Below are 138,731 nucleotides of genomic sequence, written 5' to 3'. Positions count from 1 at the left end.
TTGTTGCTGTTTGGTCAGACCGTTGGGTCAGTTTGCAGGGGAGTATGTTTTGTGATTGCAATTAAGATTGGAGAAAGAAGTACAAAAGCTGATGTAGCTTAAAGCATACTCCCCAAAGCAAATTACTGCAAGAGTCTGGAATGTGTTGGTGGGAGGCTGCAGTTTAAGTAAGATGTTGCTCCGTGCATGCAGGAGTCCTTCCCTTCCTAAACGTTTCCATGTGCAAGGCTTATTCCATCAGCCCCCTGGACTGCTGAGCTATTAAAATCTGTGTCTCTTGTAAGAATGAGGATCTTTCTCACTAAATATTCTGTGCCAGCAGTGTGCAAAGGGAACTTTGCTCTCATCATACAGGAAAATAATAGGGCAGCCCCCACTGGGGACCTTTTAGAACAAACAATATTCTGGTATTTCTTTCCCATACTTTTAAATTTTTTGAGGGAAAAGTTTCAGGACCCTTGAATCTTCCTGCATAACATCTGGCAAGCCCATTATGAATTCACTAGTTCTCTGAAATTTTAGTTCTTATATAATATGGAATTTTGGAAGAATTTGAAATTCTTATTGGATATGAATTCAATTGAAGGTTGTGGCTTCTGGTCTGTGAGATGTCCTCGTGAACATACACACTCCCATCACGTAGTGAAGTGACAGTAGCCTGCTTGGCCATTGCACACTGGTGGGTTACCAGTAGCAAACTGGGCAGCCTGGGCATGGATGAAGCACTGACAGGAGGCTGCTGGCCAAGAGTTATTTCATATTCCTCAGTTAGCTCTGCTTGGGTCACCTAGGGAAGCGTGAGAGATGTAACCAAGGAACATTGGAAAGGCACAAATCTGGAGCAAATTCTTCACTCTCTTGCCTCTGCACTTTTCTCTTTGAAGGCGCTCATTTCTGAATCAGATTTCAAGTGATGAACGCTGGAAATAAAGGTGGAATTTCTTGTATGGAAGCCCTTGAGTGAACAGGAGCCTGGAACTCTTGCAAAGCCCATAGCAGGTGGCCAATATATAATGGAACTGGAAGGATATCCTCTTTAGGCAACAAATAAATACAGCTTTGCTGATGAAAGTTGTTTTTCTCGGTCAAGGTAAAGCAGGGACAATGTTCCTGTTTGAAAGCAGCGGGGCTGACACAGTGGAAGGAAATCCCTGTGTGTCCCCCAGCGGAAGGTGAGGCATGCAGGGCAGTGTATACATCCCTGCAGCTGATCTCCCAGCCCCTTGTTTGGGGCAAACGTTCCTCAGCCCTGGCCTCCCTCCAGCCTGTGCACAAGCAGGGTAAAACGAGATAAAGGTAACAGCTGTATTTAGCTGCAGTGTTTCCTTTGAGTAACGGGAGAGGAAGGATCTCTCCTGGGAGCAGCCATATCCCCCATCCAAGGGTTTTGGAGTTCATTCACTCCGTGCTTCCTACGCTGCCTTGGCCAGCGTGCAGCAGGCACGAGGCTGCCGGATGCTTGCAGGCCAGGAAGGGTTTGGACAAGCACAGAGCTGCCAGCTCCCCTGGGAGAATCCAAGGCTTGGTGAAATACCAGCACTCACCCTGGAAAAAGCTTTTTTGGAGAACGGCTTTTTGCTAGGCTCATTCTAGCTGTAATAATGTGTTAGATGGAAGGAAACTTAACTGGGGAGTGGAATTGGTAAATAAGATCAAGGAATTGCTGCTTTAAGGCATTCCTGTGAATTCTGCTAATGCAGTCTGTGCAGTTTTTGTAAAGGATTAGCATGACTTCATTGTTAATAAAGCAGATGGCAAAGGAAAAACAGTCTTTGTAAAGGTCAAGAAGCTGCTATCTGGGGGTCTATGAATATCATTTAACCCCATAAAATTTCTTCTTCTGACACTGGCTCTAAGTCAGGCATCGCAGCTCATTTGGATCTCTCAGAGTTCCAGGAGGATGTACACTGTGAAGCCAGCTTTATTATGTGAGATCATCAGGTAAAAAATTCAAACAAGGGCTCAGTCCCCTCTCAGCAGGATGGTAGCTTGTTAAGTCTCTAATTAATTGGTTAATTGACAAATTTCCTAACTCCCATGCTTATGAGGAAGCCAGTTTCCCATCTGATGGTGACAATGCTCCTCCCTCCTCCTCCAGCATGGTGCAAATATCACAGTGGGCAGCCTGGGAGCCTCAGCAGATGCTGTTGGGTCAGCTTGAAAGCTTTTAGGATAATGTGATGTATTTTCAGCTTCCACCATGGAAGCTTGATTTTTACCATTCCTATGGCTACTTCCAGTTATTTATGAAGAGTTTGTCATATCAGAAACTGCCCAAGAGTTGCTTTTGCAGAGCTGCAAGAACAGAAGTTCTCATCACCTCCTCTCCTTTGTCTTTGCCATATGTGTAGCTCTTGTTTTAGCCCAGTGGCTGCTCCCAGCACAGATCAGGCTGAGCTGTATCAGCATTTTTGGGGCCAAAACATGAGTTGGAGTCAGGTCAGCAACCACAGCCAGGTGATGCCTGTGTTGGAAAATGGCCATTGTACAAAAGCTTGGTTGCTTACACCAGAGTTAAAACAGGTGTTTCTGAATGTTAGTGGGGTTAAAGTGTTTAGTCATCAAAATTACTAGAGCTGTGAGGTAAAACACAATTGCTTTAGTTCCTTTCTTGTGTGTTTTTAGGTTTATTTTTATGAACTCTTCATAGTTTTCCATTCACCTGTGAGTCCAGGTTGAATTTCTGATTCTTTCACTTGTTGGTTCTGACTGTGGTCTTTCAATGGCTGATCTATGTAAAATCTTCTTTTGGCCCTGGCAGTGAGCACTGCTTAGTCTGACCTTGCACACCAGGTGTAAACTGAACAATAAAAATCTGTCTTGCACCACTTGACACTGATGCCTGAGACCTTGTGTCCCATCTCCTCTCTGGCCCTCCAGTTAGAGCAGAGGGTTTTGTACAGCAAACAGCACGTGGGGATTTATAGACACTGCTCTAATCCCTGACTGACCTTTGAGATGATCTTACACCACCAGCCTCAGCTGCCCTCCGTTCTTCCTGCAAATCCTGCACTGCAAAGCTGTTTGGGAATGTCTGTGGCAAGCTCCTCCATCCCCTCATTGCCCAAACCTAGATCATGTCTGACATCTTCCAGTCCCGGTTTTCATAAAGACTCACGTAATTAAACTTTGTCATTAAAATTTTGGAAAAACAAGCCCTCTTCTAATGAGTTAACAGGCTCTTGACTACAAATAGCTCTGTGAGAGCTGTGAGCTGAATTGTGCAATCAGGTCCAGCATCTCAACCAGTTTTGTTCCAGCTGTTGCATCGTTTATAGACAAAACCAGTACAGACAAGCTCTGAGTGGTGACTTCAGAGCCAGGCGCCAGCAGAGCAAAAGTAGTGGATGCTGGCTTTTTTTTTTTTTTAAACTTCTGAGCCTTTAAACAGCAGTCCAGCTCTCTTCTCGAGGACGAATGAGAAGAATGCCCATAGATCTAAATTACAGGCCACTTGTAATCTCTCTCCACACAGAGAAGTTTGGATTCTTCCTGACAGACCTGTTACAGCTGAAGAGATGACAAAGTGGAACAGAAGCCTGTTAGGATAAGTGATGGCACTTTGGAGTACAACAAAACTGTTGCTTATGAGTGGAATAATTGGCACTTAAAATTGCCTGGCTGCTAAATAAGAGCTTCTGACTGTATTAAATCTTCTTTTTATTTTGGAAATAACTGGTTGAGCAATTGGGATCTGTGAAAATACAGCTCCCTAGAGAGGGGGGTGTCCTTCTGTTCCCCTGCTTAGGGTCTGGTGGATCTACCCACAAATGGGCACAGTGGCATTTCATTCCCAAGTAAACTCCCTAGAACAATGTGTGTGGGGACCCATTTGGCAATTATTTTTCTCTAAATCTTGGAGTAAAGATAAGCTTCAGAAAGGAGGGGAGGGAGGGGGGTGTCCAGCCTAATTTCTGAAGTAGCTTCAGCTAGTCTGACCCAATATAAAAATTTATGAGGAGATTATAAAAAACATAATATGCTAAAATCTGTCAAACAAGCAAGAAAGCCTCCTAAATGACACATTGCTTTAAAAACTCTATTTGTACTTAGTCCAGGTGTTTCACTTTTAACCTGAACAAATAGCTCAGCTGTGGAATTATGATCAGGTCACTCCTGCTTTTCTCCTCCCCTTGTCTTACCATCCTTGCTAAAACCCCAGCTTATCAATAGCTATTGTTGAGCTGTCTCATAACCTTGGTAGCTGCACTGATTGTGGGGCCGTGCCACGGGCATGACTTCTCCCAGGAGTGGATGTTTGGCATTCTTTGGGCAGCAACTCCTGTAGGATGCCCGCAAACTGACTCATGGTGAGTTCAGCCCAGCGAGCCCATCCCCTGCTGTGATTATGCTGCAGGAAATAAACAAGATGACAACCTAATCTATCACATCTTTGGGCTGAGAACTGGGGCACCCCAGAAAGAAAGTCCATTTCTGGCACTCTTTCTCTTTGTTGCTTCATTGCCCCATCTCTTTCCCAGAAGGGAACAGAAAATCCAACGTGCAAAAATCAAAATGAGGTTTGTGAAATCAGCTGGGGCGTGAGCTCGGGAACTGGAGCTTTTGCATATTCTTCTTCTGTGAAAATGAAGGATGTTGGAAGTGCTCTGTGGAGGTGGTGCTGGGGATGAGCTGTGCAGAGTGGAGTCAGAGAACTCCTGGGTGTGCTCAGCTGGCACGAGGTGCTGGTCACTCACTGCAGCTGGAGGGGGACTGGCTGCTGCTCGCTGGTCCCACGTGCCTCTCCTCCACAGTGATGTGTGGCACTCTGTCACCTGGCTGCAGGGATAATCGGTCCCTGTGCTTGGAGGAAGTGAACAAGCAGCTTGCTGGTCATTACTCTGGTGCCTGTGACTCCTTTCTGCCTTCAGTGTCCAGCAAGAGAGATTTTTTTTTGAGGCACAGCCCGCTGTAGATACCAGGCACGTGTTTGAGCAGGGAGGTAAACAAGGTCATCCTCTGAAACCCGCTAAGGCTTCTAATTTTACACAGCCTTCAGTGCCCAGGAGGCAGAGCCATGTTCAATTTACATTAATAAGTAAGTCTTGGTTATTCATCAGAATAAATGTTTTTGAGTGTTAAGAATAGCTCCTGTCTTAGTGCTTCCTCCTATTGTTGCAGCTCTTCCTTGAGCAGTGGAAATGTTTTGGATTTAAATTACATTTACAGTAGTAATTAGGTTTAAGCAACTTTACAGTTGACTTATCTGAATATACATCTGTGTCTAAAGAGAGTATGACTTTTTTCCCCCCTATCCCACCTTCTTGAGTCTCCCAAGGCAGGACATTTTCAAACAGGGCAGGCAGCTGGAGATACTGATATTGATTATTGATTCTCCAGCTCCCTGGGCATCATCCCAGCAGGATGACAGATTAACTCTTGTCTCATGCAGTAAAGTCATGAGTGGAAATGCTTTGTAGGGCCTGAGTGTTGCTGGGGCTGTCTCTTGGCAGCTCTTTTCCTGTGAGGTGCTGGTTTTCTCTCCCAGCTCAGGCAGAGCAGAACCAGATGTGTGGCAGGCCCAGCTGCTGGGAGCTGCTGCCTTACCCAGACCTGACTGCAGCTCACTCTGTGCCCCAGGCCACAGCCTGGCTGCTGCTCCCTGCCAGACTGGGAGCAAGCTGGGGCTTGGATAATCTCACTGATTTAGTGACTCCAGAAACTGGAATAAGCTCCTCATCTCAGTGAGTCTGTGTGGTGGATAGGTAGCACCACTTGAGGATTTTCTTATGTGATGGATTGAGCAGGGATAAATGATTTTCAGGTTTTCCTAATGCTATGTAACCTCAAAATAAACCTGTGAAAAAAAGAATTGAAGAAGAAATTTTCCCACTCCACTTTGCAGTGTGTCACTTGCATTCATTTTTCAGGATAACAAACTAATTTTGGGATGCTTGAAAAATGTAATGCTGCCATAAGGTCTTGCAATGCAGCCCATGGATGTTTTATTCCAGCTGACCTGAAGGCTCTGATGCCCAGCTCTGTCAGGCACCATGCAGAGGCAGCTCTCCCAAACTGCAGAGACTTCCTCCACTCCTTAGGTCTGCAGAAATTCCTGACTATCCAAAAGCATGTCAGATGTTTTTCCACCTCCTTTTGAGCCTGAAAAAGTCAGGCCAAGTCATGTCAGCTTGGCAGGATGTGTGGATACCTTCAGAAATAACTTGTGCTCTAAAGTGGTGACAGTAACAGTGCTGGGTCTGTTCCCATGATTCATTTGAAGTAATTGGCTGCTGAGAGCATCATATGTCTCTTTGTCTCCATATTTGAGTAAGATTCAGCTCCTGTGATCCAGATAATCTTATCCTAGTGAGCTTGTCTCATCTCTAATGATGCCAGGAAGACTGTCCTGAAGCATGAAACATGCTGGAGAGGTCAAAACCAGAGCTGGAATATTTATCCTGATTCACTCTGAAAAAGCAGACTCAGCTGGCCTCTATTCCTCCACCTTTTTTCTCACAAGCACAGTCTAGGAGATAAACGTACTGATTACTCCTCTGAAATGCCATGAATAACTGAAGGCCAGACAGGAGTGGAGATGTGAAAGGCTGTAGTGCAGCTGTTATTATCCACAGAGATCAGAAACTTTCAGCAGTGCTTGTGTACTCTTTGTGTGAGTAATCAAAGCTGAATGTACTCTTAAAGAATTCTGTCTTCATCTGGATGCTTTAAATTTGCTCAGTTGTGCAACAAGCCTGGCTGAGTTATTACTACTGCATGAGAAACCTGAGGATGAAACTGCCTGGTACGAGTGTCTGGCAGCCTCTGTCTGTAAATTGACCCATTAAAAAGGATGATCAGCTGGCTGCTGGAGTTATTAAAAGACATTTAATGACAAGGAACACCACTGAGGGACAAAAGAAATAAAGTTATGGGCTGTGGTGCCCATCTATTTGGCAGATTAGAGGTGATTTTATGTCCAGGAGAAGGAATGGCCTGAAACCCAACCCCTTGTTTCAGGGCAAGGTGTGCTCAGTGGGGAGTGGTTTGGAAAGGCTAAATGCTCCCTGGAGAGAACAAAATGCTTTTCAATTTTTGTAAAAACAGAAAGCAAAGAGCAGCCACATTTGCTCTTGCAGATGTTTTTGTTGTCATCCCTCCTTGCTCTCCCCTCCCATGCCTCACATCCTGAGCAGTGTGTGTGGTCACACATGATGGTGACACTTCTGCAGCAGCTGTAGTCTGTGTAGCTGCAAAAAAGGATGAAAAAAAATCTTTAATTTGCTTTCTGTGTGTTCCTACAGTCTTCATTAGTGGGTGAATTTTTATGATGGATAGTGGGAAGAAATCCTTCCCTGTGAGGGTGCTGGGGCCCTGGCACAGGGTGCCCAGAGCAGCTGTGGCTGCCCCTGGATCCCTGGAAGTGTCCAAGGCCAGGCTGGATGGGGCTGGAGCAACCTGGGACAGTGGAAGGTGTCCCTGCCATGGCAGGGGTGGCACTGGGTGGTCCTTAAGGTCCTTTCCAAACCATTCTCTGTTGGCTGCCTGTGTGTGATTCTGTGCTGCTGTAAAACCTGTGGTCTCTGGGTTTTGGTTATAACTGAGCTTCACAAGCTGGCACTTTCTGTGGTTGATCTTTGGGGCTGGTGTAGGAGGAGCCATGTGGATAAACCTGAGTTTTGAATTACGGGTGGAGGAATAAGTTTTACAGGAATTGTGGGTAAGGAGGAAAAGAGAGGAAATTCCCATCAATACTTTTGCATAGTTAGTGTGGGGAGCTGTAAATGTCCCAGACGAACATTCCCAGTGCCAGCCCTGGGTCTGAAGCTGGGGGGTGGGGCAGTGTTCCTTCAGCAGCAGGGTGAGCTCAAGCAGTGGTTGGGAAAAAACCTGTGTTGGTAGGAACAAAGCCAGGATGGGCTCTTTATGACGAGGGATTGTCTCTAAAATAGCTGCTGCTCCCTCTAAGCTGTCGGAGGCAAAGCAGGCTGAGCTGTAGATCCAGCCTTACTGGGAATATGGGAAGCACAGAGTGGGGTTGTTACTTGTGCTGGATGAGCTTTGCGTGCCTCCACTAAAACACTTAAATTACTCATCCCTTTAACATCGGGATTCTGAATAAAAAAATGTTAGAAGAAAGGAGAGTTACTGAAACACCGTAGAGAGAATAACAAGGAGAGAGCAAATCCTGTCAGGAACGGCTACAGGGCATCCGATTGCCTTAACCCTTTGCTCACCTGTGCATTGCTCGTTGATGAGATATTTAAAGAATAATCTGGATCTTGCAAAATATTCTCTGTAGGTGTTACGAGTTTAGACTGGTCTTTCAACACCAGTGCCTTACATCCAGCTGGGGTTTATTCACTGCTCAACTTTGGCAAGAAATGTTGAATTGCTTTTTTAATAGGCACTCGGTTGATTTTTTTGTTGGTTTTTTTTTTTTTGTTGTTGTTGGTTTTTTTGGGGTTTTTTTTTTTTTTTTTTTTTTTTTCCCTGCCCTCCCCACATCCCCGGGCAGATATTTTGTTCTTTTCTTGATGTTCTCTTCAAGCACAATGCCAATGAGCGAATAGGCTGCTTGACTCCTCCTTCCTCGGCTGCGTTTGGGAGTTCCTTTTTCGCGTGGGCTGAGGCTCACGTTAATGTTTAGCAAGCCCGAGCTGCAGCCCAGCCTTGGGAAGAGCTCGGTGCTATTTTCTGCTCTCGGAGCGCTGGCTGCTGCCTGTGGGCTGTCCCCCGTGTCCCACGCGTGGGCGGCTCCGCCTCGGGCAGCGCTGCTTGAGGGCTCAGCTGGATTTACTGTCGCTCCTGCGGGGCGGGGGGGCGCAGCGAGGGAGCAGAGGATGCTCCCTTGTCACCTCGTGGGTGACAAGGAGCAGCTCTTCCTTCCCAGCAGCGTGTGTTCAGCACGGATGGACTGACCGCCACCCTCCTCCCGGCTGGACATGGACGAGCGCGGCACGTGTGGCTCCAGGGTGGCCAGGGGTGGCATGGCCGGGCCCCGGGGGGTGCTGGCACCTGTCCGGGCAGCCAGCTGTGCCCAGCTGCTCAGCAGGTACGGAGCGTTCCCGTGGGACACGGCGTGTCCCTGCTGCTCTGCTCCCTAAAGCAGGGCGCGGGGCCAAGGCAGCACCTGGCACGGGGCGGGTGGAAGCAAGGTGAATTTCTAGAGGTGAGCAGGCTATTGTGTGCTCTTAAAATAGTGCTTTGAGTGCCTTGATCCTGAAATGAAACCTGTGGAAATTGCCTTTCTTTTTCCTCTTACTTAGCCTACAAAAATCGCTGTTCTTTTCCCTGTACTCACTCTGGGCTGAGTGCAGCAAGCGAGGGGCCGAAATTCTTCCTTGTGACCTGGGGGTAACCTGCCTTGGGGTCTGAGGGCTCTTTGGGGGTTTGTGGATGTAAGAACTGCTGATTTATCATGCAAGTAGTGGAGGACAGAATTGAAATTTGAACTGCTTTGCTTGACAAACACTGTTCTGCTTGTGTGCTTACTGGGTATTAGGAGTTAAGAATTAATCTAAGGTGCATTTGCATCAGTTGAGAAGTTTACATTGAGGTTTAGGATGTTTCCTTGCTGTAGTGGTCAGAATCTGTTGATTTTGGGTGAATGTGCTGACAGTGATTTTACTTCTAATCACAGCTCACATTTTCATGTGTCTGTCTGAGTTATCATGTTTTCCAGGCCAATTGGATGACACTGTGCATTCAAAGCAAGACAGGAACTCTTTAGAAGACCCCAGGCAAAATTTTAGTTGTGAAAAAAAAACAATTAATAATAATTGTAGGGGGATATGGTAAATTACTTTAAAATTACCCACGTGTAAGAGAACGAGATTAAAACCCTCAGTGTTGCAGGCTTGCTTTGATAAAAATCAAAATATTTGTTAACAACTTAAGGCTTTTGCCAAACGAGTTAGTTGAGTTCCAGTGTCTGTGCTGGTGCCAGAACACCTCTGTGGTCAGCTCTGAAGAGGTGCCACAGCAGGAGCCTCAAACTTGCTCACCAGCTTTGCCCAAAACATTGAACCCCAGCCAAGAGGCACTTCCCACCTGCTCACTCAGGACTCACCACAGGTGAGGTGTCTGTGTGTTTATGTGTAGCTAAGCCTCTTGCCTAGGATTGACCTAAAACTTACCTGTCCAACAGGGCAAGGATATGCCAGCCTGATCTTCTAATTAGTTGACCGTAATCAGTGCTTATTTTTGATCAGCACTCTGGTGTGCTCCTTCATTTCCCAGTAAGATTCCTGCTGGCTTGCAGGGGGCTGGTGGTGCTGTCATGGAGCAAAAGCCACTGCTGAGCCAGGTGTGCCTCCCTCCTCCTCTTCCTCTCAGTGTTGTAAAGCTCGTGGGACCTGGGGCAGCTCACAGGCAGCTCACATGGCCCTGGGCTGGCTGGTGTCACTCCAGTAACAGAATTGGTTATAAATCCCAGCCAAGGGCTTTTCGTGGCTGGGTAACAGGCAAGCACCTTGTGTTATGTGTAATAACTCTGCCCTGAGAAATCCACGCGAGGAGCTGATGACTCCTCCCTGTCTTCCTGCATCCCTAAGGCTCTCGCGAGTGAAGCGTAGCTGGATTCCAGCACACCTCTCCACCCCTCCTTCCCCTGTGCTGCTCAGCACGTCACCCTGGTGACCTCTCCAACATCTCTGGGCTGTTCTCATGCAGCTGAGCAACAACTTGCAGTTATTCATTCTGTGCTCTAATGCGAGTACAGCTGGTAGAATTGGCTAGAAGAAGAAATAAGGATGAGTTCTATCACCCTGATTTACTCCAAATTCAACATTTGAGAAGCTGTAGGACAAGTGTTTAGTATGTGTGAACCTGCTTCAGTAAAAGGCAAAGGCATTAATGAATGATCTCACAAGAAATAAGTTCACGGCCTTTTCACAGTGGATTCAAACATGCTGGCAGCTTTTCCTCTGGAAGCCAAGTGGTCCCTCAGCCCTTGGTCCTTCAGCTGAGTGTCTGAGGTGTGCACAGGCTGAGCATCTGCCCTGCAGTCCCAGCAGTGATGGCAATAAAGTAAAGGTGCCTCCGCTGGTGTAACGGTAGCGTGATTTGAGGATGTGTGCAGTGACTGGGAGGTGTTGACTCATTGGCCTTGGCAGAATCCCTGGCAGTGTGTGCTTGGGGCTGTGACAGCAAAGTCACCAAAGGGCAGTGATTCCCTGCCTGCTGCTTTCCTCGTGGCCCTCCTGTGCACAGGCTCAGCCTGGGGCAGCTTCTGAATGGGAGAGGGGAGTGGGTGAGGACAAGATGTGGGAGCTACTGGGCTGTAGGGTTTGTAGCCCCATGCCAGATGGGCTGAGGGGTTTGGGATCCTGGTGCCATACTGATGGGTGGAACTGGAATGGCAGAGCAGGACCTTGTGGGAACTGGATGGACAAAGCTGCTGATGTGTTTAAGTGGACGTGGATTCGGTGGAGATGGAAATAGGGTTAGGAATGCCACCTTTCAATTAATGACTGACATCTAATCACCCTGTAGATCAGCTTCATCAATTCACAATCACACTAAAGATCCCAGTGCTACTAACGATTTGTTTTGGCCAGGTACCCCTTTCTCCCAGCAGGATTTCCCTTTGGATGAAAGCCCTTTCCTGTTTGGCTTACCCTGCTAATGCGGGGAAAGTGAACAACAGGCTCATCCACAGGGACCTTACAGTCAAACATAAAACCATGCACAGAGAAGATGGCTTGTGTCTTCTAAAGCCAAAACAAGCCCTAGCGTGGTGGGACAGGCACCCAGCTAGTAGTCTAAGCTAAACATGGCTTTGAATATTTTTAATTTGGCTGTATCTGCATGGGGTTATCAATCCTGTTTTTGTTCTGCTCTGAGTTTCGGTCGAAGATGCCTCTAGGCAGATCTGTAATTAAAGGCAACTTTCCCTATTCCTTAGCTGGTTTATTTAGCCCCTTACTAGGTGGAGTAGAGACAAATTGATTCCAGATGAAGGCTTGAGACAAAGAAGTAGCAACAGAGTTACTTAGCCCTTAAATACTTTGACAGAAACACTTATTGTCAGGAAAGTGACAACCTGTGCTTTAGTTGAGATCCAAAGCTCTGGTGGTGGTAACAGAATCATAGGATGCTTTGGGTTGGAAGGGACCTTAAAGATCATGAAGTTCCAAGCTGATCCATGGGAAGGGATGCCCAAGATCAGGTCAGGTTGCTCCAAGCCCTGTTCAACCTGGCCTTGAACACTTCCAGGGGTGGGACCTCCACAGATTCTCTGTGCCAGTGCTCCACTACCCTCTGGAGTTTGTCCAGCATAGAAAACACTGGAGGTGTTAGGCTGAAGCAGTGGATACACACAAGCCTCAGGATTCACATCTTTCACTCCACACAGCCCTGGGCAAAGGACTGCTGTTTGCTTTTTCTGAGAATGCCAGGACACGAGGTGAGGTTGTGCCTTCTTGCTGTTGCACTGGGGCAAAGCTGCAGCTGGTGGGAATTACTGCACACACAGAGCACGATCTGGCACGTCCTCTTTATCACTTGCAGAACAGGCTTCTTCAAAACAACCTGAAATGACGCTGCTCCCTGAGCTGCTTGCATAATGGAAGATCTTGATGAGCTGATTGCTGTGTTACTGAAAACAAGCTCTAATCTTATTAGCAAATTGTGGCACTGACATCTTAGTTATTCTCGCTGGTGCTGTAGAGACAGACCTTCAACTGTGCCATCCCACGTGTGCAAAGTCCTTGATAAAATGCCTTAAAGGGGACATAAGTGGGGGTTGGAAGCAGTGCTGGATAAAATAGCCTGGGCTAAAGGCACTGTGACTTCTACAGGGGATACTCTTGGTGAAACTACTAAATATGTGAGCAAATGTCTGCTCAGAGATGTGCAGATGTACATCAGCAGTGGCAGACTACTGCTAAAATTGCTTTAATTCTGGCTCTAGCTGCTTTGGTTGAGTTGAGCCAGGGAAAGGAAAGCATGGTAAGAGTCTGTTGGGTAAGTTACTGTTCATTGCCACCGCAGTAATTTGATAATTAGCCTCTCTTTGCTTTTATGGCCTGGTCTGAGGAATCTGAACCAGCCATGTCCTTTCCATTTTCTCCTAAGAGTAAGCCTTAGTAGTTCTTTTCTGCATACTGGGGAGAAGGGAGGAATTGGTAGTGGTGTTCATGTACATAATTTGGGGTATTTTGAGGGTAACTAAGCCAGGCATTAAAGATTTGCAGTAGGGCTTTCTTCTGGTTTAGACCTTTAGTAGAAAAGCTATGGAATTTTTGTTCATGAGGCATCTCCTGCATAAAATTGCTCTCTGTGGTAGGAATAGAGTTTTGTGTAGTTCTGTGTGTCTGAATGAAATAGTGATCATGTGTATTTCATGTAAAGTTCTGATGAGTAGATTGACTTCTTCCATACAGGAACCTGTTTTTATATTTGCATTGATAATTTTGATAGGCTGAGGTTTAAACCTCCAATAAGCAAAATAGCTACAGCTACATCTATGAAAAAGAAATATATATATATGTGAGTTACTACTTCAGGATTTTCTCAGTTTTTCAAATACCCTTGTCTGTTATTCCTGGGTGCCTTTATCCCATGATGTGATTTTAAACAAGAAAACCTAGTATGTTATGAACTGTGGTGTGTTGATCTTGAGGTGACTTTTTTCTCTTCAGAATTAAGTACACATTTCATTATTTAGGTTTAAACTGCTTCTTAGGGTAAGAATGTGGAAGCAATGTGAGGAGAGCCTGCCTGGTCTTTTTGGTTGTTTCTTTCAATTTTTTTGCTTTTGTGCTCATGAGTTGTTTTTGACCTTGAAATAACTTGAAAGCAGGTAAGATGTGCTTGATGTGACATTAATGCAGTTTTCTTCTTTAAGGGTCTTTATCTGTCAAAATAGTGTAACCAGTTGATAGACTAATCTCTTTTTGTTTTTTTTTTTGGTTTTTTTTTTTTTTTCCTTGCAAGATGCTTGTATTCCATGCTCATGGTCTGGGTTGTTGTGAATGATGCTGTGACTTGGTGTGCTGCTCCAAAGCTGCTCTTGAGACTCATTCAGACTTTCTGTCTGTTTCTTTGTTCCATGTGTGCCTTTGTGCACACAAAGATCTTTGGAAAGATCTTTAAAGACTGGCTGCTGCTTGTGTGGCAGGACTGCCTTGTCTGCCTGAATTCTTCTGTTCTTGTTGCCTTTTTTTATCATAGTTTTCTGGAAGCAGAAACTTAAAGGAATTCCATTTTCTTGGCTTGCACTTGTTGCCTCCTGGTCTGTTTGAAATGGTTGAGAAGGAACCTTTTTATTTATTCATCTGCTAGAAAGGTATTTCAATGAGGGAGGGATGTTGAGCAAGCAGAAAAGAAGCCCAAGCAGCTCCAGGTCCTTTGAGAAACTCTCTCATGGGAGTGATTCAAGCCTGGAGTGAACATAGCAACAGTGTTTATTGTATTTCGGTATTCAAGAGGGTGAAGAATTACATGAGTGTTTGCAACATATTTGCAGTGTGTTGACAGTATCTAGGAACAGATCAAAAACTCCTCTGGGGCTGCATTTTGCAGCCCAGGGTCAGTGAGCCCCCAGCACTGAGCCAGGCATGCAGGGCTTCCAGGGATCCTCGTGGAGGGGACATGGAGAGGGAGCAACAAGAAAATGAACTGTAAGGTCTGTGCCAGCCTCATTTCTCACAGCTGTGTTATTAATGCTCTGAAGTCAGGCTTAGGCTGAAGGTGCCAGGTGAATCTCGAGCCTTGTTAAAACTTGCTGTGCTCTTAACAAGAGAAGAATTATGGGATTAAGATGCTCAGTCTTTCCACAAAGCCCTTCCTGTATGGCTGTCCTTAACAAGATCTTTCTGTCAGTCTCCTTTTTGTTGGGTTAATTTTTAAAGCTTCATAATCTGATCCTTTTTGCTAGGTTGACAGTGCAATGGAGTGAACTTGATTATTCCACCTCCTCTTTGCCCAGTTGCACTGAGCCATTAACATTTTAAGCCAACAATCTCTGCTTTCAATCTCAGCTGTTGCTGTGCTTGCATGGCACAGGCTGCCCTCCAGTTGACTCGGGTATGCAATGAGGAAGAACAATCTTTTAGGTGCACTGAATCTAAAATTAGCCTCCCACCTGGGCAGCTGGATCTGCAAAGCACTGTACACTGAGTTCAAGAAAAAAAAAAAAAAAGGCATTTAGACCAGAAAATAAAACATTTTCTAAATGTGAAGGCCTGATTTTTATGTTGTCCTGTGAGACAGAAGCAACAGCTCTAGTTTAACACTCGTCCTGCTGCCCCTCTGTAGAGGTACTGTGTGAGATCAGCATCCTGCAGCTCGCTGAAACCAAGTTTAGTGCATCAGTAAACGGGCCAGCTGAGGGGAAATGTTAGGATGGCTTTTGTTTGACACACAAGTAGCTCAGCTGTGGCTTTCCTAGAGCAGGTTTATAGTGTGACTGGTGGGCTTTTGGTGCAAGCAGTCCCAGAACATCTGTATTTCCAGCTGTGGAAGGAAGCAAAGTAACTGAGGATGGTGTGGAAGCACAGTCAGGGTGGGATGGGGTGCAGCAGTTCCCTTTTGTCTGGCAAAACTCTGTCCCTGCACCAGAACTCTGTGATACAGACCAAAACCAGCTGCTGGCAAGGGCATAGCCTGGGCTGTGAGGACTTTGTGACCCTTCTCAGGTGTGCTCCAGGAATATGCCCTAATGCCTCACATAAATAATGCTCCCCTTGGAGTAACATCTCCTGGGCTGGAACTGGCATTCGGAGCCTGGTGTCTGGGTAAGTCATGCAGAAGATCTAAGTCAAGAGCCACCCTCTGGAAAGAGCTGAAGATTTTATTTATGTTGGCTTAAAATTGTGGGTTTTTTTCCAGGCAGGCATGGGGAAGGGATTGTCACAGCTATGGGTGACACAGGCTTGTCACAGAGCACATCTGCTGGGTGCAAGCTGCTGGTCAGGCCTGGGGCAGCTTCTGCTGGAGCTGCAAACCCAAATTCTGTTTTGGCGTTGATCCCTGGAGATTTCTGGGGCATTATGAGCCAGCTCCAAATCAAGCTGAGCACAAAGGAAAGGTGCATTTTGGAGCTACTTTAATCTGTATAATCTAGATCCCACAGGAATATAGGGCAGTAATTTAAGGCAAGAAGAGTTGTTTTGTGCCTGCTGAAAGCCTGCAGTAGAGCAATTAGAAGAACTTGTAAAATGGTTCCTGAATGTTGTGCACTGGGAGACTTCTTCAGTGCAAGTTTGTCTTCTAGTGTTCCTCATATGGCCAAAGCCAACTCCCTCAAAATAATCTGAGTTCCTCCTTCCACTAAGTTTCATGTTGCAAGGGATGGGTTCTGTTGACTGGTTCATATTAGAATCCTAGCAAAGTCTTGAACAGTCTTTTTTGATGCTAGCAAGGTGTCTCTGTTTGAGATGATTGTTAGCAAATGTGAGAAACTGGAGAGGAGTACTAAAGATAAAGAGTCAAAGTGAAGGATGCAATCTAACTTTTTAATTCTTAATGAACAAAGATAGAAGTAAAAGTTGAAAAGAGAAAAAATAAATTCCGTTAGTAGCTGCAATGGAACTGAGAGAGTTGGACACGAACCGTGCAGGTAAAACATAAATCTTAGATTGACTATTTAAATGCTCCACCAGGCTATAAATTGGCATCTTGAGTGTTATTTGGGTATCCAGAAATAGAAAAGCAGATTGCCTCTGTTCTTGCCTGCCGGGTGGCAGAATTGCTCAAGTCAGTCTTTCACTTTTGTCTTCCTGTAAAACAATCAAGCAAACCCCTTTAACTCTTGTTCTAAACACTGTGGCTGTCTCCAGATGTCCCTGGAGTGCTGCTTTTGCTGTGGTTCTGAGCTCCAGAAGAGCAGGGCTGCCTGTGTGTGTTAGGGTGAGGTGTGAGCGTGATGTGTAACACGTGTGTAAGTACAAGTGCAGAATGGCCTACAACGTTTGTCTCTTAGTTATTAGATCTTCAAATGAGCTTTTTAAAATTTGAAATGCTCCTCAACTGAAGCAAGTTAGTGCCAGAACTGCTAATAATGGCTTTCTGGAATGAAAGGGGCTAAAATTTTCCAGATATTTTGCCATCTATAACTTTTGGCTCCTAGAGCTAAGAGGCTAAATAGCATTTCGTGGGTGTTTTGTTGTCATGGTTTTCAAGGTGTAAGGCTTAGACTTGAATTTTTTTTTTAATGAAACTATAAAGGAAATTTGGCCTGTGTTTGGTAGTGGTGGCTGTTCATGGGTGTTTCTTGAACCACCCACAGTTACTGTTCCATCTCTTTAATTTTTGTATTCATCAGTGGAACCATTGAGGTGTTCTCATAAGTATGTTCCACTTACCCCAATTTTTTTTTTTTTTTTTGTAAGTCTTTGAAAAATAGAAGGGTTTAAATGGCTTGGAACTCTTTGAAGACAATTATAGCTCATTTCAGGAGAGGCACTGTTTTATGAAGTGATGAGAAGCTCAGAGCACAGGGGCTGAAAGCTGAATGAGGCCAGTCTGGGACTTCAGCTGCACATGAATGAATCAGCAGGGTGGTAAGAAAATTCCATATGCTTGGGTTTCCCAGGACACCTCGTGTTGTTTCACAGCTGAAAAATCTGGTCTAGGCAGGAAAAGGGGGCCTCAGCCCTGTGAGTTGTTTGTTGTGTGAGCTGAAGTGCAGGGGATGGAGCTGGGCTGGTTTTTGCATGGGGAGCACAAACCTGCTGGGTTTGGGCTGCTGCAGTGGGAGCTGCCAGGCTCCTGTCTGTGCCAGCTCCTGGAGCACACATGCACTGAGTTTGGAACATCCTGGGTGGCTGTGAATGCAGAGGGTGTCTGTGCAAACTTGCAGGGAGGTCTTGAGTGAGTGTGGGGCGGTAGGTGGTGTGTTGGAGGTCACAGGAGGGACAGCACTGAAAAGACTCTGTTGATCCTGTGTCCTCTCACATGTTTGGACAGCAGTTTTCCCCATTCTCCAGGGGACTGAGTCCCAGCCTTGTCTGTATTGCTAAACACTGAGCAAAGGAAGTTCAGCACTTACCTCTGTTTGGCTTTGCTGCAGTCATTAATCAGTGGAGGCTGGACGCGAATGCCGTGTGCGATACGTGGAGCTTAATCTCTCTCTCCTTATCTCTTCCTCTCTCAGCACCAGACATTGCCCTTGGAAAATGAACCAGCTTCCTCCGAAGAGCGCTGTGGCATCCCCGGTGTCAGAGAGCACGAATTCCAGGGTAGAGGCTTTGGAAAACTTGTCAATGGACAGTTTTTGGCTGGAAGTGGAGAACATTAAACAGAGCGCTGAAGCCGAGCAGGAGGAATGCAGCCTTGCAGATGTCAAAACACAGGAGGGTAGGTTGCCAAAAATGTTGGGAGTGAGGAGAGGAATGTGAACATCTGAAACAGAAGATTTGCCTATGCACCTGAACGACTCAGAAGCATGTTGGAGTATGGTTAGAATATTATCAGTCAATCAGGGATAGAGATATTATTTTAATTGGGTGGTGGATAATGCCCTGCAGAAGGGGAGGGTTGGCCTGGCCTGGTTTCGGCTTCTGGAGCAAAGCTAACTCCACAGGTCAGTCCCAGGAACGTGTTCAAGGCTCCAGGTTTTTCAAGCAGCCCCAGCAAGGGTGGGGGCTCTCAGTGCCAGTTCAGCTGGTGTATGGTAAACACTCTGTGAGAGCTGGGGCTGTTTTGGAAGCCTTGTTTGTGTGCATGGTTCTGAGATTCATCATAGTGGTTTTTATGGGAGCTGCTTCTGTGGAAGGCAGACTGTTCCCTCTCTAATTCCCTGTTCAAGAAACCACAATAAACATCCAGAAAGCCTTGAGTTCATCCACAGAAGGTTTTCCTGCATATCCTTTTTTTCTTTCTTTGGAAGAAATGTGTATGGGTTGTTTCTAATGCACTTTCTGGAGCACCGATGCTATCCAGTGCTTTGGAATAATTGGAACCTGGGCCAGTTATTCCAAAACTTTTGGGATATGTTTTCCTCCTATAGAATCATAGAATCACAGAATGGTTTGGGTTGGAAGGGACTTTAAAGCTCATCCAGTGCCACCCCTGCCATGGGCAGGGACAACTTCTACTATCCCAGATTGCTCCAAGCCCTGTCCAGCCTGGCCTTGGGCACTGCCAGGGATCCAGGGGCAGCCCCAGCTTCTCTGGGCACCCTGTGCCAGGGCCTGCCCACCCTCCCAGGGAAGGATTTCCTCCTAATATCCAACACAACATTTCCCTCTTTCAGTGTGAGTCCATTACTCCTTGTCTGGTCACTACAGCTCCTGATGAACAGTCCCATGGGAAGTACAACACCCAGGGGAGCTGGAGGGGTGATAAGTGGTGATAAACACCCAGAGATCCCCCAGGTGGGGGTCACACCTTTCTGGGTCCATTTTGAAGAAATTGAGGTAGTTGTCTGTACATCCCCTTGAGCACAGGTTTGCAGCCTGCACAGCTGCTGTGCAGGATGATACTGAGAATGATCTGTGTCCTGGGGAAATGTTTGTGTGACAGTCCCAGTGTGCTGCTGTGCTTGGGAAGGGCCAACTGCTCTCATGGGGATATAGAGAGGCTCTGGAGGGCAGGGTGGGAATATCATTGTCCCTGTCTGCCATCATTGGCAGGACGTGGCAAACATGAAGGTCTGCTGTTAACGTCCCTTTATAAAGGACACAAGTTTGGATTTTAGAACTGGAAGAGATGCAAAGTGATTCAGAAAATGAGTGCACCAGGAAGGAGACTGGAAAAGAGACCATCCCATGAGATGAAAGACTGTCTGGGATATCCTAAAGACTGATATGCTGGAGGCACTTTGATTACTGTGTATAAGCAGGGATATGAGGAAAAGTCTTTTAATGCTGTAGATTAATCTAGCAGGCAAGAGGTGAGTGCTTAATTGGCCATTGAAACCAGACAGGCTTGAAATGATGCTCCGAGTAGCAAAGCCTTCCCAGCAGCCTGGGGAAGGAGGTGGGGCAGGCTCGGGCTCCTGATGCCTTCTCTGAAGGAGCTTAGGCAAATAAACACTGCTGGAGTGGGGAAGCTTTGGATGGTGTGCAGGGTGCAGGGCTTGGCTTTGCCTTCTCTGCAGCTCCTGCTTAGGGCACAGAGGCTGTGGGGCTCCTCCGAGCCAGAGGCACTGTCACTATTTGCATAAATCTGGGGAGCTGAGAGTTGGGCAGCTCGGTCTGGAGACAGCGTGGCTCAGCCTGGGAGATGGCAGGTGATAACCACAGCACAGGGACAGTGGAGGCTGTGCAGATAAGGCACTGCAGACATGCTGACCCAGCTGGGAACGCTCCTGTGCAAGCCCTGGGCGAGGAGAGAGCTGCTGGTGACCTGGTGGCAGTGAGGAGCCAGGGTACAACTGCAGGGCTGGGGCAGCTGAAAGGTGCTGAGGGAACTTGTGGCTTTGCTAACAGTTGGTGGGAGCAGGAAGCAGCTTTTCCTGAAATGCAGCATGGTGCTGTCACCGTTTGGCCAGCTCTGTCCAGGGCCTGGCAGCAGAGCCAGCTGAGGACACAGGCACTCTGCCACTAAAATACCTGTTTGTGACCTTACAGCACATAACCATGGCTGAGAACTGTCTGCAAAGGGGGATTCTTCACCTTCAAAAATTAGATAGGAAGTTGTGCTTAATGTTTAGTCTGAAAATGTAGGATGCTCTAGGTGTCCTTTAAATATTTGGAAAGTGAATACTTTATTATGAGTGCTATTTTTGACTAGGTTATGTTTCAAGTAAATTTGTGGAACTGGTGTTCTTTAGTTTTGCAAAATCATTCCTAATTGTGCCCTCCTGAAATGCTGCTTGCCTGGAACTCACAAGGCAAATCTTAGCAGCTCTCCAGGCTTAACCTGCAGCTCATCTTCTGTGGATCTCTCTGCTGACCTGTTTGTCTCTAATTTTTCCCTTTTCCCCAGAAATAACCCATTTTGCTGGTTTCCTTTTGTGTTACTGGCAAATATAACTGGGCCAAAATAGTAAATAGAGGAATTACAATCTGGTGCTTTGGCACCAGATGGGGCAGCAGGCTCACACGGATGTCCGATGGAGGGGCTGCTGTGTGGGATTGTGTGTAAGATCAGTTTCCTGTTATGACTAGAATTGGCTATTTTCAATATTTGCAAGCAATACACTTCACTTCCTCTAGTTCCCAAAGGCAAAATAAACCAGAGGCTTTCTGTGTGTTGTTCTGCTGTGAAACCATGGATGTAGAACAAGGAGGTGTTTGGTGAGGAGCTGTGAGTGGGACCACAACTGGCTGTGCCCAGGGGATGCTGGTACCTCCTAACTTCTGTGAACCAAACATGGGAAAAGACCAAAACTTAGGGCCATGGAGGAAAAACAGACAATTTGCTAGAAGATTCACTTAGGGAAATACTTTATTTCAAGTTCAGCTCTATTTATTGTGGTGTGATGATGAAAAAAAATCTGTTTCATTATGACACCAAAAATCACAAAAACCATGCTCTGAAGACTGAGTTTTAATTGTGTCACAACATGTGTTTGCAAGCTGCATCAACATGAGGTTTCTCCAGAAAAATGAAATTATTTAATCTCTCAAGGAGCTGCATGGCTGCTTTTTATTGATGCAGCAATAATAAAACTTGGTCTGATCTGCTGTGGTAACTGAGGAGGTGGAAGTTTACATAGGACAGGAAGAGTGGGAATGAGCTGCTCTGTGCCAGTCAGTTCAGTTGTGATTTCTCTTTTTCCCAGTATAACCTTTGGTAGGGTTGTGCTGGAGCTGCCTGCAGTGCATGAATGTGGTAGATGGAATTGAAAAGATAAAGGCTTTGTGGTGTTTGCTGTGTTAAAGTTGAAGTCACCTGCTAAATTGTTTCTTTCATCTTTGAATTTCAAGTAGCTGCCTTGCTCAGGGCACTTTCTCACTTGCACTTCCTTATGAGTGTATCCCATAAGAAAAAAAAAATGCCTTCTGTGTTTGAAGTGTAACTTTATATGTATTGAAGAATGGAGTGGAATTAAGCTTGTTTGAGTAATGTTGCTGTACTGTCTCCAGGCTTTTCACACTTTCTTCTGGAACTGGAATGGTCTTTAATTTTACTGATATTTTGAATAGGCCCAGGCATAAAATGAATGAACAGAATAAAAATAACGTTTTTGCTTTAGTTGAGTATATGGATACCAATCCACTTAAAAAATTAGAGAGTAGGGATGATGCACACAAATAGTTCAGCAAGTATATTTAGTAAAATACATTTGAACCTACCAGATCAGGATCTGGATATTAAAAAAAAAAAAAAATCGTTGATACCTGGGCATGCATATAGATTAAAAAAAAAAAAAAAAGTAAAAGAAGCAACCAAGTCATTTGGAAAAGTACAAAAGCCAAATGTGTGGTGTTGTGTGCTGTGTCTTCTCATAGACCTTTTGTCCATTCTCAAAGCTGTTGAAAGATCAGGTGGGATCCAGGGAAGCCCTGCCATTCCTTCTGGAGTGGCTGTGTGCTGCTGCCAGAGCTCCCCTTTGCACAGGCAGTCCATGGAAAGGCAGATTTGTCAAGTCCACCTGACTTCACTCCCATATCCTGTCACAGTCCTTGCCTAAATACCACCCAGAGTCACACTTGTGCCCTCTTCTGCTCGGCTCCTCTGCAAGCTGTGCTCCTGGGAGTATCTCTACCTTCACAGTTCTTCTCCTTTTGCCTCACCTGGAATGAGCAATAAGAACTGTGTGAGCAGCTACGCCTGCCCAAAGGGCTGTGTGTCCTCTGGTGTCACCCCATACCCATCTGGGCGCTTAGGATTAGGGCTGAGATTTTGAGAGCGGCCTTCAGAGCACAGCTGTGGCTCCCTCCCAGCCATGTCCCACTGCCAGCCCAGCCAGGGAATGGCCCAGGCTCTCTGCTCTCTGCCTCTGCAGTGCTGAAAGCACCCAGACCGCTGCTCTCTACTCACGCTCCCTTCTCCCGCCCCGCTTGGCAGAGGGAGAAGCCGAGGCCGAGTGGCTGCAGGACGCGGGGCTGGCCGAGCTCCTCGGGGACCCGGAGGTGGACAAGGACAACCTGGTGCTGCTGTCCACGCTGACCAGGACGCAGGCAGCGGCCGTGCAGCGCCGGCTGGACACCTACTCCCGCTCCCGCCGCAGGAGGAACAAGCACCCTGTGCGTGACGTGCGCGACGTCTTCGCCGTGGGCAGCTCCCAGGTTTGTTGGCATCTCCTAAAAGAGCTTCTTGCCTCGTGGAGGTTGACTTGGCTTTCTGGGTCCAGGGCTCCTGCTGTGTCTTGGCTTCCTTTCAGTTCGAGAGATTGAGGCTGGAGAAATGCTGGTTGCAGTGCTGAGGAGTTACTGGAAAGCCTGCAGATGCACAGCCTTCCCAGGCTGGAGTAACATTCCTGCTATATGGTGCCTCGTGGAGCACTGGCATCGTTTGGAGCCCTCTTGTGTTGCCTTTGTTCCAGTGACATGTTAAATCACCATGAAACAAAACAAGAGCGCTTCCCAAATTCAGTTCTGATAAGCTGACCTTGTAGAGGTGGAAATCCTGGAGAAAGATTAGCACTGCCTTTTTTGGGAGGGAAGTTGGTTGGTTTATTTAGATTTTCTTTTTCTTGATAAAGAATTCATAACCACCATCTTTTCAGCTGTTTTCCTGTGGTACTGCTCTTTTGGTTGTGGTTAAAATAATTTCTTTCTTATTTTTCAGGACACAGCAGCAGAGAAAGAGGGGTCCAGCCCAGACCCACTGTGGCACAATCTACGGACTTCAAACACCCAGAGAAGTAAGGGGGAAGTTTTTAAATGCAGAGTAGCATCTGAAGTAGGGCTGGAACTGAGGGAAAGCCACACACATATTTAAGTATATACAAGTTCTGAAACATTGACCTTGTTTGTGTTGGGGTGTGGGTTTCTTTATGTGATTATTCACACCTGTGGATTAATAAACTTTTCCAGGCTCCAGTGTTGTTAGAATTATCACTCAAGCTGATTATTGTAAGTTCTTGATAAAGCAACTGAAAGATGAAAATAAAATCAGTCTAGTAAAGATCACACAGTGCAACCTTATAAATGCCATGAGCAGTTGTGTAAAGAGATGTTAGCCACAGGTGTGTCCTTTAACTTAAGGCTGTGGTCTTGTCTTACCAGTGACCTGGTAATTTTAGCCATAATGTTGTGACTTCACACTGATCATAGACTCATTAAACTTGGAAAATATCTCTAAAATCACAAGTCCAACCACTAACTCAGCACCAGTGTGTTCACCATTAAACCATGTCCCCAGGTGCCACATCTGCACAATTTTTGAACCCTTCCAGGGATGGTGACTCCACCACTTCCCTTGGCAGCCTGTTCCCATGTCCCAGTGCCTGAGCACCCTTTCAGGGAAGACTCTTACCCTACTGATCACTCTGTGCTATGGGGACACTCTTTTCATGTGTTACTGTAGGGTTTTTAAAAGCAACGGCACCAAACCTATCTCAAACTGCATTTTTAGCACATTTGCTTTCTAAGCTTCACCCTCCTGGCTTGCAGAAATTCAGGACAATTTCCCCTCTGCAGCAGAAACCCAGGATTATTCCTGCACAGTTCGAAACCCTGGGAAAGAGGAGGTGTTCAACATGGATGTTGCCTACTCAGAGCAAGCAGCTGTCCTGCTCAAGGGATCCTTCCTGTCTGAATCTGGGAAGTTAAAGGATGGAAATGCCCTCACAGTAAGCACTGGAGGAATTTTTCTTGTCAGAATTTATTAGTCTTGGCTTGTCAAGGTGGTACAAGGCAATGGGTCTGTGTTTGGTGGTATTTTGGGGTGTGTTGTCTGTTATCTTTGCAATATTGGGCAAGGGTAGACATTTTGTGTAGAGGACGACCAAAAGAAATAAGACTTTCATCTGAAACTCCCTCTTTTGACACACATCCTTGTTGTTTCCTCTGAAAAGAGGAGAGTAACTAACTGCACTTTCTTACTCATAATTCTAAAGTTTTCTCCTCACTGCAAATGAATTGAGCTGCTTCCAAAGTTCAAGTAGATTAGGGTGGGTATCAGGCTGCCTTTAACTTAGATAAACTGGCATCTCTAGTATGATTAAAGAGCAATATTGAAAAGGGAAAATATTTATTCAGTTGGTGGTTGAGTAGGAGTAGTTTTGGGCATATATCTGGTCTTGAACACAGCAGGAAGAACAGATGCCTGGTTATGATAAAAAAAAGAAAAAAAAAGACTACAGCAAAAGTTGTTCACTAGTGGGATTAGTAGAGATAACTTGAGCTGAAGCTTTTGTGTGTGTTTCCCTTAGAGATTTAAGATCCCGAAGGGTAGACTAGGAGTGACCAGGATTGGAGATCTGTCAGCTCAGGACATGAAGAAGATCCCCACACTGGCCCTCATTGAACTTACAGCTCTCTGTGATATCCTGGGCTTTGAGCTGAAGAGAAACAAAGCAGCAAAACTGAAAACAACAGGTTAGTTGTACACTTTTTTGTGCCTTTTTTTTTCCCCACTCATCTTCTCATAATACAATCATCACTTGTGTTTCAAATGTTAGAACAGAGGGTCTTTGATAAGAAACCTTGTGACAGGTGTGTTCTCTTTGGATTTCTCCTGGAAGTCAGTGGATCATGACATCAAGACTTACTAGCACATTTATGTCTGGCTAAATTGTCCTGTATAACTCTCTTCCTCCAGTATCTGTGTTTACAAAAGTACCATCTTAGCCTGCACTGGGGGATTTATCCCTTACACCTCTACTAGAGGTGATACAGACTTGGGAATGTTGTTTCTGTTGTAGAGAAAAGACTCTTTGGAGTTCCACTCAACACCCTGTTGGAAAATGACCAAAAGCTGCTGCCCAACACCAAGGTGCCTCTGCTGCTCCAGGCAGTAAGTTCTCTGCTGGGTTCATTCACACCTCTGGTCCTCAGAGTCAGGAGCCTGTGATAAGGACAGGCCTCCTCCTCCTCCTCTGTGCCTGAGAGCTTTCTGTTTCCCCCTTTAACAGCTGCTGTCCTGCCTGGAGAAGAGAGGACTTGAAACAGAGGGCATCCTGAGAGTTTCTGGGTCCCAGACCAGAATTAAGGTATGAGCCCTTTAGCATTGTTTGGAAGTGTCAGGGGTGATCAGGAAGCATTTGCTGAAGCAAGTGTTTGAATGACCTGAATTCTCTCATCCCCTTCCCAGTACGACCAGAAACACCCTTTGCTGGGAAATACTGGAGTGTGTGCTGAGGCTCTCTGCACCATTTTGCCTCGATGTCTCACCCTCCCAGTGCTCAGCTGTAAGATTTCTCTTACATTTGCTGATTAAAGCATGTGATAAATTCCATCTTTCTGATAGAGCCTGGAACAGAAGCTGGAAAGGGACTTCTACAGCGGCCTGTTCCGTTGGGATGATGTCCACCAGAACGACGTGTCGGGGCTGCTGAAGAGATTCATCCGCGAGCTGCCGGCCCCGCTGCTGACAGCAGAGTACCTGCCTGCCTTTGCTGCTGTCCAGAGTGAGTGCTGCTCTGCCTGCCTGGCACCAGTTTGCTCTGTGCAAAGCTCCCCTGGCCCTGGGCTGTCCTGTCAGGTGTGTTGGGAGCCCGTGGATCCGATGGGAGCGCAGCACAGCTGAGGTTGCAGTCACTGTGCTTGGCTGAATGTGCCTTTCTGTAGCAGCGCTGTCCTGGGGTCTTCAGTTATGTGTCACTTGAGCCTGCAAGGCTGCTGCCATTTGTCAGGACAAATTGATCAGTAATGGCACACAGACTGAGCTGTGGGAGCTGGCCAGGGCACACAGCCTGCAGGTAATGTGCTGTTCTGCAAGCACATTTCTTTGTTCACTGGTGGGACTAACAGAGATAACTTGAGCTGAACCTCTGGTGTGTGTTTCCCTTAGAGATTTAAGATCCTGAAGGGCAGACTAGGAATTTGGATGTGTTAATCTGACTGCTTGAGTGCACAAGTTCTTTGTTCAAATAATGGGGAATTATGGGTTCTTTTACTGCCCTTTTGGGGCATAAGGGTTGCTGGTTGATTGTGTACTCTAAAGGAAATGAGTCAGTCTTCAAAAACATGGGTAGTTCCCTTCTTAAGGACAGTATGAGTTTGAGTTACTTTTGTGAAACAAGGTCTCAAATTCTAGATGACCAACTATTCAATAAGTAATTGTCTCATTCCTTGGAGGATTCCTGCGCTCAATAAGAAGGGTCAGAAACCTGAATCCTCTGTCTTGTTGTTCCTCTCCTTCCAGATATTCCAGACCTGAAGCAAAGACTGCAAGCTCTAAACCTCCTGATCCTGATTCTGCCAGAGTCCAACAGAAACACTCTGAAGGTATCTGCTTGCTTTTGATTTAGCTGGTAAAAAACATAGAATCACAGAATTGTTTAGATTGAAAAAAAAAAAAAACACCTTCTTAAAATCATTGAGTTCAACCATTCCCCCAGCACTTCAAGGCAACCACTAAGCCATATCCCCAGCTCCATGGCTTTTAAATAGACACCACCTCTGCCTTTCTGTGCTTTATGAGAGCTGTGGTGGTTGTTGCTGCCTTTTTTCTTTTCCTCCTCAGTAGTTCAGCTCCCAGGTATTAAAGGTAAGGCTCACTTAGCACCCTGCACACTTCATTTGGAGCACTGGAACATATAATACAGTCAAAGATGATCTGTCATGGCTGTGGTGAGCGTGTGAGGTTGAAAAAGATAATCCAAAAAGGTTTGTTTTTCCACATCTGGGAATGGCTTTGAGGGGACACTGAAGGAAAGGGGGGATTCATTTTTGGATTCAGAAACTTTTACAGCTAGACTTTGTAAATTACCACCTGCCAAGGAGTAAAAACTCATCTGTTTCCCACACAGACTGTTTTTCCTGATTCATAAATACTGGATAAACCTCTCTTGGTGTGGTTATTTGTTGCTATCCTAGTATTAGAAATTGGTCACTCCATTTCCTGGCTGGAGAGATGGGATTTGCTGATCTATATCAAGAAAAAGTGCTAATTAATGATGTCTCCAGCAATTGCCATGGTAGTTTTTGAGCGTTACTAATAATGGATGGCTTACATCTCTTTCCCTCTTCTTAGGCCCTTCTTGAGTTTCTCAGCAAGGTGGTTGCCAGGGAAAAAAACAACAAAATGAACCTCTGGAACGTTTCCACAGTCATGGCCCCAAACCTCTTCATGCACAAGGGGCTGCCAAACAAGATCCCTGAGGGGAAGGAGAAGCAGCTGGCAGAGGGGGCGGCTGACGTGGTGCGGATGATGATCCATTACCAGGATCTGCTCTGGACAGTGAGTTCCACAGGAATTACATGGGATGGTGTAGCAGTGTCTCAGTCCTGTTAGAACTGGGAAAGGGAAGGGATAGCCTTGGAAAGTTCAGAGGAATTACACAGCTGTGAGCAAAACCTCTGGCTGAATTCCAAGGCTACCTGTCCTCAGGGTACACAGATTTTTTTTTTTTTTTTTTTCTATTTAAGGAGCTAAAGTGATGACCAGGTTCCTAAATGACATCCTTGTCTCTGCTTGATTTAATCCCTGTTTTCACCCATCTCCCCTGCCCAGGTCTCCTCTTTTCTGGTGGCTCAGGTGAGAAAGCTGAACGAGAGCAACAGCAAAAGGTACCAGTTCTGTGACAAGCGGATTAAAAATCTGCTGCGGAAGATCCATGCTGATAAAGACAAGGTGGAAAAGAACCAGGCAGAGGTGAGTTAGGGCTTGGGAAAAAACCCAAACCCCTTTGTGGCAGCGTCAAATGTTTTCCTGAGAACTCAGAAAGATGAAAGGGGTGATACCTTTGAAAAGAGCCAGAGGGACAAAAAAAAAAAAAAAGGCAGAATAATGAGGAACAGTTTCCCAGACACTTTTGGCCACGTTGTGGCAAAAACTGATCTCAACAGCAAGAACACTAAATACTAAATACATTTCGGGCTACAGAACACTTGGTTAAGAGCAGGGAAGAGATCTGGAGCAGAAATTTTGTTTTTCCCCACATGAAGAGTAGAGTTCTTATGGCTCTGAGTGTCCCATGTGTTGGTGCAGACATGTCTTCTGTGATAAAGGCAGACTTATTTTCATTTTTTAAAGCATAAATTCAGGCAATTGTCTAATTTTCTTTTTGCTCCATAACGTCTGTTAAGATGGCACATCACTTGGTGCTCCCTTTCTTTGGAAAGGACCTTTCTAGAATTCAGTAGCCTGCAACCCAGATCTCTAAATTCCTTTCCGAGTAATTTAAATTAATCTCAGAGGAGTCTTTCACACTTGTGCAAAACAGTTTGTCAGAATTTCTTCTGTCAAGTGCTGTTTTCATCCGAGCTTGTGGCAGTGCTGTGTTTGAACAGCAGAGAGCAGCAGCACACGCTGATGGAGAGCACAGGGCTCCTCTCGTGGCCTCGACACTGAACTATTGATGATTTATTGATGATATTTATAATGCTCACCTTGGTCCTTCCATCAGCTTTCAACCTGTGCTGTAAGAAACAAGCCTAAACTCTCTGAACAGCTGTCTGGACAGGTTTCCTTCACACTTTCCAATTTATTTTGATAATTAACGTTTTGACTCATAAAAGTCTTTCTTTAAGCACTTTTTTCTTTTTGCCTGCTTTGTTCAGCCTTCCAAGATTGTGAAAGTCCACACATCACTCCTCCTGAAGGACTCTCTGGAGGTGCACTTGAACAATGCAACCAGGGTTGCTGATGTCTTGAGGCAGTTTCAGAAGAACCTGTGCCAGAATGGCTGGAATATTGTTAACACTGTCAACCTCCTCAAGTGGTAAATGGCTTTTTCTCTAAAAAACTAAAAAGTCTTTTTTCTCTAAATAACTAAAAAAAAAACCCACTAAATGGTCTAGCTGCTGTTTTCTGTCTTGGGGTAGAGGTGAGGTGGAAGCACAGCAAGTCATGAAGAGAGATTGTTCTCTGCTCCCCTGTTCTAAGCTTAGGAAATGGTGCTGGATGGGGAAGGCAAATTTTATTCTGAGTGATTCCACCCAGGGCTCAGGCTGTCAGGAGGTCAGTGCTGCCCTCTGGGCTGCTGGACACCAAGTGAATTCCAGAATCCTTGCTGAAGGGAAGGGAAAAGGCAATAACATTGACCCTGACAAGCAAACCCCCTCCAGCTCTCCTGCAGAAAACATCACCTGAATCATTGCCTGGAGTAGTAATTCCAGCGTGCTTATGTTAATGCAGGGATTTCCTAAAATAAACTCTGCAATTCCCTCCTGTGCTCGGCTGAGGGGAAGTTGGCTGGATATGGGCAGCTGCTGTCTCACCAACAGCTTGCCTTGTTTTCTTTTTTGCCCATTTTGGGTGTCCTGAACCATGCAAGAGGATCAGCAAGGTCTCTGTCCCATGGCCTCTGATCATTGCTGAGCCACCTTCCTTTGGAATGAATATTACTAAACTACCCAACCTGTCTTTGCAGAGATTTAACCTTCAGTGTGATTTTCTTTCTGCAGTAACAACTCCACAGAGTGCACAAATTTGCTCCTGTATGAAGTGGGAGGCAATATTGGTAAGTACAAATGGAACCTGAAATAAGGACTCTGATATCCAGTTTTTATGCTTAGCTTCTTTTAGGAGGTAGTTAAAAAACTTCTCTGGGCAACTGTGCCATTGCTTCACCGCCCCAAGACTGAAGAATTTCCTCCTAATATCTAATGTACATCTTCCCTCTCAAAGCCATTGCCTCAGATTTGTGGAAATGCTTCTGAAAGGTTGTAATATGGAAATGAATGTGAACAAATCCTAGTTTTTAGGTGGGGGCAAAAGCAAACAAAAAACAAATCTAACAGCTAAAGGACTAAGGATTTTTTAAAATGTGTTTTTTTTTCTGAATGTCTTGTTTTAACAGGTGAACATTGCCTGGACCCAGACACTTACCTCTTGGACTTGTACCACATCAACCCTCATGCTGAGTGGATAATTAAGCAAAACCCATCTTATCCTCGGATGTTCTAAGGAAAACACAAGCGAAACAAAGCACTTGGTTGCAGTTTTTGGAAGGTGTGGAAATAGAGACTTTCCTGTTGTAGTGTCAGAGCAGACACTGCTTGTTTCTTGGAAGGAAAAGCACCTGTATTATCTGCTTCCATGGCAGCTGGCAGTGAGAGCAGAGCAGCCTCTGTGCTAACAGAGGAAACAAACAGCAATTATCATTGTGTAGCAGAGTTTGCAGGGGGAATGGCTGTTCCTAAACAAAATATCCCCCAAAACAAACCCTGAAGGCAAAGCTGCAGTGGTTGTGCAGCAAAGATGGAACAGAAGAAGAGAAAGATTATCTTGAATATGGTGGAAGGCATTTGTGTATCCTGGATTTGCTCTTTCTTCTGGAGGAGAGACAGTCAAATGCTGCAGTGGTAGTAAGGACATCCCTTGGGTAGGGTCCATTGCTGCCTGTGGCATGTCACCAGGAGAGTTTATGACCCTGGGCTTCACTATTAAGCTCCTGTTCTGTTCTTTGAAGAACGAAAAAGGATGTTTCCAAAAAGGCCAGATGGGATGTGACACCACACATTGTGAATTTCATGACTGCAGTTAAATACATATATGCAACACAAGAAAATAACTTTCCTTGAAAAAAGGTATGGAGAATACAGCAGCCTTTCAGATGTGCAGTGTGACAGGAAGGTGCCTGCCCCATGCTGGTAATGCACACCCAAATTGCCATTGATGAGGGTCAAATGCATTTATTTTGATGGGCAACCTATGTATCAACAGACAACACAGGAAATATCCTGAAGCTAATGTGAGGTTGGTGATCTGACCTGGCCACGTGAACTGAACTTCTTTGTGGAAGATTCTGTGTGAATGTGTTTGTTCAAAATCAACTAAACTCCCCTGAGATGAGAGGTGGCTGAGCTGAGCTGAGCCCTCACTGCTCTGGCTGCACATTTCCATTGTGTGCTCACTGTGGGCTGGACAGGTGAGGGTAGAGCAGAGCACACACCTTGCTGCTGCATCCTCATCCTCATCCTCATCATCCAACCTTGGCTCCAAGAGCACCGTGCCTGTGAGGAGGAGTGCAGAAGTGTTGCTTTCCTTCGTGGTGATGCTGAAATACCTCACGTGAGGGACCCCAGCACAGTGTGAGGGGTGAAACACTCAGCCTGTCCAGAAATGTGGACTCCTTTCTCTAAATACTGTTTTTAAACACGGTTGGATATTTATTCATGTGGCAGAAGCAGGGCTGCCCTGCAAGTGTATACTCAAAGTATTTCATTTGCCAAATCCCAGCTGCACTAGTGACAATCTCCAGTATTATTTCTTTTGTTAGAGGTGTTTGTTTCCATTGCAATCTGAATTTTCCCTCCTTTCCTTTTTTTTTCCCCAGGATGAAGTGTAGCTTTTTTCTTATTCATTATCTCAAAATCCTAGATTCTGTTGTAGAGGTGCTTCACTCTGTGATTATTCTGTCTGTGTGGTTAAATCCTCTTGCTGGTTAAGATCCTTGAGGAACAGGTGAGACACAGTCCATATTCTTTCCAGCTTTTTGTGAATTCTGTGTGAGTGGTGCAGATACCTTAAAATTATTCATATATTAGAGAGTCTGTCTATTCTTTTTGGTTGAGATGATGCAGATGCATTGACTGGCTGGATCTCCTCCTTAGATGTCTCCTTAAGAACCTCTAATAGAACCTCCCAACCCTCACCCAGGGGTCAACAATTCTTGAGATGCCTCTTTTATAGGGCTTAAATTGTGCCTGAAAGAGCCTGATTCTTTTCCTTGAGAATGGGTGATTTATGTCTCTGGAAAGATCAAGCTGCTTCAAACTGGGGCTTTAAAAACCAAAGGTACCTATTCAGCATCCCTTCAGGAATTCTGCGTGGCAGTGATGGAGCAAAGATGGCCAAGAGGAAATGGCAGAGACGTGATCCCCTGAGAAGTACCCAAATCATAAAGGTATCACTGTGAGCTCAAAGTTCCTTTGCAAGCTGAGTTGCACTCTGCAAATCACACAATGCTGCATTTTTTCTACCCCTCATGTGCTGGTTTATTAAATATTCTGTCCATGTGTATTGAGGGGTCAAGACTGCATCACTGCTGCTGTGAACTACAAACGAGTGGGGTTTTTTGAACGCCAAACAATGTGAATAAGTGCTGTGAAAAACAAGGTTAATGGGAGATTCTCATGAGACAAATATCAGGTTTAAATATGAAAGGAAATGTAAAAAAAAAAAAAATAAAACAAACCAGCTCTTTCCAGATGATGGATATGCTTTTTACATTCTTTTTCCTATCTTTGTATCAAAAAGTAAGTGTAAATTTTTCAGTCAGTGATGTGCAACCCACTCCTGAAGGATGGCTTTTAATACCTTTTATTTTTTACGAGTTTTTAATTCTGTATTTAAATTTCATTTATTCAGTGAAACAATAAAAATACCTTAAATCTCTCAGCTTCATTTTCATTAGTGCTTGAGAGAAAGTTAAATGGCATCCCATCAGTGGATGCAGCAGGATTTGCCTTGTGCCTGAAGAGGGACGAAGAGGATGAGTTTTGTGTTACAGCTTCAGGAGCAGTTCCTCTTTGGCTGATCCTGTGGGCTTGCTGCAGAAGGACGCTCCAGGAGGAGGAAGAGGAGGTTGGTGTTGGGTATAAAAAGCCCAGAGAAAGGTGGATGGGAGCAGCAGGTGAGCACCAAGGATTAGTGACTTCTGAAGGAAGAGGAGCAGTTTAAGATTTCACCTTGAGGAAATGTGTCCATAGCCCGAGAGAAATCCCCTTCCCACCCCCTCAGTGCTGCTCAGCTGAGCTCTGCTCGGGGACTTGGGTGCTGGCCCAGCCAAGAATAGCAGGAATCCAGCCTGGATCTTTGGTTAAATCACGACTAATAGTGTTCAATAGTGATGAAATGTGGCTTGAATCACTGTGAAGTGTTTAAAAGCAGTGCAGCAGCCTGTCCAGCAGTGCTGCTGGAAAAGCAGGGCTTGCTCTCCTACCCAGACACAGAAAGGAGGAGGAGGAGGATCCACGCAGCTTCAAAAATCTTCCTGAGCAATTATCTGAGGAAAACACCAGTTTATCAAACTCATTCCACCCATTCATCTTCAGTAGTATCAAAGTGCTAATCTCTCCCATCCCCGAGGGCTGTTGTGATTGATCATTACACAGCTCTCCCCTGCTCAGAACAGAAGCCCAGGATTTATTCTGAATGCAACTGTATGTTGTGCTGAGATAAGGGACAGAGCATAAAAGAATCTTGCAAATGCTGGTAAATGTAGTTGTGGATGAAGTGGAACTGGAATATCAAACTAATAATAATGATTTTTTTAAAAAAGTAGTTTGTTTTGGGAAAAAGTATTTGCAAAAATATTTTCTTCACAGGAACAAGTGAAGCTTCAGCTCTTGGAGGGAAATGTCACAAGTAAATGCATTCCCTGGAGCAAAGTAAGTGACAGCAACTATTGCTGTAAATAAAATACAACTGCATTTGATTAAATCTATTTCTTTACCCCCATGCACTCCCCAGTGCTGAAAACAAGACAAATGACATCTGTGGTTTTGCATGCTGAGAGGATGGAACCCTAAAGTTTTCTCCAAATCCTGTTTGCACATGAGGACTGCACATGTCTTCACCTTGTGGGGGGAAATAGAGGCTGAAGTTCAACGTTTTAAGTCACTGGAAAAGAAAATGTGCAGCTGCACTGCCTTACCAGCTGGGAAAAGGCCTGGGCAGTCTCTAGTCCCTCCAGTCTCAGGTTTGTATGGGTTTTTGGTTGTTTGTGGTGGCAGACACCCTTTGCCAGAGCAGCTTTGTGCTGGTTGTCCTTCCCCAGGACAGCGAGGACACCTCCCCTGCCAAAGTCCTTCCCCCAGCGCCCGGACCTGGCAGGATCCACTGAGCTCAGGGGGCTGAAGCCTTTCCCTCCACACTCAGCTCTGGCCAGGGGCTGACCTGAAGAATGGGAGAGGAGGAAGGTGTTCCTTTTCTCCTTAGTCCTCAGAAGGGAATTGGAAGTGGTGATGTTTTCATCTTTATGGCCATCTTGGCCATCTGCACTTTTCTGGCTGGTGAAGTTGCAAGGGTAATTACCCAGGAGATAAAGCAGGAAAAGAGGAAGAAACCCAACAGAAAAGCAGGGTGTGGGTGTACCTCTGTGGATTTTGTGTAATTTTGTTTGTTTTTCAGGGTTTGGAAGAGACACAGAGGCACACAAGTTCTGCTGCCCTCTCCTCACTCATCCCAAACCTTGCTGTTGGCAGGCTGTAGTAGAAACCTACTTCAGAAATTCCCTGTCCTGCACAGGATGAGGATGAGAGGTTGGTTTTCCCTTGCTTTCAGCTTTTGCCAGCATGTCCTTTCTGTGCTGGAAGGGTGAGGTGAGCCCTTAGTGCTGAATATATTTCTTGTTTGTCCATGTGAGTGAATGGAAGCTCCAAGCTGAGCACAAACTTCTCGTGCCTTGTATGAAACTTAATCTTTTAAGCCTTACTCAGGTTTTAGAACTCCCAAGGAGTGTGGTTACCCATAACCCACTGGTGTCACCTCCCACCCCAGCTTTCTGCATGTGCCCAGTCAGTGCAGGAGGAAAGAGCCACCTTTACCTGCCCTGATGACTCTGGTTGAGCCTTCTCTGGACACAAGCACAGCCACAGAGTGGAATAATTGCCTTTTACTTACAACAAACTGGCAGAGCTGTCTCAGGGTTTCAAGAGAGACAATTAAAGATTTTACATTGCTTTCTTCAAAAGGAGAAATAGACCTGGGGGTTCCCTAATAGTCCTCCTGATTCTGCATCGCCCTCTCAGAGCCTGTTGTTGTGGGTTGCATTTATTATGAGCCACTTATTATCCCTAATTATTGAGCAGGGGGTAGGGCTCTCGGTAACAGGCAGAGTTGTGACTTGATGAACACTCAGCTGTCTCTATTTAAGATAAAATTACTGTAATTAACAAATCGATCAACCCTACTTTCGCTTTGCCTGCCTGGGACAGAACAAATGGGCTAAATTAGACCTATTTAGCACAAAAGTAGAGAAAGGGGTTTGCAGACCTCAGGATACACAGGCTCAGAGCTTTTTTTGTCACACACTGCTTTTAATGGTAATGCCACATAATTGTCTCTTGTTAGGCAATTTTGTCTCCAAAAAAGAGGCACCCACGCTGCACTTTCTTCAGCTCAGCCCAGCGAGGCAGAGTCAGCGGGTGAGCAGCCAGGTGGGTTGTTTGGTTGAAAACCCTCCCTCAAGCAGGACTGCGTTGGATTCCCTGGGTGCTGTGCTCACTTGTGACTCTTACCAGGTTGTTTGCAGAATTTATGTCTTTGAGAGAAAGACTGATTCCTTAAGTTGTCTTTAGTTGAGCAGATGTCACCTTCTCCACCTCCCCAGTTGCTTCTCCTCACGTTGCTTTGGTGTCTGGGAATATCTGTGCTTTTAGCTCCAGGAATCCTCCCAGCCCACTGGTGTGGGAAACACGCATCCCCAGCTCTTCTTCCAGAGCCATGTGCTGTCTGAGAAGCATTTGGTGACAGGAATTTGTCCCTCTTGAAGCTTTTGTGCTGTGTCTGTGCACTCTGGTAAGCTGACACTGCGTGTGCTGTCACTCATGCTCCCTGCCTGGCCACGCCAGGATTGTGTCACATCCACACGTGCACTGAGGGTGATCCCATTAAGGAGGTGAGAATGCTGGAGGACCAAGGAAATGCTCTGTTTCACTGTGTTCTGCCCTGCTGGGAAACGAGCTGGGAGAGGGTAGATCTGCTACATCTGGAGAAGGCTCTGGAGCACAGCTGAGAGAGCTGGGGTTGTTCAGCCAGGAGGAAAGGAGGTTCAGGGGGGACCTTATCCCTCTTTACAGCTGCTGGATAGGATGTAGCCAGGTGGGGGTCAGTCTATTCTCCCAGGTAACAAGTGACAAAATAAAAGGAAATGGCCTCAAGTTGTGTCAGAGGAAGTTTAAATCAGAGAACAGGAAAAATTTCTTCACTGAAAGAATGGAACAGGCTGCCTGGGAAAGGGGTGGAATCACCATCCCTGGCAGTGCTTGTGAGATGTGTGGAGGTAGCACTACAAAATGGATCTGTGTCAGCCTCGGGTCTCTCAGGAGGATGAAGCTGCTGCTCCTGCCAGCTGTGGTTGTTCTTGCTGTGCCAACTCACTTAGGTTTGCCTGCACATGATGTGTGGGAACCATCACAGTCACATTTATTTCAACAGATTGTTAAAAAAATAATCTGCAAGTGCTTCAATGAACTGAACTGCTTAACCTGGAGAGTTATTTTCATTCTGGCCCTCTTTGCATAGGCCAGAGGAAGTTCATCCTGCCTGTCCCCACACCCGCAGGCAGCAGTGAGGTGTGACAAGGGTATTAGGGCAGATGGATAAATGGGAACCATTTTATGGGCTTGACCTAACACTGATGGCTCAGCACTTCAGAGGGCCTGCTCACCACTGCCTGGCTCTGTGGCAGGTTCTGTGTCTCTCTCCATCTCGGGGGCTGCTCTGCCCTGCCCCAGGGCTGTCCATGGCATCTCCATCCTGCTCCGGAGCAGCCCTGGCTGGGAGGGACAGCCAGTGGCTGCTGTGACTGCCACACAGGAGCAGGGAAAACCCGTGCTGAACGCATGTCAAAGGCAGAGCCAAGAGCATCTGAAAGCTTCATTAGCCGGGCTTTGTTCTGACGGCGCAGTCAGGCGGGGAAATAATGCCGGGAGTGTTATCAGCCATGTGCAGGAGGCGGTTGCATAGCAACCCCGACTGGGGGACCGGGCCGCCAAAAGAAATACTCATTTTCTTCAATTTGGAGGCATTTTAAACAGGAGTTCATTGCTGATGGAGGATTCTCTTATGTTTAACATCTCTTAAAGAGATGGCAGCTGGTGTTGGCCTTGTTTTAGCATTGTGTGGGTGCACACTCACAAGGTAAATGAACCTAAGACAATCCAGGTTTTCTCTGGGGTTTCATATGCTGGTTTCCATCCCTTTGTCCTGCTGGGGCTTGAAATGGGATGGGGATGGGAAATTTCCCTGCTGTCTCCAGGGAGCCCTTCTTGGTACCACGTTGGTCACTGCAGGTGAGGAGGGTGATCATGGTCCCTCTTCCCTCTGAGCCCTCTTCAGAGACCAAAGTGCAGAAAGGGCAGGGTTCTGCTGCTGCATCTCCTTGCCAGGCGGGAGAATTGGTCAGGCTTCAGAGAAATCACAAACCTGCCATATCTGTGAGGCTGTTAAGGAGCACTGGATGTAAGGAGAGGAAAGAGATTCATAAATCTGCTCTTGTCTGGACCCTGAGATGTTGAGATTGAGGCAAACAGAGGCTGTCCAGACCTGTTTTGAAGGGCAGCATGATTATATGGTGCAAGTAAGAAACAAATCCCAGCTCTGAGTGGCATTGCCAAGTGTGCAGGTAGGGCAGGGCAGGGCATCCCGTGGTCTCCCTGTCCTGCTGCAGCTCTGGCTGTTCCACACAGAAGGGGCTCAAAGAGCTTTTTTAAACTTCAGCTTTGGTGTGTGTTGTGCAGTAAGAGCAGTGGGGTCAAGTCAGTCTGCCCTGAAAGAGAAACTGTGATGCCCAGACATCGTGAGGGTGTCCCTAGTGGGTTTGTCTAGATTTTGGTAGAGGGATTCACATGCTGCATGTGCCATCCATCTGGAGGACGTATCTGGCTTTCCAAAAACCTGTGTGGATTTGCACTCCCCCTTGTCCACTCCTCTCTGGTGCCTAGAACAGATAGGGCATGCCTGAGTACTCCCAGCTGGAAAGATTACTAGGGAATTAACAACTGCAAGATATTTATTGTGGCCCCATACAGTACCGTGGAAATCCCTGGTTTATTCTTTGTTCACCTGCTACTGTCTGAATTGCCAGGGTGAGCAGGTAACAGCAGGAGGGTGCTGGTGCTGGCATTGGGATCCGTGGTGGAGGAGACATTAAATGAACATCCTCTGTGTGGCCTCACCTGCTGAGAATGTGGAGGCATTTTCTGTCACTGAGTGACAGCAAGCCCAAAGAATATCACTTGTACATGGAAAACTCCTTTCTTTGCTCTCTCCTCTGACTTCAGCCTTTCAATATTGAACAATAATACATCTTCCCTTCTTATTAACAATTCAGTTTGAAGACTGATTCAGATTAACTTGGGCTCTCATTGTATTAAGCACTTTAGGGAAAAAAAAGCCATAGGAGCTCAGGATGTTTATGAAAAGCAATTTCCTCAGTGCCAGGCAGTTTAATAACTCCACAGCCGTGGCATTCAGGCTCTCATTTATTTTAAACTGTGTTTCCAAACTGTGACGGGTCAATAATAAATAAGGCAGGGTGACAGATTTTGTGTGGAAGGGAGCTAAAAGGAAAAAGGCAATTCAGACAGGAGCAAAGAGAACAGTGTGGCTCTTGGGTCTGACAAATTAAAGGCTCATTTTAAAAGCAGATTTTCTTATAATCGGTATTTCCCCACCAAACTATTGAGAGTAAGGGAAATTTTGGAGCTATATATGGCAAAAGGGAGAAAATTCTGATCCTCTCTCATCCAAACGGTTTCCTTGTAACAGTAAAATTATTCTTCTACATACTGGTCTGGATTTTACCTTTAATCAAGTCCCTGGTGGAAGGAGACACATAGCCCCAGGCAGGCTTTTGCACCCGAGACCTCCAGTCTACTCAAGCAATAAATACAAACATCACAGAGTGTTTCAAATGACTTGTTAAAATATTGGAAATCAGTACCTTGTAGGAAACAAAGTGAGTTAATAGTATTTGTTGAAAACACCTTTTACAAACCACGTGGGACACTGAGCAGGTCAAGTGCAATGTGTAGCAACATTCACCTATCTCCTGCTTCCCTCTGTGGATATTCAGGCAGAGGTTTTGGTGGGTTTAGGTTTTATTATCTCCCCTTGAAGCTTGGAACATGCAGAAGAACTGAGCTGAATTGCTCTGTGCTGTGTCCTGCTCTGCTTGTGTGACATTTGGGCTCTCCAGCTCAGGAAGGGCTTTTCTTCTGCATATCCCATGTTCAGGGCAGCAGGTTCAAAATGTAAATAAGCTTCAAAAAGCTGGAATGCTCAGATTGTTGTTAGTATACAGGGACTGGAAAATTGATTTCTGTTGGTCATGTACCCTTTCAGATTACTCCTGGTACAAAGATACCCCCTTCTCTATGTGAAGCATGAAGTGCTGTGGATTTTTCCTGGATTATCCAAATACTGAACTTGATTAAACTCAACAGATATCTCTGTTGGATAACTTCTGTGAGTAATTGGGCAGGGAGGTTATTTCTGCCATTTCCACCCAGCTGGAAGTTGGCCTGTGGCTGGCCAGGGAGCTGAGCTGCTTCTGCTTTTATTTTGCTTAAACAGAATATTTATAAATTAGGTGCTCAGTCTGAGTGTTTATTTAAAAGTCCTAACATTTTCCTTAATGTTCCTGAGTGCTCACTCATTAGAAGCTCACACTGTGAGCCCTTAGGAATTCATGAGATGTTTTCTGTATCTGGGTACTTTAAATAAATCTAAGTGCAGGCTGCAGGGCCTGGGAAGATGAACTGCTCTGAACAGGCTTCCCACACTTACCTTCCCCTTCTCCAGCTTGGCAGGAGGAGCTGCACTACATTCTTGGGTCTTTTGCCTGTTGATGGGCTCACCTGTGGATTTTCATATTTGAAACAGAGGTTTCAGTGGTGGTCAGGATGACACTGGAGCTGCAGGTGACACTGTCCCCAGAGGTTGTGTGAATAGTGGTGTGAGCTGGGGTGGGTTGAGCCTGGCTGGGTGCCAGATGCTCCCTCAAGCTTCCCCCATCACTGTCCTCCTCCTTCTGGACAGGGGAGAGAAGATACAGCAAAAGGCTTGTGGGTTGAGATCAGGGCAGGCAGAGATCACTCACCTTTACCACTGCAGGCAAAAGAGACTTGGCTCGGGGAAATTAGTTCAATTTATTACCAACAAAATCAGAGTGGAGTAATGGAAAACACAAACAAATCCTAAAAATAGTTTCCCTCCACCCCCTCTTTTTCCTGGGCTCAGCTTCACTCCTGAATTCTTTCCCTCCTCCCCACAGTGGTACAGGGAATGGGGCTGTGGTCAGCTCATCACACACTGACTCTGCTGCTCCTTCCTTCTCAGGGCAGGACTCCTCACAGTCCCTCATGGGGTCCCTCCCATGGCAGACAGCTCTCCCTGAATTTCTCCAGGACTGGCCTTTCCACGGGCTGCAGCTCTCCATGAACTGCTCCAGGGTGAATCTCCCACGGGGTGCAGCCCTTCAGGGACAGGCTGCTCCAGCCTGAACCCCCTTGGCACCACAAGTTCTGCCCCAGCACGGGCTCCTCTCTCCATGGGGCCACAGGTCCTGCCAGGAGCTCCAGCAGGAGCACTCTCTCAGTGCTGTAGCACTTCAGTGAGGCTGTGTGTGAGACCAAGACCTGGATCTTCAGAGAAGAAAACCCCAGCTCCTGAACGTCCAAGGAAGGTCAGGCATAAAAATATCTCCACCCTGCCTTCCTCCTCCCTCCTGTCCTGAGGCCCGTGATCTCTCTGACCCAAAGAATCAGGACTCTGGGCAAGGATCTCTTCCATGAGGGTGCTGCAGCTGGCAGGGCAACGAGGCAGCAATGTGATGGACCCTGAGCTGCCATTCCCTCCTCTGCTCCTGCTCAGTGCCCACACACTGCCCTGGCCGTGGGCCTGAGCCCGTGTGAACGCCTGCAGCAGGATGCAGAGTGATACACAGGGACACACTTCCCTCCTCTGCTGGTTCAAGAACTTCATTTTTTAAAGCTTCCATAAGAAAAGTGCTTACACTGGCAAGGATTAAATGGGGAGAATGTGTTATGCCTCATCCTGCTGCAGTCCTATCCTCAAGGATGTCTCTGCTCTCAAAGCCATTTCTGAGTCATCTCTTGATGGTTCAGCTGCAGGGCACTGACCAGGGGCTGCCAGGGTGTCTCAGTGTGGGGAGGAGGGATGCCTGCTGCTGCATAGCTGACCAGAGCCTGCGCTGCTGCCTTTGTATTCCCTTGGTTTAAAGCCATCCTGCAGCATCTGGGCATTCATTTTGCTCAGATGTGCTACTTACATTTGTAAGATTTGCAGAGAGCAAGAATTATCATCTTAATTCATAGCAATATTTCCAGGCAAAGATTGTGGGTGCTTTTTTTTTTTTTTTTTTTTTTTTTTTTTTTTTTTTTTTGTCTGTTCATGTTTTGGCTCACAGAGGATTTGCTTTCTATCTGGGTTTGGAGGGATATAATTTCTTTGTTTGATTTTTCTTCCCAAATATCCTGTTAGCTGCATACTGCAGGAAAACTTCTGTCTGAAAAATAGTCATACCTTACTTTAGGCTTCCCTGCCCTAATCTCTGGTCAGGTAGGTGGAATTGTATGTAAAAATGATGGAGACAGGAGATAATCTGCCAGTCTTGACAATTTTCAGCTCTGGTGGTGGCTTCCCAGCTGTTTCCAATCTTCACCTTGCTGGAGAACCCATTTCCATGATGATAATCATTTGTCAGCTTTTAATCTCCCAGTGCAGATGTGACAAAATAGTTTCATAATCCGCTTGCGTGCATGAGGCTGCTCACTTCTATTTTGGGAGAGCAGGGCTGACTAATGTGCAGCTCTGGCTGATGGTGTGTGACACTGCTGTGCCAAAGGCTGTCACAGTGCAGCAAATGCCTCCAGAAAGGGGATAAGTGCAGGGATTTTTTAGTATCAGTTGGAAATTTGAAGCGAAGACATCACACAAAGGCTGGAGAGAACCCTGAATTGTGACTCACAGAAGTCACTGTGTCTGTGCAGTCACCGGGGCAGAGCAGAGTGACATCCCCTGTGCTGTCCCTCTGCAGCCTGGCCCACTGCAGCTAGAGGGAAACGTGGGCTCCAGGCCAAAACCAGGGACTGGTGACTCCCTGCTGCTTCAAAGGGGTGCAGAGCAGGCAATGCCAGCAACCCCAAACATCCCCAGGGACATTTCTATGAGTCACTTGTGGGATGAGGAAGTTGGGGGATAATGGGGGACAATTTGAGCATTGTGTCATCTGAAGTGAGCTCTGCTTGTGGGAAGGGGATAAAGCACTAAAACCTAACGGAACTGCGCTGAGCGTGGGGGAACAGTGGGTTACAGGGCTGAATATTCCACCATCACTTGCACACGTGGCCATTTGACTGTGTGTGCTTATCTGATTTGGTCTCATTAAAGCTGAGAGAAAGACTTGTCCCAAGTAAGAATCTAGACATTCAATTGTTCCTAAATAACCACGTGTGTTTAATTTAAAAAATAATTAAAATTTCAGTAAGTCTCTATGTGTAGACAATTTAATATGAAGATGAAACATGGCTGAAATATTATCAATATCTTGATCCATCAAGGAATTTTGTTTTGGGAAGTAGCAGTGAGCTGTATGAGAGGAAAATGACAAAAGTCCTTCTTGTCTGGAGAGCATATTTAAGTTAAATCAGAAAGTTGGTAGAAAGAAAATGCATTTTCCATTTGTGCCTCATGAACCCACTAACAAGCTTGTGAAATGTGTGCATTGAAGGTCCTGACAACGTTGTGTTCCTAATAGTAATAATACTTAAATATAAGTAAAGATGGGAACTAGTCCAAAGCAGAGTCCAGGCATAAATCCTACCATTTATCATCTGTGTTCTTCTGGAAACAAGAAGTGACTGGCATACATGCTTAATTCAAACTAAATAGCCTATAAAACAAGTTCCCTAAGGCTAATAATAATAATAATATCAGGAGAAATGAATATAAGGATGATTGAATACAGGATATGCTGAGAAGTGAATATGGGCTATAGATACATATCATGGATGGGCTGCTGTTTATGGTATGCTGGGAACTCCAATCCATCATCTGACCAGAGAATATAATGCAGTTAAAATCAAAAAAGATGCCTCTGTCTGAAGCAATGCATGGATGTTATAAACCAGCAAATGCAAATAATTAATCAAAAGCGGCGAGCGGGCCAAAGCACAATATGGTCAAGCAATAATTCAAATCACAGCTGTGATTATGAGAAATAACCTTAAATCTGCTATTTAATTAATATTAAGCTCCTGACACCCTCTAGGATGGGGCACTCAAGCCTTCTCAGGCTAATATGATAACAGAGAAAATATTATGTTCCTTAGAAATTTCAGGAAGGATGTTAACCATGGGAGGCTCTCAGATCTGTGTGTATAAACCATGTTCTCCACCCAAACACTGCCCAGGTTTCCTGGGATCAAGCACCCCTTGTGAGAGACCCCAGCTCGGGCTGGGGTGGGCTCAGCACTCCCATCACCTTTGGGGTCCCTCTTTTGCTGTTGCCCCGTGGCTGCTGTGTAGCCTGATCCTTTTTGCCTCCCAGGAAAAAAGAGAGATGTCCTGTGAGACCTTGCTGAGCAAGGCTGGCTGCAGCAGCTCCTGCTGGCTGAGGCTTGGTTGCCTCAGTGTGGGCTGAGGGTGCCCAAACGAAGCACTGAGCTTCAGAAGAGACCCCAGAACGGTTTGGGTTGGAAAGGACCCTAAAAGCTCATGTCCACCCAACCCCTGGCATGGGCAGGGACACCTTCCCCTGGAGCAGGTTGCTCCAAGCCCTGAGGATGATCTGACACCCTCAGCAGCCCAAGGTATGTGCAAAGAGGTGTCTTGGACTTGCTCCCAGAGCCTGGCTGTTAGACACAAGCTGGTCCATAGCATGAAGCCTTTTCCAGCCAGGTGCAGATAGAAATATCTTTGTAGTAAGATTGCAGATTTGCTTCATTAATGGAGTGACTGACTCCTGTGCCTGGGAATCAAGCAGCTTCCTTCACCTTCCCCTGCTTTGTGAGAGTGTGTGTGTGTGGTAAATGACCTTTGGAATGAAAATATTAACAGAAAAGGAAAACATGATTGTAATTTAGGAAATGTTAGCCCAGCTGCCTCTGGGGGGGAACAGACCTTTCCGCCCTGCAAGCTGATACATCACTGGGTGCCTGCATTGACACAGGTGCATTTAAAGAGTCAATTAGGGGGAAGCTGTGTATTTACACAGCCTGGATTCATTTCATGTTTTGCAACTTTCTTTTTAAACAGTTGGGACTAGAGATGCTGCTCAAAGAGGTTGCTTGTTGAGAAAGGGCTGGAAGAGGTTCCAGAGCAAGGAGATGAAGCCCTCTGGTAACAAAGCATTTGGGTGGTCACAGCACCCTGAGAGAGCATCAGATTGAGCAGCCCCTGCCTGTGCTGGAGCAACTCTTGGTGGTGGGATTTGGGCTCTTGAATGTTGGCAAATGGCTGCAACAACCTGTCAAACTTCTAGGGATGTTTTCTGCAGGAGAACAAGGGAAGTGGGTGCTCTCTTGGCAGTTGCTTTGTGCAATTTGATTTCCTGGGTAAAAACCCTGAGTTTCTGTCTTCATTACTGGCCAGGGGCTTCCACATAGGGCTATTAAAACCTTAAAAGACTCTCTTTGAGGCAGATCAATGCAAAATGAAATGGAGGAAAATTGCTTATTGCTGAGGAAAATGCAGCACTGTGAATAACAAGGAAGAAAATGCAGCTGAAGGCTCAAATTGAATCTCTATTATGCCTGTGATTAAAGATAATGTGCTACGGAAGGGTTTCTGTGCTAGGCTGGATGGCTAAAAACATGGTGATTGTGGCTGCTGGGCCCTCATTGGCCTGGGTTTGATATCTAAATTATAGGGCTATTACCCAGAAATGGTTTTGATGCCCTGTGTAAAAGGCAGAGCCCCTCCAAAGCCCAGCTGGCTGGGGGCACTCATCCTGCTTGAGGCTTGGAAACTCTGTCTTTCTATTTTCCTTGGCAACTAAGGGTTTGTAGTTCTTTGCATAACAGTTTTGGGGTTGTTTAAGAGGCTTAAGAAATTAAATATGGATAGGTCCTTCCAGTCACCTACATTCCCATGTAAACCTCCAGAGAACTCATGAGAGACTGCTTTGTTTTAAAGCTGGGGATTTTTCTTGTTTAATTTAATGAAGTTGGTGTCCTTTGCTGATGAGGGTGATATATGGAGTGACAGCACAAAATTTGTGATGTTTTCCAGAATGAACTTGCATGTTTGTAAGTAGTTGATGTTGTAAGCAACGGTGGAAGATTTGTATTTGGCAAGCTTAATTACATTTGAAATTAATTTGGGCTTGAACTTGGGAGATACTGCTTTCTGTTTAAAATAAAACTGTTCTCTAGGATGAGAAGAAGATTTCAGTGACATGTTTGTATTTAGTAAGCTCAAGGCACTTTTCACAAACTTCAGAACCATTCAGCATCACAAGTTGTTTTCTCCAGGAAATCTTTCCTGCTCTGCATCCTCAGCCCCCACAAGCCTTGATCTGGGAATTGCTGCTATCAGCTGCCTGCAGTGCTCTGCTCCTGGCTTATCTGCTCCTGGCACAGAAAGGACACTGACAACTGCTAATCAACCTCGAGCACATAGATCTCCCTGAAACATCAACAGCATCTGCACTGCTCCCTCTTCTTTATTTCCTTCTCATCTTACTGGAGGGGGGAGCATCCTTTGCTGTCTGCAATCTCCTAAGCTTAAAAATTGGAGCCCAGTTAATTATGCTTATTGAGTTGCTGCATCTACATTTGGCTGAACCTTAATTTGAAGATCAGAGCAATTTGAATTTGGAGTTTTATGTTACCCACGTAGTTTTTAACACCAAGGTCAGGTCTCCCTCTGGCACCAGTAGCAGCAGTGTTTGTACTGGTGCTGGGTGGTGTAGCCCTGCTCTGCTTCCAGCCCCTTTACTTTTGGGGACCTGCTGCAAATCTTGTTTCCTTGGAGCTCCAGCCTGGTTGGTGGCTGGTTGGTGTCACCTCTGGGTCACTCTCTCTGTTAGTGCCAAGTGTTTTTTGGTGACCCACAGAACCCAGGCAGCGCCACTGCAGGTGCCAAGGGGCTCGTGTGGCAAACTGCTCCTCAGCAAAGAGGAAAGATGCTCCAGTGAGATCTACATCCTCTGCAGCAGGACAGGCCAACTGGGATTTGGTCTGTCACCTACACAGGTATCTTGGAGCTGACTGATTTTCTGACCTTGGCGTTTCTTTGATTATTTCATTTTAAAAAAGGCCATACAAACAAAATCCATTTTTTCTTTTTGTATTCCTGTCACCACTCCTATTTCTCCAGGCTGTCATTGCCTGCAACATTAATATCCCAGTTGTCATCAGTGCACCAAAACATGGCAGGAACAGCAAGTGTTTCTGCAGGAGAGGACTCAGGGTCCTGGGAACTGGAGGCATCTAGGGAGGGTTTGGCTGAAGAACTTAAACGTGTGTTTGGTGTTTCTGCGGTTTTACTCAAAAATCACATCATGTCTGCAAGGCAAACCTCCAGCTCTAAGTTCTGTGCAATCTTTACTGTCCTTAAAGGAGGAAAAGGGATCTGAAGAGGAAGGTGCAGCTGGAGGTTCCAGGGTGTAAAGGCTCTGGTCACTGGTAGTGCAGCACTGGTCCAGCTGGCTCGAGTGATGTTCAGTGTGTGCTGAGGACAAGGCAATGGCTCCTGCCTTGTTCTGTGGCTCCTGTATGACTGGTTCATGTGCATTTCCCAACAGCTCTTTGTGGCTGATGGAAAAGCCAGTGTGTGCCCACAGAGAGGTTCAGCCTGGCTGTGTCACACCCTCCCGTGTCTGGTTATTTAATGTGAGCAAGCAAGGTCAAAGATAAAATAACTCCCCCTCCCCCTTTCCCAATCCTACTGTAATTTTTTAAGAGCCAGCCATGTGTGAGATCAGGCAAAGGTTAAATTGTCAGGCTCTCTTAGCCAAGGAGAGGTTTGACTCCTAGCCTGAGGCAGGGTTATCTACCCTGAGTGTTACATTGCTTGTTAGATCTTGCTTTTTCATAGCCAAAACACATCAGCAGCACAGCCCCACTGGCCCTGCTGGCTGTGAGGGATGCTGGGTTTGATCAGTGTGTGGAAACCTGGTCTAACACTCCCTGGTAACCTGTTACCCAGAACTCATCCAGCTGCAGGCTGCTAAGCTGGCTGGCATTGCAGTTTTGTTGGCTCATGCCAGGAAGAAATGTTTTATTTCTCTGCATCCAGTATCTGGTGAGTGGGGACTGGGGATTATTAGATGTATTTTCAGATTTATGCTGCTACAGATGAACAAGGCTTGTGTTTCTTGTGTCTGTGCACAGGACACAGAGTTACTCATGGCATGGCTGTGAGTGCTGGCTGATTGTCTCTGCTTTGTCAGAGAATTGAGAAAATTTAACTCCCATTGCATAAGTTCACCCTCATTGAAATTTATGCAAATACAACCTGGAGGTGTATTGCTGCAAGGGGCTGCTGAGGGGGAACCTGTAACTAGACAACACCAGATTTTGCTGGTCCTGACAAGCCTTTATGTGGCTTTTCTTATAGAGAAAATGAAGTTTCAGTGCAGTTAAAGCTGCATTGCAGCTGCAGTGGGGGCCTGTCTGTCTGGACCATCTGGCAGAGCCAAGAGTGGCTGAGCCTGCAGGCTCGGGGTCCTGTGACACACAGAGGGCAGCCATGCATGAACAAAAGCACTGCTCATTTCATCAGCAGGAACAGAGCTTAAACACAAGGAGGATTTTGCAGTGACAGCCATTTCTGTGAAATCTATTCTAGTTAATTCTTCCCAGTGAGGAAGGCAGAGCTCACCTCTACCACAGGCTGGATATCTCTTGACCCAGCATAGATGTTGCCATGCTCCATTTTCAAGTCCCTCATCTCATGATGAAGGCAGTGGTTTCTTTAGCCCATCATTCCAGATTTCCTGAATATGGAGTAGAATCAAGCAGGAAAAATTGCAAGAAGTCCAGCAACATTGCATCAGTGTCAAGTATCCAACAGACATTGGGTGGTTTTCTTTCTGCCTGCTTCTTCCAGGCATCCCTCTCTAACTAATATACTTATAAAATCAATATTTTGGTAATCAGCTCCCAATTGCTGTTACGGAATAGCTCCAAACTTCTTTTAAAAGGCAGCAGACCCATTTTTATGACTGTTACGAGTGGAAATGTGTTATGAGTGTTGCAGTGGAAATGTGGACAGTGGTACAGCCACAGCAGGTCAGGGTGAAAGCCCATCCCTGTTTCAGCTGAGATTGAGACATTGATGGGGAGCTTCCATGTGATTTTCTGCACTCTGGTGCCAAATTAAAATATCTACAAGCCCAAAAGAGTCAGAAGGTAAGGCATTAAAGCTGTCAGTGTTTAAAGTGGATTTTGGAAGAAAGTGTAGCTGATCTGTACTGGCTCAATGATAGGTTGGATGGCACTTTGAGCAAACTCTTCTAGTGGAAGCTCTGCTTGCCCATGTCAGAGGGGTTGGAGCTAGATGGTTTCTAAAGATCCTTTCCAACCACAACCAGCCTGTGATTCTCTGACCTTTCCTTCCCTGACATGGGCTGTTCATTTCTCCAGTGTCTCTATGCCCCTGCAGACAAAAAAACAATCTTTGCTTTCACGTTGGGACTCAGATAAACAAAGGCATCAGCAGCAGCCCCCAGAGAGGCTGGGCTGTAATTGAGGTTATTAGTTTTGCTATTTTTCAGAGCACAGAGCAGGCTGGCAGGAAGCCAAAACTTCCCTGAGCTGGCAGCATCTCTACTGCTCCTGCGACCGCTGCATTCGACACCTCCTGCTTCCTGCCCAGCCCCTGCTGCCTCTGTTCCCTCTTCCCCACACTGCCAATCCCCTGCTCACCAGGGAGCTTTTTAAATGACAGCATGTCTGGCTAAAAATAAAATGAAATTTCAATGACGGCAAAATATCCCCCTCTCCACCCAATTGCTCTCTGGAGGAAAGGGGTGGGCTGGGAGGTTGGGGAATGCCCAGGAGTTGGTGCAGGGGCTGGTGCCTCTCACCTGCTTTACTGGAGTGGTAGGGAGGAGTAAAGAAACAGAACAGATTCTTTAATTAATAATTTTTAAAATTTATTTTATTACCTTGTGGTGTTGTGGGTGAAGAGAATTTGCTGGGAATCATTTGTTTGACTCGGACGTGGCATACACAGACTCATGGTTCTGTTCATACAGCTGCAATGTAACCAATGCTGAGCACAGAACGTGCTCTGGGCTCTGACCAGCACCTCCAAATCTGCCCAAGCTTGGGCACTCTGGGAGAGCCAGACTGGCAGAAACTCCTGGGCACCAAGCCAGAGCCTCATGGTGGAGTCCCATTGGCACCCCTGGACCTTGTGACTGGTTCTCAGAGAGAGCTCAGTGCTGCAGTGGCCAGCAGAGTCTGCTCAGTCCAGGCTGAATCCATCACTGTCCCCCAGCTTTTCCCATGGGAAAAGTGTTGTAACACTTGGTGTTTGTGTTCTCTTATCCACATTGCTGAGCCTTCCTCCACTTCCCTGAGACCAACACCTCCCTGCCTCTCTCCTGGCAGTACTTGTAACCTATCTAAGAATTATATGGAGACACTGGATTCACCTGTAAATCAATAGTAAGGCAACATGTTTTACCAGGATGGGGCTGGGAGGGAAAGCAACCATAGGTGCTACGATCCTCACATGGTTTCCTGCAGGAAAAAGCATTCCCAGTGGCACAGCATTATGATGACCCTCCTCATGTGAAATCCTCCTCCGGGGATTTGCAAACCCCAGCACTTTCTGCTCAGAGTCGACAAAAACCTTTCCCTGCCTGTACATCCTTGTTCAGAGTGGCACAGAAAGCCTCAAAGCTGAAGCATCAGAGCTGCTGCAGTCCTGCAGCCAGGATGGGGCACCCCAGGAGCTGAATCAGTTCCACAGCACCTCACTGTGCTGGCTGCTGGGAAAGTCAGAGGGAATCCCGGGGGTTTTCCAGCCTCCCTGGCTGCTCCTCTGCCAGGTACATGCTGGCAAAATCCCAAAAGGTGCAGCTCATCACAAGCAGCAGCCCTGTAGGGGACAACAATCACATCACCCTGCTGGGATTCCCCTCTTTCCTCAATAAAAACTCCATCACTTTTTCATCCCGCATTTGCTCAGTCAGAAAAGATAAAGGCACTCATTATTTTTATGTGCTGTGACTTTACAGATGAATGTGACATTTCTGACTGCCATAGTTTGATGAGGAAAACAAGGTATTGGCATCTAAAAATTAGCGATGGGTGCTTTACAAATGTCTGGATACCCAAAAATAGCTGCAGAAGACAGTGCTGCTAGTACATTTTAAGCACAAGAATGAGCAATGAAAGCCTTCCCAGAACTGCTCAAGGGAATTGCAGACTTTTCATTTAAGGCTGTATTATTTAATTGGATAATCTGATTAAATATATAGGTTATGTGAGGACCTGATGCTATCCCCTTTAGAAACTGCTGCATACAGACAGAAATAAAATAACAACCAATTGCATGTGAGGGAGAGCATCAAAAATAAATTCTATTTTTGATGCAATTGCTCTGGAGAAATTGGTGCAGATGCATCATGCTGCTATTTGGTTAAAAGGGCTGTTTTCTCCCAAATGAATCAGTTTATGAAGTGAATTGGTCTTTGCCAAAATAATTGATTAAGTCAGAGCCATTGATATGGGGTATTTTGTTGGAATTTCCATGTTTTATTTATCCCGTGCCTGATTTACATATGTATGTATAAAAATGCCAAATGTACGTGCCTTGCTATGGCTGTGCTGCATGGATGGGTGTCAGTGAGAGGTGCTGGAGCTGCCCTTAGATCCCTGTAGTTTTGGATTTGGTGGCAGTCACACGGGTCCTGGGAGTTGAGTAAGCTGAATATATTTAACTCAGCTTTTCCTGTGTCTGAGCAGGGGATTTGCCATAGCCTGTGGCTGGCTGTTTATTAGCATAACTTAATGGCTGGCTATAAATAGAAATGAAGGGAGGTGCAGACAGAGACTTGCTTTACTAACCTGTCTCTTGGGCCTTTGCCTGTGATCTTCCTTTTTTTCTAGATTTTTCCCCCTCCCTTTTCCACAGTGATAAATAGTTAAAACGCAATTACAATGTTAATTTGTTGTGCTAATGTGCTACAGCAGGAAGCCAAAGGGAGCTGCTCTGACAAACTGGAGAGCCAGTCAGCTCCCATTAACCACCCAGGCTGCTGGGGGACTCCTCTGCCACGGAAAAAAACGGGAAACACAATCAGCATCTTATCGAGGCTGACACCGAAAGTGATGCAATCAGCTTCAAGTGTCCCAGAAGGACCAGGGCACTGAATAAAGATAAAGCCACTCAGCCTTTTCTTGCTTCACTGGGGTCATTGGGAAGGGAAGGATGTCATTAACCAAGCAATAAATCTCATTCCTGAGGCTTCCAGTTTTGGTTTTCTCCCCTGCAGCCCCTCCGTGATGCAAGGCAAGGGATGGCACCCAGGACCCCTTTGTCCCTGCATGGAGGGTTCTCCCCAGGCACCCCTGGATTCCAGAGGGAATTCTGCTGGGGGGCAGTTCAGGGGTTCATGGGCTCCAGCACAGGCTGTCCTTCCCTTGACTCCATCCCTTTTTTTTTTTTTTGCTTCTGCTGCTGTGTGATCAAGGGCTTCAGTCCCCCTCTCATGGTGCTTTTCATGGCTCTCCTCTGCCCCACCAGCAGCTGGGAGTTGTCCAGACCTCCAAACTGTATCCCAGTGTTCCTTAACACCTTGTTTTTTAAGAGACAGCAGGTTTTTTGTCTCATCCTCATTTATCTGACATTCCAGGTTCTCTCCCAGTGAAGATGGTGAGAGGCAGAAGTGTTGTCTTTTCTGTTCTTGAAACTGGAAGGATTTCTCCTGCCATGGGCTGACAACCCTCAGGTGAAGAGCCCAGATTGTGAATTAAGATCTGAAATGTTGTTCTTGTCTTGAGAGTGATCTGGCTGCTGCTGTTCTTCCTGTGGGGCCTAAAGCACCCTGTGGGTGTTTTAGTGCTCTCAGCACATGAAATTATGTATATACCAGGCTGCTGGTAGGAATGCTCAGATTTTTCCCTTTGGCTAACATGTTTATTCCATTCCACCTCTCCTTCCTTATGAATGCTTACAACCTGCTTCAGCAGAACCCCTTAGAATTCATTGGAAGACCAAACACAGCCTTAATCAAATACGTTTTTGGCCAGGTCTTACATAAATAAGTAAACCAGTTTCCAAAGCAGATGATTTGCTGGTAATAGAAAAATATTTTTTTATTGCAGTAGCTGGCTTTTCAAGGAATTAAAACTCATTAGCTTCCACCATTTAGGGAAAAAAAGGCTTTTGAGCATCAATTTAGAATCCATTTACAGGCTCTCTCAAGGCTCTGTGTTACCACGTGGATCCAGGGTTATGTCTCCCTAATAAAATACTGGGAAGTGTGGAAAAGTAGTCGGGGAACTGGAATTTCTGAAATATTTCCTTTTTTAATGAAAATAAATGTTCAGATGCTAAATTACCATTAAAAACAAAACAAAAACAAAACAAAAACAAAACAAAACAAAAAAACACAAAAAAAAACAAAAGAAAAAAAATCCCCAAACCAAGCAAAAAACCACCCCCACAAACTGTTGTAAAGAGGAGAGAATTAGAAACTCACTGCCAAAATATGCAAATGATGTAAAGTTCAAAGAGGCCAAATGCCATATTCCTGTTTGCCATAGCCCTGGCCTGGCACAGTGCCCAGTGCTTGCAGAGAGGGTTAATGAAAGATATTGGCATTAAAATTAATGTTATTAAGTTAAAAAATATTTGCTTTCCAAAAATTGCTCACTAAAGGATAAAGGTAGATCATATCAGCATTTCACAACCTGATACTCTGAGACCTGATTTTTGAGCAGTCCAACTCCTCCAGTCTGCAATTAAAGCCAAGTGGTTTGGATTTTGAAGATACCAGAGGTGGGAGAACATGAAAGTCCTTTGGAAAACCAGGAGATGTTGTGTGTTTCAAGCCTAGCACTCTGCTGCCAAGGTGAGATGGGACCGATGCTGCTGTGTCCTACTGAGTCATGGGCAGATGTATTTATCAGTGCTTGAAAAATCTGGTTGCTCTATTGGCCATGAAAAGCAGCCTGTGGGGAAACACAAAGTCATCACTGAGAACAGTGTCTACCTCTGTGCAATGAACAGAGCTTGTGGCTGCAGAGTGAACAGCAGAAATAGATGGTGCTGCTGCTCTTTATTCCCTCCTGGAGCAGTGGCCTTCCCATGTGTGATGTGAAGCAGGACTTGTGTGTTGGCTGGAAACCCTGCCATGGGAGAACACAGGGCATGGGGAAAATTTCCAAGGTAGAGATGAAATGAAGTTAAAATTTTGATTGAGTATTTAAATGTGGCAGGAAGCATTTAAAAACATTAGTGAAGACCATCTGCCAAAGTAGCATTTGCTCCTCCTAAAGTAGCCTGAAGAGAAGGGTATTGTAAATGAGTGAATATATTCCTGATTTATAGAGATCAAGCCTTGGGATAGCTCCACGTGTCTGTATTTTCCCCTTGTTACACCTCATTGTGATGCCGTGGATCCTGTCCCCTGTATTACCATCACATTAATGGGCTCATGCTGCTCCTGTAGGTTCTTTTACAGTGTCCAAAGGCACCTCATACACCTGAGCTAAAGACCAGGAGCTTACAGCAACCCATCCCCTTGGTGAACTTCATTAAATCAGTGATTGCTGACACAGTGTTGTGTTTTCCTATAAACTGAGGGGTTCACAGCCTGAGCCATTCCAGTGTTCTCCTCCCTCAGTGTAAAGTTCTTCCTCGTGTTGAGGTGAAATTTCTTGAATTTTGGCCACTGCTCCTCATCCTGTCACTGGGCACCATTCTCTGACATCCCTTGGAGATGTTTACATGGATTGATGAGATCTCATCTCAGTCTTCTCCAGAACAAACAGCCCCAGCTCCTGGAGTCTCCCCTCATAAGGGAGATGCTCCAGATCCCAAATGAACTTTGTGACTTCTACTGCACCTCTCTAGTAGCTCTTTCATGTTCTGAGGAGCCCAGAACTGGACACAGCACTCCAGATGTATCTTTTCCTATGTCTCTTTGCTGTAAAATCCTGTTTAATGGTAGTATATCAGCACTGCCAGCAATTTTTAAAGGGTATTTCTCATTATATATAGATTTAAATACATTGCCATATTTGCCAAGGGAGACAGATTGTTAAAGGCCAGAAAAACCCTGTCCCTCTCTTGGCACTCCACAGGGTCACACAGCTGGAGTGAATTTGAATATTATTGTCTACAATTAAAAAAAAAAAATTAAGCCAATTTTAGGGAAAAAAATAAGGATCAGGATTTTCTAGTAAGCCTAACTCATGCCTGCCCTTTAAAATGTTATAAATAGAAGAACATCATCAACAAACTCCTTCACTGTGCAAGAGCCTAATTTCTTCCTCTCCGCTGGGATCTGGTGTGTTTTTCAGAGTCTGTCATTAATTGTGCTGTATTGTGAGCATTTTCTGCTTCACTAGTTAGTCAGATAGGCAGCAAATGGAGTCAGCTCTAGGTCAGAGAACACAAAAAGCCAACTCCTGCTGCCTCCCAGTCAGGTAGGGATATTGAATTGGGCTCCACATAATTGAAAACATTAGCAGGCTGGACAATAAGCCAATTCTTAAACACACGAGCATGAAACACAACAAAGAGGCAAGGCCTGAAATTCCCAATGAGCCTGATCCATCTGCCCATGAAAGCAATAGAATTTCCCCCACCTCTGGCAAAGGGATCAGAGTAGGGTGCCTGGAAAGAAATACCAAGGGCACAGTGATCTAAAGGTAGAGATCAAAATATTTAACTTCCCCAAAAGCTGTGAACAAAAGTAAGCTTAGCACTGCCAGTTTTGGAACAGGCATGCTGAGACATGGAAAAAGATTTGGGGTATTTTGCCTTGTTTTTAAAAGTGGATGAATAAAACGATTTTCTATCTATGAATAAATAGGCACATCTCACTTGCCCAGAGCATCTCCTTCCCTAATTTCTTGTCTGGAATTTGCCTTTAGCCTCTTTCCAACAAAGAGGGGAGTTCTGAAAGGCAGAAAATACCCCTCTGTTACATGGTGTGCATTTTCCCAGGTATCAGCGCTTGTTTAAATGAGACCTGGACCTCCAGCTTTCCTGAATATCGTGGTGTTTTCACCTTGGTTAAAAGCACAAAAGCTGAGGGATCTCACCTGGCGCTGCAGACATGATACACACAATGTTTGCTGATTGGGAAAGAGAGCCACACTTGAGAATCAGACATTGGGCACTGAATGAGTGATGGACACTCCTCAGCCAGCCCCCCTCTTTTCCAGCTGAGGAGATAGCACAGGCTGACCCTGCTTCCCCTGGACAGTCTAAATGCTAACCAGGGACTCTGCAGCAGGGAATTGCAGCAGGGAATTGCAGAAGCCAGCCCCTGTCTCTGCTGGGCACAGGCACAATTTGCAGTAGCTGAGTGTGTCCCTGCATGGGCACAGCAGATCCCCTGTACCAAGAACTATTTGCATGGCTGTAGGCAAGAAATATCCCTGGGTAAGCACACAAATATTCTGTGCAGGGTGTGTAGAGGATAAACTTCCCACATGGCCATAGCTATGACCTCCCTTTTCTTAGCTTGCTTTTTTTGGTTTCATTGTGTGAGTCAGAGGCGATGGAGATCACCTTGGCCATGGGAATGTGCAGGAAGAGAGGTGACAGTACCTTAAAATATTTTTATTTTATTTACAATATTATATATTTTATTTACAGCATAATGCAAATGGAGGAGAAAGCAGAGGCTCCCGCTCACATGGGATGTGCAGGGAAATGGTGTCCTTGGGGATGGGCTGCTCTCTATGGAGAATTTCAAACTCCCACTGAGCCTCACCTCTGCTGCTAAATGTGGGGAAGAGAGAGGCAGAGAGGTGAGTGTTCACCACATCTTCTTATGCAGACAATTTTTTTTTTTCTGAGGCAATTATCATATTGCTTCCCATCAAACCTCAATTTGCATGTTATGCTGTAATGTCAGGCCTGCAGGCCTGGTCCCCACTGTGGATGCTGTGACAGCAGCAGCCTACACATGCATTGTAATCAGAGTTCATTGCATTGCTGTCTTCCATGTGTCTTGTATAAGAAATGCAGAATAACAGTCATGGCTCTGCAAAATATGTAAGGAAAGGAACTGTACAAACACACGTGATGGAGCTTCCCTTATCAGGTGAGCAGCACTGGCAGCCACGTCCTCTGGGACCTGTGAGATCAGGGATGATGACGTGCACTGAGCAGAGGAGATAAGGCAAGGAATAATTCCCCGTTGCCTCACACTGTCTGAGGCCCCCTATCTACACAATCACAGCCCCTCGCTCCGTGTCGCTGAGCGTTTGGCGCTCGGCCCAACAATACCTGCCCAGCGTATCAGCAGCACAACAAAATGTTCCAAAGTCAGAGCTCCGAATCGGCCCGGCTCCACCCTTCCCAGAGCCGGGAGTCCGTGCTGGCTGCTCCTCTGGGACTGACCCCTGAGAGCAAAGGGACTTCCTGGGCAAAGGGGCAGCTGGAATTAGCATGGATGGAGAGAGGGATGGATGAGGGATGGATGGATGGATGGATGGATGGATGGATGGATGGATGGATGGATGATGGATGGATGGATGATGGATGGATGGATGGATGGATGATGGATGGATGATGGATGGATGGATGGATGGATGATGGATGGATGGATGATGGATGGATGGATGGATGATGGATGGATGGATGATGGATGGATGATGGATGGATGATGGATGGATGGATGGATGGATGATGGATGGATGGATGATGGATGGATGGGTGTTGGTGAGTGGCTGTACCTCCAGTATCTGCCCAGGAACCTACAGAAACTGCCCTAGGGAGAATCTAAGGACATAAAACCTGAATCAAATCACAGTCTGCTGTAACTCCATAGGAAAAAAAATATCTCCTGTAGCCACAGTATTCTGTATAAAATAGATGAATCTATGTCAGGATCAGGGCTGCCAGGGCTCAAGGATTGCTTGGACACTGCTCTCAGGGTGGGATTCTTGGGGGTGCCCTGTGCAGGACAGCACTTGGACTCAATCCTTGTGGGCCCCTTCCAGCTCAGGAGATTCTTGATTCTACATACAGGGCATATGCACACATTTCTCCACCTCCACGTTTGAAGACAATTAACTTTATTACGTCTCAGGAAATAAACTTGCTCCTTTCATAAGGCAGTACTCTGCTGAGGGGGGTGTGCCCATTCAGAAATTCTTCTTTACAACCTCAGGCATTGCTTTTTTGCTGATGCAAATCCCACGTCAGAGGCACAGTGCAGCGGCTCTGCAGCCTCACTGTGGGCACAGGGAAGTGCTCCAGCTGTACAAAGCACAGCTCACGGCATGCCTCATCAGGCACGGGAGAAGCACAGTGGGTTGTAAATGCCAAGCTGATGAAATCTGTGTGAGGTGTTAAATGTTCAAACGGTAAAACACATTTTAGCTCTCGATTTTCTTCAGATTCACTCTAGAAAGCACGTCACAGGTGTGTCCCAGTTCCTGAGAGCAGGCGGCTGGGGAGGAGGAGGGGGAAGCCCGGCTCTTATGCAGGTGAGGGCTTGAATGCCATCGGTGATGGCAGCAGAAATCCCTGGGATGCAGCGACGGGAAGGGGGGATGGGAACTTCTGGAATCAGCTCCTTGGGATGCTGCTGCTGTGCCACTGCTTGCACAGCCACAGGGGTTGTGAGGATCACAGAACAGCTGTTTGCAAGCAGCACAGGAACATGGGTCACCTTGGTCGAGTTTCAGAGCAGACACCTCGCAGGGATGAAGGAAGCAGTTCACAATGCTCAAAGAATCGTGAAAGAAAATTACTTTCAGGCTTTGTAACAGTTTCAGAAAGGTGAAAATGAATCTGTGCCTAGCCCCAACCCTGTGCTATAAACTGACACCTTTAACAATGTGCTTTTACTCCTGGTGCTGCTGCAGCTGAGTCCCCTCCACCTCTCCCTGGTGTGATGTCTGCACTCAGGTCCACGTGGGAGAGCAGTTGCCACCTCAGCAAATGAAACAGCTCTGCTGGGATTGCTGGCAGGGGACGGAGCCTTGTGCTTTTACAGGTGCTGTGAATTTGATGATGGCTCTGGCCAGGGATGCGAAAAGGATCCCTGCCTTGTTTCCAGTGACAGGTTTCACTTCAGGGGCAGTAACCCTCCTTCCACCCTCAGCACATCCCCATGTGTGCTCCTCATGCAGTGCTTGGGGTCTGACCAAAACCAAGCCCTCAGTCCCAGGGTGAGTCTGTCCTGGGACACGAGTGAGTGGAAAAGGCTGAACTTCCACTGCTGAGTGGAGACAAGGCACACAGGCAGAAAAATCCCTTCTGTTGTTACAGGTGTTTAGTCTGGCCCCACGTCAGGGCACTCCTGCAAAGCCCCCCATCCCTGGAAGTGTCCAAGGCCAGGCTGGACAGGGCTGGGAGCAAACTGGAATAGTGGCAGGTGTCCCTGCCCATGACAAGGGGTTACAATGAGATGGTTTTCAGGTTCCTTCACACCCAAACCATCCTGTGATTCTATGAAAACAATATTTTCTGTACTATCACTAAGATTTGGATCCTGGCAAGGTTCTATGTGTGTGTGTGTTGGCAAAATGGCATTGGTACTACCTGAAAATCAAAGGAAACAATCCCAGAGTGACAAGAAACCTGGGATAAAACAGAGAGAGAGAGATACAGACTTTTATCATAAAATAAAACTTCAGTTCTTATAAAGCCCTAAACGAGACACAGGAAGGGCAAATATTTGTTCTGCTGCTGACCTTCTCAGGCAAATAGCACATCAGGCCCTGTGGGGCTGGAGGCATCGTGCTGCTGGGGAAGTGAGAAATCACCAAAAGCCAGAGTGGGATGTAGAGAACCAGCTGATTACTCAGGGGAGTCGAATTCCAGCACAGTGAGAAGCCCTTACCTGGATGAAAGTGTCCAAATAACAGACATATTTTTGCCATTATTTTTTGCTGCTGAAGAGAGGGGAATTAATTTCCAGTGTATGTCTGGAGTTGAAATTCAAACATATTTTCAGCATATGCATAATTTTCTGCATGTAATTGGTCCTGCCATCTCAGCTGGAGAATAGTTTTTAGTATTTTGATCTGAAAAATGATCTTCTAAAAACTGTTGGTGGAGTTTTGCATTCCATCACACTAAGAAGCTGATTTTGGTGATGGCTGTGCCTTCAAGGGCACAGCACTGCTGTCACAACAAGGAACGGTGCTCAGCTGAGCTGGGCATATGGCACAGTCACAGAACCAGAGTGGTTTGGGTTGGGAAGGACCTTGGAGACTGTTTCATTCCACCCCCTGCCGTGGGACACCTTCCACCAGACCAGGTTGCTCCAAGCCCAGCCTAACCTGGCCTTGGACACTACCAGGGACAGGATATCCAACCAGCCTCTTGTTTTCAGCTCCAAAAAGTGATGGTTTTGCTCCTACCTGGAGTCTGAGCCTTTGGGGCTGACACCAGCCAGCAGAGCAGTGGTGGCTCTGCTCTCTGCCCAGCCTGGAGGTTAGGACAGGTTTAAGATACAAAGGTAAAGACTACCCAGGAGATGAGCTACAAAACTAACCCCTGGCTGATGGGTTAACAGGGAGGGTGTGCTGCTCCTGGCTTCAGGTCTCCTCCTCACAGCCCTCCTCCTGCCCAGGACACCCTTCCCCGAGCCTGTGTCTCTATTGGGGCAGCTGATCACCTCGGTAATGATGCCGTTTGTGACTAATCTTCCAGGATTAAAAATGAACTGTAGCTGCTGCAGCTTCCACCTTTGCCGCATAGCAACGAGAGCAGAAAGTCAATTAATTACCTTCTCTCTGGAATCCAGGGGCCCTTTCGTCCTCGGCTCAGCCGAGTGTGTAATGGAAAAGAGATCGAGGCAGGCTGCAGCTGGCCAGTTGGGAATTGCATGACAAAGTGAAAGATGAGCTCTGGCAAAAAGAGGAGAGGAAGGGTGCTGGGGGAAACCCTCATCCCATAGGTTCATTAAAAAAAAGTAAGATGCTACTGATTACACAATTATTGACTTATTCCCCTGCTTTCAGCCCTGATGATGGTTCTGCAGACACCCTGTGTTGTTGCAGGGCACCACCTGAGCTCCTGGAGACATGGGATTATCTGCTCTAACACTGTCCCTGCTTCAGAACTGGGCTTTCAAGAAGCTTATTTGGGTAATAGTCCCTTTTTGGCTGCTGTTTCTCTGGGCAATGGTCCCTTTTGGGCTGTTGTAGCCTCTCACATTGCCCCAGAGAGTTTCCAGCCAGCAGCTGTTTAGAGCTGGTTTTGAATGTGGCTGTTTCACTGCTCTTCCTGGTGGCTTTCTGTGGTGAAGGCTAATGGGAAAATCATTCTAAAGATTGAATTTCCTTGGAAAGATTGGACTGATGGGTACAGACAAACTGAGAAGGCAGGGGCGGGGCTCTGAACAGCTACTGGGTTTGACTCAGCAGGAGGACATGCTGCTTTTAACAGCTTCTCTGGAGACAGGGGCTTGAAAAGTCACCCTCAGTCCTCCCAGACAGGAACTCCGTGACCACTGTTCTGTTCTGAGGGAAACTGGAAAAGTGAAGGAATATAAGGACTATTTTAATGTCCCTTTATCAGATCTGACAGCTTCAGAGCCCTCGGTAATTGTCTGTTAATGAGAGCAAATAAATGTTACCTCTGGCCCCTCTAGTTCAGCTGTGTCACTCAGGTCACCTCGCAGGGGCTGGGAGAGGGGACATCAGGACTGAGACTTCCTGGGGAAGGAAAGAAGGGACAGTAGGAGGGAGGAGCATGAACCGGGATGTGCAGGAGCCTCCAGCATGGCTAGTGGTTGAGCCATGGGGTGAGGAGTTCTCTGTGCAGGGCTCTGCTGCAATGACAGCCAGAGAGGTGACAGAGGGAATGTCAGGGAGAAATTTGACATCGGGTGCCAGGAAGAAATCCTGGTTTGTAGAAAGGATCAAACCTAGAGAAACCAAGGAATGTGAGACCCTCTAGTTTAACTTTCCCTCTGGGCACTTCTGTCCCATTATCAGTTGGGATGTGAGCTGAACCAGGCTCCAGTGATTTATCTACAGTGACAGAGCTCCAGCGACTGAACTGGAACAAGGAAGTTTAATCTCTGCCTTCCTGCACAAGTTAGAAATTTGGAATCCTAGGCTGCTCTTTCCCCATATGGGGTTTGTGCTGTGTATAGAAGTTTTTGGCAAAACCAAGAGTCCAGCTTTAACAGCCAAAGACCTTTGATGTGGCAGGAAGGATATCAGCTCCTCCTGGAAAAACTGAGAGGCTGCTGTGCCCAGCTTGGTGAGTTCAATGACATTTGCAAGCCTTAGGAAATAAATCTTGAGAATCTCCTGATGCACCACCAAAAGTCTATTTGATAGCTGGTCCTAAGTTGAGGTGTTTCAGTATGGGAAGAGAGCTCCTCAATCACAGTTCTGCTGCGGGACAGCACAGCCCTCTCCTTTCCCAGCCCGGCAGTCTCCTCTCACTCAACTTTCTAACGTGGAGAAGAAGTAACTTTAAGTCTCATTATTAATTTACCTCATCTGCAGTTTACATGCGTTCAGGGGGAGGTAATCACAGAGCTGCCTTCCCTGCTGTTCTCTTCCTGAGGTTTTATACTCTCCAAATTTCTTTTTGTCATAAATCAAATTAACTAAATTGCTTAAGAAGTACTGTTCTATTAAAAGCAAATAGTGTTGTGATGCCAGAAGTTTATTATGAGAATGGTGTTTTTAATAGTAATACTTTGGGATTACAGGCTGCTAAATTCAGTGTGAGTTTGCTGGCCCCAAGTTGGGCAACTCCCTGGGGGCTCCCCTGGCAGGGGAGACCCTCCTGGAGCAGTTCTGTGTCAGGAATAAGAGAGCATTGGACATTTTCAGTCTTCAGCTTCTGTTTATTGTCATCTTATCAAAACTTCAGCACACTGCCTGCACCAGACTCTGCGTGCAGGAAAACAGCACAAAAATGGCCAACAATCTCTTGTTACAAGGCCTTTTAAGTCTAATCAAAAACTAAGCTACCCAATTAAGAAGTGACACCTAAATTATTTTCCTTTCTAACCCAATAACTGACCCCTAAAGACCCGCAATGCAGATTTTTCTACCCAACTAAAAGATACCACCCAAACCCAAGAAGAAAGAGGAAGAAGAAGAAAGAAGAAGGGAACTCAAGACAACACCCTATATCCTCCATCTTGAACCCATCTATAACATACTAAAAATCCTAAAACCTAAATTTCTCACCCATGTGACACACTACACTACTCTCTACAATCTCTATAATCTATTTCACACTTTTGTGGTTTCTAGCTTACCTTGAGGCTTTGGAAGTTTTCTCCATGAATGAGGGTCAAAGTCAGTCAGGGCACCCCAGAGCAGACAGAGAAATATTCCCAGTGCCCTGGGTTTCCACAGTTCAGAGTTTCAGAATTCAAAGTTTAAAGACTGATTAACATTCCCCTGTGAAATAAATATTCTGGTATACATTTACAGAGGCCTACAACATGGTACGAATAGATGAAAAGCTATAAATGTGGTTAAAATATTGGTTATTTTACTTGCTGAAGTTCCCTGGATCCCCACACAAAGCTGTAGAGGTGCCTGAAGTCTTGGTGGTCCTGAGTGGGTTTGGGAAGCTCCTGAGCCACAAGGAGTGAGCCCAGCTGGTGCACTCATGGACTCTTTCATGGGATGCAGTGATGCACTTCATCAACAGCCTGTCCCCTTTATTAGGAGCTGTCCCAGGAGGAAAGTGGTGTGGGGGAACAGCAAACCAGCACAGCAAGGCTCCCCAGGGTTTGGGCTTCCTTCCTGCTGGAAAAGCAGCAGCAGGGGAGGGTGAGGCCCCTCTGTAACCTGCAGGGTGTCCCAGAGGGATGCACCACACTGGGCTGGGCTCCTGGAGTTCAGTGCAGGTACCATGAGCACCTCTGAGCCCCAGCAAACACTCTGAGCTGCTGCCCTCAGCTCTCTGCAAGGATGGAAGCAGAGGGCAGGAATGCTGCTTTAGTGCCCAGAAAGTACTTATTTGCAAATATTTTTTAATCTTGTTTTCCTTCATCTCTTAATTCAAAGGCTTAAGCTAAATTCATGGAAAGGCACAGAATCTGTCCCTGTAATACCCATGCAGCAGAGACCCTCGGGCTCCTGGCAGCTCAGAGCAGAGCCTGGGTGAGAACCACCCTGCCTGCACCTGGCCTAGTCCTGGGCCCATTTCTGCCTCTTATGGAGCAGAGCATCCCACCAGGAAGTGACCAAGTGACCACAGGAGGTTTGCTGCAGTGGTAACAGGTGAAATTTCTATTTTGCTGAAATATTTGCTGTGTGTCAGTGTGAGCTGCACAGCTGGGCCCTGTGCTGCTGCATCACCAAAAATACATCCTCTGCTGCAGCTGTGGTTTCCAGCTCATGGTCTGTTCCCTCCTTATTGTCTCCTGGCAAGGGATAATTTCAATCCTGTCCTGGTACCTGTTCTCTTTCTGTACTTTATCCTAGATGAAAGAAGAAAGACTCCTCTGCAAAGGTCTGGTCTTCTGCCTGTGGGGTTGATGCTGAGACCCCCAGGGCTGGCTGAACTCCTCTGGTGCCTCTGGACAAGAAACTCGCTGCTTGCTTGCTTGTGAGAACAATAAATATTACCCTGTCCCAGCTTTGCTAATCTGAAGTGCTGACAGCAAAGCTTTTCAGGTCAGAATATTTGAGAAACTCTGTAGGAATGCTACATTTAGGCTGTAATTACTGAGTGCTGTCCCTGTGACTGGCTCTGGAGTCAGCACTGCCTGCAGTGTGAGGTATCGAGGGTTATGATGGGCACCCCTGCAAGAGCAGACAAAGACACTGTGATGAGCTGACCTCCTGAGCCATGTAAGAAATAGGCAGGTTCTCCACTGCTTGTGCTGGGCACAGGTAACTGCATTTCCTGCTCCCTGCTAGTGCAGCACCAGCAGGGCTGGTTCTGCCCCATGCCAAGTGCCCCTCTGGCCGCAGACAGCCGGGCACTCACACCCTCCCTGTGCCACCGTGAGTTTTCCCAGCACTGTGCACTGCACTGCTCACACTGGCATTGTGGGATGAAAGGGAATGATGTGTGTGGAGCCTTCCTGCAAAAAGAGTTCTTTTCTTTTTTGCCTTCTTCTCTTTTATTTTTTTTTTTTTTTTTTGTCTTTCTTTGCCAGAAGCAGGGCTCTGCCCGCAGTGCAGAGCAGAGGCAGCCAAGGTGAGTGCAGCATCCAGTCCTTGCCCACGAGCAGCAGCATCCCCTCAGCTGGCAGTGGGCATGCAGGGGGCACAGGCAGCAGCACGAGGTGAGGTTCTCTGTCTCCTCCTCTCCAGCAGCACGGGAAGTTTGCTGTGGGCTGAGCTCTCCTTTGGATCAAGCTGTGAAGTACCTCACTTTCCCTTTGGCTTTCCTTAGGACACAGCAGCAGCTTCACGTGGTGTTTTCTGGGCTCAGGTTTTGACTGTATCCTTTACATGGAGTTTATTTTTTGTCTCTAGGAAAAAAAACCCAGACTAACTTATGATATCTGCACTCAGAGGCTGCACATCCAAATCCTGCTGCTGGAAACAGCACCCTCCACATGTGAGGCTCCACAAATTGATGTGGAGTCAGGTTCAGAGACCCGACTGCAATTTTGCCAGTAGCTTCAGTGCTTGGCTCAGGTGAACCTGGTTTCTGTCACTCCAAAACACTGAGAGAGGTCCTGCTAAAGGGAGATGCACAAACCTGTGCCTGCTGCCTTGCCTTGTTAGCCTTGGCTGAGCTGTCAGGAGCATCTCAAAGCAGGATCAGGGCTTCCCAAATTGCTCCTCTTGGCTTTTGGATAGAGCTGGAAGATGTTTGCAGGAGCTGTGAGTGACTGTGTGTTGCTGACCTCTTTTTATCAGAAAGGGACACAAAAAGGAGAAGGCACATGGACAGATGGGGGATGGAGCAGGCTGAGATTGAGCCCTCCTGACAAGAAACACCCCAAGGCAAGCTGGCTGCTGGCCGGCCCTCTGCATGAGAGGCCCTTCCCACAGCACACACAGATTAAACACAAATAAGAAAAAACAGCATTAAAGAAAAAATATAGATTAAAGAAAAATATATATTAAAGAAAAAATATAGATTAAAGAAAAAATATAGATTATATAAAAAGTTTCCAGTACTGGGGTATCATCTGACCACAGGGAGAACTTCCCTGTACAGACCAGTTGCTGTTTGTTACAGCCTCTACAAGTGCAGCAGAAGAGATTTTTATTTGCAAGTTGATATTAAAAAGCTTGGCACCTATGAAGTGTGCACCTTCCTTTCCTAGTCCATTGTCATTTCCTGAGAAATAGAAGAGCGTGTACATATATGAATATTTAATTTGACAGTGATGAAGGTTTATATATTAAGTCAATGAAAATGCTGTTAGGCTCGTGGGAACAATACTACAGAGTAGTGAGTTGGGAATTTGGTACCCAGTGGCTACCACTTAATTTTGATGTGAAGCATGGAGACAAACAATGGGGTAAATTTAGTTCCAACCTATGGAAAGTGTTTTTGGGAATGTGTTGTGCTCAAATTGCAAATTAATTCCTAGTTTATATGTGATAATGTTTTATCAGGGTTCTTCCCTCTGGGAAATGGAAATCACAGCAATTCATGTGAAAATTTTATCCCAAATTACAGATCAAAAATTATTTATTTTGCAAATAGCGAGGTTAAATCAAGAAACCTTTTTTTTTACATATGGTAAAATTTTCTTATCATAATACACATTAATCTAAAATTTTGATATTCCCAATCCTTAGTATGTGTGGTCTTTTTTTTTTTTTTAATGAGCCTGTAATTTAGGCAGCCATTTTGTGTGTTCAGTAAAAAAAAAAAAAAAAAAAAAAAAGAAAAAAAAAAAGAAATAAAGAGGGGACATCCACTGCAGGCTTTCTCTTGGAGACTCTGCCTTTGGATCTCAGTCTGTTATGGTTATTTTATCTGCCAGCGTGGCTGCTGCTGTCTTTGTCTTGAGCACCGGACTGTGGACCAGCCACAACAGCCAGAGCACAAACCCAGCAGCAGCTCGTGTGATTCTCCATGCAGCGTTTTCACTTCGTGCTCTTTGCTGCTGGCGAGCTCTAAACACACTCAAGAGGGAGAACCCAAGGCTTGGGACATTCCAGCAGCCTGTGCTGCAGCCCACAGCCCCCCTCCCTCCCCTCCAAAGCCCTCTCACCGTGCACCACGTCCTGACTCCGACGCCTTCTCCTTCCCTACCCGAAATTCCCAGAGCTATTAACTAGGTCACGGGAGCTGGTCCCAATCCAGCAGTTTATCTAATTGCCTTTTTAGAGTATATCGTGCAACTCTTCATTATCCTGTCAGAGCTGCCCGGCGCGGTGGCGGCGGGGGGATGAGGAGGCAGAGCCGGGATGAAGGGCACTGCTGTGCAGCCTCTCTTGTGCACTGCTGGGGCTGCAGGGGTGCCATCAGCCTGGCCATAAACACAGGAGCTGCTTTTGGACACGGCTGCAGGAAGGGGGAACAGCTTCCCTGTGCTGGGATCACCTCCCTAGGTGCACATGTACCTGTGCAGAGGGGTGGCTGCTGCTCCAGGAATGCCTGGGCTGACCTGTAAGGGTTCTGTTCTTCGGGCAGATGTGACCGTGGCGTTTTCTTGGCTGTTTGGGCAGAAGGTGCCCCTCAGCCTTCTTGTCTCTGCAGCTGGCAGCTGTGCTGGAGGTGCTCTGCAGCAGGTTAGAGGGGTGTGGGGAAAGATTGTGGCACAGGCCAGGAGTTTGAGCAGGAATCAGGGGCTTGCACACCTGCATTTGGACATTCACTCTTTTCCTGAGTGTTACAGGGGAGGATGAAGGTGAACATCCAGGACTTGCACACCCCCTTTTTTATATGGTCACAATTTGCAGTGTAGTGTGTTTGTAGCAGCTCAGAGCCCCCCAAAGCCCATGAGAACCAAATCCTTTGCAGTTGGGAGCCTGACTGAGCAGTGAACTTGGAGTGATGGCCACCCTACTCCCAAATATCTGCACCTTCGTGCAACTGGCACTGCTCTGTGCTGCCCAGCAACCTGGAGAGGGGCTGCTGGTGAGGGATTTAGAAAGACAACACACCCAGGATTGGACTTCTGACTTGCTTTAAATGATTCTTGAGCACAAATTGCTCTTTTACCTCAGTTTAACAATCAGAAGACCCAGCCACAAGCCTAGCAAGCCTGGTCTGCAGAGATAAGGCAGAGTTGCTCCTCCGGCTTGGATGTGCCTGGGGAGGATGGTGGGGTGTGGACGAGCTGCTCCCCGCAGGAGCAGGGTTGCACACCCCTAGAACTGCTGGGGAGGGTACAAGAGACCCTCTGCCCGCCCCGGGGAGCGGCTCAGAGAAAGCAGAGAGTGCCAGAGCCCCCCGGCTTCAGCGCTGGCTGCGGCTCGTTCGCGGGCTCGCTCTCGCCTTTGAGCTTCGGCTGAAACGATTTGCAGCTCAAACGCCCCCCTGAGAGCCGCTAACCTTTGGATAAGGTTTGGCACCATTATCCTGCTTGGGTTAATTGGGAGTTAGGGAGAGCCCAGGAGTGACGCGGCTGCTTCCATCCGTCAGTCCGTCAGTCCGTCCGTCCGTCCACCCGCCCCTCCAGCCTTCCCCGGTGCGCTGCCGGCAGCGACGGAGAGAGAAGCAGAGGTAAATACGGCGACCCTCCTCTCCACCTCTCCGGGTTTTCCTCTCTTCCTCTCCCTCTTTCTGTGTCCTGTAGCCCTTCCCCGCACCCCCGCCCCCGCTCCTATTTTTTGTGCTTTCTACCCGATTTCAGCCGCCGGTAGTAGTTTGGGGGGAGAGGGGAGAAAGTCTTTTTATTTTCCCAGCCGCTGCTACAGAAAAGCTTCATCTCCCTCTCCTGGAAACGGGGCAGGAGCGAGGCGGCGTCCCGGAGGCAGAGGGACCCGGGTGGGTGTTCCCAGCCGGGCAGCGGCTGCGGGGGCGGTTCCGAGGTGCGGCTGCGGGCTCAGCTCCCGGCGGTAAAACCGGGGGGGCACAGCGGCACCCCCGCTCCTGTACCCCTCGGAGCACCAGACCCTGACCTCCTCAGCATCCCCCACAGTTTCTCACTGACCTCGGGGTCCGACGAGGCTCAGCAGCCCCGGCGCTCTGCGGGCTCTCAGTTTGAAGGGTCCCCCGAGCAAGGAGGGGGCACAGCCCCGCGCAGCGCTGGGAAAAGAGACCCCCGAGCCCAGGGCATCCCCGGCCGGAGGAACGGCCCGAGCCCGCCGAGGGGACGGAGGGTCCCACGGCACTCGAGAGGCAGCCCTGCCCCAGGGCATTCTCTCCGCACCGGCCCCGAGGTCTTGGACATATTTTCAAGCTCCCTGTGGATTTTTTTTCTTCCTTTCCTTGGTTGGAGTTTTTGCTTTATTGGTTATTTTGGGGGGATTTTGCTAGGTTTTGGTTTTCTGGTTTTGTGTTGGGGTTTTGTTTTGTTTTGTTTTGGTATTTTTTGCTTGTTTGGTTCGTTTTCTGTCGGTTGTTTTTTTTTTTTATTCCGTTTTTGTTTCTTGTTCATTATTTTTTTTTAAATATTATTATTTATTTTGGTTAGGTTTTTTGGGGTTTTTTTGGGGGTTTTTTTTGGGTTTGTTTTTGTTTTTGTTTTTTTTTCTCTCTAAGAGATGTCTCCCGAGCCCGACACATCCATGACATTCTGGATGCTCAACGAAGAGCCAAAAACTCATTTCCTTCAGCCTTGGCGTGATCATAGAAAAGCTTGGGTTGGAAGGGACCTTAAAGGTCAGCTGGGTGGCTCCCAGTGGAACCCCCTCCACTCCCCGACATCGAGGGCTGCTGCCTGGGGCCCGGTGGGACCATTTTGGGTCTCTCAGCCGACGTTCAGGGGTGCCGGGGCAGGGGCTCGGATGCGCCAGGGCTATTTGAGGAGATAATCATGCACCAGACAGAGGTTTGGATGCATTTTCGTTCCTTCTTCCCTGATGCCCCCTGCAGCCTCCAGAAACAGAGCTCCTTCACGCCTTCTTTCATAACGAACTCGTCTTAGGATGAATTAAAAAAAATGATGTTAATAAAAAAGAAAAACAAATCGTTGGATGAATCCCTCACGGTGTCCGTCGTAGCACTGGTTTTCCCGGGCTGTGAAGAGGCGAAACGGCGGCTGCGGCAGCCGAGGGCAGCGGTGACGGCCCGAGCTTTTCAATTTCGCCCGTTAAATCCCAGCCCGCCAAGACGCTGCTAAACCCGGGGCGAAGCCGTGCCCCGCTCGGCTTTCGCGACCTATCTGTGCACTCACATGTAATAATTCCCACGCAAAGCCAAGGATGCGCCACGCTCAGTCGCCCTCCTCCTCTGCTGCCATCAAAAAAAACCCCCATTTTTGGGGGGCCTGCTCTAGAAGCAGCTCCCTCATCCCCGCGCCGGGAGCAGTGGCCGAGAGACCCCTTAGGGGTACAGCCCTCACCGCGGATATTTTAGTTTTATTCTGGTTTTTTGCGCCCTTCCGCCTATTTGCACCCTATTTGCTTTTGGATTCTGGCTGGGGAAAAAAAATTTAAAGGTTTTTAAGGAGGGGATTTAAGGGTTTTTTTCCTAGGAATTGTTTTTTTTTTTCCCCATCTCTGCTCAGTACTGCATCCCACCTGCAACCGCAGCCTGAGCACTCCCTCCCTATTCCCTCAACAACGATACTAGGAAATAATTTAGTGGTGGCTTTTCCTCCCATCTGTAGTAAAATAATGTTCTTTTTTCGTCTTCCAAAACAGCAAAGGAAACAGAAATTCCTCCCTTCCCCCAGCTTTCAAAGAACATACATACATACATATATATATATATATATATATATATGAATATAATTGTTCTAACAACGATTCAAAGACTCTCCCGCCGCAGAGGGGACGTGCTTTCCCACACACCGCCCCCGAATGCCATCGCTCCCCCTGCCACAGCACAGGACCGGGATTTCCCCGTGCCGTTGTCGGCTATGTTGGCCGCTCACCTCGGAAAAAAAAATTAAAATAAAATAAAAATCGTAAGGCTTTTAATTTACAAACGAACATAAGCGTTTGGAAGCAAACCGAAAAAACCCGAAAATATCGGTATTTTGTTTAAAGAAAGGAGAACCTCAGTACTGGCTGGTGAGGACCGAGAGCTCTGCACGGAGCATCCCCCGGCGCCGGTGCCCCCCGCGGCCGGGCGGTACCGCTGCGGTGCCGCTGCGGTGCCACTCGGCTGCGGGCCCCAAACGACATCTGCGCCCCCGGTCCCGCCGGTTTTGGAGCTCACTGATCCCAGGAATCGTTACAGAGGGCTGAGCCCTCGCTCCCTGTGCGCGGGTGGCCTCGCACCGCTGTGTCCCCTGGGCAGGGGCCGCTGCCCAGGCCGCCCCCCGCCTCCCAAGGGGCCGCGCGTTTTGGGGGACAGAGAAAAGAAAAAGAAGGGGGTGCGAGGAGGAAAATCCCGTTAAGAGCCTGTCGAAAGCCGCCTGTGCGCCCCTTCAGCGGAGCTCTTTTGTTTCTCCGTGGGGAAGGGGCTGGCGGCCGGGGGTCTGCGGGCGGGTGCGGGGCAGGGCGGGCAGCGCAAGGGATGCGGAGCCGGGCGGGTGGTGGTGGGGGGGTCCCGGGCTGCGGCGCTGCTGGCGGGGCCCGGCGGGCGTGGGTGGGGCGGGGGGGAGTGCGGGGGGCTGGGCTTGGCCGGGGAGGCTGGTACCTCCCCCAGAAATGCAGCAATTCTCTCCCCTCTCCTCTTCTCTCCGCGAGGTGGGCGCACTGCGATGGAGACGCGGCGCGCTCTGCCAGGGGCTTGCTCTGCCCGTCTGCTGACATCGGCCGGCTGCTGACAGCCCCCATCCCGCCCGACTCGCCCCCCGATCCCGCCGCGGGGCTCGGCGGAGCGGCGCGGAGCAGCGCGGAGCGGGCGGCGGGGCGTGCGGGCCCGCTCCCCCCGCAGCGGTGTCATGCCCCTGGGCACCCCGGCCGGGAGCCGCCCGCACTGCGCCGGGAAACGGAGGTAGCGGCTCGGAGCAGCTCCCCGCAGCCGCCCCTCGCCGGGCGACCAAGTCCCGTCCACCGCCCCGCCGCCCGCCCGCCCCGTCGGGTCTCTGCATCCCCGAGGTTCCGCGAGCAGCGGAGTCACCAGAGCCGCCGCCATGGCCACCCTCCTCCGCAGCAAGCTCTCCAACGTGGCCACCTCGGTGTCGCACAAATCCCAGGCGAAGATGAGCGGCATGTTCGCCAGGATGGGCTTCCAGGCGGCCACCGACGAGGAGGCGGTGGGCTTCGCCCACTGCGACGACCTGGACATGGAGCATCGGCAAGGGCTGCAGATGGACATCCTCAAGTCCGAGGGCAGCGAGGAGGGCGGGGAGCCGCCCCTGGAGGGGGACATCCACTACCAGCGGGACGGCACAGGGCCCCTGCCGCCCTCCGCCTCCAAGGAGGCCTGCTCCGAGCTCTCTGGGCAGGGCAAGCCCAAGATCACGGCATGGGAGGCGGGATGGAACGTCACCAACGCCATCCAGGTACGGCCGCCGCCGCCCCGCCACCGCCGCGGGGCACCGGGCAGCGCTCCCTGATCCCGCTCCTGTTACGTGCTCTGTATCTCGGCCAGAAGCCGTGGGCTGATTGCAAACCGGCTTCGAGGAAAAGGGGGAAAAGGGAAAAAAAGGGGGGAAAACCAGAAATAAAAATAGGTGAAACACAGAGGTGAATAATAGGGCGGGAGGAAGGAATGAAAAGGAAAAACAGATTTTTAAAAAAAGGAAACTAAAAGCCCTCAGCCCAGCTTTCTGCTTTGCCCCCCCCGCTCCCTGGCACAGCCAGGCACAGCGCCAGGGAGGGGCCCAGGGCCCAGCTCTGTCACACTGCAGATTCTGACCCCATCAGGGGTCACGGGCAAGGAGGGATGGGGGCCCAGGGGTGACTGGGCTGGTGGTGGGGCTGCGCTGGAGTGGGCCCAGTCTGGCTTCTCGGGATGTCCCCAGCTATGGAGGTCTTGGTGCACTGAGAGGGGTTGGGGACAGAGAGGGCAGAGACTGAAGCAAAGCCCGGGCACCCAAACCTTGCTCGCCTGTTGTGGGTGCTCGGGGGTGCGATGACGCGGGCGCGACTGTGGGGGTGGCACGTCACAGGGACGGGGGTGCGTCACCGCGCGTGGCCGCGGCCGCGTGGCGTGACTGTGTGACCGCCTGCGCGGGTGCCACGGTGCGTGGGCACACAGAGAGCACGCACGTGACCGCCGTGGTGCGGCTGCGTGTGCTCGGCCGCGGGCGCGGGCCCAGGCCCCTCAGAGATCCAGCAACACGGTTTCCATTTTGTCTCTTTCTAGGGGATGTTTGTTCTGGGCCTGCCCTATGCCATCCTTCACGGTGGATACCTAGGACTCTTTTTAATAATTTTCGCTGCAGTGGTTTGCTGCTACACTGGGAAAATCCTTATTGCCTGTCTTTACGAAGAGAATGAGGATGGGGAGATAGTCAGGGTGAGAGACTCCTACGTGGACATCGCGAACGCGTGCTGCGCGCCCCGCTTCCCCACCCTCGGGGGCAGAATTGTGAACGTGGCTCAGATCATTGAACTGGTCATGACCTGCATCCTCTATGTGGTGGTCAGTGGGAACCTGATGTACAACAGCTTCCCCAACCTGCCCGTCTCCCAGAAGTCGTGGTCCATCATTGCCACGGCAGTGCTCCTGCCTTGTGCGTTCTTGAAGAACCTCAAGGCAGTCTCCAAGTTCAGCTTGCTCTGCACATTAGCCCACTTTGTCATCAACATCCTGGTGATCGCCTACTGCCTCTCCAGGGCACGCGACTGGGCCTGGGACAAAGTCAAGTTTTACATTGATGTCAAGAAGTTTCCCATCTCTATTGGCATCATTGTCTTCAGCTACACCTCCCAGATCTTTCTGCCTTCCTTGGAGGGGAACATGCAGAACCCCAAGGAGTTTCATTGCATGATGAACTGGACTCACATAGCAGCTTGCATCCTTAAGGGACTCTTTGCCTTGGTCGCCTACCTGACCTGGGCTGATGAGACCAAGGAGGTCATTACAGACAACTTGCCATCCACCATTAGGGCAGTAGTCAACATTTTCTTGGTGGCCAAAGCCTTGCTCTCATACCCCTTGCCGTTCTTTGCAGCTGTAGAAGTCCTGGAGCGGTCCCTTTTCCAAGATGGAAACAGGGCTTTCTTCCCCAACTGCTACGGGGGTGACGGGCGGCTCAAATCCTGGGGACTCACCCTCAGATGTGCCCTGGTAGTTTTCACCCTGCTCATGGCTATTTATGTCCCCCATTTTGCCCTCTTGATGGGTCTTACTGGGAGCCTGACAGGCGCAGGGCTCTGTTTCCTGCTCCCCAGTCTCTTCCACCTCAAACTCTTGTGGAGGAAGCTCTTGTGGCATCATGTCTTCTTCGATGTTGCCATTTTCGTTATAGGTGGTATCTGCAGCATCTCTGGGTTCATCCACTCTTTAGAAGGCCTCATAGAGGCTTTCAGAACCAATGCTGAAGACTAAGGAGGGGCCAGAGTCGGGTGCAGGAAGAGAATTGCATCGAACATCCGCATAGCCAAATAATTCTGCATCCCTTTAATGGAAAGAGTCATTATTTTCGTTACATGCATCCAACAAAATCTATGTCATAGAATCTGCAAACTAAGGAAAATAAGAAGAGATGAAAGTGCTTGCCCTGATGTCTTTTTAAATAAGCTCAGATTAAAATCTATTTTTTTGTTATTTAGATTTTTTTGGAAGAAAATTATCTGGTGCCCCACCCCTATCTCCTCACTCGTTGCCTGAAGCTTGGCCCCCCACAAATGGCCTGTTGGGAAACAGTCGCAGTTTTCAACACTCCTCACAGATATGCAAATCAGTGTTTCAGGAGCTGAAACACAGGTGCCAATCCCATGGGATTGGGGAGCAAACCCGCTGTGGGCGCTGGGAGCAGGGACCTTTTTTTGAACACTTTGAGAGATGGATGTAGACGAGACCCAGATTGTACGACCGGCCCAACAAGCCCAAGCAGCGTCTGACGACCGGTGATGCCGCTTACCTGCAATGTTTACACCGTAGTCACACAGATGTCAGGACTGCTCGATTCTTCCATCCGAATCCACACCGAGGAACGGTGCTTCCCATCAAATACAAATGCGTTGCCTCTGGTTGAAATCGCAGCCCTGGAGTCCACTTCTTGGTGACTTATGTTTTGTTTCGTTTTAACAATTGTTATTTCTCAATTATGAAAAGCTAAAAAAAAAAAATATATGGTTGGATTTGATGTCATTCAGGATTACAGGAACAAAACTACGACACAATTCATTCTGTGCAATCTACCAGATCCGTGGAGCTGTTTCCAATGTACGTGTGGTGTCATTGTGGTAAATAAGATGAAAAATGTATATCAGAAAAAAAAAATCTATCTTTAACATATAATGTGGTACATAAATATATGGAATAATAAAGAGAAAACATAGACGATGAGGCTGGCCTGGTTCGTGGGGGGCTTGGAGGAGCAGGGCAGGGGCAGAGGGAGGTTCATCCACCCCGAGTCGGAGCTACAACACATCCTCGGGCTAAGGGGAGGCAGTGCCGAGTTTCCAGAGAAGGTGGCATTCAGCTGTTTGCAAGAGGTAGGAGATATTTTCTGGGAAGAGGTTGTCTTACAGCTGGGGGTGATGGGGCTGCTTTCACCCCCTCCTCACAGTTTTGCTTTCCCCCGTAGAACTCAAACTCCAGGCACGGGAGTTTGCAGATGCACCCCGAGGTTTTTGTTCTTGTGAAAGAGGGGGGAAAAAATCCCCTCACAAACAAACAAAGGGGGAGAAATAAACGAAATAAAAGGCTGGGTGTACCCCTGGCTTGATCCAAATTCACCAAACCCTGCCCACGGGTGTGGAGCGTCGGGCTGATCCCCGCTGCGGGCAAAGCCGCCACCGCGGGGGAGGTCCGCCCCACACTCCAATCCTGTGACCGAAAACACCTCAATTTACGCCGTTTTAAAAGCCACGACAACTAATTGTCCATCCGCTGCCGCTACACAGCGAGGATGAGGATGGGGGGGACCCACCGGCAGCGCTCCCGCAGCACAGGCACAGCTGAGGTCCCCGTGGGACTCCTATTATTGCCCCCAAAACACGTCGAGCCCCGGCAGGGCTGGGATGTCCCCCCATCTCCCCCGCCCGGTCCGGTCTGGTCCGGGGTTAGCGGGCAGCTCCGCAATGCGGTACCGGGGGCGGGAGGGGGGTGTTGGCACAAGCTGGGAAAGGGGCTGCGGGCGGGAGAGGGGGATGTCCCTGCCCGGGGAAAAACGCATTTCGGGCGATTTTCAGGGCAGCCTCCGAAAGAAACGAACAGGGGAGCTGTGGGGTCTATGCCATGTGGGGACAGGGTGGTGTGGCGCCGGGGCTCGGTGAGTGTGGGGGGCATCGTGGTGAGGCGCCCGTCCCCAGATTAGCCACATTTCCCTCCATGCTGGCGCCCTTGCCTGGGGATATCCAGCTGCGTCCTACTCCATTCTCAAGCTCATCCCCATCATCTTCATGCTCACCCCCACCTCCGTCCTCACCACTTTCATCCTCATCACCCCTGCTCCCACCCCGGTGCAGGTGACCCGTGATTGCCGCCCTGCCGCAGGCACCGACAGCCCGATCCGCCCCCCCGCCCCGTGCGCTCCCCGCCCGCAGCCGGCCCGGAGCCGCCACGGCGGCGTAGCGCCCTCGCCCGACGGCGCGCCCGGCCCGGAGCCACCGCATCCACCCGCCGCCGGGAGACGGGCTGTGCCCGGCCCGGAGCCACCGCATCCACCCACCGCCGGGAGACGGGCTGTGCCCGGCCCGGAGCCACCGCATCCACCCGCCCGAGATGAGGGGAGCCAGCCCGGACAGGGGGCTTCTCTTCAGGGGTGCTCACTGCTCTTGCTTCACCCCTGAACTCTCTGTTCCATCTCCCCAGGGCGATGATAAGGGGCCAGCGTGGGAGGAGATCCAGCCCGTCTCCCTGCCCTGAGCAGGGCTGGATAACCCCTCGGATCCTGGGAATAAGTGGGGAGCTGAGGCTGCCTGGCAGGTTAATACAGTGCTCTGCACGTTTCTGGTTTGCAGTCGGTGCTTTCAGGATGTTTCTCTCTCTGTGCTCCCCACAAGCAAAGGGACCCATGCCATGCCACGCCACGCCATGCCATGCCATGCCATGCCATGCTATGCCATGCCATGCCATGCCATGCCGTGCCGTGCCGTGCCGTGCCGTGCCATGCCATGCCATGCCTCAGCAGCACGGCAGCTGGCTCTCCTCTCCTGCAGGCAGCTGCTTGAGTCTGGACACAGGATGCTCACAGACTAACGTGTCTTGGTCTTCGTGTTTTACAGGGGCCAAAAGTTCTCTGGTTCAGAGTACATGATAATGGAAACCTTTTTATGAAGCTTTAATTTTGCAGAGGTTTTAAACCTAATTCAGCACTTTTTTCCCCCCCTTCCCCTTGCGAGCAGAAGTGGCCCCTGCTGTACTTGGGGCTGTAAGAAGATTTGTGCCCTTTTTGTGACAGTGAGGGGAAGGTCAGGGATCCTCTCTCCTATCCCTCAGGGTGAAGAACAGGGAAGCTTGACCAGAGGGTTCCCTCAGCCCCTGCAAGGGCACCTCAAATCCCCGAGCTCCCCAAGCTCCTGCATGCAGGGAGACAGCCCCGGCCGGAGGAGCACTGGTGCCTCCCTCCGCCGCCCGGCAGCAGCAGGCGGTGCGGCTCCCGGGGGTGACAGGGCACCTCAGCGTCTGCCTCGCTGCACCTTTCAGCTGTGGCGAAGCCAGAGATTTCCCGGCGAGCCCCAAAGGGCTTTGTCTCGCTGTCAGCTCGGCTCAGGCGCTTCCCTCCGTGCTCCTGCCGGGAGCCGGCGCTCGCTGGTGGCTGACGCGCGACCCGCTTGCGAAACGAGCCGGCTCTGCAAGCCCAGCGATAAGCACAGGCTTTGTCCTCTAAACCTGTCCGTGGCTGGAGCGGACGTGGCTGTTGGTGCAACACTTGTGCCTTGGGCTTGGAACACGGGCAGCCCCTCCAGCCCGTCGCAGCAGACATTTTGATGCTGTGCCGGTGCCTGTGGCAGCCATCGTGCGCCCAGTGCTGTGGGACATGTGCAGCCCCGACAGCAAGGGACGCAGCAGAGTGAGGAAAATAACCCCCAAAATAGCAGCAGGTTTAACTTGAACAAGGCAGAAATCTTCTGAAAACCCAGTGCGATGTCAAAGTCTGATCTGTGTTCCCAATGGCTTTTGTCTGTGCTTGGTAGCTTCTGGTCATGTGCTGCAACAATCCTCTAAACCTTCTCACTCTGAAAACCAGGCAAACAAAGGCCCTCTCTGCACTACCAGGGAACGGATTTATTTCTCTCTGTGTCTTTACAGTTCCTCAGACACAATGGGAACCTCTATTTGGGCTCGTTTCCTGAGACATGAGGGTAATACCAAATCTCTGTTGCCCTCATGCACCCACGCAGTTGTGCCACGCAATGGGACCATCGGTGGGAGCTGCAGGGAGGTGAGGGCTGAGCTCACTCCACCCTGTGTGCAGGTATGTCTCTGCCTTCTCCCCACACATGGAAACAGAGACCTTGCCTGTGGTGGCAGCTGGATATCTTGGCCTCATGTTTGGATACTCCATATCACATATTCCAGGCTATTTCAGAAAATACTTTTTTTTGACGGTGGCATGAACATTCTCCATCAACTGATTTTGTACATTTTTGGCATTTGTGTTTCAGGTGAGGAGGTGGAGGCTCCACCAGTGACTCCACCAACACACTCACCTGTCCAACTCTTTTTGGGCCCCCACACAGGAATGTGTGACCACTGGTCCTGGGCTCCTGCAGAGGGGAAGTGAGAGGAATGGAGCAAACTGGGGAGAGCATGGAGGGCAGCAGATTTGGACTCTAAGAGTGCTCCTCTGGGCTCAGTTCTGATGTGCCCACAGGTCCTCCTTGGATTCTCAGATGGATCTTCCTCTGTATGAGTGGCCCAGGATCCACAGAGCAGGGCACACATAGGGGGCAGAAGGGAGGTTGTAGGACTGTCGCACCTGCAGAGACCAGGCATGTAAAAGTCCCTGGATTTCTTGCCCCTCAGTGTAGCCAGAGGGCAAGACTCCATCTCACCAGCTCCTTTCTCTCTGGCAAGGTCTGTGGGTTGCTGGGGGGTTGGCAATAGGTCATGTCCACAGCCAGGAGGTCTTGCTGGAGTTTGGGAGGTGACCCATGCCTCATTACCTCTGCTGGGACCCAGCATGTGACCCAGCACAGCCTCCGGCAAACAGAGCACTTTGTTCTGACCCTTTGCACTTCCCTGCCAGTGAGCTGCCCTCTAATCCCCCCAAGGAGGGATTTTCCTCTGCCACCCCAGCTCCCTGTGCCTTGGTCCCCTCGGAGAGCGGTCCAGGGTAATAATTTACTGCCTGCCACAAGCCACTCCTTCGGACTTTTTCTTCGACCTTCAGACTGCATTGCCAAAATAAAAACAACGGGAGGGAGAGAGGCACAAGCTGCTTCCCACGGTGAGAGTGTGGCAGTGCCCGCCAGCCCTGCTGCTGGATCCCAGGAGCCCTCTCTGCAGGTAATGCCCCTTTGCTTTCTCTGGGATGATTGAGACTTTCCCTTCTGTTAATGACTTCCTGAAGCCCTTTGGGAGCAGCAGAGGGTTTTGTGAAGGATTCATCCCTTGCTGCCAGGAACCTGGCTGGCCTGTGGAGGAGCTGCTCCCCAGGGCCAGCAGCTGGAAGTGGAGGGTTGAGTGGAAGTGGAAGTTGAGTGGAAGTGGAAGTTGAGTTCCAGCAGCAGGGTTGTTTCCCAGATGTGGAGAAGTCCAGAGAGGAGATGAGAAGCCTCCTTGTTGCCCCTGCAAACTAGCTGGGAAATTTTCTGGCATTAGCTCTGCCTCCCCCAGGAAACTTCCATCAAAGGAACTTCCATCATCCTGCTTGTCCCTGCAGCCCCACAGCAACTCAGCTGGGTGGGCAGCACCCATGAGTGCTCCTGATCCCGGTAATTTCAGGAGCTGGCAGATCAGCAGAGATTAACTGTGTGTCCCCGTGGTCCTGGGCCACCCACACAAGGAAAGGTGCCTTGGGCCCCACTGGGATTTGCAGCCAGCACCAGAAGGGTGAAGTTTACACCAGAAATTTCAGGTTGTGTTGGCTGTGGTCTCCTGGGCTGTGAGAGTCTCTGAGGCTGGGCCTGGTAAAGCTCAGAGGTGTCCAGCAGCCTTCTAACAGAGCATTCCCAAACCCCTCTCTGGCTGGGGGAGGCTGTTCCTGCTCAGTTCCAGAGCAGGGGAACAGAGCTGGGCTTGGCAGATTTTAGGATGGCTCTGGTGCTCTTGCACAAGGGCTCACAGGTCCTGGCAATGCCTTGAGCCCAGCTTGGGCTGGGCCGCTCACTGGATGCAGAACTCTGCTGGAGACAATCTCTGCCTGTGCCAGCTCCAGTTGCTTCCCAGGATTTGCACGTGGATGCAAAGGGTTGAAAACATGGATCCCATGCAGTGGAGCTGGAGCTGGCAGCTCTCGGGGCTGGAGCAGGCAGAGGAGAGGCACCCCCAGGGACACTGCACCCACAGCTGCTCCTGCTGAAGCCAGTGCTGTGCCAGCAGCCAGGGGCCTGGCTTTGGGCAGTGCAGCCCTCAGAGCCACTTCTGAGCTGCTAAGCCCTGCTCAATCCAGCCAGGAAACTGCCTCTCTGCCCTTGTCCCCACCAGGCTGAGAACATCTGGGGCTTGACCTAGGGGTGGTGCCCTGTGTCACACTGACCTGTGCTACAGGAGAAAAGAGGTATTCAACCCAAAAAACAGGGTTTGGGGTTTGTGGTTTTTTTGGGTTTGTGGTTGTTTTTTGTTGTTGTTTGTTTTTTGTTTTTTGTTTTTTTTTTTTTTAAAGGCCCTCAAGCACAGGCTGTAATGTGTCCTGAGGTGCTGCTGGGAAGGACAGTTGAGCCTTTTGCAAGGACAAGGCTGGCCAGGAGGGTCACTTACAGTCAGACTGCTCCCAGTGGTGTGTTATTTATTCACTGAGACTGTGCCTACACTTGAAAAAAACTTGGGAGCAAAAAAGGTCCCAGCCACTTAATTTAATGGCAATAACAACCTGAGGAATTTATTCCACAGAAAATGTAAAGGCTTGACAAGAGATCAGTAAGATTCTGCCACATTCATATTTACAGAAACAGAGGCACAAAAAGTGACAAGAATTGCTCTACCTTACCTTAGCTGTCCTTTGGAATAAAAAACCTGATCCCCAGTGGCCTCCTCTTGTCTCCTTTTTCCAAAACATGGGAAAATATCCCAGTACTTATGTGGGATTCCTTGGCAAAATCAAAGGCAAAGCCTCAGGCAGAGGCCTGATTTTTTGAAGCTAAAAGAAAAATGTAGAGGGGAAAAATATTTTAAAGTGCTGAAATGGTCACCAATAATCTATTTATTCTTTCATGAATCCTCCTAAAAGGAACAAATAGCCTCTGAGCTTTTAAAGAACATCCTATCCCATCCTATTCCATCCTATCCCATCCTATCCTATCCTATCCTATCCTATCCTATCCTATCCTATCCTATCCTAATCCTGTCCCATTTTAGCTCTTACCCAGCAGAGATAACTGAGTAGCCAAATATTTTAGGTCACCTTTCACTGCAGATCCATGGCTTCTTGCTTTGTGCTCTCTAGAGAAGTATTTGCTTTAGCCTTATCTGGACTTTCCCTGCAATTCCAATTGCTCAGGACTGTGTGGTTCTGCTTCAGTGACACTTTTAGGATTATGGTTATGGATATTGCTCGACAGGGAGATTAGGATTATCTTCCCCTGTAAAACAGCATATAAAATATTGTAAGAGAGAGAGAGAGGGTACTTCTCTGTGTGTAGAGACAATGGGCTGGACCTGTTGTCTCCAGTGGATGTGCCCTGTCCTGGTGAAGCTGCAAACGTGGCTTTGCTGGGGTGGTCCTTCCTGGAGGGATCCAACTCAGCCACAGAAGGACCATGCAGCCCTTGACCCCTTATAAGGCTTGGGGAAGAGAAAGGCAGCTTCCCTCCCTTGGGAGGAAAGAAAATGTTTCTTTGTGAAAGAATAGGCAATGTCTGGAGGCTCTGAGCTGTGCCAGTCCAACTGAAAAAAATCCCTCTCTGTGGCCAGAGTTTGTTCCCCCCATGGTCTGGCCAGGGCCAGGCACGAGGTGTGCACAGAAGGGGTTAAATTGCCCAAGATCTGCTCCTCACCTTTGAACTCGGGTCCAGGCAGAGGTTTTCCGGGCACAGATGGGTTCTCTGGAGGGCAGGGAAACAGCAGCCAGGCACAGAAGAACAGCAATGCTGGCAAAAGCCAGCCCTGACATCAGCAGCTCTCCAGCTCCACCAGAATTGTTTAATTTTGTTCAGGAGCGTGTGAGTTCTGGGCAGGGGAATGGGCCAAGGTCAGTGCTGCTGCTGGGGGGCATGGTTCCCCTGCTGGCAGCTGCAGGGACACGTGCCTGTGTGATGTGTGTGCCCTGCAAGTGCTCCCACACCCAGGAGTCCCTTCAGTGTGGCGCTGCCGTGTCCTGCCATGGGCACGGGCAGTGATGGGTGAGGGACAAGAGCTGCTGCAGGGGGCACTGGCTGTGGGCACACAGGACAGGGCAAGGGCAAAGCCTCACCTCTTACACGTGGGGAGGGCAGGAGGGCAACCCTGCTCACACCTGCCTGTCCCACTCATGCCATCATGGTGACAACTGCTCACCCTGGACAGTCACAGGGCTCCACAGGCAGGCAGAGCCCCTTGCAGCTGCCCCAGGTGTCTGGTGGTGTCTGATGTCGAATTTCTGATGAGGACCTGCCCTACACTGGGGATTCACCAGTGGGCCATGTGTCCCTGTGCTTCCAGGGAATGTTTGCTCCTGTGCCAGGGAGCCACTGGTGTCAGGGCACTCACCCTGGGTACAGTAGGGTGAACTGGGTTTCAGCTCCTCAAAAGCATCTGAATCCCAAATCCTTTTTTGACAGCAGAAATACATGTATTTAACAGGTTTTGGGTAAGTTTCTTCTGTTACAGGAGCCAAACCTCTCAGCTCTCTTCCATTCCCTCTGTCTGCCAGTCCCAAAGTGCTTTGTCACTGGGGTGATGGCAGAGCCCCCAGTAATCTCCAGCAGACTGAATGCTGGGTGGGTGCTGTCCCCGTGTCCCAGAGCCATGCCTGGCTGACAGGCAGCCAGTGCTGCACCCAAGGACTCGTCTCTGCTCTTACTCCTGTGCCCTTCACCTTTGCAGGCGGAGGAACATCTGCGTGCTCTGCTTCCCGAGGACAGCCGGAGCCAGCAGCTGAATTCCTGCCCCAGCTGCAAGGAGAGGAGATTATTCTGGCTGGCTTATGTTCGTGGCCTGGATGGAGCCCTCTTCCACTGCCCTGGGCAAAACAAAGGGTAATGCTGCTGGGTGGCACGGTGCCACTGAGCCCTGGGCATGGTGAGGGCATGGAGAAGGTTTCCCCGTGGAGGTCTCCCACTAGTGATGGGCTCCAGAGCCTCCTGGTGGGCTCCAGCCGGGCTCAGCCTGCCCAGCAAGGGCTGCAGGGAGCCTGGCTCCCGTGGGACACACACAGAGGTGGCAGCTTTGCCTGGCACACCTGGCCCTGAGTGACACCCAGCCCTGGAGGGTCAGTGATCCTCACAGAGGGGGTAGGATGGACAAAACATCACTTTATCCATCACTAGCTGTCATCAGATTAGGTGTTTTATGCATTTTACCTGTTAAAATTTTCCTTACAGATTCTCCTACTTTCTCTTCTTTAGATAGAAAGTGGGTTTTTAATTAAAGATGCCTTTTTCCATGGAAATGAAAATCAAGTATATTTTGTTGATAACACTGAGATTTTCATTAAAGAAACAAAAGTAGAAGGCACTGATTAGAAAATGTAAGTTAGCTGATAAAATTATTCTGAAATTTGACCATTTCAATGCAAGTGGAGGCAAAGCTGGAGAAAATAAAAACAAGGGATATTCTTAAAAGATGTTAATGCTGATAGTTTGAGAATATTTGCTGAGCAAAACATCAGCTTTTGACCTGAAAGAAGGTAATATTTCAAGCAAAATGCTGCTCCCCCTCCCTCATTACACATGGCACCAAGTTCATCAGATGTTCCTGATGATTTCCCCCTGCAGTCTGGGTGAGGGACCCATCCCACGGTGGCCAGCCTTTCTGCTTTCCACAGGGAAGCTGCCACAGCCTGGCTTTTACCTCCTTGCACCCAGCACTGAAATTGCTCCAGAAGCTGCTTTCCTGCTGCTGCAGCTGCACACAGGGAGATTTTAATAGGAAACTACAATGGAAGCAAAAAGCAACTGCTTTATATTTAATGAAGAGAGAAAAGACATCAGCCCTTCTCCCAGGTCTCCTTTTGCTCAGAGCTCAGTCTCTGGTCTCTCAAATCACCAGGCTCCCCATGTGTTTATGTTTGCAGTTAGTAGTGCTGCAAAGCACCAGCCTGGCTGCCCTGGCTGCAGCCCTCCAGGGTCCCCAGGACACTGTAAAAATCACCTTCTTCAGGGTTTGACCTGAACCAAATGCCAGTTTTGACCTTCCTCCAAACCACTGGACAGCAGACGAATTTCCAGCTGACTTGTAAAAAATTATTCAGAACACCTGAGCTGCCTGCCAGGCTGTAATTTGCTTCTACCCACCACCTGCACCTCCTCCTCCCCACCTAAATTCTCACTCCTTTGGTACAGCTAGTAGGTGTTTCTTCATCTTTTGCAGCTGGTCAGCTTTTCCTGCTCTCTTTAAAGTGCTGCAGTGAGGCACCAGCAGTGGTGTGATCACTCTGAGGAGTTGGGGGGTGGTTGTGTTTAGGGGTTAAATGAGCTGCTGCAGGAAGCAAAGCTCTTCTCCTCTGGGTTTTAGGAAGGAGCTTTGGGCTCCTGGCCTAACAGGGCAGACAGGGTGGGCTGGTGCAGGGATGGGAAGTGTGGGCAATGAGAGGTCTCTGTGCTCGGTGGTTGTGGACTGCTTCCCATGCTTCAGGACTCAGCCTCTGGGGGATGTGCTCCCAGGTATGTTTGATGACTTGCTTTCACAGAATTTTTTTTTTTTTTTTTTTTTTTTGCAAAGTGCTTCAAACTTTAGCCACCTGCTGTTTTCTTTAAGTTCTGCAATGTAGCTTTTCTCTAAAATTTTGAGGATTGGCTGTCTCCAGCTTGCCCTGAGCCAGGGCTGCTTGGCTGGGTTCCTGCTCTGTTTTGCAGTGTCCCTGGGGTGTAGGGAACAGGTCTGCAGAAGAAAATTTGACAAACCAGGAGCTCTCCAGAGGGTGGCTAAGAAAGCTTCCTGAAATGCAGAAGTTCTTTAAAGTCTTTCCTAACCTCTTCCTGGACTTGCTGTAGTGTCTCAATGGGGATGAAAGTGGAGTTCAGTACTAGCTTGCAGCTATCTCTTAGATCTGTAGCAGGGGAAAACTTGAGCCTTTTCTTCTCTCCCCAGTAAAAGCACGTGTTTGCAGGAATCCTCCTTCCCACCTCCCTCCCTGCTCCTCTCTGAGCTGAAACTGGGGCATCTCCCTCTTAAGCTGTGAGCAGCCCCTGTGCTGGGTGAAAGCTGTGGGCTGCCTTTGATGCCCTTCCCTCACCACTGCCCCTCCAAACTCTGAGCTTCCTCCACAGCATCACCTGCTGTCCCAGCCACTGCCCTGCCAGGCCTCTCCAGGCTGGCAGCCAGCCCTTCCCAGAGCAGGAGGGGACGAGGGACTGGCTCGGAGGGGTTTGCAATGTAGGTTAGGCAGGGAAGGCTGCCGAGAGCGGTGACATCAGGGAGGAGGTGGGAGCAGCCCGCAGATGACGAGTCTGTGAGGTTGTGTCTCCGTGCGAGGTACGCGTTGCATTAGTAATGTGTTTGTAGCAAATAACGCTGGGCTGGCATGGGAATGTGGGTCACCACTGCCAGAACTGTGCGAGGAACAGGGAGCTGCTCGTGCTGTGCTGGGAAGCAAACGTATGTTACTGAGGGAGGTGTGGTGGGGGGACGTTTAGCTGCAGTAACTGCTCCAACTTGGAAGTAGCAGCTTTCTGTTGTGCGAGCGGGTGCTTCCTGCCTGGGGGGTGCCTGTGGCTGGGAGCTGGGGTGACATGGTGTTTGAGGAGGGGGGAGTGGGGAGCAGGGGTCTGTGTTCCTGATGCTCCCATGATATTGGGGAGTTCCTAGACTTGCTTGCCAATGCTCTGTGTGGCCCTGGCCGTGCCTGGAGCATCTGTGCTGCACCAGCAGGCACGAGGAGGGATGCAGCTGGGCATGGATAACCAAGATTCCAGCGTGTCTTCATGACCTATTTCTGGTTCTGTTGTTCAGTGTGTGCGCTCAGGAAATCTTTGTGCTTTAGGGGGAGTAGGGTTTGTTAGTGATAAGGAAAAGCCTGCTTGGCTGTTTGTGAGATTTAAACCACAAACTAACCTGATTTTGAAGGTGGACTTGGGCTGGGGAAGGTGGCTTGGAACTTGAATAGAAAGTGATGTGGGATGGAGATATGCGCATCCTACAAATGGGTATGGTACTTCAGTGCCAGAGACTTTAACCTCAGAACAAGTCCCTTTAATGAAAAAGCTGTGTCGGAAAAGGCTGCCCTTGGTCAGCAGGGACTTGTTGAGTGGCTTCACTTCCAGCAAAGAGGCAGTGGAGCAGAACAGGGCTGGTGGAGGGAGGCATGAATGGGCTGCCAGGCAGGAAGGGGCTCCTGCCTACCTGCAGGTTGCTAAAATAGGCTTGTTCAAGCCCCTTGGAGCGAGTCAGGAACTTGTCCTGCATCCTGTAAATACCTCCAAGGCACGTGGATGTGTTTCCATGGCTTGCCCATGTACTCTCTGAGATGCCCAAGCTGTGATATCTCCCTCTGTGCCTGAGTCACTATTTCCCCTGAGTCTGAGATCAGAACAGAGGCAGCAAGCTGGCCCTGAAGCCAAACCCATGCTTGTGGGGCTTCAGATTTGGAGAAAATGGGCTGTATCACCCAATGCAGCTGCAGAAGTGAGGTGTTTTGGATGGGTTGCCCTGGCAAGAGGCTCCTGAGCAGGGGTGGGAACCTTCACTCCTCTCCCCACTGCTGCTATGTGCAGCTTGGGGCTTGTCCACACACACCTGTGTGCCCTGTGCCAGCCTCCTCCCAGGCCTGGATCCTTCAGGGAGCGTTGTCTGCCCAGAGACAGCAGCAGTGATGTCCTTCTGCTGTGGCCGTGAATCTGCCCAGCCTGTGAGGCAGACACAGCCCTGAGGCAGGTGTTGGATGACCTTCAGCAGACCTGGGCAAGCCAGGCTGTCAGGGAAAGGACTATGCCCAGTGGGAGGAGATGGGGCTTGATCTGTCTGGGTGCTGTCCCTGCTGGTGGCTGCCAGCTGGGACAGGATCTTGGACTTGCTGCAGGGGAAGGTGTGGACAAGGTCAGAGGCTCAGACCAGCCTGATGTTGTAAGTTCTCCTCTACACGGTTTGTGGGCTTTGATTTAAATTCCTGTTTTGCCTTTCTTACCCATTCAGACACTCTAAACTCACAGCTTATTATTTTGGCTGCTCATCAGAGCTGCCCCCAGATCCCAGATCTGCTGATGTGACCAGTTCAGGGGCTCTCAGGAGCTCACAGGACCTCCTGCCTGGCAGGTCCAAAGATCCATGCAGGAAGGGCTCTGTTATGGGCTTGTTTGCCTCAACACTCATTGTCCTACAAAATCCTTGCCCAGGGAGATGGGCTCTGGCAGTTGGTGCTGTCCATTCCTTGGTCTGTAGAAGAGCTAGTCCAGGATGACAGCTTGCTTGTGTCTATAAAGGCCCTTTTTAGATGGAGAAGAAAACACCTATTTCTGTGAATGCTTTGATTCTTGCTTTTCTTTCAGTGGCAGAACTGAGGAGTAAAACTGAGTCTTGAAATAATTTTGCTGTCTTCCCCTAAGCAAAGCAAGGAACTCCTCTGTACCGGCTGCACTCCTTGGGCTTCCCTCTGGCTCAGCCTGTGCAGCAGGGAGCAGGCTCAGAGCTTCCTCTCTGTGAAGGGAGAGGCGATGATGATGATGAGTGGTGGCAACTGCCTGCACAGCTGAGCAGCAGAGATGCTCCATGGTGGGAATTCCAGCTTCTGGCACTGGCTATGTGTCCTTGGGCAAGTCACTGCTGTGATGTGTGTGTGCTGGCTTACCTCCTGCAGGGCCTGAAAGGTTTCATTCACGTCCCTAATTACTCACAGTCCTGAATGGAAGGGACAGTGGATGTGCCAAGTGTGTGACGCATCCCAGTACAACCTCGTCCTTGTAAGCACCCTCCTTGTCCCCCCTGGGGACACAGGGGTGGCTCAGGAAGGTTTGACAGTGGTGCTTCAGCCTGAGTCCCCTTGGCCACCAGAGAGGGTGTCTGTTTTGTGGCACTCATCCCTCTCCTGTGAGCTATTGAGGGCTCCTGGTGAGGCTGGGAGGGAAGATGTCCTGGTTCCTATAATTTCCTGGTTATTTTGGTATGTGAGTGGAAGGGGGAGGAGGCCGGCTGTGGAGAGAAGAGCAAGGTCAGTGAAGAACAAATGTGCCTCTGTGCACTTGTGATCACGCTGCCAGCTAATCGGCTTCGGTGCTCCAACTTTGCTCACAGAACTCATCAAGCACGGCCGGGAGAGGATAGAACAAACCATCAAGGCCTCTGGCTCCAGGCTCTGCTCATAGTGAGTATGAACCCCTCCCAGTGGGATGGGAGCCCTTTAACAGCTCAGCTGATAACCCCTGTGCTGGCTGGCTGGTGGATGGAGCTGGCTGGCACCGGGCAGATGTGGGCAGTCCCTGATACAGCTGCCAGCATCCGCTGCCGCCTGGCAGCTCCTGCCATGCCCAGCCCGGCTGTGCAGGAGGGGTTTCTTTGGGATGGCTGGGGGTCTGTGCCTCGTGGTGTGTGGGGGCAGAGAGTGGGAGCACCCACAGGTGAGATGTGGAGAGGCTGCTGGGGTCTTTGGGTCCCCTTTTTGGGAGGGGTGGGGCAGAGGGTGCCTGTGGGGATGAGAGCCTTCAGAGCCTCAACATAGTGCGGTGGGGCTGGGGGGGGGGTCTAAGCTCTCTGGGGTAGGGGAGAAGGGTGCAGAGCTGTTTTATTCATGTTATCTTCTTAATTCTGGCCTTTGCAAAGAGCATAGGGGGAAACCTTGAAACCATAAGGGAGGAATCCCTGAGGTATGGCTCACCCATCCCCAGTGATGCTCAGGCAGGGTGGATCTGAACCAATGAGTGTTCAAGTCTGGCTTCTCCAGCCCCAGCAAAAGCTGCACCAGGCAGACAAGTGGTCTTTAATGTCTCTGCTCACCAACCCTGCCCTGGCTGCCATGGCAGCTCCTCTTCCCTGCAATGTCAACATCCCTGGGCTGTCCTGGTCTGACCTGGCCTGGGGAGTGGCCTCTGGCTGCTGCCAGCCCCATGGACCGTGGTGGCTGGACCTAGCTGGACTCTCCTGGCTGCCCTGTGGGGATACTCACTGCACTGCAGCACCCCTGTGCAGTGGGGAGGGGGCTGCACCTGCCTGGACAGGGGTCTGTGACTGCACCTGGCCTGGTGCTGCGTTGCTGCTGGGGCTGTGCTGGCCCTCCTGTGCTTGTGCAGTTTCTGAGTCAGGGGCCAATATTAGATAAGCTTGTTCACCCAGGAGCCCTGCTTCCCTAATCCCCTGTCAGCATACACCATTCCCTGCCTCCCCCAGAGTGCAGGTACCCCATCCTTTGGGGGTAGCAGTGCTGGGGAGCTCAGCTGAGCCCTCCTACGATGGAAGGGGTGCACACACTGGGGTTTGTACTACTCCCCGGCAAGTTAATGGTGTGAAGCTGCTTCTCTCTCAGATTTTGTATCCAACACTGACTTCCTCTTCTTTTCCCAAGTGCTGAACGAGTTGTTTTTTTAATGGATCGTTCCCGGAGCCCAGACAAAAGCACCCAGGTGAGATCATGGCTCTGAACAAGCAAATCCTCACCTTTGGGACAAAGGGGGCTGGTGCCTTTAGATGAAAAACAAGGAGAGAGCCTGTGTTAGCCTGCTGGGAGAGCAGGTGCCCTGTCCTGTGGGTGATTCTGGCTAGGGAAAAACAGCAGGGAGGCCCTTTTAGGCAAGGCATGGTGCTCCCAGAGTCTGGGGACAGTAAGATTCCTAGGGAACGGGAGGAAGAGAGTGTGTGTGTGTGTGTGTATCTCCTTGTCTTTGGGAAGAGAGAGGCTGCAGCTCTGTGGTGCTGGGTGTGCATAAGGCCATCTAAAGAGACCTTAAATGTTTGCTGAAGTATCCACTGGGTCTCTTGCTGCTGGGTGTTTATCAATGGCTCTGTGGGAGGGATGTTGTGTTGAGGAAGGGAAAACCCAACCTGTGGCATAGATATTGTGATTAAAATTCTTGTTATCTTCTCTAGCCTTCAGCACCAACCGACAACATCAACCTCGGACCTTCTGCTAACCCCAAGTAAGCTCCCTGCAAAGCCAGGTAGGGTGTGGAGTGTGAAGAGATTTAGTAGGGGGATGCAGATGATCCCTGTGTGTCACAGAGTGGTGCCTGCAGGAGTCTGGACAATTACACTTCTTGGCCTTTAACACCACATGTGCCACCAAAGCTTCCAAGACTAAGCTGTAGCTGGTACTCATTATAATCATCCTGTCCTGGGCACATCTGTAGGCCCTTGTCCCTCTTCTTTTGAGAGGTAGTAAGGGAAGGTCTTCTTTGTCACTGCTGCCTTCCTGGCTATCTTTGTCTAGAAACATGGATAAACCTTGTCCCCTGTAAAGGCATCACTTAGTCCTTACAGGCACTGTCACTGCTGCTGCCTTCAGCCCCTGGGCTGCTGAGGGGTTGCTTGTGCTCTGCAGGGTGCTCTGGCACACACAGTGTGAATCCTGAGCTGCCTGGGAGTGAGGGTCACCCACCAGTGCCCTTTAATCCCTTTCACAAACACTTGTTTTTCCAAGCAGGAACTCTGCTTTGATGGTGGTGTTACTGTTGCGTGTTTCTCTCCCAGAAACATTAACTTGTTTCATTCTTGCCCAACAGTGCCAAGCCAACAGACTTTGACTTCCTGAAGGTTATTGGCAAAGGAAGCTTTGGAAAAGTAAGTGGGCTTGTGCAGGTGGGCTATAGCTGGTTGGAGGCAGCTTGGAAGGAAAATGTGTTGCTGAAGTTTCTGGCTGTGTCCGCTGCTTGCACCTCTCCTGAGGTGTTTGGCCTGAGTGGGACTGAGATTAAATAAAACCTCAGATACGGTTATTAATAGTCCATTCTAACTTTAAGGACATTCAACCTCTCCAAGGATTGAGGAGTGAGGGGTTTTATGCTCAGGGTGGTGGTAAAGAGCAGTGCTTGATTCAAAATAAGTTTCAAACTTGTTCAGCAAAAGATCTTCAGAAAAACCTTGGAGACAGGCAGGATTCACTTTAAATGGGACTGGCCCCAAATGTGCCAAAACTATTTTCTATTGGGTGTTCTAGGGGATATATGTGGAGATACTGAGTGCTTTTCTTCTGGCAATGAAAAAGTGCTGGAAATTGAGAGGGCTGGAGCTTGGTCTTTAAAACCCTGTAGCTGTACAGGCCCTCTGAAGTAGTTTTCTGTGTATAATCACTCACAAGAGGGTTGAGCTAATGAGGAAACCCTGACCAAGGTGAGACAGCTGTGACAGAGAACCTTCTGTTGCAGGTTCTCCTGGCCAAACGCAAGTGTGATGGGACTTTTTATGCAGTGAAGGTCTTGCATAAGAAAACCATCCTCAAGAAAAAGGAGGTATGTCTGCTCTCCTGGGCTATTCTGGAAATTGTGGTCAGTGTATGGGCTCTCCTGGTAATGCAGTTGGGGTACCTGGTATTCAGGCAGGCAATTCACATGTTAAACATGGATTTGCCTGAGCCATGAGAACAAAAGAACTGAGATTAATTAGGTCAGATAGGAGGGAGTGGTTCTCTTTTTGGGACTGGAAATGACCCTCATGGGCTCCCAGCTTCTACCTGCTTTGAAAGCATCAGTGAGCCCTTAGGACAGGCTGGGCTGGATCTTTGCCTGAAACCTTAAATGTCTTATCTGCTTTTTGATAGCAAAACCACATCATGGCAGAACGCAACGTGCTCCTGAAAAATGTCAAGCACCCCTTCCTTGTGGGACTCCACTACTCCTTCCAGACCTCAGAGAAGCTTTATTTTGTGCTTGACTATGTAAATGGAGGAGAGGCAAGTGCACTTACAGGCTTTGTTTTAATCCTTTTTGGTCCTTCACAAACATGCTGCTTTATTTAAAACTATTTCTTGTCAGAAGATAATGATGTTGAAGGATAATGTTTTGACTGCTGGCAAGGAGCAGCCAGGAATACCTGGCAGGATATCTCACCTGTAAATTGAGTAAAGATCTTGCTGGCTATGACCTGAGTCAGATAATTCCCAAAGCAAGGATTCTGAGAAAAGCAGTATTGGGGCATTTTAAAATCCTATGGGGAATACGGGAAACATTGGTGTTGGTGAGCTTTAGGGAAGCCCCTTTGTGTGCCAGCTCTGGATCCATGTCTGGGGGTGATGCCATTGCAAATTTCTAGATTTTTTTTCTGTCCTATAGAAAGTTAGTTTTCTCAGCTGTCTTTCTGTGCTATCTGAAACTGGCTGGAAGATATTGTTAAGGTGGATACCTTGCCCAAATTGAGTTCATGTTGGGGATTTTTGCATGTTCAGCTCTCTGCACATATTACTTCTCATGGCCATACTACCACTGTAATCACCCTGTGGGTTGTAGTAAGCTAGGAGCTTAACCAGGTCAGAGGATGATGGGGGGTTTGAGAATTAATTATTAATTTTTGTGAATGAGGAGGAGAAATGAAACAATTTTTAGAAAAGTGTTTGGATTGCTTAAATTCACTTGGCTTGGGCTCATTTCATGCTGTTAATGTGCTACCTGCTGCAAATCACTTCTGACTTATGTAGCTGGCTTTCAGCCTTGCTCCAGACTAGCCTTCATTTTTTTAGAGACATGATTAACCCTCTCACCTTCCTGTAGCTCTTCTTCCACCTGCAAAGGGAGCGCTGTTTCCGTGAGCCCCGGGCCCGATTCTACGCTGCAGAAGTGGCCAGTGCCGTTGGCTACCTGCATTCCCTAAACATCATCTACAGGTAAGGCAGGGGCAGCAAGCCTGCCCAGGCAGAGGGTGCAGTGTTGGGAGGGAAAATGATTCACTGGGGAAGTGAAATGCAGGACTGGAGTAGCTGGAGAACGTCTCACCCCAGACAAGACTGTGCTGCTGGCACTTCTCCCTGCAAGATGGCCTGCACAGGACCTGACAGGCAATAAACTGTTCTTTCCCTGTTGGAATCCTGGATGCTGAGAATTTTAAACTTTCTGTGCTTAAAGGCACAGACCCACAAGAGAACACTGCATTTGACCTGAGGTCATGGAACGGGCTTTTAAAATGGAATAATAGCACTGGGATTATGGGTGTGGAGTTGGTTAGAAGTCTGTAATATCACAGGGTAGAAAACTTAGAGGTTGGGATTTTAGAATATAGAAATAATATGAAGCAAGATGGAGGTCTTAGGGCGGAGGCAGGTTGTTCTTCACCTTCTTCCTTCTTCTTCATGGGTTTGGGTGATGTTTGGTGATTGGACAGAAAGGTCTGCATTGCAGGCTTTGAGGGATCAGTTATTGAGTTAAAAGGGAAAATAATCCAGGTGTCCTTTCTTAATTGGACAGTTTAGTTTTAAAAGACCTTGTAACAAGAGTTAGTTAGGCATTTTGTGCCTTGCTAATGAAAAAGCTGCTGAACTCATGGTACTGAGACTGCAACAGAGACAAGAAACAAGAAACACCTGAGTCCGAACATGAAATACCATCTCAAGTGCCTTCAATCCCGACCTCGAGAAACCAATATTTCCCCTTCCCAGTATCAGCCTGAGAGTAATAAGTTCAAAAACATAAAATAAACCTGTCTCGGTAAGTAAGAAGTGATCTCTCAGTAACAATTTATGCATGGAAATGCAGGCTGACACCTGATCCTGTGTGAAAGCAGACTGTTTATGTTTGCACGTATGTATACTGATGGGAGTCTGCAATTTGGGAAGCTCTCGGTGATCTGGATTGGGAGACTTTGTTAGCGCCTGTTCTTAGCTGATGCTGTTTCAGATCCATGTTTTCTAAATATCTGGCCAAATCTGCTCAAACAGCACTTTGTCTTGCAGGGACTTAAAGCCTGAGAACATCCTCCTGGATTGCCAGGTATTTTCACAGCTTGGGCTGGCTTCCTACTGGCTTTAAAAACATCAGGACCACAAGCAGAGGGCTGTGGCTTTGCAAACTGGACTATAGCTGATGGCACGGCATGGATTTTGTCTGTCTGCCCCCCTGCACTTCTGTGCAGATCCTGGAGGGATGAGTGGGCTTGCCCTCTGAAGAACTGCATGGTTTTGGGGCTCATTCCCAGAAGCTGGAACCTGACCCATGGGGAGGGATCAGGATGGTGAAGAGCAAGTCACTGCTGCAGCTCTGGTGGTGACTTGTTACATAAATTGGCTCTGGGATAAAGCAGCAGAAAATCACAGCAGTGCTGGAGCTCTTCATGGCTATCTAGCTGTAGACAAATAAAAACAAAAAGAAAGGTAGACTTTATTTTTTCGACAGGCTCCAGTACCTGTAGTATAGGGTGAACATAATGGGAGGGAGGGGAGGCAGATGAGCAGTGGGAACCAAAACTCACACAAGATGTAATGCATAGGCAAATACTTGGAAAACCTGTCTCCTCTCCATAAAGAGTGGGACAAGCTAAAATTTGTCTTTTCTTTAGGGACACATAGTATTGACAGACTTCGGACTCTGCAAAGAAGGAATGGAGCAAGAGGAGACAACTTCTACCTTTTGTGGCACTCCTGAGGTACTGCATGTGCTGGGGCTTTGCTGAGACCTGGGGGAGTTGGAAACCTTCAGGCACTTGGTGCTCTGGATCTTGGGCTTATGTGCCACCTCAAAAAAATATGGGCTCTCCGAGGTTGTCAGCCTGAAGCTGGAGTTCAGATAAGGCCTTCCCTATCCAGCAGAGACAGCTCCACACAGCAATTTTTGGAGTATGAATGAGCTGTTGAGGCAGGGGTTCCTGCACTTGGAAATGGCCAGGCTTGTGAAAACAGCTGTGGAGGGGGAGGCAACCTTATCCCTAGGAGCAGGATTGTTGATTGTTTACCTGCTTTGAGACTCCAGCAGTGCAGAACAAGGAGCCTGCTGGTACTGGCCTGCACAGGACCTTGCTGTGCTCTCCTGTGTGTCCTTGGTGCATGCAGGAGCTGCAGAATGCCCTGCACAGAGGAGGGGACCAGGCTCCCCACTGGAATGCAAACACTGCTCAGAGGGGAGGAAATGCCTTCCCTCCAGTGCACTCCAACTGGGTTTTGCAAAAACCTATTTCCAGTCTGGCTTCTTGGAGGCTTTTCTGCCACCTTCCTACTGAGCCTGGGGATTTTGGTAGCACTTCAGCCTAGGTAATATACCTGTCCTGCTGCTTTCCCCAGGCAGCTTGACAAAGGGTCTGTAAACTCAACACCTTTCATCCTTCAAGCTCAGTAGAAAGGCGCAGAAATTTCCCTCCTTTTTTCAGTGAGGTTTCACTTATGCAATAGAACAGCATGAACCAAGCAGGAATGTTTGGATTTTGTTTTTCTAGTTTTGGTGTGTGTTGGTGTTTTCCTGTTCTAGACAGAGCCTGATAGTACACAGAGGTAATTCTGTGGGAAGCTCTTCTGCAGGCTGCTCAATTTCTTGCCTGTTGCTCCTCAATGGTGGCTCTTGGTAGTTTTGCTGCTGTGGACAGACTTACAGGTGCTGAAAACTGCCGCTTTCTCAAAAATATAGGAGTTCTTTAGAGGTGTGATGTCTGACAGTGGGACAGGATTGCTGGCTGAATTGTGACAGGTGTCAAATTCTTGTAAAGTCCACTTGAGGAAGAGACCTCCTGTAGTCTGCAAGGACACTTTGAGGGCTCTCAACCCCATTGCTCCAAAGCAAGTCAAGAGTTTATTAGATAACACTAGGAAAAGCACCTGTGTTATTCTTAATGCATTTGCTCAACTTGAACTGCAGCCAGGTTTGTGACTAAGAAGGGCAAAGCCCTTCCTTTATAATTTGACTCCAATATTTCCCTCTGACTTCCCAGTATCTGGCTCCTGAGGTGCTAAAGAAGCAGCCCTATGACAGGACAGTAGACTGGTGGTGCTTAGGAGCTGTCCTCTATGAAATGCTCTTTGGACTGGTAAGTTTGGAAATGGGCTGGTTTACTTTAAATAGTGGAAATTTGATTTGCAAAAGCTGTAGTGTGAGGTTGGTCTGGTGTTCACAAGGTACTTTATAGACAACTAAATCCTGAGTTAATGATCTGGTCCAATCCTACCACTGCCCTTCTGAGCAGAGGTGTGGCAGGTCTCCCTCTTCTACTCACTGCAGGACTCATTTTGCCCTGCAATGTGTGGCTCCTTCTGGTAGCTCATGTTTTACCTGGCTGCTTCTCCTCTCTTTCAAATTAGCCTCCTTTTTACAGCCGGGATGTGTCTCAGATGTATGACAACATTCTGCACAAGCCACTACAGATCCAAGGAACCAAGACTGTGGCAGCTTGTGACATCCTTCAGGGACTTCTCCACAAGGACCAGAAGAGGAGGCTGGGTGCCAAAACAGACTTTGTAGGTGGCCTTCACTATGAGCAGGAGGGAGGATGGATGGGAAAATTTCTATTCTGAGCATTTCTTTCATAACAGCAGTGCCTTGGAAAAACCCTCCCACACAGTCTGTCCCTTCAGCCTCCTGCAAGGAACACATGGGGTTGACTTGGATTTCCAAAGGGAGAGGGGTGGTGGCCAGCTAAGGACACCAGTGTGAGATGCGTCATTTCCCTTCGGGGGATTCCTGGACCAGGACCCTCAAGTATTAAGGATTTGTAGATATGAGTGGTAACTTCAAGTCAACCACTTAAAGCTGTGAGACCAGGTGCTGAAAAATGAGTGTTGGCAGAAATTGATTTTTCCTTCCTGCTTTCTGTACAGCTTGAGATAAAGAGCCATGTATTCTTCAGCCCAATAAACTGGGATGATTTATATCATAAGAGGATTACTCCTCCATTCAACCCCAATGTGGTAAGTGGGAAATTCTGTCTGTTTTACAGAAGGGATCCTCTCCAGATGTCTCATGTGGACACTGGGGTTCTGAGGTGTGGGTTGGGACCTGCAGATGCAGTGGTGATGGCTCTTTTGGAAGAGCAGCTGTGTTGGACTGTGTGAACACAGGGTCTGGTTTGGGTTTGCTCACTCGGTGATTGTGTCTCTCTGCTCCTTGGCTTAGGCTGGCCCAGCTGATCTGCGACACTTTGATCCTGAGTTCACCCAAGAAGCCATCTCTGCCTCCATCACCCGCACGCCTGACCTAGCAGCCAGCAGCCCCAGTGCCTCAGATGCATTTTTAGGATTTTCATATGCACCAACTGAAGAGGACATTTAAGTTTTACAAAGGCTTTGTCAAGCCATATTTTAAATGAATGGGTTTTTGTGGTTTTTTTTGTTGTTGTTTTTTTTTTTTTTCCCTTTTGAGAGGATTGGTACTGTCCTTTTCTCATGGTTTAAGGCAATTGGCACTAACACAGTAACTAGCTGGGAGCTGGGATGGAAGAGCTCTTAATTTTTGCTGTTTGGTGGATTTTCTCCCTAAATGAATGTTGCCCTGTCAGGGAAAGGAGGACACTGACTACGATTTCCCCTGAGTGTCTTGTGCTGCTTGGCAGAATTGTATTCACTCTGTGGTTATATTTATGGTTGAGGTATGTGCCATCATTCACATCAACAGCCATGTCCCTTTAACTGGACACGTTTATTTTACTTTTTTTTTTGTGGAGTTATGCTCAGCTATGTCCAATGTCTTTCTCAAAGCTCTCAACAGAAAAGGAAACTCTTCACATCACTATGAACAATGGCTTCCTTCCTTTAAGTGAACTCTGTCACTCAAGCTGCTCATCCTGGGCTGAGTGAAAAACTGTTCATCAGTTATTGCTCCAAAGGCAACTGCAGATCTGTGAATCCTGAACTGCACTGTGGCCCTTCAGGCCAGTCTGATCCTCCTCAAAGTGAGTGGATGATTTTTCTGGTCCAGGATTGACATGCTACTGCAGCAACAATAAGGCTGTGATGGAGGAGCCAACGTGTAGGAGGCAAATCCCAGATCAAGTGGGGTGGGGAAAGAGACTGAGTTGCTTGGAAAAATAAAAATACCTTTATAGCTGAACTCTGGTTGGGGGTGGGAGGTACTTTCACAGCATGTGCTTGACTTGCCCCAGGCACACCAACACTACTGTAATGAGCACAGGGCAGTAAACAACGAGTGGTGGCCATGCTCCAGACTCCAGCACTCACCTGAAAATGCCCATCACTGATGTGGAACAGTTATTTATTCTGCCTTAATTTAAAAGCTGGTGTATTCATTGAATGTCACTTCCCACGTGTTTTTTTTTAAGCTGTTCTGTGCTGTTGCTGTGGGGAGGAGAGGGGGTTCAGAGCAACACGGGGATAAACGAGGGTCTTTCTAAAAGCTGTGTGATGCTTGCGCTGTGGGGAACCTTGTGCTGGTACAACTGTGTGTTTTGGTTTTTTTATCAGGCTCTATCTTGTATATGCTGAAGTCATTGGAAATATGACATGGTTTATATTAAAGTTGCAAACACTGATGTGCTTCTCTGGGTGTTCTGGATAAGAGGGGAAGGAGGCTGTTTGCTTTGTGCTGGGCCTGAGAGCACAGGGCCGCATGCAGAAAGTGACTAACACTGCTGTGTTTAAATTAGAGAGGAATTCCCTAATTTAAGCACGTACAGAATCATGGAAGGGTTGAGAATCTTAAAGGCCATGGGCAGGGACACCTTCTGCTCTTCCAGGCTGCTCCAATCCTCATCCAGCCTGGCCTGGGACACATCCAGCGATCCAGGGGCAGTCACAGCTTCTCTGGGCAACATGTGCCCCGGCCTCCCCACCCTCACAGGGAAGAACCTGCAGCTGTCAGGACTGGGATTTTTGACACAAGCAAAATCAAAGGCCCAGAAACGTCAAGAGGGGCTCCAGCACAGCGGGGCTGGGCCGGGCCTGACAGGCGCGGACTGCGGCCAAGCGCCCGGGCTGAGCGAGGGCGGGAGCGCGCCGCGTGCCACACCCCCCGCCCTCCGCATTGGTACAGCCCCGCCCCGTTCCCTGGCGGGGAGTGGAGCGAACCACTGCGGCGACCTCTGCACTCGAGGGGGGGAAACGCCACCCGCGCATGCGTCCGGTCGGAGCGTTGCTAGGGCGCGCGTGGTGACGGCGACACGGCGGGGGCTCGCTGGGGACCCGCGGGCGGCCGGAGCGCTGGCGCTTGCCCGCTGCTCCCCAGAGCCCTCCGGCAGCCCCGGGGGAGCCTATGGAGAGCGGCCCGCGCAATGCCATAGTGTTCAACGCCTCCAAGGGCGAGAGCTTCACGCCGGCCGGCGGCTACAAGGCCCTGCGGAAGAGGCTGCGCGGCGGCTGGAAGGTGCAGAGGTGAGGGGCGGCTCTCGGGGCACGGAGAGGCCCCGGCGGGCGGGTGTGGGCCGCGTTGGGCGCCCGAGTGGCCTTTGGGGCTGTGTGTCGTGAGCTGAGGTCGCTCTCTCGCCTTGATTGCGCCCTGTTGCATCTTCTGCCGCTGTGGGATGCTGTGCGTGGTTCTTGGGAGCTGCAGCTCACCTGTGGAGGAGATGGAGTGTAAGTTGTAAGGATGAAGCTCTTCATACAGGTTGGTGAGTCTGGCTCGATTTGGAGTTTGGGACAAAAAGAAAGCAGAGGTTTTGTAGATGGCACTGTTTATCTGACCGCTGCAAAATGGCACGGCACGGAGCTGTTTGGGGGAGGAGATCAGGGAAAGGCTCTTCTCCAGAGGGTGCTGGCACTGCCCAGGCTCCCCAGGGGATGGGCACGGCCCCGAGGCTGCCAGAGCTCCAGGAGCGTTGGCACAGCGCTGCCAGGGGTGCCCAGGGTGGGGCTGTTGGGGGGTCTGTGCAGGGATGGGGCTGGGCTCCATGGTCCCAGTGGGTCCATCCCACCTCATCTTATTCTTTGAAATGTGGCCAGATCAAAAAGAAGAAAAAGAAAAATAATAGGAAGCTGTTCAGGTGCAAAGTTTAATAGCAGCTGTGACAGCTTGCGGCAGTTCTGGATCTGCCACAGGGGCTTGTCAGAGGAGCGTTACTGTTTAGCTGGCTGACATTTGTTAGGATTATTTGTGCTCAAGTTGTCAACTTTAAACCCAGATAAAAGGATGCAAAGTGACTGAAGTGATTTGCTTTGTGTTCATTTGCCAGTCCTTTATAAAAAGCACAAAAGGAAAAAGTTGTAGTTCAGGACTATAGCCAAGAATAATGCGTGTCTTTATTAATTTATTCATAGCTTAAAAGATGAGATCACATCTGAGAGATTGCTTGGGGTGAAATTATGGATTACAGCAGGACCAAGAGAGAAGTTCAGTGCTGATGAGGTAAGAAGTCAATAACTGTTTTCAAGTTAATTATGTTTTAAAATTTTCTTAAGTAGAAAAGAACAAGACAGATGACTTTGTTGTAATGCTACTTTAAATGAGTTCATATAAATTGGAATTTTAACATTTTTCCTATCGGATAAAGTTAAATGCAAGCAGTCAAAATAATTTCCCTCCACTCATCTCAATATAACTTCCTGCAGTTTTGTGTGTAGCTTCTCATGGTTTTTTTGGTTTTTTTTTCCTGGATCTTTGTTGATTTCTAGTTTTCCGTTCTGAAGAAATTCCTGGAGGACGGTGGGGCCATCCTGGTGATGCTGAGAGAAGGTGGAGAGTCCCGGAATGGCACAAATATTAACTTTTTGTTAGAAGAATATGGGATCATTTTCAATAATGGTAATGGGGCTCACTGCTACCTTTAGTCATCAATTTGCAGCAAAACTGAAAGAGCAGGTTCAGCCTTTGTGGATACAAGCCAAGCAGATCTTTCTCACAAAGTATCTTTTGATCTGAAAGATTTTTTTTCTTTAAATCTGAATGCACATGGCAAGGTAATACTGGAGCACAGCAAAAGCTTTCCATGGACAGAGTACATGGGCAACTTAGCCATTTCCATTCCTTTGCTGTAGTTGTTAGTTTTAATTTATTTTTTAAAACATTCTAGGGAAATTTGATTTAAAAGCCATTAATTTGAAACATTTTCCACACATTTTAAAGGATTGAATCACTTAATGCTCACCCTGAATAAGAAGTGGCACTTTTCTTTAGCAGACCAATAAAATGTAATTCATTATTTTTGTGCTGCCAATGTGGAAAATACCCCAACAACCCAAGGCAAGTGTATGTCAGTGTACATAAATTATTTGGGGTCTTTAGTGGCTTTTCTAGACTATGCCTTTTTTGCATCAATAGGGCTGAATTCATCAAGTGTTTGGAAGATGTATAAAAAAATAGAGTTGTAAAAGTTGATACAGGCTGTTGTAACTGGATCATCTTTTTGCCTCTTTTGCTTTGCAGAAGATGGTGATGTGCTTAACTTTTTGCATTTTTATTTGTATTTGCAAAAATCTTCCTTTCCTAAATCTATTCTGTCCAAAAGGAAACAGTAGTGAAGGCTGATTTCAGTGCTTTTGGCAGCCAAATGCCAGCTTTGTGGTGTTAGAAGCAAACAGCCAGGGAATCCAAGAGCTAAACTGATTTTTCTTTGCTAAATCTAAGACAATGGTCAGCTAAGATGTCAATTTCTATATTTTCTTTCTTTTTTCAAGATGCTGTAGTACGAAATGTGTATTACAAGTACCACCACCCAAAAGAAGCACTAATCTCTGATGGAGTTTTGAACAGGTAAATATTTGGGGGATGTGAATCTTCACAGTAAACTCTTATAATCTGGATTGTTTTCAGTAAGGTTTGTTTTTCAATATCTCGTAGGGGAATCAGTGAAGCTGCAAAGAAAACAGTGCTTGAGACAACAGATGAAGATGGAAGGGGCCATGACTCACAGTAAGTGTTTTCTCTGAGGAAACTGATGTGAAATTATATAGAACACCTCACAGGTTTGTGATTAGCAGCAGTACACTGTGCTTATGGTGAGGTTTTCTAATGCATTTCTTATGTTCTTGTGCTTCTGAGGTTATATCTGGAAAGGAGAACCTGTTTAGTAGAGCTTGGTAACCTCTGAAGGAGCAGGAGGGATAGGTTTGGAAAGGAATTACTGTTCTCATGACCAGATCTTGTTTGTCTCTAGTCCATGGGTTTCAATTTGAGTTCTGTGAATCTGTCCAGGCTGCCTGGTGCATGCAGGTGCTTATGAAATTCCTGATTTCCTGCAGAGCTCTCACCTTTGTTTATCCTTTTGGAGCCACACTGAATGTGATGAAGCCAGCAGTGGCAATTCTGTCCACAGGATCCGTCTGCTTCCCACTCAACAGGCCCATCCTGGCTTTCTATCAGCATGAGGTAAGAGCTGCCTGGGGCCCTCCCTGCATTCCCCCTGCCCCACACAAAAATTGTGAGTGGATCTTTTGGGGATGCTTACAAACCCACCTCGCTTTTTGATGCATCTGCAAACTCCAGATGAGCCCAGTGACTCCTGACTTTTTTTATGGTAAACTTCTTTGCATGGGGTTCAGAGGAGAACTAATGAGGTGGTCAGCAAAGATTACATATTTTTTGGTTGACTGGTGGATATCTTTAGTTCTTTAAAGTTTTGGTGTTTTTTCTGCTGGTTTAGTAATAATTTATTAAACAATGTTATTATTAGCTTTGTAAGTCCAGAATATTGAATTCCAAGGTTCTCACCTTGGATCCAGTAGATTTTTCATATGTTGTTTTACTCATCCAGCCCAGATAATTTATAAAAATAAATTCAGAAATTTAGTAGTAAGGAGTTACAAGCACAGGATTGATATTATTAATGCATGTGAACAAGTTAACACCATTTTTTACAATGTAGACAAGTAATGCAACGCAATAACAATTGCCTCTAAAACTGTGATTTGGAAGGAATTTTTGCTATATTGTATTCTTTGTTGGTAGAGTAAAGGTGGAAAGATGGCAGCCCTGGGATCTTCTCACATGTTCCATGACCAGTATTTAGATAAAGAAGAAAATGGTAAGATCATGGTAAGTTGGAGGTTTTTGGGAGTTGTTTTTTTTTTTTTCCTTTAAACACACCCTGTTGTATCTTCACAACATTTGCAAAGCACTCCAAGCTCAGCTTCATTTTAGAATAAGACAGCTATGAAATGGATTCAGTATGGGAATTCCCAGCCAATACTGAGATATTCTTTGATTTATTATCTTTTTTAAAATCTTTTTTTCATTATATGTTTTTAATAGATTTAATTTGAATATTTAAGCTTAGTATGAGATTATTTTGATCCTCCTGAAAATAATTGAGCTTTGCTCTTCCCCAGGATGTGCTTTTCCAGTGGCTCACAACATCAGATATCCACTTAAACCAGATGGATATGGAGGACCCCGAGGTAAGAGAGATCCATCACAAGGAGGTAAAAACAGTGGGATCAGCACTGGTCTTGGCACACCCTGTGTTTGGCACAGAGTGGCTAACAGCAAGATGGGTGCTGCTGTTGTTGCAGAACCTTTATTCATAATCTAGGATTGAGTAGACAGATGGCTGAGGTGTAAAAATTAATGTGCCACTCAGCCTTAGATTGCTGTTCATCATCAGATATAATTTGTGAAAGTCTCTTTCCAATTTGCCCATGTTTATGAGATGGACTGCTCCAGTGTGATGAGTTTGCACTTCCCTCTGAGCCCTGAGACAAGAGGGATGTGCAGGAAGGAAAGGCAGATTTTCTGTATGTGAGTAGGGATCAACTTGTGTATCAGTTTTAGTTCTATACAAATGCTGTTTTTATTTAGAATCTTTATGTGATTGAGTTGTATACTCTGTGTGCATAAAAACCAACAGTTTTGCACAGTTGATTAGTAAGCTCTCTGTTTTAAAGAATTAACAGAAATCCAACTAGAACACCCACGTGTTGGGTAGCTGTACAGCTGAGAGAAGAGCTGGGACACTTACTGATCTAGTGAGCTGCCCTGCAAAGGGCCATACCTGGTAAAGAGTGAAATAACTATTTCTAAGTGAGAGTTTAGGTGGGATATGAGGTAGAAAGACACAATGGGAATGGGTTGGCCATTTCAGGTGACAGGGGTGTGTCTCTGTGTGCCCAGATTTCAGACTACACCGTGCTCCCAGACACAGCCGCGCTCTCCGAGCAGCTGCGAGTGTGCCTGCAGGAAGGAGATGAGAACCCCAGAGACTTCACAAAGCTGTTTGATACATCCCTTTATCAGCTGGACACAACTGCCCTCCCTTCAGTTATCAAGTCAGCAGCTGTAATTTTCTTATTACTTATTTATTTATTCCATTTAGTGTTCTGCATTTTCTGTTTGTGCTTAACTGTGTCTCCTTAAGAGCAGGAAGGACTGAGCATTTTGAATATGGATATACCAGAAGATAGATTTGTACAGTGTGGCAATGATGTTTTCTCTTGCTTCTTGCCTTAGCTGTAGTTTCTGGTCTTCTTTACTTTTTTTTTTTTCTGACTAGATGAGATTCATTGGTCTGATATTTTGAGAACTGTCTGCAGTGAAGTTGGGCACTTTTTGGAGTGGTAACTGAGAGCTGCTCGTTTTTCCACTTTTAAATTACTTGGCAATAATTGTGTTTTGATGTTTATTAGCTGCTCAGTTTTACCAGGTTGTGTCACTATCAGCTTTGTCCATTATAACTCCCCTGTTACCCAGATCATGTCTGAACTGAACTGAGTAGTGGCAGCTTAACACAGATTCCATGACGCTCCACTCTGCTGGGGACACTCTTCTTACTCTGTATTTCTTGTATTTTCACTAGTTGTGAATTCACAGGAGGGTCTCCCTTCTGATCCCATAACAAATACTCTTTTAAAAAATACCTTTTGGTTATTGACTTCCTTACAAACTTTTTTGAAATTCCTGTCCTGCTTGTTTTTTGCTGGATCACTTCTCCTTCATCTCTGGTCATCCTGCTAAAAGTCAATTGTGGAATTGAGCTGTGATTGTTTTTTAGTCACCTTATATATCCACCTATCATTATCTTCCCCTGTCACAACTTTACTTTTCTCACTGTAGAAGTTATTTATAACTGATCTGTAGTTCTCTGAGGTCCTTATAAAATTGACATCCCATTTTTTTTTGTGCCGTTACAGTGCAAAACTTTGATGTTGGTGTGTTCACAAAAATCCATCTCTGTAGCCTGCTAGTGGAAATAGATGTGGTATCACTTTTTCCCTCATACTTGGAATTTTTCTGTGCTGCAGAGCTTATGAAGAACTGAATATGAAACATGAACCCCTCCAACTCATTCAGCCTGAATTTGAGACTCCACTACCTGTCCTCCAGCCAGCTGTGAGTCATTTTCTTGCTTGTACAGTACAGGGAGAACCCTTATCCACAAAGGTTGGACTTGATAATCTTGGATATCTATTCCAACCTTAATGAGTCTCTATTTCATTTGTTTCATGCAAAACCTCTGTGTGTCATTTCCATGGTTCTGTAAAAGAAGCAGTGAGAAATGCTGTAGTAATAACTAATCACTTGGGAGCTGACTACACTGCAGGGACCATCTTTTAGGAAAGAGCACTCATTTACACTTCAAATTTATTAAAAGAGCTTCAAAATGTAGTGTGTGGTACCAAAACAGAATCCTTGTGTGGTGAGCCTTTGATTGAGTAGCTGCTCCCAGTCCTGTGAGGTGCTGGCTCAGCCTTCCCTGTGCAAACAGGATGTGGTATTTCAGAAAGCTGTGGTGGTGAAGGTACTGCACTGCCTGCTGCCAGGGAGGAGTCAGTCTGTCCTGCTCTGCCTCCATCTCTCAGATCCTCAGGGGAAGCAGAAAGTGGAACATTGGTCTTTTACAGCAGGAGCTGATCAAACATTAACCAGCAATGTTTGGGCAGACAGCAACAACACGAGCTATGGGGGTGTCGAACTCATTTCAGAAGGCAGGAATCTCAGTATCTGAATTTTGCCATCATTGTTCCATCCTTCTTTACCCTGGCCACTGAGAAAGCATTCCTGGGATCCTTAGGAGCTTCAGGAGTGCAACTGAAAGTGGTGTCTCCTTCACTGCTTTTTAAAGACCCAAGTCCAGCTTGTGACATAAATGGTCCCTGCATGAAACAAAAAATACTCTGATCAGAGCTGATGTCAGTGTGTTTTCAGGGTGAGCCAATTTAGTTCCTCAGCTCTCAGCCATCACCTGGGTCTCATGGAGCAAAACTGAAACTGTAAATAAGAATGTCTAGTTGTGATGCTGGGTGATAATTCTGGCATACATGTGACTAAATTCTTTTGGAATGTTCAGTTATTTTTACAACATAAAAATGGAATTTTCAAATGGTGCCCCTTGGTTTGGTGGCTTTGGAGTTGCTTTTGACTTTTTAAAAGGCTTCTTCAAGTCCGATATAAATTCAAAACTGTTGTCTTAGAGACCTATAAAGTCTAAGAAAAATGTGTGGCAATCAACCATGCTTTTTCTCTCCAAGGTTTTTCCACCTGCTTTCAAAGAATTGCCTCCTCCTGCTCTGGAATTGTTTGACTTGGATGAAACTTTTTCCTCAGAGAAAGCACGTCTTGCAGAGATCACAAACAAATGTAAGTGGAGCAGAATGTTTGCCCATTTAAAATAAAAGTCCAGTTTTTTTAGAGGGAAAAATGTTATATTTCATTTTAAAGCATGCACCTCATTTGGGAAAATCTACTGCTGTTATCCTGATCTAAGGAATTGAAAGGCTTTGGAAATTAATAGTGTGACTTTATGTACCATGACATTATATTTTGGCTGTTACATGACATTTTATCATGTTTCTACATGTTTCGTATATTGTGCATAAATTGCTTTGTGCACTCTTGGTGATAAATTTCACATCCTTTTTATGCTTTGAAGTTAAAATGTTAAGATTATTCTAAACACCTAAAGAAGATGAGCAGGTACTGGCTGCAGGAATACATCATGGCTAGTCCACTGAGCTTAGTGATGGGACTGAGCCTCCCAGATGCCAGCAGTAAATGGAGATTCAGAGCAGGTTTTTGGCCAGCTGCTCCAGATGTGTGATACTCACCTGCCTTCTTCCCTGGGTGCTCGTTTAGGCACTGACGATGACCTGGAGTTCTACGTGCGGAAATGCGGCGATATCCTGGGAGTGACCAGTGAGCTCCCAAAGGACAGGCAAGATGCCAAATATATCCTGGAGCACATCTTCTTCCAAGTGGTTGAGTTTAAGAAACTGAATCAGGTATTTTTAGTAACAATTACAAGTGAGTAGTTGGAAGTAGCAGCAGTGAGGGTGGTGTATCACTGTAGCAGCTACACTTGTCACAGGCAAGAGGTGATGTAGGATATTAGCTGTGCTATAAGTGAGACCAGTGAATTGTGATCCAGAGTATTATGACTGTTAATCTCCATAAAGCATGAACTGCTCAATTTATTAAGTCTCTCATTTATTTCAATTGGGGGATTAGTACATGCAAGTGTAGTTTGTAATTGCAGCTAAGTCCAGTTCATTTTTGGTGCCTGAGTGAGAGCAGGGAGTCCTCAGGAGTTCACAGCTCTGGCCAGTGCTGCAGTGCAGAGGTGACCAGCATTGTTCCTCATGAGCTGCACTGAAATGCAGCTGTGCTGAAAGAATTCTTCACAGCAAATTTAATGCTTCAAAGTGTGTTTGGAGCATATTGGCAGAGCAGCAGTTTGTGCTAACAAGAATTGCCTGTTTCACACGTAATCTAGTTAAGCCAAAAGTCTTACAGTTCTACCTTGTTGTTAAAACTCTTTTTTCTTCTTTTTTTTTCCCTTCCTCTTCCCTTACTTAAGGAACATGATACTGACCAAAGTGAAGCTGGATTCCAGAACAGTACCTGAGACCTGGCTTTCCCCAGTTTGATGTAGACCTTTTAGGGATTTTTAAAGTCTCTCTTCTCAGTGTATTGATTGGGACTGTCTCAATAGTTCACTGGATGCTTGGATCATTTATGTGTGGTAGTTCAGGTAATTAATGCCTTCTGGGGAACTGCTTGTATTTCACAAGCACTTTCCAAAGAATTTCTTATTTTTCTACTTCTTTATTGAAACTGTAATTTTTATATATTAAAAAAATAATATACTAAGGAAATGTGTTTTGGGTCCTTCTTTCTGGCTCCAGCATTTATTTTCTTGTAGTTAAGTCTGTCTTACCTGTTGGTTCTCCTGTTGTACATGAAATCCTTAATTGCACTGTGAGAAGGGTTGTTATTTTGGTTTGCGAATTTAGGACAAAAAAATAGAGCCATAATTTTAACAGGAGCTGCTGAAAATACATGTATCACCCTGAGGCAGCCTCCTTTTGTCTCTCTGCCAAAGAGAACTAAGGAGAGGTGAGTTTGTTACTGTAGAAAGAAAACATTTCTTCCAAGGGAGGGGAGGATTTGAAATTAAGCAATAAACACATTGTTGCAGATTGCTGCCTCACACCAGACTGGAGCTGCAGAATTTTAAAAAGAGAGGACAGGACATGGATGAAAACCTTAAGATTTGATGGATCATTATTAAGAAACTGATACTGCACAGAAACTCGTGGATATTTTTACTTCCATTTATTTGATATCTAAGCCCACTCCTTAAGGAAGTGAGTTCAGTAATGCACAGGAGTGGAAATCCAGGTTAAATTAATTTTCTGTGAAATGTTGAAACTCAATGCACAGCAAAAATAGAGCCAAGGAGATCAGTGGTGAGAAGAAAAGATTTGTCAACATCAGCAACACCCCTCTATTGCAAGGATATTTTTTTTATATTAATGTGGTGAAATTGCATTATAAAGTCTTTTTTTGCTGTCAGTCTGACACTCAAATTGTTAAATTCTTCCCCCACTCAGGCCTTCCATGACTTCTGTGTTTTACCTTGCTGTGCCATAGTTTTTTAAATCAGAGCTGCTTTTGGCAAAAAAATCTGTTAATCTTTTTATCCCCCGAAAATATCTTTTTATTTTACATTTCTTCATGCTTTACATAGCATTTTGGCACAGGTTTTTCTAAAGGAGGTGCCCCAAAGCCCCTGCCAAGTTCCTGCCCCGTTGAGATGTGCTAATACAGTGTTAGCAGACGTGGTTGTATCTCTTCCTCCACTGCAGCCATTCCCTTTTCACAGCAGCATGTTGGAATTTTTTCATTTCTTCCTCTGTTTTCCTTTAAGGCCGTGCTTGTGTTTGTCACCCAGAGCACTTTGTACGTTCCAGCTCCAGATTTACACAACAAGCTTAATCTCTTCTCCTGTGCAGTAACAATAGCAGTCAGCCAGCCAGCACAGACTGCGGCTGAACCAACCTCCCGAGTGCTCCTCTTGCTAATTACAGCTCTGCTTTGTACTCTTCTGGGGTGTTTATACTTCAAACTGTAAATAACTTTCTGTTTCCCAGCCCTGTTTCAAGTTGTTTTGTCACCTGTTCCTGATGTTGTAACATGGATTAAAAAAAGCCATGTGAGCAGCCAGGGGATACAAGCAGCTCTCTGTTTTCTGGGTGTCTCTGAGGCCTCTCTGGCAGCTGAAGAACAAATTTTTTCACGGAATGGATGTTTCTTTACTAGTGTGACATATATATATATATATCTCACATCTCTTTCAAAGCTGTCCCTTTGGCCCTCTGGAAGTATTTAAATTTACTTTGTAACTAGAAACACTTTAGTCATGGGAGAGTGATACAAATAAAATTTATGGCTGACTGACAGAATTTCGAAGGAGTAGAAGTAGGTGAGTGCTTTCAAGAGGTAATGTGAGGCCAGGGGGAGCAGGTTGGGCACGTAGCTAGTGAGGGAATTTATATATTAATGAAATTACTCCTGTGATTCACAAAAGTTGGTTACAAGCAACTCTTACTGCTTTCCCTTTTTATCTCTGTCCTCTCATGCAACATGACTCATTATCCCTTAATCTGCCCCTAAAAGAAGAGGGAGACAGCACAGCAAACCATAAATGTCCTGAAAAGCTGTTTTAACAAGTTCCTCCTCCCTTTCTTTGCTGTAAGCAGAGACAGGAGAGGAGAATCAGGCTTGCATATGGGTGGAGTGAGATCTAACAGGAAAGTGTGAAAAATCTCTAACGGGTGGGTGCGATGGCCTGGGCTCCTTCCCTCGGAGCAGGGTTAGATGTGACAAAGGAACTCGTCCCTGCGCGGTGGCCGGTGTTGGATTCCCGCGGGCAGGACGAGCAGTGGCAGCCTGCATGAGGCAGGCCGGCCGTGCCCGGGAGCCGCTCCCCGCCGCCAGGCTGTGCTTTCCCGGTGCGCCAGGAGAGGGATCCGCAGCCCCGGGCGCGCCTCCGCCCGCGCTCCCGGCGGGCAGCGCCGGCCCCGCAGCCATGGCCCCGGGGCTGCAGCCGCGTCCCGCAGCCTCGTCTCCGCCGGGAGCCGCCCCGACCCCTCTGCCAGGTAACGGGGCCGGGCGGGGCGGGGGCCCGGGCACGGCCAGCTCGGAGGATCCTGCCCCGGGCGGCGCCGGAGGGGGCTGCGCCGGAGGCAGGCTCTGGGTGTTCAGGGGGCTCAGCTTCAAGCCGGGAGGGCAGCGAGAGTCAGAGACCACCAGCAGAGACACATTTATATCTTTATTGTGCTAATACAAAAGAGAGCGATCGGGGAGGAGGAGGAGCCAGCAAGGCTGCGGCTCTCAGGGGTGCCATCACCAGCCCAAACATCCCCCACCACCAGTGCCGACTCGGCCATCCCAGGTGGGCAGATTTAACTTGTCACCAGCTGCTGACATCACCACTCAAGCCACTGGCTCCGTCTTCTGTGCTGCAGCGTGGATCCCTGCTCCTCGCAGGAGGGGCAGGAATCCAGCAGCTCCAGCTGGAACCAGGGCAGCAGCATCACAGAGCCTGCTGCAGAAACACAGGGACAGCGTCAGGGTCACTCAGCTGGGTCTCCTGGGTGGCAGGCCTGTGGGTCAGCGTGGGGTGCTTCTTGAAGGCACCTGGCCAAGCCAGAGGAATCACCACAGGGGTCTCCAGGGACGATGTGTCTGGTTTGGAGCATCCCAGTAAGCGTAACTCCTCAGTGCTGACATCGAGGGACGTGCTGGTATCCATAAAGGATTTTATTGCTGAGATGTCCCACCTGGGTGCTGGCACTTTGCCAAGAGCTGAGATGTCACCAACCAGCTCAGAGCTCTTGAAGAGCAGGCTCTCCAGCGGTTTGGAGTGCTTGCAAGGTGTCGAGGTGTTCTGCGATGCCACATTCATCAGGCAGCCATCTCTGCTGGGGTGCTCACACGGCAAACCAGACAGCTCACAGGCGGCCTGGCCATGGTGGGCCTTGCAGAAGCAAACAAGACTGAGGTCAGAGATGCCCTGGGTCAGGCTGGGCAGCTCAGGCTTCACACAGCTACTCAGAGACTCCGCCTGCTTGACAACACACAGAGAACTGCCGCTTGCTGTGTTGTCCAAGTCCACGGGAAGCTCCCAGGTTTCATGTTTGGGAGCACTGCTAGAGTCCATGTAATAGCTCACAACAGGAGAACAGCTATGGCTGGAGGAGCTGACCAAGAACCCATTTTCCAGGATTTCCTTTCTGGTCACAATGCTGGTACTGTGCCTCTGGGTGGACAGCATAGTGCAGAATCCAGCAGCTGTCTGGCTTACAGAGAGAGATCAGGATGAGCCTGTCAGGATAAATCTGTTACTGTTCATCACATTCACCAATGGATTACAGATTTACAGCAGCAGGACCACTCTTGGTAAAATCCTGTCTCATTGTTGCAGGATCTTGAGCAGGTTCCAGGACATGCAGGAAAGCATACAGCCTGCCACTCTCTTATAGAGTAAAACAGCTCCACCACAGCCTCTTAGTTGCTCAGAGGTCATAATGGAATCACCCTGAAGCTGTATTTATTTGCCTGTATATCACTAGTCTTAGCTTTTACAGGGGATAGAGGCATTTTATGCTCACTCGTGCAGTCAGAGGCCCACTCACCTCAGCTAGAATTGAGTCCCTCTGAGAAGAAGACACCAAAAGCAGGCTCTGGGTAGGACAGGAGAGGTTGAGGGGCAGCTCTCATCTTACTTTTAGTCCTATACACGATAACCCTCACCTCCAGCTGAGACAGGAGCTGACTTCCAGCTCCTTCCTGAGGGACTAGGGCAGGCCAGGGAAGGGGATGGCTATACTCCAAACCCAGCTTTACCCTGAATGCACGTTAAACAGTGGTAAATAGCACCTGAATTTACTGTAAAGGGGCTGTATAGTCAGTCTAGAAGGAAAGTCTTCTTTAAGAGACTAAAATAATCTTCTCTTAGTATATAAGAAATAAAGGAAGGAACAAGAGCAATAAATAGTACCTTCAGCTCCTGTGAAGACCCTTTGATGTTCCTGACTCTTTTCTACCAGTGTTTCTTACAGCAGTTTTATAGTTCTGGTAATCAATTAACAGGCTGATTTCCTAATTAAACTAGTTTGGGAGAGGGAGGGGCTTCTGTTTGCCTCTTTTTAAGCACAGGGGCAGTGAAGGTGGGCCACGGCTGATTGATGGAGGTACTCTGAGGTCTTCGAGGGTTGGGTTTTGTTTGTCCTGTCAATAAACCTTAGTAAGATTTTACTTTCTTTTAAGTCTTGCCTTGTGTTTTGTGAGCTGGTGATTAGGAATATCCATATGTACAGACCTTTCATTGATGATATAGACAATATATGTTAGAATATTTGGGCAATGCTCTCAGGCACAGGGTTGGACTGTTGTGGCTGTCCTGAGCAGGGCCATGAGTTGGACTTTGATGATCTTTGGGGGGTCCCTTCCAGCCTGGAATATTCTCTGATTCTGTAACATGTGTGATGTTCCTGCCCTGTGCCTACTGCAGCTGGGGGGGCTCAGGTCAGTGTGAGGGGGCCCGAGGGTAGAAATGGGGGGTCCCAGGTTGGGGGGTGTGAATGGAGAGCATCCTGGGCTAGTGTGGGGGGTGGTCCCAGTGGTTTCAGATGGATGAGGGGGTCCTGGGAGTCTCGGATCCATGGGGACGTGGATGCAGAGGTGCTGAGGATAGAAACGAGTAGTCCTGGGTCAGTGCAGGGCGGGGTGAGGGAGTGTCCTGGGTCAGTGTGGGGGATCCCCGTGGTTTGGGGTTGGTACAGGGGTGCATGCAGAGGGATCCTGGGGTCGGTGCTGGGCTGGATGGGGAGGCTCGCAGGGGGCCCAGGTCGGTGTGGGGGTGGATGAGGAGGTTCCTGGCGGGGGCTCGCATCGGTGCGGGGCTGGATGCGGTGGGTCTTGGATCAGCGGGGGGTCGGTGGAGGGGTGGATGGTGGGGGTCCTGGATCGGGTGCTGTGTTGGATGTGGGAAGTCCCGGCAGTCCCAGTTCAGTGCGGGGCTCCTGGGGCTGGATGCGGGAATCCCACAGGATGTGCCGAGGTATATGGGAGTCTGGATGCGGGTGTCCCGGGTGGATGCGGTGTGTCTCGGCTCCGTGTGGGGATGGATTGGATGTCCCGGGTTGGTGTGAGGATGTCCCGGCTCGGTGTAGGGGTGGATGCGGTGTGTCCCGGCTCGGTGTAGGGGTGGATGCGGTGTGTCCCGGGTGGGTGTAGGGGTGGATGCGGTGTGTCCCGGGTGGGTGTAGGGGTGGATGCGGTGTGTCCCGGGTGGGTGTAGGGGTGGATGCGGTGTGTCCCGGCTCGGTGTAGGGGTGGATGCGGTGTCCCGGGTCGCTGTGGGCTCCCTGAGGGTGCCGGGGGCGGGGCGGGCGGGCGCCCTCCCGCGCGCGCCTCTTTGTGCGGGCGGGAGGCGCGGCGCGCATGCGCGGCCCGGCCCCGCGCGGGGGGGGCGCCGTTGGCGCGAGATAGGAAAGCGCCGCCAGCGCCGCCGCTCCGGACCCGCGCCCGGCCCTCAGCCCCGGCCCTCAGCCCCGGCCCTCAGCCCCGGCCCGACATGGCTCGCCGCGCCCGCGGGTGAGTGCCGGCCCCGCCGTGCCGGGGCTCCCCGTGCCCGCTCCCAGCCGCGGGAGACTCCTCCCGGCGGCCCCGTTCCCGCTCGCCGGCCGGACAGCGCGATGCGGGATGCAGGGCGGCGGCCCCGCGGTACCCGCGCTGGGACATTCCCCCGGCTCTGCCCACTCGGGAGCGGGGGGCGAGCGGGAGCCCTGCGGCCGCTCCCCGCACCGCTCCCCGCGCCCCTTCGCGCCAGCGATCCGGGAGCTGCTGAGCTGTGCCTGGATGCCCAGATGCAAAGTCCACCCCGAGGGACAGAAGTGGAAGGGAATGGAAAGAAACGCTCTTTCCGCTGCTCTGGGCAGAATTAAACTTGCCAGCTGGCGCCTAAAGTTGAGGATCTCCTTTCAGCCTGGGGTGTGTGGGTGGGTGTCGGTGCGGTTGGGGCTCGGTGCTGGAAGGGGGAGATCTGGAGCTCTGCTCTGTGTGGTGGAGGTTGGTCCCTCTCCTGCGTTTTTATCAGGTAGAAAGGATAATCTTCCTTTACTCACCCGCAGTGAGGACCAGGATGAGCCGCATTACCAGGATACGGATTTGGATGTGCCGGAGCAGCGGGATGGCAGGTGCAAAGTCAAGTGGACACCAGAAGAGGTGAGTGAGAGCCTGACATTTGCTGAGAGAGGTGCTTTGGCGTGGTGCCTCCGACATGGCACCCTGGGCTTGGGTGACTCCACCCCAGTCCTCACCTGCTGGCCGTGATCTCACCTCCTCCTGTCTTGCTACTGGAGAGGACCTTGTGTCATTTCCACTGAGCTCAGGCCTGAATGAGGTTCAGGGGAGTTTGAAGTCTAGCCTGAAGAGCAAGAGCTCAAACATTTTTAACTTAAGCCTGTGAGTACGGGGTGAAACACCACTGCCTGCAGCACTCCTGTGAGCACAGAGGGGTTCAGATGATGGCTGAGGCCTCCAATGAGCTGAAATGTGTAGTGGAAATGTACTCCTTTTTCTGGAGCAAAAGCAGGGAGCATTGACACTTGGGATCATGGCTTAGTCATCCTGGCTAAGAGCCTGAAGTTAACTGGGATTGTCTCCTCCTTCCTTCCAGTTTCACTATCAGTTTTGTGCTGTGTGAAAACTACAGCTGGGGTCAGAACATCAAGTAAGGTGGTCTTTGTGGAGGGATCAAAGCCTCGGGCTCAGTTGGGCAGGGAATAATTTCACTATTGAGCTCTCCAGAGCTCACAGACAAGGATGTCTCCAACAGGCTTTCTGTGAGCTGTAGGAGTTTGCATACCCAGGCTACAGCAGGGATCACAAAAGAGATGCTGTAGAGCCCTGTAGCACCAAAAGACAGAAGAGCACTGGGCAGGTGGTGATACACTTCAATCTGTCAGCTTTCCTGGCCAGACAAAACCAGTGGCTGGGCTGGGAGATGGACTGTCTGGTCAGGAGTGTTCTGGGGCTGGGTAAACAGGCCCTTGGCCATAGGGTTTGAACCAGACTGTAGAGGAACAGAGCTGAGCTCTTGTTTTATACTTAATGTATGAGCTTGTCTTAGTGCAGAGCTCAGAACCAGTCTGCTCCAGTTGGGCTCCATGTACTGAAGGGCTGCTGAACACTGGTGTGAGCTGCCTTCCTCCCCTGAGCACACAATGCCAACTAAACCTTGACAGTTCAAAACATCTAACTTGTTCTTTTACTATCATCAGTCCTGTGGTGTGTGTTGCCTCAGTGTATCTGAAAGTGGATGTTTTGTCCTTTGCAGGATGAGCAGCTGAAGATGTTAGTGAGCCATTATGGGCAGAATGACTGGAAGTTCCTGGCCAGCCACTTTCCTGTAAGTGACCCCATGCCCAGCTGGGAATCCCAGTGTTTGCATGTTGCTGCTTCTCCTTGTGCTGGTTCCCTGTGGCTGTGCAGTGGGACTCTCTGCTCTGACTTCATAGCTCCAAGCTGTGAAATGGGACTGCTTCAAGGCAGGGAGACCTTCTTGCACAGAGGGCTTTCCATGGTGAGTCTGTTGGAGTTGGGGTGAGGAATTGAGGTTCCTGCCTCTTTGTCCAGTGCCCTGGGCCCAGGACCTCCGTATGTGTTCTCTATGTGCTTCTGCAGGTGTACTGTGGGACAGACTGTGTGTATGGGGGCTGCTGTCAGTTTTGGGGGGTTTTGGGCCTCAGGAGCCTCTGGCCTAACACAAGGCTGTTCCCATTGCTGTTCCCAGAACCGCAGTGACCAGCAGTGTCAGTACCGCTGGCTGAGAGTGTTGAATCCAGACCTGGTTAAGGGCCCATGGACCAAAGAGGAGGATCAAAAGGTAAGTCAGGGCTGAGAGGATCAGAGTGTTGGACTGCCTCTGTCTGCAGAGAGGGTGGAGATGTCAGACCCATCCTCAGGTGTTGTGAACTCAGGTGTAATTGTTCTCCCTGGTGGGTACAGCAGCTCTGTCTGCCTTGCCCTGAGCAGCCCAGGCAGTGATGGTTGGGATGTGATCTAGGCCTCTCCAGGTAAACACCTTCCCCCTTTCACACAGTGCTGCTACAGTAGGCTGCCAAGGGAGAGAGCTGAAAAGGGAATTAATTCATCTGCCTGCTGGCAGGTCTCCACCTGGCCTGGCCAGGTTGGATCGAAGAGAAAATAAAACTGGCATTTCCTGTGCCACAGTAGGCAGGCTGGAGTGGATGTCTGAGGTTGGCTGGGTGAATCATGACTTCTGTGAGCCTGTTTCTCTGCTGATTCCAGAGTCAGCCAAGAGGGGCTGGCTCAGACAGAGTTATCATCTTGATGTCCTTAAGAAAAGTTGGAGTGAAATCCAGATTTTACCAAGGTTTTCTAGTACAGAACATCCTAATTCGGCAGATTCTCTGTAACACTCCTGCTCGCTGACTCTTTCCCTTTTGGTCTTATTACATTTTGTCAAACCCTAAGGAAGCTTCTCCTGATGTTGTTCCCTGTTCTTACAGCAGAGCAGTTGTTGCCTGCTTTCCCCTTCCCTTTGCATCATCTTGACTCTGCCAGCCTACCCATCCTGGCCAGGCTAGGCTCCGGCTCTCTCCTCCTTGCTTTGGCCCAGCTCCTTGGCCTCAGTTTGGCATCTTTGGTCCATTTTTCTGTGCTTGAAAGGCAAGAGTCTGCAGCAAGCACATTTGTTACACGAGCATCACTTTTACCTGCACCTTTCAGCTCAGCACAGCTGGCCAGGGTAGAAATGTTCTTTGAGAACACTTCAGCCAGGATTTTGGTGTCTGAACATTGCAGATTTTTTCATCCTGACTGTGCCCTGGATATTTTAGGAGCCCAGAATGGATTCAGTGCCCAGAAGAATTTGTGTTGGGGCTCTGGCAGAAGTGACAAAGCCCTGGGTGGAGGGTAAGAGGCAAAGTGGATGGTTCTGAAGTGAATTTGGATCTCTCCCTCTGTATCCTGATGCTGTCAGGGCATGGAGCTGTAGCCCTGTCTGTCCTGGGTGTACCAAACTGTTAAAGGGAGCAGCAGGCCAGTGCAGAGCTTATGGGGACAGTTGTCACAAAGCCAGGTCCTTGGAAGTAGGGAGGGCAGAGGAGCCTTGGAGCAGGAGGGACCCGGCCCTTGCTCAGAAATGAGAATGTGTTTCTGCATCTGGGCACCTGCCAGTCTCCACCCCATCTTCTGTCAGGGGTCATCTGCATTCACAGGTGCCCTGTGGCAAAATGTCTGCATGGAAACAGCCTCTTACAGAAATTTGGCAGAATCATTGCTCTTGTGAGGGTTGGAACACCTGATAGCCCTGCTGGCTCCCTCCAGCTTGTCCTCCGAAGGGGCCTTCCTTTGTTTGCACTTACCTGGTCCCAGGAGGGGCGAAGAGCAAAGCCTGAAGATGACTGCACTGACCCTCCCCTCCTTTTTTCCATTTCCTTATTTCCCTCCCACTCTCTCCAAAGGTAATTGAACTGGTTAAAAAATATGGCACCAAACAGTGGACCCTGATAGCCAAGCACCTGAAAGGGCGGTTAGGGAAGCAGTGCCGGGAACGCTGGCACAACCACCTGAACCCTGAGGTGAAGAAGTCCTCGTGGACAGAGGAGGAGGATCGCATCATATTTGAGGCCCACAAGGTCCTGGGGAACCGTTGGGCAGAGATTGCCAAGCTGCTGCCTGGGAGGTAGGACCCCTTTGCTCACTGCTGCCTTCCCTGCTGCGTGGCCCGTGGAAATCCGTGTGTTAAGCTCTTGGGATGGGGCTGGGGAGCATGTTGGAGCAACTAGCTGTGCTTTAAAGCTGCTGTAAGTGATGGTTTGTTCCCTTCTGCTCCCTCTGCAGGACTGACAATGCTGTGAAGAATCACTGGAATTCCACCATCAAGAGGAAAGTGGACACGGGAGGTTTCCTTAATGAAACCAAGGAGTCCAAGTCTCTGTACTTCCTCGTGGAGCTGGATAACAAGGAGAGGCAAAGTCAGACGACAGCTGAGAGCCAGGTACTGCACTTGCAGCAGGCAGCTGGGTCAGTCCCCTGCTGTACTAATGCATTCTGGAGCTCTTCATCCACCCTTCTGCTGCCTCCTGCTGCCTTTTCCACAGCCTGGTGTCTGCTTAGACAGTCTGTGCCTTCCCCAGCCTCCCAGATCTCTCCCTCCAGGAGCTAGAGGTGTTGTGGGAGCCTGAGTGTGTTATCCAGGCAGAGGACAGCAGTCTGCTAGAGCTGTTACCTTGCTAATTCCAACACCAAGTCTGTCTTGGACACTGAATATTCTTTTGGCTTCATTGTGCTGTTGCTGGTGGGAGGAGGAGGCTGCTCCAGACAGTGTGTGTGTGGGAGCAGGGTGAAGAGATACTGTGTTACTTTTCTCTAAAAATGGAAGCAGGAAAGTCCACCCAGTGATTGTTTTCATGAAGAAAGCATGTAGTTTTTGAAGGCAGGCTCCTGGTAAATAGGACACATAGAACAAGTGCTACATGCTCAGCCTAAGTACAACATTCTCCTGGGACACTGTTCAGTGAAATCTTGAATTAAAGAGTCCTGTGCTTGTTATGTTGCATGCACTCCTTCTTAGGTAGTGTATGGGACAGCAGCGAGGGAGAATGGGCATGTGAGACAAATCCAGTGTCAGGTAGGAGAGTGGGCAAAGCTGAACGTGTCCAGGTGCTCTCTGTCCCCAGCACCTGGCATTGTCCCCTTGCTCTCTGCTGATACCTGGCCTTTCTTTATTGCATGTGCCAAGAACGTCCTGCCAAACTGGCCAGTGGATATCTCTGAAATAAAGGAAGAAGATGTCAGTGATGAGGAAGTGACGGGTGTGCAGGAGCTGCCCTTGGAGCTGCCAGCTGCAGGAGTGGCAGAGCAGAACGTGGAGGGGACCCCAGATGATGCAGTGCCCGAGGATGGTGCTTCGTTGGTCGAATCACCATACAAGTGGGTTGTTGAAGCTGCCAACTATTTGTACCCAGCTTGTGCCCCAGCCCTCAGTGAAGCTCTGGACATGATTGAATCTGTAAGTAGCAGACCCCCCAGCTACTGTGTTATCCTCACTCTTTTTGAGTGAACTTACTGGATCCCCTTGATCATCAGGACTGGGTCTGTCATTGCCTTGCAGCCTCCCCCTGTCTCTCTTCCAGGGCTGGATTAGACCTTTCCAGCTCTGCCAGTATTGCTGTAGGCTTGTAGCTTTTCCTAGCTGGATGTCCTTGTGCATGGGCTCTGCCTGTGTGGGAGGCTGTAAGTGTTGGCAAATTGATTTCAAGCCCTTCTTTGTCAGCCAGAGTGTCCCTGGCTCTCCTTTTTTAAATGGTTCAGGCCCATGCTCACTGGCTGTCCTTTCTGTCCTGTCATGGGGTGGGATAGGACAGGACAGACTGGAAATAAGCCAAGCCCATTGTACTATGCAGGACAGACCCCTTCACGCTGGCATGATTGCCACCATTTGCTTTCAGTGGAGGTAGCTTCACTGAAATTAGTTATTTTCAGCCAGTCAAGCAGTGCTGAGGTCCCCTGGGTGACAGAGGCATGCCAGGGTGGGAGGCTGGCTAACATCAACAGGGCACTTTGCTACCATCAGAGGGAAGTTGCCTCTGCAGCCCCCAGCCTGCCTGAGGCATGAAGGAGTCACTCTGTATAGCAAGATGGTGTGCCTGAGGCTGAGCAGCACATCTGTGGGCCTGCTTTTGTGGTGCTGGGTGTTGCTGGGGTGGAGCTGTGAAGCAGCTCATTTCTGAACTGGTCTGATTAGTTTTAATCTGCTTTCAGCTGTGCAGGTTACACCAGAGCCCCATGCCCAGCTGTACAGGTGTGCCCAAGACTGTGGGCTGCTCTTGGGTGATAGTTGCTTCCTTCAGTGTTTGCCCCCAGCCCTCTGCCCAGCTGGTTATTTTGTCCCCTCTCTGAGGGGGTGCAGCTGTTTGTGCAGCTGTGCTGTGAACCAAACAGGAAAACCAGCCTTGCATAAATAGAAAAGCCTGCCCCATGCACAAGAAACAGCTCTCAGCTGGGTCAGCCCTGCTCTGGCTCCAGCTGTGCCTGTGGCAGAGGAGAGCAGGACTTGAGCTGTCCCTGGCCAGGCTCCTTCCAAAGCTTGGTGCCACCTCACACCCCCACTTATTTCACCTCCCGGTTCACCAGTCTGTCTGCTCAGCTGCCACCCTGGGCTGCTGCTGACGCTTTCCCTTGTGTGCAGGACCCAGATGGGTGGTGTGACCTGACCCAGTTTGACCTGCCCGAGGAGCCCTTGGCTGGCAGCAGCAGCTGCAGCACCAGCCCGGCCAGACCAGCGCCCGGCGAGGCAGCCCCGGCGCTGCCCAGCGTCACCGAGTACCGCCTGGACGGCCACACCATCTCTGACCTGAGCAGGAGCAGCAAGGGAGAGCTCATCCCCATCTCCCCACATGCCGAGGGCAGCTTTGGCACCCCGCCCTCGGTGCTGAAGAGGCAGAAGAAGAGGAAGATATCCCTCTCGCCCGTCACGGAGAACGTCACCAGCACCAGCATGTCCTTCCTGGACTCCTGCAACAGCATGACCCCCAAGGGCACTCCTGTAAAGACACTGCCCTTCTCTCCATCTCAGGTATCTTCTTGCCCTAATGTCACGTATTCCCATCAGCTCTGCCAGCTTTGTGCTCCTCCTGCCTTGAATGAGGCCATGCCAGTGTGCAGAGCATGTTCCTGCACTAAAAGAAGGCTCAGAGTTGGTGTCTGGCCCTGCTTCTCTTCAGCACTGCCCTTCCTGTGGGAGCAGCAGCCAGTGCCTCCATCTGGGAGTGAGTGCAGTTTTAAGAAAGCCCAGCTACCCTGTGTGTAGGGCAGGCCACATCGTGAGGAAGGAGCCCCATCTGCATACCAGGGTGTGATGAAGAGCACACTGGAATGCTGCTGTCCCCAGGGCATTGCTGTCCCCAGGGCATTGCTGCCCCAGCTGTGGGCAGCAGAGTGGCACCAGTGAAAACTTGCTTTCCCTGTCTGTTTGCAGTTCAGTCACACAGGCAGGCTGGGCAGCAAACACCTTGTGCAGATCTGTCCTGCTGTGCCTATGGAAATGGTTCTAGCCTTGTCTTTTTTGCAAAAGGGACTCAGAATGTTTCGGCCTTTGCTGTGACTCCCAGTGTCCTCACATGTGGTCTCCAACACATGTCACCTTGAAGCACTGTGGTGGTCAGACCCCCGAGTGTCTCATGTGAAGTGGTGGAGTTGTGTCTATAAATCAAAATAAAGGCTGCTGCATTCTCCAGCACAGTTCCCACTGCAGCTCTGTTGTCCAGAGCCTCCCCAACTGTGCCTTCCAGGCCTTTATTTCTGCTGTTTCTGCAGAAGAAAATGTGGGAGAGGCACCACAGGAGAGTCCAAAATGCAGGTTCAGGTGGACTTGAATGAAAGTCCAGCATGAAGAATAAATCAGAGCAGGACCCATAATATCCCATAATGTACAGCTCTGCAGAGTGTAAAAGGCAGGAATGTCTGGAGTGAGTCTGAGAAGACAAAAGTGCATGCCCTGTCTCAAGCTGAGCTTCAGCCATCAGTGAATGTCACAAACACAGTTTTTCTCTTCCAAGGGGCTCTTGGGTACAAACACTGTTCCTTATGGGAGCAGAGCTGTCACTTCCTGGCTGCTCTGAAGTAAAACCCTAGAAGAGCTAACACAGCTTGTTGTTTTCTCATAGTTTAAGCTGAGGACAGCTCAGTGAAAGACCTGTTATCTTGTACACTTTGTGTTACATGGATTTCCCTCACGTTTGCCAACCCGAGGTTGGAATAAACTGGGTGAGCTGAGATTACCAGTGCAAGGAGAGACTTCTCTTCCACTCTGTAGTTGGTAGCTCTGATAGTTGTATCAGCTCATCCCTTATGGGAAGTGAATAATCTTTATAGGTGTGAGGCACCTCCTGGCAGCTTTTGTGTGTGTGTCTGTGTACAGAACTGAGTCTGTAACCCACCCTGGTTTGGGAGGGTTGTTTCAGCTTCAGGGTTTCCCTCATATTTAGGGAAAAGTAATGGCTTTGTGTTGCAATGCTGTGCTGCTTGAGACTGAGTGTCTTTAATTTTTCCTTCCTGTGCTGTGCAGTTCTTGAACTTTTGGAGCAAACAGGATACACTAGAACTGGAGAACCCTTCCCTGACCTCCACGCCTGTGTGCAGCCAGAAGGTGATTGTCACCACCCCACTGCACAGGGACAAGACCCCTCTGCTCCAGAAGAACTTAGCGTAAGTCCTCCCTTTTCCACACAGGAGTCTGGTCCAGTTCAGACATAGCTCTCAGTACTTGTCATGGTATTACTGAGAGAGGGGCAAGGCAGGCTGGGCATTTCCTTAAATCACTGTTTCCCCTCCCACCCCCCCCAAAAAAAACAGCTCTTCTCTGAGCTGCAGGGAGTGAGTGTCCAAGCTGACTGGGGGCACAGCCAAGTGACCTCTGTTGTGCTCAGCTGCTGGGTGGTTTGTGGCCTTGTGTGGGTTACAGCCTGTCTGATCCCTTGTCTTCCCCACTCTGCTTCCAGGTTTGTCACACCAGATCAGACATATGTGGTGGACAACACACCTCACACTCCCACGCCTTTCAAAAATGCCCTGGAGAAATATGGACCAATTAGACCTCTGGTATTTATTGGGCAGGGCTGTGCTTTGTGGGGCTGATGAATGCAAATGAGACAGGGGCTGGGGGAGGTTGGGGCAGGGGTGTGAGCAAACTCTTATCTGTGCTAGAGCAAAGGGCAGTTTGGTAGTGCCAGGCTGAGAGGGGAGGGGTGAAGGGGACATTGTCACAGTGATCATTTCATTGTAAAGAGCTGCAGGACTTTCAGATCCTCTGTAAACCAGTTAAAAATGCCAAAAAGCTGCCCTTGAATCAGGCTGCAGTGCTTGGCTACTGATGACCTTGAGGAGCAGGGAAATGATCTGCCTAGGCCTCCCTGAGGAGCTGGATCTCCCAGGCCTTGTATGCACACCAGTCTCCTGATGGCACACTGGTGTTCAGCTGGTAAGTCCTTGCACCTGGAGATCCTGTAAATCCATCAGGCTAGCAGAAAACTTGTCATATCTTTTCCAGCTGGGAAGCAAATAGGTTTTTGTGTTTGTCCTCCCACTGTGGGCTCTCCTGACCCCATTGTCCCTAGAGGGAAATGCTTGTAAGCCTGCCCAGCATGGAGATTTTGACTGCCTTGTGCTCTCTGTGCCTTTCCACCCCAGCCCCAGACTCCTCACCTGGAAGAAGACTTGAAGGAGGTGCTCCGAAGTGAAGCTGGCATCGAACTCATCATAGAGGATGATGTGAAGCCTGAGAAACAGAAGAGGAAACAAGGGGTGAGCTGGCTGTGCATCCAGTACCAGCTGCCAAGCTGCCCTGTGCTCTTAAGGAGTATTTTGGATGGTTTTAGTCATCCTGCTATTGATGCCAAAATGTTTTTAGCCCTGTGGCTGCTCTCTTTTAATCAGCAAGAAGTGCCTGAGGTTAAGGCCTGCTTAAAGTACTGCCAGGAGTGTCCTGGTTTATGCTGAGCTCAGGGCTTGTTGGCACACTTGGAGCACCTGGGGCAAGTTGGGCTCTCAGAAGGCTGTGGGATGGCATGAAAAGTCTCAGTTTCCTGGTGGTCTTCCCTTCCTACTAAAAGCTCCTCTAAACTGGTGGCTCGAGGTGCCAGGAGGGGGACACTGGAAGCTGCTGTGCCCTTTGGTGGGGAAGGCTGCACACATCTTCCTGAGGTGCTGGTGCCATGCAGAACTGGGGTGCTGTGGCCCTGGTGTGCACCTGGGCCCTCAGGGTGGCACTTTGCAGGGTGGATTCATGGTGACACTGGTGTCCCTACATTCCCCAGCTGCGCAGGAGTCCCATCAAGAAGGTCCGGAAGTCTCTGGCGCTGGATATTGTGGATGAAGACGTGACACAAAACCAGCCTGCCCTCCCAAAGACTGTGTGTTTCAAAAGAGCCCAGGTGAGGGTTGTGTGCTCAGAGCAGGGGCAGAGCTGGCTGTGCTCTGAAAACACTCTGCAAAGCAGCAGTAGCAGCCTGGAGCTGCCTTTGAACAGTCCATGTGAGTGTGGATGAAGGGCTGGATCTCTTCTTTCCTTATACTTTTTCTCTTGGTGCAGCCTGTGAATTTCCTGTCAAGGTCCCTGAACCTGTCCTCCTCGAGCAGGAAGAATGACAGTGGTCTGCTCAACAGAGCCTTTGTGCAAGTGCAGCCAGAGAAAATGTCCTGTAGGAAAATGCCAAGCCATTTCAGGCCACCAGCACCGGTAAGCCCTGCAGCAGCCACTGCTCTCCCAGGGAGGAGTTTATGTGGCAGTGCAGCCCTTGTCCCTTGAGGAGTGAGGGATGGAGCTCTGAACTGCTGCACAGGCATCCCTGCACTCTCAGGGCTGTCTTTACACCAAGGCTGGGAGATGCTGAGCCAGAGGTGTCATTTTATGTTCCTCAAAGCCACAGCTGTGGCCTGCTCAGCATGTTTGGCCCTGGATTTCCTCATGGGAATTCTCACCCAGAAAGGAATTTGGGTGACTATTCTGGCAGTAAAGTAAACCTTCCTTTTTCCAGTGGGGACTTCTTGAGTGGACAGCAGCAAGCTCATCTTTTTTTTGCTTTTCAGGACAGAGCAACTCTGAAGTGCTGTATAAAGGTTAAACAGGAAGGTATTTCCTACCCCTGTGTTTTTTAGGGTGTTTCTGGGTAGTGGGGAAGGCTGTGTGCCTTAGGCAGCATAGGCTGGCTTTATCCTGCTTTATCCTGACCCTGTGGCACAGAGCTCCAGCTGGCAGTGTGGCGCCTTGTACCTTGTGCTGAGGTTGGTGCTGTTACAGTAACTCTGTTCCTCAGCTCTGCACAGTTGGAACTGGGTTCTGCTGGAGTCACAGCAGCCTACAAATGCCCTCTGGGGCATAAACAGATCTCTCTACAATCTTCCCCACTCTCAGGCAGGATGCATTCTTGGACAGGTATCCCTATTTGCTGGGCTTAGACAAAGTCTAAGTGTAGCTTAGGCATGGGGATTTGGACCATAATTTTGTAGGTATTTGCTTGGATTGAGTCACTTGAGGTCTCTGATAGCTTCAGTGGGGATGGAAACATGACCTGTCCTTGTTGGGGGGTTAAACTGCAACTGGGGGTTCCTGTGATAGTGTTTTCCCATCCCAGGAAGGTACAGGGTTATCCTCAGGAAACTGCACTGAGGGGGGATCTGTCCCTGCATTAGAGCTGGCTTGTGAAACCTGATTCTTCTGGCAAATAAATACCCCTCAGCCAGAGTGATTCCTTCTCCTTCCCAAATTAAACCCTTCTTAAACACTTCCATTTCTCCTCCTGTCCTGGCCAGGGCTGTGTTGCTCTGTGAGCTAATAGCTCTGTATAAATAAACTTTGGGGGTGACAGGGAGGCAACTGGTGTGGTGACAGAGTACAGGTGTGCAGTGAAATCCCATTGCTCACAGCCAGCAGGGCAGTCTGTGCTGCTGCTGGCCTCTGGGGATTTATTGTGCTGCTCTGGTGCTGCTGGCAGGCAGTTTTTCATTGAAGAAGCTCATCCAGCTCTGGGCTAAGCCTCAGTGGGCCCAAAGCCATGCTGTGGCTGTGTGGGATGTTCCTGTTGTGGCCAGCACTGGAGCCCTGGTTCCCTGCAGTGGGTATTTCCAGTTCAGGGCACTGCCTGTCTCCTGGCATTTACCAGAGGATCCTCAGGGGCTTTCCTGGAGTGCAGAAACACCTCATGGGTGCCCTTTCTGCATGCAGAGACTGAAGCACTCCTGGGTTGTGGCTCCTCCTTTGTGCTGTGGGACCCTGCTGAAACTGAAGGCACCAGATTGCTGTTAAGGATGGCATTTGATCAAAACAGACCTGGGCCCCAGCAGCTCCTGTAGGAGTTGAACTGGTTGGCAATAAACTTCAAAGCTGTGCTTGAATTCCTTCTATCATTCTGGAATATCTTTCAGAATGTGTGAGTTTTAATAGTTTCCAGTGAGTTTTAATAAGTTTGTGCTTTGGGGTTTTTGTCTTGAGGCAAGTAATGGAAAAGCCCTGAAAGGGACTGTCTTGAAATGGAGCCCTCACCTGGGAAACTGCTGACCCTAAACCCCAGAAATTACCACCTCAGCTGTGAGGAGTAACTGGTGGTGGGCAAGTTCCTCCTGGTTGTGAGATGGGTTCTGAAGTTTTATTTGCCTTGTTAGTTTTGTTTATTTTTGCAGTCTTTTAGAACAGGATGTCACAAGATGTTTGTCCTTGCCCTTGACTGTGTGGTACACGTCCTTTCTCTTCCTTCTGCAGATGACCAGGGCTTGGAAAGCAGTGGCCTGTGGTGGAACTCGGGACCAACTCTTCATGCAGGAGAAAGCTCGACAGTTTCTGGGCACGTTGAAACAGAGTCACACATCAAGGACCTTAATCTTATCATGAAGGATTGTTCTGCTTCCTAATCTTATTTTTTAAAACTTTTTAATAAGTGGAGGGGGAACCACAGGAAAAAATATCTTCTGCCAGGCCTTAGTATATGGGAGTGGATTATTTTTCCTTCAGTTCCCAGGTAGATCTACATTGTAATAAATTGGGCTAACTGCTGGCTAGTGTGTGGAATGCAAGCTTTGGGATAATTATGGAAAGGCAAACAAGGGAGGCTTGGAGAGCTGACAGCAAGACCTCTCTCTGCAAGACCTGAGCTCTGGAAAAGTGGAAGCAGCAGCTGTGTTCCAGCTTGGAGCAGCACGTGCAGCAGGTGCTGGAGACCAGCCTCACAGCATCCCTGGATTCCTGCTGCTGCTCTGGTACCTCAGCAATGGCTTTGTGAAGGTTCCTGCATGCCTTGAGTCTCCCTCCTGGCTTTCCCCAGGGGATGGAGTGTCTCCCTGAGCTGGAGAAGGAGGAGGGAGGGTGAGGTGCTGTGGGGTGACCTGTGTCTGGAGCCCCTTGCTCCCTGTGGGGCTGCTTTGTCCTGCCATGGCTCCAGCAGGGGCCTCTCCCCACGACTGTGCTCCCTCTTCCAATAAATGATGGTGCTCACATCCCTTGGACTCTGCCTCAAGTGCTGGGGGAAGGCAGCAAAGTGCTGGTTTTTGTGTGGGCTCTTTGCTCTCCTGGCAAGTTGTTGAATTCCTGTTGGCTTCTCAGCAGGGAGAAGGGAGGTTCCCCCCATGCACACTCTTAGTAGTTCCATCAGCTGTTCCAGAGTTTTGGCTGTGGGCAGGTGCCACACTGTGTTTGAGTCAGGGAGGCTGGGATCCCTGCAGAGGTGCAGGGGGTGATGGAGGCTGCAGAAGAGCAGCAGGAGGATGTGATGTAGCAGAGCCTTGCTGTTGCCCTTTGGAGGCTAAAGTTGCACCATGTAGCAATTCCAGTGTGCGAGCAGTAGCACTGGCCTGGTTTGAAGTAGCCAAGGATGGAATGTGGTGATCTTAGCAACACATTAACTTTGCAATTGGAAAGGTGTTAGGAAAACTGCAGAGCAGCTCGACAGAACAGGAAGAGCTTTTTGGGTGAGCTGTGATGTGCTTTCCTTGGCCAAAGCCAGCCTGGCAGCTCTGCCTCTGGCTGGGGCTGTGCACACAGCAAAGATGTGTCCACCCACTCTGGAAAACCAGAGCTGGGCTGTACAAATCTCATGTCAGGTTGTGCCTTACGCTGGAAATAGAGTAAAAAATTTCTTACTGACAAACTTGTTAGTAAAACCTTGGATCCTGGGAAATGAGGGAGGTTTAGAAACCGTGCTCATTTTTCATTTTTACAAGCTCAGGGCCAGAGCAAATCCATGAAGTAATTTTTATTTCTGTTTCTCGGTGTTGCAGTGTTTGCTTTGGAAAGACAGCTGGGACCACTTGTCTGAAAGCCTGGCTTTAGCTGCTCCCATTCTGGTGTTATTTTAAGAAAAATCATTGTAAACCCATCCCTCTCTGCTTGGGCTTTGGTAGGCTCGGCTCTTCCTGCACTGGGTGACTGGGTAGAAACCCAAGCCTGGAATTGCAATTCCTTCCTGGAGCTGACATGAGCTGAGCAGGCAGGGTGTGCTGGAGGATAAATCAGGCTGTGAGCCTGGCCCTCCTGTTTGAGAGCTGCCCCCAAATTAAAGGAGGATGAGACAGAATAAACTGCATCTCTGAGGCTGTACATCCAGGCTGTGCAGGCTGTCCTGCATTGCAGAACGTCTATGGAGAAAGCTCAAGGGGCAGAAAAATACCAAGGTCTGGCATAGTTGATGAGTAAAAAAGAATTAGCTTTTAATTGGAAAAGGGAGCTTTTCCTAGTGTGGAGTTTGCCAGTGTGGCTTGATTGTCCTGGGGCCCAGGAACGGACATTGCTCTACAGGTGAAGTAAAAAAGGGTTTTCCTCTGAGTTTGGATGCTCTGCTTTCTTTCCAGTAAAAATCTCATGGAAGTTGAACTTCATGCTGGTTGTGGAGTTACTGGACTGGAGCTGGAGACCTCTCAGTCTGAGGCTCCATGTCCGTGGCTGATGTCCCTTGAGGCCTCTGCAGTGACACAGAGCAGCACAACCTTCATTCACAAAGGGAATCTGGATGTTTTATTTAGCTTTAAATGAAAAACCAGGGTGAAAGTGTTCCAGGAGCATTGGCTGTGTGTGGGAGGAATCCCCTCCCATGGCCCAGCTTCTTGCACAAACCCCATGTTCTGCTTGACTTTAAAAGTTGTCTTTTGGTAGTTTGCATTCCACAACAGATCAGATGACTCCCTGGTTGAGTCCAGACATGGAAAAAGGTTTTTTTAAAGGATTTTAAAAGGGTTTTGAAAGGATTTTTACCAGGAGTGGGAAGGGAATATCATAGCTAGAGTTCCTGGGTTGTGGCAGTGCCTTGGCTACTAGCAGGACATTGTTTACAGCTGGGACAAGCATTAAAGAAGTTGGGAAGAGTAAAAATAATGGAGTAAGGTGATTAAAAAAGGACATCCATGTTTTTTTAATTGGTAATCTTAGTTTGGAGCCTGGTGGGGCTGAGGAGCACTGAGCTCACACAGCTCCATGGTCAGCAGTGTGGGAGCTGCTGTGTGTCCCTCCAAGGGCTCTCAGCTGCTGGGCTCCTTCCTGCTCCTTGGAGGAATTTCACAGCTTTTTTATCTCATCTTCACAGCTAATTCTGCTAAAGCCTGTGCAAACAGCAGGTTGCTTACAGGGGACTCTTGATTCCACACCCATTGAGAGAGACATCTGATCGTGGAAGAATGCAAGTGGTTAACAGAAAAATTCCTCATATTTTGGGCATTTCTTGCGTCTGAAGGAAATACAAGAAAAAGACAAATGATGAGGCTCAGATAGGGCGTAGGGTATAAGACCAGCCCTGGCAAAGCAAGGGCTTTGTGGGCACGGGGTCCACGTTTGTGTTCCTGGGATGGGGAGTTCCCCAGCTGGTGGCAGCTGTGGCAGGAGATGCTGCTGACCTGGCTGCAATTCCTGCTGCAAGCCAGCCTTGACCTGCTGACCTTTGATGGCTCCTTAGTAACAGAGCAGGGGAAATTCTCCATCACAGGATCATTAATGGCTCAATATTAGTTGGTTACACCTCAGTGATGTTCCATGGGCTTTATCACTGCTCAGTGCAGGAAAGCACCCTGTGATGAGTGCAAGGGGCTGCTGAGGTTGGGGTGGGGAGTCCAGGGCTTCTGCTTTACCAAAAAATACTTTGATCCTGGGGATTACTGACAGCAGCAAAGTGCTTCCTCTCCTGCCTTTGCTTATGGTTTTTATTGAGTAGTTGCTCAGCAATAACCTTGTAAAATTTCCCATGTGCTATTTTTGACGCTCTAACCTGTGGGTTTAGAGGTTTGGGAAATTAAAAGGGGGATTTTAGATGGGCAGGCACATGCTGAGGATTAGCTGAGCAGCTCCTGGGTCTTGCAAGAGATGGAGACCACTTGTGCTAAGAGCTGGCTGCAGCTAGACAGGAAAATAACTGTGCTTTGGAAACTTAAAATCCTGCCTGCCCCTGTTTCATGAGTGAGAAAACCGCAGTTCTTCATCTCTGCCTGAGCAGAATAATCAAATATTAAAATATGCTACTAGGTCAGGGGAAAACATTTTGCTGTGGAAACCAAAGGGTCCAGGGTGAGGAAATAAATGTTTCCACTGAGAAGATGTTAGGAATTAGAAATTTCAGGGAGTTATAACCCCTGCTGTGAAAAGACTCAGCAAAACTACGCAGGGGACGAGCACAAGGTCATCTTCCCTGGCCATGGGCAGCCTTTGGCCTGTACAAGTGTGGCTGGCAGTGGCCAGAATAGCTTGTGAAAGGCAAATCTAGTACCTTATAGCAGGTTTTTGTTTGTAAATGCTTAATGTTTGGTTTTGTTTTCCCAAAATACTAAATAGATGCAGTAGGAAAATAAATAGATGATGCATTCCTAATCTCCCTTAGATTTTTTCAAAATTTGTTCAGTTTGGGAAAGCTCACTCAAAGCTTTGATTTTGAGCAAGGCAGCCAGCCCAGGGAATGGGCCTTGTGCAACAGTGATGTCTTTAAAGGTGGGGTTCAGGGTTCTTTTTGGGGTTTTTGGTGCCAATGTGCTGTGCCCAGTTCTGAGTTCAGCCAAGGGCACTGGGCTGCTGAAAGTGCTCAATTCAGTCCACTGGGGAAGGGAGAGCCCAGTGCCTGGCTGTGAAAATAAAGTGAGTTATCTGTAATTGTACAGGAGGTAACAGGTGCCAAAATTGCTGTCAGATCTGCAGAAAAGGACCAGATAAGAGGGAAAAAAAAAACAACTTTCAATTCAATTCTGCTGAGGTAGTGGTCTATTCCCAGGGTCAGTGTAAATTGAGGTTTGAATTAAGCCAAAACAGTCCAGTTAATGTCTAAATCTGCCGTTTCTCAGGCCCTGTGCAAGCAGACAAACACAAAATCAATATTTGCTCTAACTGTTGCTAAGTTTTCCTTACAGATTAATTTCTGCCTAATAATCCCTGCAGCTGCAGCTCTCTGGAGCCCTCCCTGCCATGGCTCCTGTCCTGCCCCATGGCTCCCTCCCAGCCCATGATCCCGAGGGGATGTATGGGGACACTGCCTGACCCCTCCTGCAAAACCCACTGTGCTCTGCCTTCAGGGCTGCACCTAGCCCCCTTCCACTGCAAGGAATGGATGAGGGCATTGAGTCTTTCATTAATAAATTTGCAGATGACGCTGGGCTGGGAGCGTGTGTCCATCTGTTGGAAGGTAGGAGGGCTCTGCAGGGAGACACGGAGCAGTTGAATGGATGGGCAGAGTCTAACAAGGTGAAGTTTGATAAATCCAAGTGCCCAGTCCTGCATTTTGGCCACAATAACCCCTGCAATGCTATGGGCTGGGGACGGTGTGGCTGGAGAGTGCCCAGGCAGAAAGGGATGTGGGGCTGTTGGTCGACAGCCGGCTGAACATGAGCCAGCAGTGTGCCCTGGTGGCCAGGAAGGCAAATGGCTCCTGGATCAGGAATTGTGTGACCAGCAGGAGCAGGGAGGTCATTCTGCCCCTGTGCTCAGCACTGGTGAGGGCACACCTCGAGTGCTGTGTCCAGCTCTGGGCCCTCAGTTTGGGAAGGACATTGAGATGCTCGAGCACATCCAGAGGAGGCAACGAGGCTGGAGAGGGGCTGGGAACACAAACCCTGTGAGGAACCACTGAGGGAGCTGGGGGTGCTCAGCCTGGAGAAAAGGAGACTCAGGGGTGAGCTCAGCACTCTCACAGCTCCTGAAAGGTGGCTGTGCTCAGCTGGGCTTGGGCTCTTTCTCCAGGAACTGACAGAACCAGAGCACACAACCTCAAACTGCACCAAGGGAAATTCAGGTTGGATATTAGGAAAACGTGTTTCACAGAAAGGTGATAAAGTTCTGGAATGGCTGCCCGGGGAGGTGGTGCAGTCCCCATCCCTGGGTGTGTTTAACAAAGCCTGGATGTGGCACTGGGTGCCAGGGTTCACTTGAGCTGTTGGGGCTGGGTTGGACTCGATGATCTTGGAGGTCTCTTCCAACCCAGTGATTCTGTGAATTCTGTGGAAAGAAATTGTTCCCCCCTGTCTGGATATCAGACATCTTTTTTTCCAATCCCACGCCGTGGAAATGCAGCGGGATTAACACCCAGGCAGAGAGCCGTGTTGAGCCAGGAGATGGTTTTGTCACTTCTTTAGAGTTATTTCTGGTTGGAAGGATTATTCTCCACTCCTGCCGCTAAGGGGGAGTGTTGCCACGTCGAGGACAGCTGGATGAGGCCGAAGCAGCGCATCCTTCCCCTCCTCGCAGCTGCTTTTCCCTCCAGGAGCAGCGGGAAAGGCAGGAGTGAAGCAGGGATGGCCACAGCATCACCGAGGGGAGGGCAAACACCTTCCTGCTCGGTGTCAAAGTGGGGAGTGGCGCCAATTTCAGCCCCAGCTTGGACAATAAGCAATCATCATCCTTTGTAGCCACATGGCTTTGACGTGGGCTGAGGCACTGGCTGGTCCAGGAGGAAGGAAACTGCTGAAGAGTGGGGAGGGCACGATGAGGATGCAGGAGGGTGGAAGGACCCTCAGGTCATGAATTGAACCTTCCTGCTACAGGACGGTGTGGATGAAGAAGAAGAGAAAAGCCCAAAACTGCCTGTGGAAAGGGTCCCTCCCTGCCTGGAGAAGAGAGTTAAAAATGGGGCTTAGAGGCTCACTGGGGTAGGGCAGGTCAGGATCTCTGCTTCTGGCAGCTTTCCTGTGCTCTGATGCTTGTGTCATCACTGCTGTGCTCAAGCTGACCTCAAGGTCATTCCCCTGCCCTGTGAGAGATACAAAATGTATGTGCAGTTCAGACTTTCCCTCCTTAGAACCCCCGTCCCTCTGCCCATGAACTGCAGATAACCCCACCTTCTTCTCTTTTTTACCTCTCCCTGCACAGGGTTTTGGGATCTGCAGATGCCAAACACACTTGTTTATGGCTTGCTGGTGTTAGAATTGTGAGTTTTCCTTAAAAATATGTTCTCTTTTTAATTTCTTACTTCACTTCAAATGTCATCCTTTTTCTCTTCATCTTTCAGGGCCACCCAGGGATTTTATTCACAGAATTGGAATGAGCTGCAGAAGGGATAAAGATCATTCATGGGAACCTTGAAAGAATTGTCTGAGCTCTATGAAATGGAGATTAAAAATAAAACAGGGAGGTGAAGCACAGGCTCCAGCATGAGCTTCTTATAAATACTTGTCCGTGAAATCAAGAGCTCTTCCCACCATGCTGGATGACCTGCACAGGGAGGAGCTGCTGTATCCCCCTCAGGAGAGGGTAAATAGGAGCACAGCCCAAAGGCAGGGAAGCAGCAGGCTGGAAAACCTGTCAGCTCTCAGTGAAAAACGTTTGTGCTGCTTCCTCCCTGGGGAAAGGGACAGGTGAGCTCTGCTGGGCGTGGTTTCAGAGCTGTGGCACTGGCAGGGAACTCCAGCTCCTGGGGAAGGAAAATGGAGAAGGAGGAGAAGGAGCTGTAATCCCTCGCTGCCTGCAGGCACAGCTTGTGATGCTTTTGGTGCTGGTGTAAAAGGAAAGGATCTGGCCAAAGACCAGGGGCTGATCACTCCTCAGCCTCTGTCCAGGCCGGTGTTTCTGGCTCTTGCATCCTCCCATCACACCAACAATATTCTTATGAAGCACTTTCCTCCAGACTGGCACTGTGGATATTTCCCAGCTCAAACCCAGCCAGACCCCACACTTGTGCATCCCAAGCTGTGAAATTCCAAGGCCTGATCTGGTGTTGTGCTGGCTCCCTGAGCCCAGGCAGAGGCTGACCCCAGGGAGGTTGGCTTCTTGAGCTGTAAATGCCTGGGAGATGCTCTCTGGGTGCTCTCTGTCAGCTGTCCCCATGCAGTTTGCTGGTTTTGGGTCAGGCAGGGGATTCACACATGGTATTTATGTCAGAAAAGCCACTCTGAAGTGTAACACACTTGTGTAGTTCCTCCTGTTGCCTTCTCTGGGTCAGTGGCCTCGAGAGGTGTCTCTTAAGATAAAGTGAAGGGAGGTGAGCATTTTTTCAGTTTGATAAAAGGCCATGCTGTGTCTGTCGTGGGTGTTTTGAGCATTCTGTGGCTGGCTGGAGACCTGCTGAGTTTCCTCTGTTATCAGGACAAGCCACATTGAAACGCAAAACCTTCCCCATCTCCCTCATGTGTTTTTTTTAAGGTTCCACTTGGGGGGTTTTACTGGTGCCCAGCTGACTCTGGCCTGGCTGTTCTCCTCTCCTGCCCCTGTGGCCACAGCACTGGGCTGGGGATGATTCCAGAACATCAGATGGACTTTGGGAGATGGAGAAGGAGCCAGGTCAGGGTGGGAAGCTGGCGAGAGCACAGTGGGATGATGCAGTAAGGACAAAGTGCTTCAGCTCTCCATTGGACAGGAAGGAAAAGCTGCTGTTTCTAAGGATAAGTCCTCCTCCTAGGAAGAAAAAAAAAGCCATTTTAGGTATTGCTGATAAGGAATCAACTAAATTCCTCCTTTCTGGGTCCCCATCTCTGCAAGAGATCAGTCAGCTATTCAGCTAAGGCTTAGCACATGGGGCTCTTGAAAACATCTTGCTGCAAGTGCTTGGAAAATGCTATCATTTAAATCCATAATAGCTCTGGTAGGAAACCTGCCCCAGGCATTCACATCGGCTCCTGGTGGGGCTGTGCGTGTGTCTGGCACCGCTTCCCATCGCCCCAACCATAAATAATGTGAATCCAGCACAGCACCAGCCTGCCTGGGCTTGTAAGCAGCTCAGGCCACGGCTAAAAAGTGGTCCAGCATGCCCAGGTGGGCTCCCAGCCAGGGCTGGGGCTGTGTGACGGAGCCTGGTGTCCTCCCAGATGAGCTGAGTGTGCTCCCATCTGCTGCTGCCAGTGGTCATCCTGCACCCCACTGGGGAGTCTCTGTTGGGTGGTGGGAGAGGCAAAGCGAAGGGGGAAGGCACCAGTGCATCCTTTTCTCAGGAGAAAGCAAATTTCTGGAACAAACCCGGGAGCAAACAGCTGGGTGCCATCAGCTCTGGGACACCCAGACACGTCCATGGCAGGAGGTGTCAGCAAACCCTGATTATGCTGAGCTTTTGGTGGCAGTACTGAGGTTAAAAAGGGAGCTCTGTTAGACCCTCTGCTGATGCCTCTGTCTGCTCTCCTCATAAAATATGGATCTGGGAGACCTGGAAAGCTCTGCTGCAGTTACCGAAATGCTTTTGCATCAAGTATTGCTTGCTGCTGCCCACACGCTCTTCTGAATAATCATAAGTTTCTTCTATAATTAAGTTTATTGCACGCTTGCTATGGTGACACACTATCCTGCACTGGAATTCTGCTCTGGGGGCACAGCCAATTCCTGGGGTGCTGCTGGGGGGGTATGGGAGGGAAATCCTTCCACAGCCTTTCTGTCAGACTCCCCCTGCCCAAGATGGCATCACAGCAGGTAGCACAGGAATTAATAACATCATCATCTTTCTTGTGTGCTTTGGTAAGCAAGCTAATTAATAATGATGGGTCAACAGTTTTTTGGATTTTAGGATTAGCACCAGGTTTAGAGGAGGATCATGTGCATGTCTGAGCTGCAGTGTGCAGATGTAGGCAGGTGTGTGGCAGTAAACGATGTATGACCCACATATTAAAGTAGTTTTATTGTCTTAACAAAAAAAAAAAAGTTTATGGACTTAATCCTCTTCCTCCACCACCTGCCCTAGTTTATTCAATCCCTCTTATTTAGGATAAAAATAAGACTTTAGTGTTACCAGGTAGCTGATGGCTTTGGGGTGAGATGGCCCAGCCCCCAAAGCCCCACGGTACTTTATGAATTGCCTGCCTTATGTGCTGCAGGGGTGAATTACAGCTGAAGAGCTGGGGACATCTCATGTCTCAACAGACTGGCAGAGGCCCTTTCCTGCTTCTCCCACCTCGGTTTTCCTCCACCCCCAGGGAAGCAGCCGCAGGGCAGCGAGCAATGCGTGATGAGGGGTGCATTTAGCAGCACCCTGTGAGGAGTGCCAGGCAGTGATGTGGGCTCCCTGCCTGCCCTCCTGGGGCCCCCCTTCCTGCTGGCAGCCCACCAGCCCTGCACACAGTACGACAGATAACAACAGGGTAATCAGCCCATAAGCTGCTAATTAAAATAGAAGTGTACTGCAGTGAGAAGGGGCTTGTGTGATGGGCCTTGAAATGCTGTTTGCACAGCTGATGACACTCAGTGCCCTGCAGCTACTCTGTGCTGCACGGATGGAAGCCTGAGGGCCCCCCACTTCTGCAGGCTCCCTGACCTGGTGGCCCTTGTGTGTCCTGCTTCTCCCTGGGGGCTGCAGCAGAGCTCGGGGTGAGGTCTTGGTTTAGTTTATACTGAAAAGGTGTCTGAAGGTGTCTGTGGTATGTCTGGGATGAGTGGGATGGTCCATCTGCTGTGGGGAGCAGTGATGGGGTGTGACCTAGTGGGGACAAGGGGGTGGCCAGGGAGCTGCAGCCCGTGGTGGCCCTTGGTGACTCCTCCCTGCTGCCCCTGCTGTGAGCTGAGGATTTGCTCACCCCACCTGCACGTGGGGGTGTGGGGGGCTTTGGGGTAATCGCTGTTTGCCCAAGTGCTTTGAGCTCATCAGGAGAAATGCAGTCTCAGGGGATTTGTGTAAAGGGCCAGACCCTGACAGAGCCCGCCCTCCCTCCTGCCTGTCCACGGCGTCTGAGCAGGTCCAGCATTTACTCAGGTGGCCAAGTCAAACACGGGCAGTACCTGCTACACACTGCACACGAATTAGGGCTGAGCTACAACAGTTAATTCCTCTTAAAATGGGCATGGAAAGTTAAACAGAGAGGACAGGAATGAGGTGGCTTTATTTAACAGAGACTATTCCTAGGGAAGCTTCTCTCCACCTTTTCTGGGCAGGGGCTGCCCTGCAGACCATGGCTGTTGCTTTGACTCCAGGTTTAAAAACATCCAGCCATTTTCTCCTAATTTTTCCCATCTCCAGACAGTTGCACCTGTTCTGAGTGCCTCTTCCCCTCAAGCTTTGATCCTGAAGCAAAGTCTGAGTTGTAGAGGTTGCTGGTGCTGGGATGGATGTGGTGACAGGAGCCCAGGGTGCTGCTGAAACTCGGTGTGAGTTTTGAGTCAGGGCTGGTCTGGAGCTGAGCTGGTGCCCAGTGCTGGTGCAGGGCTCTTTTGTGTGAGGCTTAGTTCAGTTCTCTGAACTAAGCAGCCCTACAGGTGTGATATGGGGGGAGATGAGTGTGGGGGTCTGTGCTGGGGATGCTGGACACCCCTCTTGAACTCTAATGGAGCAACACATCCATCCCTCTATAGCTGGACAGAAATTAAGGCGGGAAACCCCTGGGGAGGCAAACTTGCTTTTCTGGGAAACATCTCCACGCCCAGGCACTGAGATGCACAAGGTTCCTGGGCTTGAAGGGGGCAGCAATTGCCTTTCTTATCCTTGTCTTCTGAGACGAGCAGCACTGGCATGTGGGAAGAGGTGCTCCAGCTTTGTTTTCATTTGCCGAGGAAGGGATCTTCCAGCAGCTGCATACTTAATGGCTTTCTAGGGCCATTCATTAACCTGACAAGTCGACCAGCAAACCCAGAGCAATGATTCTGCCTGCTTGCCATGATGTCTCTTTTTACCCCAATAAACCTTCCCGCTCCTTGCAGCTCAGCTGATGAATCTGCCCTGAGATGCAGGGAAGGGTATCTCCAGAACAATGAATCCACTCAAAAGATTTGTGAGCAGCCAGCCAAACAATTCCAGACAGGGAGACAGGAGAAAGAACATCATTCCCGAAAGCACTGCATTATTGATTAAGCATTTGTGATCCATAAAACATAGTAAAACCGTGGGGCTGGGTGCAGAATGAATTCTACCAAAAAAAAGGTTGCCTTTTACTGTCTCTGGTCCTCAAGGACGAGGGTAAAGTAAGTTTAGTACCAAGCAGGAATTCATTTGTGTAATAATGGTTTTTGATGACTCGCAAAGGTTATTTTATGATTAGCCATCTAATTATAAAATGGCCAACAATTTCATCTTATCCAAATCTGCATCAGCTAAATTATGAAATGCCCTTGTTTTATGCAAATTCTGGAAATATTGCTTCCTTAACCTCCCAACCCTGCTGCCTGTCACTGCTTGTGTGGAGCATAAATCTCAGGGAAGTGCCAGAGCTGGATTCAGTGGGAAACAGAAGAAGGTGGATTGATTCCAGGCAGTGGTGAGCGATGGTGGAGGTGCAGCACGGGGCAGATGTGGGCAGATGTGGCTGTGTAACCCCATGGCGTGGCCCCAGCTGGGCTGCCCTGCCTGGGGAGCTGCTGGAGCTGGCACACGGAGCTAGGAGAGGGTTCTCAGGAAAGGGTTCATCAATCACTTGATGGCCTGGAGATGGGAGATGTCCTCACTCTCAGGATCTGCACACTCCGTCCTTCCTGGCCCTTTGAACCATAGAATGGTTTGGGCTGGAAGGGACCCTAAAGATCCTCTTGTTCCAGTCCCACTGATATGGGGACACTGCTCTTAGCCCAGATTGGTCAGGGCCCCATCCAGCCTGACCTTGAACATTTGCAGGGATGGGGCAGCCACAGCTCCTCTGCTGAGAACAACCCTGGTTTCTCTCAGCTTTAATTTCCCTTGGTCAGTTGGGGTCAAGGATGTCACCGCTGAGGCAGGACAGGAATGAAAGAACTCTAAGATCAGAAGGTAAGAAAGAACTGATTTATTAACAAGTATATCACTCTTTATAGAACATTGTGAGGACCAGCTGTATTGGTCCTAGAGTAAAAACATCTCACACCATGGTGCACTACGA

The 138,731-nt window shown here is 48.6% G+C and overlaps 6 protein-coding genes across 7 annotated transcripts; 5 read left to right on the top strand and 1 right to left on the bottom strand.

The window, feature by feature from the left end:
• Positions 1–8,875: 8,875 nt before the first annotated feature.
• On the top strand, positions 8,876–33,234 carry ARHGAP40 (Rho GTPase activating protein 40). The gene is made up of 15 exons (XM_053958487.1): positions 8,876–8,995; positions 18,044–18,246; positions 22,849–23,069; positions 23,572–23,647; positions 24,399–24,577; positions 25,160–25,325; positions 25,652–25,743; positions 25,862–25,939; positions 26,197–26,356; positions 27,094–27,176; positions 27,925–28,131; positions 28,405–28,545; positions 29,454–29,614; positions 30,300–30,355; positions 30,695–33,234. Exons 1-15 carry the CDS (start codon positions 8,886–8,888, stop codon positions 30,799–30,801), a joined length of 2,040 nt encoding a protein of 679 aa, XP_053814462.1. The 5' UTR covers positions 8,876–8,885; the 3' UTR covers positions 30,802–33,234.
• Positions 33,235–71,391: 38,157 nt separating this feature from the next.
• Positions 71,392–75,108, top strand: SLC32A1 (solute carrier family 32 member 1). The gene is made up of 2 exons (XM_053958568.1): positions 71,392–72,157; positions 72,964–75,108. The coding sequence occupies exons 1-2, from the start codon at positions 71,786–71,788 to the stop codon at positions 74,149–74,151; spliced, it is 1,560 nt and encodes a 519-aa protein (XP_053814543.1). The 5' UTR covers positions 71,392–71,785; the 3' UTR covers positions 74,152–75,108.
• Positions 75,109–82,899: 7,791 nt separating this feature from the next.
• SGK2 (serum/glucocorticoid regulated kinase 2) lies at positions 82,900–98,322 on the top strand. Its single transcript, XM_053958860.1, has 14 exons — positions 82,900–83,051; positions 88,240–88,309; positions 89,504–89,561; positions 90,025–90,074; positions 90,657–90,714; positions 91,299–91,382; positions 91,691–91,822; positions 92,637–92,749; positions 93,812–93,848; positions 94,414–94,500; positions 95,773–95,868; positions 96,140–96,295; positions 96,656–96,745; positions 96,951–98,322. The coding sequence occupies exons 1-14, from the start codon at positions 83,000–83,002 to the stop codon at positions 97,104–97,106; spliced, it is 1,239 nt and encodes a 412-aa protein (XP_053814835.1). The 5' UTR covers positions 82,900–82,999; the 3' UTR covers positions 97,107–98,322.
• Positions 98,323–98,901: 579 nt separating this feature from the next.
• On the top strand, positions 98,902–107,800 carry IFT52 (intraflagellar transport 52). The gene is made up of 13 exons (XM_053958945.1): positions 98,902–99,160; positions 100,043–100,130; positions 100,397–100,526; positions 101,399–101,474; positions 101,562–101,633; positions 101,963–102,089; positions 102,669–102,755; positions 103,049–103,117; positions 103,830–103,984; positions 104,957–105,044; positions 106,184–106,292; positions 106,788–106,933; positions 107,509–107,800. Exons 1-13 carry the CDS (start codon positions 99,042–99,044, stop codon positions 107,554–107,556), a joined length of 1,314 nt encoding a protein of 437 aa, XP_053814920.1. The 5' UTR covers positions 98,902–99,041; the 3' UTR covers positions 107,557–107,800.
• Positions 107,801–110,252: 2,452 nt separating this feature from the next.
• On the bottom strand, positions 110,253–113,344 carry LOC128796875 (uncharacterized). Its single transcript, XM_053958922.1, has 2 exons — positions 110,634–113,344; positions 110,253–110,541 (listed from the first exon to the last, which is right to left on the bottom strand). The coding sequence occupies exons 1-2, from the start codon at positions 111,268–111,270 to the stop codon at positions 110,423–110,425; spliced, it is 756 nt and encodes a 251-aa protein (XP_053814897.1). The 5' UTR covers positions 111,271–113,344; the 3' UTR covers positions 110,253–110,422.
• Positions 113,345–113,540: 196 nt separating this feature from the next.
• MYBL2 (MYB proto-oncogene like 2) lies at positions 113,541–127,030 on the top strand. Of its 2 annotated transcripts, XM_053958920.1 has the most exons (15): positions 113,541–113,594; positions 114,131–114,224; positions 115,339–115,410; positions 115,795–115,887; positions 117,491–117,711; positions 117,870–118,026; positions 118,771–119,040; positions 120,220–120,606; positions 122,098–122,237; positions 122,531–122,630; positions 123,219–123,332; positions 123,845–123,961; positions 124,120–124,266; positions 124,617–124,659; positions 126,286–127,030. In XM_053958920.1, exons 1-15 carry the CDS (start codon positions 113,575–113,577, stop codon positions 126,432–126,434), a joined length of 2,124 nt encoding a protein of 707 aa, XP_053814895.1. In that variant the 5' UTR covers positions 113,541–113,574; the 3' UTR covers positions 126,435–127,030. The 2 variants fall into 2 exon arrangements, with proteins under 2 accessions (XP_053814895.1, XP_053814896.1); XM_053958921.1 differs by lacking the exon at positions 124,617–124,659.
• The last annotated feature ends 11,701 nt before the right edge of the window (positions 127,031–138,731 follow it).

Source organism: Vidua chalybeata, chromosome 17 (genome assembly GCF_026979565.1).
Source record: "Vidua chalybeata isolate OUT-0048 chromosome 17, bVidCha1 merged haplotype, whole genome shotgun sequence".
NCBI classification, from domain to species: Eukaryota; Metazoa; Chordata; class Aves; order Passeriformes; family Viduidae; genus Vidua; species Vidua chalybeata.
This window is presented reverse-complemented; position numbering and strand designations above follow the sequence as displayed.

Excerpts from the sequence above, each read along its gene's own strand:
- ARHGAP40 (XM_053958487.1), top strand. The coding sequence starts at position 8,886 with ATGGACGAGCGCGGCACGTGTGGCTCCAGGGTGGCCAGGGGTGGCATG. Across the intron at positions 23,070-23,571 it reads TCGCCGTGGGCAGCTCCCAG|GACACAGCAGCAGAGAAAGA; the intron begins GTTTGTTGGCAT and ends CTTATTTTTCAG. Across the intron at positions 28,546-29,453 it reads TGGAAAAGAACCAGGCAGAG|CCTTCCAAGATTGTGAAAGT; the intron begins GTGAGTTAGGGC and ends TGCTTTGTTCAG.
- SLC32A1 (XM_053958568.1), top strand. The coding sequence starts at position 71,786 with ATGGCCACCCTCCTCCGCAGCAAGCTCTCCAACGTGGCCACCTCGGTG. Across the intron at positions 72,158-72,963 it reads ACGTCACCAACGCCATCCAG|GGGATGTTTGTTCTGGGCCT; the intron begins GTACGGCCGCCG and ends GTCTCTTTCTAG.
- SGK2 (XM_053958860.1), top strand. The coding sequence starts at position 83,000 with ATGTTCGTGGCCTGGATGGAGCCCTCTTCCACTGCCCTGGGCAAAACA. Across the intron at positions 89,562-90,024 it reads GCCCAGACAAAAGCACCCAG|CCTTCAGCACCAACCGACAA; the intron begins GTGAGATCATGG and ends TATCTTCTCTAG. Across the intron at positions 93,849-94,413 it reads ACATCCTCCTGGATTGCCAG|GGACACATAGTATTGACAGA; the intron begins GTATTTTCACAG and ends TCTTTTCTTTAG.
- IFT52 (XM_053958945.1), top strand. The coding sequence starts at position 99,042 with ATGGAGAGCGGCCCGCGCAATGCCATAGTGTTCAACGCCTCCAAGGGC. Across the intron at positions 99,161-100,042 it reads GGCGGCTGGAAGGTGCAGAG|CTTAAAAGATGAGATCACAT; the intron begins GTGAGGGGCGGC and ends ATTTATTCATAG. Across the intron at positions 106,293-106,787 it reads TGCAGAGATCACAAACAAAT|GCACTGACGATGACCTGGAG; the intron begins GTAAGTGGAGCA and ends GTGCTCGTTTAG.
- LOC128796875 (XM_053958922.1), bottom strand. The coding sequence starts at position 111,270 with ATGCTGTCCACCCAGAGGCACAGTACCAGCATTGTGACCAGAAAGGAA. Across the intron at positions 110,542-110,633 it reads GATTCCTCTGGCTTGGCCAG|CAGGCTCTGTGATGCTGCTG; the intron begins GTGCCTTCAAGA and ends GTGTTTCTGCAG.
- MYBL2 (XM_053958920.1), top strand. The coding sequence starts at position 113,575 with ATGGCTCGCCGCGCCCGCGG. Across the intron at positions 115,411-115,794 it reads TCCTGGCCAGCCACTTTCCT|AACCGCAGTGACCAGCAGTG; the intron begins GTAAGTGACCCC and ends TGCTGTTCCCAG. Across the intron at positions 119,041-120,219 it reads CTCTGGACATGATTGAATCT|GACCCAGATGGGTGGTGTGA; the intron begins GTAAGTAGCAGA and ends CCTTGTGTGCAG.